This window comes from Moschus berezovskii, chromosome 19 (assembly GCF_049115385.1).
Source record: "Moschus berezovskii isolate FMDL1 chromosome 19, NW_MosBer_1.0, whole genome shotgun sequence".
Taxonomy (NCBI): domain Eukaryota; kingdom Metazoa; phylum Chordata; class Mammalia; order Artiodactyla; family Moschidae; genus Moschus; species Moschus berezovskii.
In genome coordinates, this window is record NC_142478.1 from 47,147,251 (window position 1) to 47,253,675 (window position 106,425).

General features: G+C 41.4%; 2 protein-coding genes across 22 annotated transcripts in view; one reads left to right on the forward strand and one right to left on the reverse strand.

Moving 5' to 3' along the window:
- ZNF605 (zinc finger protein 605) overlaps positions 1 to 9,738 on the reverse strand; it is a 25,299-nt gene extending 15,561 nt beyond the window's left edge. The window contains exons 1-5 of one of the 7 annotated variants that reach the window (XM_055404577.2): positions 9,685 to 9,738; positions 6,699 to 6,731; positions 5,025 to 5,098; positions 4,803 to 4,924; positions 2,761 to 2,921 (exon numbers count right to left, since the gene is read on the reverse strand). In XM_055404577.2, coding sequence (XP_055260552.1) covers positions 2,761 to 2,775 — 15 coding nt within the window. In that variant the 5' untranslated portion in view covers positions 2,776 to 2,921; positions 4,803 to 4,924; positions 5,025 to 5,098; positions 6,699 to 6,731; positions 9,685 to 9,738. Of the gene's footprint in view, positions 1 to 2,760; positions 2,965 to 4,802; positions 4,925 to 5,024; positions 5,099 to 6,698; positions 6,732 to 9,484; positions 9,520 to 9,544; positions 9,642 to 9,684 lie in introns of those variants that run through there. The other 6 variants (XM_055404578.2, XM_088828063.1, XM_055404576.2 and 3 more) reach the window with 6 other exon arrangements.
- An 8,752-nt stretch (positions 9,739 to 18,490) lies between these two features.
- LOC129542278 (uncharacterized) lies at positions 18,491 to 81,058 on the forward strand. 15 transcript variants are annotated; one of them, XM_088828065.1, is made up of 8 exons: positions 55,010 to 55,210; positions 56,657 to 56,753; positions 56,861 to 56,915; positions 59,036 to 59,137; positions 60,430 to 60,602; positions 71,873 to 71,999; positions 73,239 to 73,334; positions 74,722 to 81,058. In XM_088828065.1, exons 5-8 carry the CDS (start codon positions 60,588 to 60,590, stop codon positions 76,692 to 76,694), a joined length of 2,211 nt encoding a protein of 736 aa, XP_088684191.1. In that variant the 5' UTR covers positions 55,010 to 55,210; positions 56,657 to 56,753; positions 56,861 to 56,915; positions 59,036 to 59,137; positions 60,430 to 60,587; the 3' UTR covers positions 76,695 to 81,058. The 15 variants fall into 15 exon arrangements, with proteins under 15 accessions (XP_088684197.1, XP_088684196.1, XP_088684198.1 ...); XM_055404569.2 differs by having other exon boundaries at positions 56,657 to 56,915; XM_055404568.2 differs by lacking the exon at positions 56,657 to 56,753 and having other exon boundaries at positions 56,803 to 56,915.
- The last annotated feature ends 25,367 nt before the right edge of the window (positions 81,059 to 106,425 follow it).

A 106,425-nucleotide genomic window follows, 5' to 3' on the forward strand; every position in this document is an offset into this window, starting at 1 on the left:
ATTGCCTGATGAAAATGTATCCTGCTTGGGGACTCTGGGATTGCACTCCTGGTGTGTACCCCCAGCCATGGGATCCCCACTGTCTCAGCCCCGGCAGGCAGGCATTCCAGCCAGCTTCAACCTGCATCCAGGGCTGTGCTAAGTGAACCGCTGTCCTGTGCCAGATCACAAAAGACTCACAAAGCAACTCGAGAAGCCTCCTGATGGACTGAGACAAGCCTTCCTGATTCAGAAACAGCTGAGACCACCTGGGAGGCAGTCCCGATCACCCTGCTCCAGGGTCTTCCTCAGGGCCCTGTCTGTTGCTGCCCCAGGTTAACTCCCTGGTTCCTGTCTCAGTCCCTCCAAGTCTGACCTGCTCAGGTTCATGATGGGGGAGCCTGTTTCTCACTCAGGTCCTGAAAAAATCAAGCGGTGGAACGGAGGAGTCTGACTCCTGGTTAAAAACCTACATGTGAATCCTCAGGTATCACCACAGGTCACAAGGGGTTATCCCCAGGCCTCCTGGGTGATGCTGCCCCCACCTCCACCCCCAGACCTGAAGCACAACCTGTACTCTCCCCACAGACTCAAGGGGTGAGGGGTGTCCTATGTCTACCTGGAGCCTTTGGCACAGGCCTTTCTTGGGTACCTCGCTAAAATCCCCTTGTGGTGGTGAGGCAGAGTGGGATGGGGGGACAGGGAAGCTGAAGACACTGTCCCTACTCTGACCCAGTATCCTGTACTTTCCACTTCCACCTCCTCTTCCCCTCCTTCTAACCCACAAGTCCATAAACCTGCCAGAACCTTCTGTTCACGGCTCCCCGGGCAGTGAGGACAAGACACCTCCACAACTGTGCTGAGCTACCCACGCATGGGCAAGGCACCGCTGACTCCTCAGGAAAAGGTAACAGGAAGTTGGCACCTTCCTTGAAATCTGGTTCTCGCCTGTGCCATCACAGTGATTAGAGGCTTTGGTACCATCACCCTGGTGCTGCGGTTATCAGCAGCTCAGCCCTCTCAGCTCTGTTGAACTCCTGACTCAGAACACAGCAGGAACAGGGAAAAGCCTACAGTAGTTTAAACAACACAATTTTTAAAAGAAAGAAACGGAGGGAGGAAAAGAGCATGGAGGTTAGCTAGTTGGATAGGAATCGCTTTGAAGGGACACTGCAGTCCTAATTCTTGAGTCAACAAAGTCAGGAAGAGGGGGTGGGGAGGGATGAATTGAGAGTTTGGGGTTAGCAGATGCAAGCTATTATGTATATATAGGATAGATAAACCTCAAGGCCCTACTGAATAGCACAGGAAACTATATTCAATATCCTGTGATAAACCATAATGGAAAAGAATATGAAAAATATGTGTGTGTGTGTGTGTGTGCGTGCACATGTACTTCCCAGGTAGCACTGGGGGTAAAGTATCCACCTGCCAGTGCAGGAGATGTAAGAGACACAGTTTCGATCCCTGCATCAGGAAGATCCCCTGGAGGAGGGCATGGCAACCCACTCCAGCATTCTTGCCTGGAGAGTCCCATGGACGAAGGAGACTGGCAAGCAATAGTCCACAGGGTCACAACGAGTCAGACATGACTGAAGCAACTAGGCACACATACATACACACACACACACACACGTATATATAAATGTGTAACTGACTCACTTGAGTGTACAGAAGAAACTAACACAACACTGTAAATCACCAAAGCTAATACAGAAGCCACTCCACTTCTCCTCAACAAGAGAAGCTACAGCAATGAGAGACCCGTGCATCACAACTAGAGTGTAGCCCCCACTCTCCGAAACTAAAGAAAAGCCTGTGCAGCAATGAAGACCCAGCACAGACAAAAATAAATAAATAATTTTTTTTTTATGTATTGAAATTCCAACTGAGAGAATATTTATGGAGACCATTTGAAGGTTTTGTAATATCCAATTCTGCAAGATGATTCAGGTTTTCTTCCCTAAAAGCAGAACAGAAGTAGGGTGTGTGCCCAGGCCCGCTGCCCGCTCCCACGTTCTCCACCTACACTGAGGATGCCCACAAGGAATAGCCCTCGGAAATACATTCACCCATTCCAGGACGTCATTCACCATGCCATCTACATAAAGAGTTATCCAAGCATTTTCTTTACACGTAATCATCAGGAAATGTTTGCTTCTGCTAAGTCAGTAATGGTCTGCTTTCTGACAGAGGAAACCACGCAGCTATTCCTGCTCCTCTTTCTATGACGGCTTCTGGGGACACCTAAGGAAGCTTGCCGGAGAAGGCAATGGCAAGCCACTCCAGTACTCTTGCCTAGAAAATCCCATGGATGGAGCAGCCTGGTAGGCTGCAGTCTGTGGCGTCGCTAAGGGTCAGACATGACTGAACAACTTCACTTTCACTTTTCACTGTCACACATCAGAGAAGGAAATGGCAACCCACTCCAGTGTTCTTGCTTGGAGAATCCCAGGGACAGGGGAGCCTGGTGGGCTTCCATCTATGGGGTAACACAGAGTCGGACACGACTGAAGTGACTTAGTAGCAGCAGCAGCAAGGAAGCTTGCGGCTCAATTCCAACAGTGCAGAGCCTTACTTCTCACATGTCTGTGTCCCAACTTCAAGACTTTTGTATGATTCTGTGGTCCACCTTGTGTTTCTTTTGACCACCTTCCTTTCAAGGTTTACGTTTTCTCTGGCTGTAATTTAAATGTATTTAAACCTTTTCTGTTGGTTGTAGAAATTCCTGGAAGCCTCATCACATCCACAGATAAAATGACTGAAGGACAAACAACTTACCTGTGACTTGATCATCTTCCCCAGTCCTGGGAAATCTGCTCTCTCTGTGACTTCTCTCTGTCCTGATGCTCTGAACTTCTGGTCAAAGATGGGAATGCACCCCAAGTCCTGAGGCCTCTTCTTTCTTATCTCACACAAATCTTGTTCCTGAGACCCATGGCCTAGAGGTGCAATGCGAATCTTATTTGAGATGATGTCATTCATTTGGGGACCTCAATCTTGGTTCTCTATAACTGGTAACTCAGACGGGCTGTTTGCTAGCGCTAAGGAACAAGATAGAGAGTGAGCTACTGGCACATGTCAGTCGAGTCAACCACAGCTAGGCCAGGCCTGCAGCATACGTTGTGCTCTGCAACCCAGCTCCCACCTGGGAATGCCTGACGGGAGCCACCTGCCTTGTTGGTTCAACCAAAGGTCCCAGGGGAGCCTAACACCTCAAACCACTCTGCAGGAGCAGCAACAAAGTCTGGAAAGACAGTCCTGGCTCACTGACCCTGCAGCATCTTTTCCCGGGGGCACTTTAATGAAATGCCTGGCACAGGTGCTACAGAATAAAATGCAACTCATCTCCAGGCAGGACAGGGGACAGGAAAGGGCTTTTAGATCAAGATGAGAAGCAGCCTGGGGTGCTGGCCTTCTACTCCAAAATCAGTCTTGGAGCCAAAGGAAAGCTTAGATCAGAGGAACTAAAAGAAATGGCCAAAAGAAGGGGTGAGGCTTTAGGAATTACGTCAGGCCTCAGGGAGACTGACACTCGGGTGTGGGTCTGCAGCTGATCCACAGGGTTACAACCCAGAGTAGACGCCACAAGAAGAGAGGCCTAAAGGAACCTTTACCATCCTTTCTGTCTCACCTCAAGTTGGGTCAAACACTGCCTGCTCCTCCCTCAGAAACCAGCACGACAGCCCAGGCCATGGGTTTCCAAAGATGACAGGAGACAGATCAAAATCCCTGCTGAGTTTAGGCATCATAGAACTGGCAAGGCTCCCAGCTGCCTTCAGGCACATTTGCATCTCCCACTTTCCCATGTACCCCAGAGAAACTGCTCCACAGCCTGCTCCTTTCTAAGGTCTCTGATCCCTGCTCAGAAGAGCTGCTTGCAGAGGGGATGAGATGGGGCTATCCAGTGGTTCTGAGGTCCACACTGCTGGCCCTGGGGCCCCTTTCCTCCCCTCTGCTTCCAAGGCCTGGTCTCAGCCCTTCTCTAATGCAATAACTGGAGCAAGAGAGCAGACAGATAACACTTTTAGGGGGATCCAGCTCAGAGTCTGTGAGGGTGAACAAAAAGAAAAAGACTCCTCAGATCCCTATTTCAAGAGCATTTACTGTAGAAAATGTGTAATTACAAAATCTTTCTCTGCCCCTTTGGGATGTATGTAAATCTTTTTTAAAACTAAGTTTAACAACTCAACAATGTCTTTCTTATGGACCTGGGAGGTGTCTCTGAAATCATCCAGGAAGACACATCCCTATCTCTTGGTCTCTGGGAGGATAGCAGCCTGATTGGCCTGACTGTGGCACCCAGTTCCAAGCTGGAAAATTACCTCCCATCATAAAGACATGAGAAGTGTATTTTTCCTTTGGGTGAAGCCAAGTAGCTAATACAGTAGCCACTCCAACCAGCAGGTAAGTTTAGGATGAACTCTGTGTGACAAATGATCCCTTGAGACTGTGTTGCAGGTCTGTCTAGCAGGTTGTACCTGCCTGGCTACAGAAAAGAACACCATCTCTTCCTATCTCTTGTAATATTTTTAGCAGATTGTCTAAAGTGGGCATCACATTCTAGTTTTATTTTTATTCAATAATAAAACTATTATTTCTCTTCTATTTTTGTGAAGAAGTTTTCTGGATTGGTTTGTTAAACTATATCCACAAAGAGTCAAATAACCATATAAATAAATACAACCACTACTTTAAGAACTTTTAAAAGATCACAACTGTAAAACAGAGATCACCTTAGGCAGAATTATCGGAACAGATGGACCAACAGTTAAAATCAGCATGATCACAAATACTACATCTTCATGCACACAAATACTTACACTTTCAATTTCTCCACCGCTCATGAGCCAGGTCACTGACATCAGCCAGACACCGGATCAGAGTCAAGGACACCACAGGGGCAGGGGCACACAGGGATGTGACTTCCTTCATGAGGGTACACCTGAAAGGAAGTGTCCAAAAACACAGTTCCTGTAAACCTGGGGACACGAGGGACAAACCCCACCTCCCAACTGAGATCTGTCCAGTGCTGTGGTCCAAACCTGCGGTCTGGGAGTGACTGCTGGGTGCCCCTGAGCTGTTTGTGCTCCTGGCTTGGTCCCCACAGGCTGACAGGCTGCAAGGAAGACCGGACATGATGGATAATCAATGGACACTTTTTCAGAAAGTAAAATGAGCAAGAAGAGAATGTAATTCCTATAGGAGATCCAGAGCAGGAGCCTGTTGTTTTATTAAGAATGGCGGGAAGGGGAAGGAGAAATCCTGAGTGTCCCAGTTGAACAGAGAGAGATGTGTGGACTCGTCCTCCACAAATGAGGGCAGAAAGTTATGCCTGGGTGTCAGCATCCTGCCAGGTTTTTCTCCAGGGCCACTAACAAGAGTGGAGAGAAGACTGGCCCCTTCCAGGCCCTTCCTGCCACCCTCAGGGTTGGGCTGAGGGCTGGAATCAGACAAAGGAAGTCTGCTTTCATCACCACCTGCTTAGGAGCCCAAAACTGCTCAGTCGGCAAGGGAAAGAGAAAGGAAATCCAGGAACACTGCTCAATGCCAGCCAGACCACAGACCAGCTCCCAATATCATCGACTGAGGGCCTTGAGAGAATCAAGAGAAGGCACAGGCCAGGGAGGGAGGGCAGGTCCCAGTGTGGACCAGGTGCGGAGAGGACCTGCAGTGAGTCAAGAACCAGCCAGGCTGGGAAGACAGACTGGATTTTGAATTTTGACTAAAACAGTGGTAGAGGGCAGAGCAAGGGCATCCGGGGCAGGAAGAACTCCTACTGGTGGGAAGGGAGAGTAATGCCATGTGTTTTGCCCATGTGTGGGTGCAGCAGACACAAAGATCAACGTCACCGTCAATGAGACTGGACTCTCCTCAGTCCAGTATGAAAAGCGTGGTGCTCAAGAACAGGTCTCTCAAGAAAAACTTCCTGGGAGAGCAGAGAGTGACACCCAAGGGAAAAGCACCTCCTCCTGGGACATGCAGGGAGCTCCTTGGGGCTCCTGGGCAAGGGCAGGTCCCAGTGGTCTAGGAGGCTAAGGGAAGAGACTCCAGAGTCAATGCTTTCCAAACCTGGAGTCCTTGAGATGCAGGCCCACCTGCCCTAGAAGCATCTGTCTCATTTGGACCCCTCTGGGGTTGATGCACAGGAGCCCTCATGCAGCTTCTCTAGAAAAGGGGACGTGCTGACTGCACTAACACCCAAAACAGTCACTCTGTTTCTCTCCCAGGATCCAACCTACTCCTACATTCTACTCTCACATCCACATCAGATCTCTCTCTCTCTCACACACTCATGCTCACACTCTCTCACACACACACACACATCAGTGCACTCACAGTCTCATTTAAGGCCCAGGAAAGCAACAATTTGTTAAGGGTCTCTTACTACTGGGCCCTGATATGGACACATGGGAGAGACCACGAAATAAGACAGATGATCCCTCCCCTCTCAGGTGGGAAATAAACATCAAAATAATTTCTGACTGTCAGACTGCTCAGAAAAAACTTCAAATGTGACAGGCAAGTGGGTGGATGGAGGATACTCCTTGGAGATGACTCTTAGCTGAGCCCTGAGGAGGTGGAGCCCCCTTTGGAAGGTCATAGGTCAACCATACCCATGAAGGTGCATGAGACACAAGTGGGAGGATTCAGGGTCAATGGGGTCACTGAGAATTCTTAAACAAGGAAACATTCAAGTAAAAGAAGCCATCACTCACCAACAAAGCCACACACGTGCTGGATGAGAGGGGCTAAAGAACAAAAGACAACATAGTTATTGAACAGAAGTCACAACCTCAGAGTCTTGCCTGAGCCCACACATGATCCATCCAAACCCCAAAACACCATGCTCACAGGCCCTGCAATTACCAACACCCACAGCCCCTCAAACATGGGTTCCAAAGACCACCTCAATCACACTAACTGACCACCCGAGAATTCCCCAGCCCCAATAACTGAACATACAACCACTGACCCCCACGTGTTCACCATCCCTCCAGGGTGTCTGGGCCATCAATCACACACACTGTGGGTCCCCAACACTCTTCTAGCAAAGCTCCCAATCACCAACCACCAGTGACAAAACCAATCCACAGAAGTATGTGAATCAGTGAATCCCAAATTCTCTCACCACAGCTCGACCCCCAATCAGACAGTACAGAACCCTTTGCTCCTGGTCACAGCAGGCTCTCCCTCACTCAGCCCTGCACATAGCCAAGGTATCCCAACAGACCCCTCAGTTGACTACAACCCCAGAGCCCTTTACCTCCGATTCCCACAGGTTTCTCAATGTCACCAAGAAACCCCATCACTGGCTCCTCCAAACCCCACTCAACAATCTCCAGTCTACTCGTTGACTAGAAACTGTCACTGGAATCTCACATGCTGAGTCCCAAAGGACACCTGCAGACCTCCCATCACTCCCTTCTATGGGTACCCACCCACTGACCTTCACAGGTGCCCCATCAGTGCTTGCACAGAGTCCCCTACATGCTTGCTATCTCCCATCACCACCTACCACCTAAACTAGCCCCCACCACTAAAGCCCCAGTGGTCCCCAGCCCATCATCACATAGGGCTGCCAGCCACTCACCCCCCTGATATCCACTCTCTAGTCCACCCTGTGCTCACCCACCACTTGCTGACACCCCCCACAGCTCATCACTCTGCAAGGGCCTCCAGCGCCACACAAACACCAACACCCCCAGCCCCTCCAACAATGCCAAATACCATCCCCGTTTTCCACTCACTCATAACCCCCAACAGGCCACCCATCAACTTAAGTGCAGACCCCCAACACTGATACACAGCCTCCAACCTGACGTCTCGGTCACCAGATCCCCAAACATGGACCCACACCACTCACCAGCCCAGGCCACCCTAGTCACGCCCCTCCACTGAAAAAGCTACCACTAAACTGTCAGGCCAAAACAAATGCAGGGCTTCCCTGGGGGGTCCAGTGGTTAAGAGTCTGTCTTGCAATTTAGGGGACACCAGCTCAATCCTTGGTCAGGGAAGATCCCACATGCCTCAGGGCAACTAAGCCCACACACCGCAACTAATGAAGCATGTCCTCTAGAGTCCAGGCTACACAACAAGACAAGCCACCACAGGAAAAGCCTGAGCACAACTGAAGAGCAGCTCCCACTCGCCACAACTAGAAAAAGCCTGCATGCAGCAACGAAGACCCAGCACTGCCAAAATAAATAAATTAATCTCACCACAACTAGTGAAAGCCTGCATGCAGCAATAAAGACCCAGCACAGCCAAAATAAATAAGTGAATCTTTTAAAAAATGAAGACTTGGCAAAGAAATATTTCACTCCAAGAATTTATTATCATGGGTGGTGCAGGGTGCTGAAGTAGGGCTGTGGCCCTGTGAGGTAGAAGCATCTCGGCAAGGTGTCAGGATGCTGGATCAAAGGACAGGGTGACCAGATGGCAGATGACAGGACATTTCACCAGAGGCTGGCCATTTCTCCGAGGGAGTTGGGGGGTGGGGGGGGTGCAGTGGTCAGGGATGTAAGGTTGCTCAAGCTGCAGTGCACCAAAGTTCAGGAAACTGCAGGAAGAAGAGAAGCTGAACCAAAGTTTGGTTAATAAGTGCTTTCATGGGTGAGGACAAACAGTTCAGCTAATCCTTGATGAGGTAAAGGATGAGAGGAGTTGGTATCATATTTATCCATGGACTTGTCACAGGTAAACAAGGGAGTCCTGTGGGGGGAACAGGGTTCTTTGCAAGAAGGTGTTTCCTTGAACCCTGGAGAGGGGGACACTTCTTAACCTTCCTGTTTTCCAGGAGCACAGGGAACAAAGTCTAACACTGCAGCAACCAACAGGCCTGTCAACGAAATCCTCATTTCAACCACTCGGAGCCCTCTAAACGCTGCCCAGACAGACCCCCCTCAAGGGCCTTACCATTCATCCCTTTGGGTCCAGTCCCCAATCCAAGGCACCCAAATCATGGATCACTAGAGCCTTAACTATTCCTACAAACCTTCAACTCACTTCCCCAGTGCACAATGACCCCATGCAGCCCTTCATTCACTCCATAGGGTGACCTCAGGGCTCCCTCTCTCCCAGCGCCTGCTGTCGCCACCCCCCAAGGCTAAACACTCCCCCCACAACCAAAAAAATCCTTCCCTCCACTGGTTTCACAACAATTCACCCCTCCCTAAACCCAAATTATTGATTTCCACAGACATCCCAATATCTCAACCCTCAAGTGACCCCCCAAATTAATCAGCTTCACGGTCTCCTGCAGTCCCTTCATCGCCCACCACCACCGGCGGCCTCGCCCGGACCCCCAAATCTCCCTCCAGACTCCCACACCACCGCCACCTACACCCAAACCTACAGACCCCAGTCCTCCAAACGCTGCCCCCCATCCCGCTCCCTCCCGCCTCCGCGCTGCTCGGCCACCTCTAGCCCATACCCCGCGCCCCGCTTCCCCTTGCCGCCCTATGCCCCTCCCCCACAGCCTCCCCACAACGTATCCCCGCACCTGGACCGGAATCGACGCCTGCGCAGCAGGACAGTCCTTCCGAGCCTCCCCCTACCGTACCCGGCTCCGGAGCTGGCTCGTACACACGCCGGCGTCGCCCCAAGCCGGTCCGCGCCGGGGTCACCACACAGCCCCAGTCGGACGCATAAGCCACCACCAGCCCGCAGTCCCGCCCCCGCCCCAGCCCCCGACACCCTTACCCCTCTGGTCCACAGCACCGAGGCGGACGCGGCTGGGCCTCGGAAGTGTCCACGCAGAACTACATTTCCCAGAGTCTCACTCGCTTTAGAACTACATTTCCCAGAGGGGCTTGCGGCGCGCCTCCCTGAGGGACAGGTGTGCGGTTTCCTGTTGCAAAACGCCTGTGGCTGTGCTGTTGGATACAGGGGCGCTTCCCTCATAATCTGCGCACCATCCTTTTCATTTTTGATCAAGCGTAAGTGCACGACTGAGCGACTGAACTGAACTGAAGTGTTAAGACGCTTCAGTCATATCTGACTCTGTGTGACCCCATGGTCTTTAGCCTACCAGACTCCTCCGTCCATGGAATTCTCCAGGCAAGAACACTGGAGTTGGTTGCCATTTCTTTCTCCAATGCATGAAAGTGAAAAGGGAAAGTGAAGTCGCTCAGTTGTGTCCAACTCTTAGCAACCCATAGACTGCAGCCTACCAGGCTCCTCCATCCATGGGATTTTCCAGGCAAGAGTACTGGAGTAGGTTGCCATTGCCTTCTCCATTGTTATTTTTTTTTCAGGTACAGTTAATCTTCAGTTCCAGGGTACATTTGTTACCATTTCTTTGAGGCCAGTTCTCAGAACTGTGGCAACAGGATACATTATGTTGTGGGTACAGTCTGGTCATCATGTAGTTAACTTCTTCACCCTGGTGTTTTTGGCATCTATAAGACTGCTCCCAGGATGTGACTCAGAATATTATCTATAGCCCCTTGAGAAAGAACTGAAGGTCCTTGACTATGCTTAATGACTATATTATTATTATTTTATCTCCTTTGACTGTTTTCCTTTGTTTCTGCATTTCTCATTTCTCCAATTAAACATTCTTTGACTAAAGTTTTCCACAGACAAAAGGCAGGCAGAGGACATGGTGGGTAAGGACCATAGCGTCCTGTTCCATTTCAAAACCACAGAAAGAGAATGGAAGATCAGGGAAGCTGAGACTGAGAAGAAATTGTTATGAAAAAGACAATTTTTAAAATGGAGAAATTTTTTCTAGGCATATTCCATATAAACCAACCAACCAATTCAATATCTAAAAGAGTCTGTTTCCAAGATTGGGAATAAAATAAATAGGAGCACTTTTTTACCCAAAGCTTAGAACTTAAATAGAAAAATAAATAAATAAATAAAGATATGCAAGGAGGAAACAAAGAATGACATGTGCTATAAAGGCCATAAGAATAATTTACATGGTTCAGATTACAAGTCCTACCACAGTTCCTAAATATGGTGAGATCAAAATTCACTGGGGTATACAAGAATGAATTTGGAGGCTTTGCACTATGACTTGAGCATTGAAAATGTGACACAGTGCTTCCTCATGCTGTGACCCTCCCAGGGTGAATTCATGTATCAGGGGAGTCAGTAATTCTAGAAACAGAGGACCTAAGAAATTTTATTTTTGCCTTCCTTATATCCATTCCCTTTATTCTGATAATTTATCTCAATTTCTCTTTAGGAAACAAATCTTCTCCTATGCTTGATCTATGTGGTTTCAGTGGAGCTCCAGACAATGAAGTATTGGTCTTATACTAGACGCCAAGGGCTAGATCATTGGTCATTGTGACTCTTGTTCAGGGAAAGGAGACTGACTCTGTGAGAGTCAATCCCCACATATTTTCCAGAACTATTATGAAAGAAGTGTCAGGTTTCCTCTGCTACTTCATGAGGAAAGTTTGACTGAAAATGAGGCCAACTGGAAAGAATGGAGAAAGGGAGAAAGTAGTGTAATGCTGATTGAACTTTTGAGTCAAGTCATTCCTGAAGCCTACTGCCTGTTTCTTTCAGTGATTATATAAGAGCTATACATTTATTTTATAATTTACACATTTAAACATTATATAATACATATGTTATATACATTTATGGTATCTTCCCAGGTGGTGAAGGGGAAAGAAAGCACACTTATATACATTACATATACATTTATATATTATATACATACATTTATATATGAGAACTAATACATTTTCTTTATTAGTTTAAGCTAATCTGAGCTATGTTTCTGGCATTTGCATCCAAACGAATCTTAAATAAAAATTTTAATGCATTAATTAAGCATGGTTTTTCTGATCTCAGGGAGACAGCAGTGAGTGGTGGCTTGAACCAGAATCTTCCCAAGAAATGAACCTGGGGTTCGGCTCAGTTCAGTTCAGTTCAGTCGCTCAGTCGTGTCTGACTCTTAGCGACCCCATGAATCACAGCACGCCAGGCCTCCCTGTCCATAACCAACTCCCGGAGTTCACTCAAACTCATATCCATCGAGTCGGTGATGCCATCCAGCCACCTCATTCTCTGTCGTCCCCGTCTCCTCCTACCCCCAATCGCTCCCAGCATCAGAGTCTTTTCCAGTGAGTCAACTAGTTGCATGAGGTGGCCAAAGTATTGGAGTTTCAGCTTTAGCATCAGTCCTTCCAATGAACACCCAGGATTGATCTCCTCTAGAATGGACTGGTTGGATCTCCTTGCAGTACAAGGGACTCTCAAGAGTCTTCTCCAGCACCACAGTTCAAAAGCATCAATTCTTCGGCGATCAGCTTTCTTCACAGTCCAACTCTCACATCTATACATGACCACGGGAAAAACCATAGCCTTGACTAGATGGACCTTGGTTGGCAAAGTAATGTCTCTGCTTTTTAATATGCTATCTAGGCTGGTCATAACTTTCCTTCCAAGGAGTAAGCGTCTTTTAATTTCATGACTGCAGTCAGCATCCGCAGTGATTTTGGAGCCCAAAAAAATAAAGTCTGACACTGTTTCCACTGTATCCGCATCTATTTCCCATGAAGTGATGGGCCCAGATGCCATGATCTTTGTTTTCTGAATGTTGAGCTTCAGGCCAACCTTTTCACTCTCCTCTTTCACTTTCATCAAGAGGTTTTTAGTTCCTCTTCACTTTCTGCCATAAGGGTGGTGTCATCTGCATAGCTGAGGTTATTGATATTTCTCCCAGCAATCTTGATTCCAGCTTGTGCTTCTTCCAGCCCAGCGTTCCTCATGATGTACTCTGCATAGAAGTTAAATAAGCAGGGTGACAATATACAACCTTGACGTACTCCTTTTCCTATTTGGAACCAGTCTGTTGTTCCATGGCCTGTTCTAACTGTTGCTTCCTGACCTGCATACAGGTTTCTCAAGAGGCAGGTCAGGTGGTCTGGTATTCCCATCTCTTTCAGAATTTTCCACAGTTTATTGTAATCCACATGGTCAAAGGCTTTGGCATAGTCAATGAAGCAGAAATAGATATTTTTCTGGAAATCTCTTGCTTTCTCCAGGATCCAGCGAATGTTGGCAATTTGATCTCTGGTCCCTCTGCCTTTTCTAAAACCTGCTTGAACATCTGGGAGTTCATGATTCACATATTGCTGAAGCCTGGCTTGGAGAATTTTGAGCATGACTTTACTAGCGTGTGAGATGAGTGCAATTGTGCAGTAGTTTGAGCATTCTTTGGCATTGCCTTTCTTTGGGATTGGAATGAAAACTGACTTTTTCCAGTCCTGTGGCCACTGCTGAGTTTTCCAAATTTGCTGGCATATTGAGTGCAGCACTTTCACAGCATCATCTTTCAGGATTTGAAATAGCTCAATTGGAATTCCATCACCTCCACTAGCTTTGTTCGTCATGATGCTCTCTAAGGCCCACTTGACTTCACATTCCAAGATGTCTGGTTCCAGGTGAGTGATCACACCATCGTGATTATCTTCGTCGTGAAGATCTTTTTTGTACAGTTCTTCTGTGTATTCTTGCCACCTCTTCTTAATATCTTCTGTTTCTGTTAGGTCCATACCATTTCTGTCCTTTATCGAGCCCATCTTTGCATGAAATGTTCCCTTGATATCTCTAATTTTCTTGAAAAGATCTCTTGTTTTTCCTATTCTGTTGTTTTCCTCTATTTCTTTGCATTGATCGCTGAGGAAGGCTTTCTTATCTCTCCTTGCTATTCTTTGGAACTCTGCATTCAGATGCTTATACCTTTCCTTTCCTCCTTTACTTTTCGCTTCTCTTCTTTTCACAGCTATTTGTAAGGCCTCCTCAGACAGCCCTGGTGGCTCAGAGGTTAAAGCGTTTGCCTCCCCTGCGGGAGACCCGGGTTCGATCCCTGGGTCGGGAAGATCCCCTGGAGAAGGAAAGGGTAACCCACTCCAGTATTCTTGCCTAGATAATCCCATGGATGGAGAAGCCTGGTAGGCTACAGTCCACGGGGTCGCAAAGAGTCGGATACGACTGAGCGACTGAACAGAACAGAACAGAACCTGGGGTAGCTAGGGTGAAAACCAGGAATTCTAACCACCAGAGGCTAGAGGCTAGATTTGAAGCTTCTCTGGCTCTTGTCCTGTTGGAAACAAGTGTTTCAGGGAGACAAAACTTGAAAACAGGCACAAAGTTTATTATTAGGGACACAGCATAACATGTGGGAGAGTACACAGAGAAGCATTTTATTTATTTAAGACAAAAACAGGGCAGAAATATGAACCCAGAGAAGAGGGCGGGCATCCTCCTTAACAAGGAGTGTGCCAGACAGGTGATCCTTTATCCAAGGGTAGTTCTTCTGGGTATTTGTTTTTCTCTGGCCAATTATCTCACTTCCTTCTCCCCATCTGACCTGGACCAGGGTTCTCCCCAATATGCATGTGAATCTTTTAGCCTATTATGGGATAGCACCCCCTTCCTTTTTGACCCCAAAGGAACCTTTCTTTGCATGTGCAGTCAGGGCAGGTCTCCTTGATCTCAAAAGTGATAGACGTGGTCGTCTTATCTATTTACTCCAGCAGAGTTTGGCTCCTGCCTTAAACTGTTTCCTTTTTCAGTTCAGTCACTCCGTCGTGTCCGAGTCTTTGCGACCCTATGAATCACAGCACGCCAGGCCTCCCTGTCCATCACCAACTCCCGGAGTTCACTCAAACTCACGTCCATCGAGTCGGTGATGCCATCCAACCATCTCATTCTCTGTCGTCCCCTTCTCCTCCTGCCCCCAATCCCTCCCAGCATCAGAGTCTTTTCCAGTGAGTCAACCCATCGCATGAGGTGGCCAAAGTATTGGAGTTTCAGCTTTAGCATCAGTCCTTCCAATGAACACACAGGACTGATCTCCTTTAGGATGGACTGGTTGGATCTCCTTGCAGTCCAAGGGACTCTCAAGAGTCTTCTCCAACACCACAGTTCAAAAGCATCAATTCTTCGGCGATCAGCTTTCTTCACAGTCCAACTCACATCCATACATGACCACTGGAAAAACCATAGCCTTGACTAGACGGACCTTTGTTCACAAAGTAATGTCTCTGCTTTTTAATATGCTATCTAGGTTGGTCATAACTTTCCTTCCAAGGAGTAAGCGTCTTTTAATTTCATGGCTGCAATCAGCATCCTCAGTGATTTTGGAGCCCAAAATTCCAATTTACTCAGCTTGACAAATTCCAGCTGCTAAGCCCTGTAGCCCATCTACCTTCTACTTCATTTCCAGCATCAATTCCCATGCCAATTAAAACAAACAAACAACAAAAACCGAAGCTAAATCGCTGAAAAATATAGAAACAAATAGGTATGCGTGTATTCATTGTTGCAGCTTTACTTCCTTTTTGCATGCAGTTGCCAGGATCACTGTCCCTAATCTTCTATGAACAGAATGGTTATCTCTGTGTTGTATTCTATCATACCTTACACACTCTAATGTCTTCCTTTGTTTCCTCTTTGCTATACACTGTCATTAATTATTCTTACAGCTGTCTATTTCTGTCACATACTTTCCCAAGACTTCCTGCCATTTCATTATAAACCAATATCAATACTAGACCCTCTTCCCTAAAAACAGTTCTGCACTGTTTTAAGGCAGTAGCAGTTTTAGATCATAACAAATGTTTCAGAATTATGAATAAGGGGAATTAATCCGATTCCCAATACTTTGGCCACCTCATGCGACGAGTTGACTCACTGGAAAAGACTCTGATGCTGGGAAAGGTTGGGAGCGGGAGGAGAAGGGGACGACGGAGAATGAGATGGCTGGATGGCATCACCGACTCTGTGGACATGAGTTTGAGTGAACTCCGGGAGTTGGTGATGGACAGGGAGGCCTGGCGTGCTGTGATTCATGGGGTCGCAAAGAGTCGGACACGACTGAGCGACTGAACTGAACTGAAGGTCTAATGTGCTTCCCTGGTGACTCAGAGGTTAAATTGTCTGCCTCAGAGGTTAAAGCATCTGCCTCCAATGAGGGAGACCCGGGTTCGATCCCTGGGTTGGGAAGATCTCTCGAGAAGGAAATGGCAACCCACTCCAGTACCCTTGCCTGGAGAATCCCACGGATGGAGGAGCCTGGTAGGCTATAGTCCACGGGGTCGCAAAGAGTCGGACACCACTGAGCGACTTCATTTTCACTTTCACTAATATGGTAAGATCTCAAAAGACAGTAGGATTAGGGATTATTCATTTAAATTTACTTAAATGACATAAAATGACAATTCAAATGGGAGAACAGCCTAAGAAAGATCTTAAGTACTGAGTTTCCCTCCATCAGAGAACAGGGCATAGACCATGTTAGGGATTTATTAAGAATACAGTTTGCTTGGGAATTTTATGAGATAATAATAGCGACTGAGCAGTTCTGGGTTCAATAGAAAGGGAAGATTAAATTGGAGGTAAGTGGAATAAAAGAAAGAGCTCAGGATTTGGATTTCTAGTGATGTAGACATTTACAGTACATTGCATTTTCACTTCAATTCAGTTCAAAGTATTTTCTAATTTTCCTGTGAGTTCTTCTTTGAGTTAGCAATTACTTGAAACTGTGTTTTTTAATTTCCAAAAACCTGGGGTCTTCCTACATTTTTTCTAGGGTTTATTTCTAATTTAGTTCTACCATTGTCAGAAAATATACTTTTTATGGATACAGTCCTTTCAAATTTATTGAGATTTATTTTGTGGTCCAACATAGGACCTATCTTGGAGAATGCTCCATGTGCATGTAAAAGTTATGTGTATTTAATATCTTTAGTTACAGTGTTTTATATATGTCAGTTACTTTGAGTGGATTCACAGTATTATTTCACTTTTTTTCTATCCTTGCTAATTTTGGGTAATTTTTTTCTTTTATCTTTAGTATTTCCTTTGTTTTGCCTTTTTTAGGTTTAACTTGTTTTGGTTTTTTTAAACAAATATATATTTATTTATTTAGGCTGCTCTGGGTTTTCATTGTTGTGTGGGGTTTTCTCTAGTTGTAGTTCACAGGTTTCTCATTACAGCAGCTTCTCTTGTTGCAGAGCACGGGCTGTAGATGCCTGGGCTTCAGTAGTTTCCCCAAGTGGTAGCAGGAGTTGCCACTCGCCTCCTTTGGAGTGCAGGCTCAATAGTTCTGGCACGTGGGCTTAGTTGCCCCAAGGCATGTGGGATCTTCCTGAAACCAGGGATCTAACCCATGTCCCCTGCATTGCAAGGCAGATTCTTAACCACTAGACCACTAGGGAAGCCCTAGGTTTACTTTGTTCTTTAGCTTTTTGAGAATTCAACTCTTACTGTTTTGTTTTTACTATTATAACTACTATAATTACTTATGCTATGCTATGCTTAATCGCTCACTCATGTCCAACTCTTTGCGATCCCTGTAATTCACCAGACTGTAATGGAATGTAATTCACCAGACTCCTCTGGCCATGGGATTCTCTAGGCAAGAATACTGAAGTGGGTTGCCATTTCCTACTCCATATAATTACTTATGATTATGAAATTTCCTGTCATCATCGCTCTTAGTTTCTCCCACAAATTAATGCATAGTGTTGTCTACAGTTTTGTCTGTATTTCCCTATTTCATTTGCTGTAGTTGAAGATAAGAATTTTTAAAAACAATTTTTTTCAGACAGAAACACCTTTTTAAATTATGCTTTTAATGTATAGTTAAATATTGCCTACCATATCACTAAACAAAGGATGTTGCAGTCTTCAAGCCATCACATTACAGCCACCTGATTGTGAGCCTTGAAGGGGTCTCAGGACGAGAAAACACAGAATACTGGCCCCAGATAGCTGAGGTGCATATCAAAGTAATGATTTCAGTGAGTTCAGACTCTTGTATCTTCCCATAGATGGAAAAGCAGTAAATCCCCTAACTTGAGCTATCTAGTTTTCTTTAATCAATAATCTTTTGATGTTCCAACGACTAGATCTTTGTTGCAAAAACTCCTACCTATCCTGACTTCCCCCTTGCCTCTTCAGAGCAATCCCCTCTCAGAGTTTTCTGAGCTGCTATGTCACAGGCTTAAGTCCTCAGTTTTGCCCACAGAATAAAACAGAACTCTCGACTTTAAGGTCGTGCATTTTTTTTCCAGTTGGCTATTGTTTGCTCTGTCTTGGACAACCGCAAGTTTGTGTGTCCCAACACTGATATCTTTCTACTTCTCATCTACTACACTTTCTCCTCTATAAAGCTGGTAACTATTACTTGGTGCACTGATATTCAGTACTGTTTTATAACCCTGTACACTGCACCTCATAGTCTCACACGGTGTCGTTCTCTGCTGTGCCTTCCTCTACGAACTCTACTTGGTTTGGCCTCAAGACCCAACCACCAGCCACTGGCCAGACGCTAGCTCTTCTCTGAGCAGCGGAGGGAAACACCGATACCGACTCTCTCAGAGCCAGCCCGCCTTTCTTATTAGGCCTCGCCCGTCTATCCAGGCCCTCTTCCTCTACAGAGGATTCTGGGAGATGTAGTTTTCTGCCTGCCGCTGGTCGTCACGTGACGTACTTCCGCCTGCGCCGCCCTGCGGCCGTAGAGGAGTACGCGCCTAACGGGCTGTATCCGGCAGGGCTTCTGTGCTCAGGGGTGGGGCGGGGGCGTTATGTTTCAGAGACTGCGGAGCTAGCTAAGACGCGAAGTTACCCTGGCCCAGAACGTCCTGTGCGAACCAGGATCTTGACCAGCTGAGCCCCCACGGTCGGTCCCAGCGTGGAGGCAGCCAGCCCGGTCTCAGTCCCTCCCGCATCAGGGCTGCGGAGCGGTACAAACTCATTGTCGAAGTTCCCTCTGCCCGGGCCCGAGGCCCCTTCCCTACGAGGGACTCAGCCCCGGACGGGCAGGTGCCTGGTGCCCGCGGACCCTCTCCGTGGGGCTCGAACCCCCTCTTGGTGGGCGGGGTGGGACCAAAAGGGATATCCTCAGAGTTCGGTTCTCTCCTCCGCAGCCTGCAGGAAACAGCCGGGGATGGCCACCAGGTTCCCGACAGCTTCGTGTTCGGTAAGTAGGGACTTCTCACAAGAAAGCTGACTCGGCCGTGAGGACGGACCTCTTCATCCCTTCACGGTCACACCAGGGCCTGAACTCACATATTCCCCGCAATCCCCCTGAGTCGCCAGAAACGTTCCTTGTCTTCTGGCACTTGGTGTCCGGTGCCCTGTCCGTGGGCAGTTACTCTGCTTTGTTGTCAACAGCGGACCCTGAATTCTGAGGGCAGTGAGGGCCCTTGTGAAGGAAATGATCTTCTATCGTTTCAGGTTTTCCACACACAAGTACTGAGTTGTCTTCGCGTCCAAATTTTCAGGGCATCAGCAGGGAAATTATCTCCTTTTTGTTCATTAGCTTGTTCAGATGCTTGTATACTGAGTACCCTCGTGAGCTGGATCCAGAGATTGATGCTGGCAGTGCAAAGAAATCACGTACGTTTCTTGTTTTAGAGGAGCTGTGGTCTGGCGCACAGAGTCGTTGGGCAGGATGGCGGGGAAGGAGTTTAAGGATTCAAAGCAGAAAGGAGCAGTGTTGTGAGAGGAGAGAGCCAGTGGACCCTCTGGACCGTGCAGGTGGTTGGAGGACTGAACCAGAGGGAGACTTAACAGCGAATGCTGAACTCCTGAGCTGTTGGTACACCGGTGATGTATCCGGTCTTGAGAACACTGTTGGAAGAAGTATCCAGGGACAGAGTGTATGTAGCTTTTTCTTTTTTCCTTTCCTTCTTTTAAGATTTATTTATCTTTGCCTGTGGCTGGGGGTGGTGGTGGCGGGGGTAGGTCTTCCTTGCTGTTCCGGCTTTCTCTAGTTGCAGTGTCTGGGCTTCTCATTGCGGTGACTTCTCTTGTGGTGCATAGGCTCTGGGTCAAGCGGGCTTTAGTAGTTGCAACACGTGGGCTTAGTAGTTATGGTCCCTGGTCTCTAGAGCAGGGGCTCAAGTGGTTGAGGTTCAAGGGATTAGTTGCTCCAAGGCATGTGAGATCTTCCTGGACCAGGGATCAAATCCATGTCCCCTGCAGTGGCAGGTGGATTCTTTACCACTAGACCTCAGAGTGTAGCTTTGTAGGTATTGAATATATGGTGCCTACAGCTGAGTCTGTAGCTCAGATGGGAGTTTTCAACTAACGTGTACTGATTAAAGGCACCTATGTTAGTGCCTTTAACTATAGGAGTTATAGGTATAGGAGTAGAGCCCCAAAAAGGACCAAGTAGAGGCCTCAGGATAATGTCAAGGGCTGGGGTGCAGGAGAGGTGAGAGAACATTTGGAGAGTGGTTTTTCCCCTACAAAGCTGAGAAAAGAGAACTTCTTAGAAGCCATGATGTGAAGTGCCTCAAAAGTATTTCATAAGGCCAAAAGGTGCTTCTTGGATTTCAGAATTTATAGGTCTTAAGCAGTTTTTCCAGAGCAAACAGAATGTCGGGTGTGCTACAGATATTCACTTTCTAAGAGGTGAAGGAATTGCATTAGGCTGTGGACAGCAGGATTTAAAGAAGTGATTAGTAATAGTGTAGGTGCTGGTTGTTGTTGTTCAGTCACTCAGTCATGTCTGACTCTTTGCAACCACACAAATTACAGCACACCAAGCTTCCCTGTCCTTCACTATCTCCCAGAGTTTGCTCAGATTCATGTCCATGGAGTCCATGATGCCATCCAACCATCTCATCCTGTCACCCCCTTCTCCTGCCCCCAGTCTTTCCCAGCATCAGGGTCTTTTCCAATGAGTCGGCTCTTCACATCAGGTGGCCAAAGTATTGGAGCTTCAGCTTCGCATCAGTCTTTCCAGTGAATATGCAGGGTTGATTTCCTTTAGGAGTGTAGGTGAAGAACCTGACTGCCCATGCAAGAGACATAAGAGATACAGTTTCGATCTGTGGGTCTGGAAGATCCCCCAGAAAAGGAAATGGCAACCTTCACCAGTATTCTTGCCTGGAAAATCCCATGGATAGGAGCCTGGTGGGCCACAGTCCATGGGACCAAAATGAGTCAGACATGACTGAAGAGACTTAGCATTTAGCACATGGACAGCAGGATATAAAGAAGCAATTAGTAATAGTATAGTAATAGTATTTTTTTTTAGGTGATCAAGTATGACAGGAAGGGTTTTGGTGTCAGGGGGAAAGGATTTCATTGAGGTGGCCTGAGGGATACAATTAACCTCAAAAATGAATGAACTTTTTGTCTTTAAACAATAATTGTACAGAAAGTACAATGAGAGAATGTATTTACGATAGCAACTAAGAAATATAAAATAAATGAACATTATAAGTGTATCAGTTCAGTCGCTCAGTCATGTCCGACTCTTTGCGACCCCATGAATCACAGCACGCCAGGCCTCCCTGTCCATCACCAACTCCCGGAGTTCACTCAAACTCATGTCCATCGAGTCGGTGATGCCATCCAGCCATTTCATTCTCTGTCGTCCCCTTCTCCTCCTGCCCCCATTCCCTCCCAGCATCAGAGTCTTTTTCAGTGAGTCAACTCGTCACATGAGGTGGCCAAAGTATTAGAGTTTCATCTTTAGCATCAGTCCTTCCAATGAACACCCAGGATTGATCTCCTTTAGAAGGGACTGGTTAGATCTCCTTGCAGCCCAAGGGACTCTCAAGAGTCTTCTCCAGCACCACAGTTCAAAAGCATCAATTCTTCAGCGATCAGATTTCTTCACAGTCCAACTCTCACATCCATACATGACCACAGGAAAAACCATAGCCTTGACTAGATGGACCTTGGTTGGCAAAGTAATGTCTCTGCTTTTTAATATGCTATCTAGGTTGGTCATAACTTTCCTTCCAAGGAGTAAGCATCTTTTAATTTCCTGGCTGCAATCAGCATCTGCAGTGATTTTGGAGCCCCCCAAAATAAAGTCTGACACTGTTTACACTGCTTCCCCATCTATTTCCCATGAAGTAATGGGACCAGATGCCATGATCTTTGTCTTCTGAATGTTGAGCTTCAAGCCAACCTTTTCACTCTCCTCTTTCACTTTCATCAAGAGGCTTTTTAGTTCCTCTTCACTTCTGCCATAAGGGTGGTGTCATCTGCATATCTGAGATTATTGATATTTCTCCCAGCAATCTTGATTCCAGCTTGTGCTTCTTCCAGCCCAGTGTTCCTCATGATGTACTCTCTATATAAGTTAAATAAGCAGGGTGACAATATACAACCTTGACATACTCCTTTTCCTATTTGGAACCAGTCTGTTGTTCCATGTCCAGTTCTAACTGTTGCTTCCTGACCTGCATACAGGTTTCTCAAGAGGCAGGTCAGGTGGTCTGGTATTCCCATTCCTTTCAGAATTTTCCAGTTTATTGTGAGCCACACAGTCAAAGGCTTTGGCGTAGTCAGTGAAGCAGAAATAGAAGTTTTTCTGGAACTCTCTTGCTTTCTCCATGATCCAGCGGATGTTGGCAATTTGATCTCTGGTTCCTCTGCCTTTTCTAAAACCTGCTTGAACATCTGGAAGTTCACGGTTCACATATTGCTGAAGCCTGGCTTGGAGAATTTTGAGCACTTTACTAGCATTTATAAGTGTATAAGACCTATTAATAAAGAAGACTTTACAACTATTGAACAACATTAATAGACACCACTCTTGACCTAGGCATTTTGTGTATGTGACATCATTAAAGTCTCAGGGCCCAGTGAGGCAAGCATGTCCCCATTATACAGCTGAGGAAACTGGGGAGGCTGCCCACAGTCCCAAACTAGTAAGGGAAACAAGGAGAAGAGGGTAGCAGAGCTAAGATTCAGACCCACACAGAAGGTCTTCAGAGTCTGTGCTCTTATTGCCCTTAGGACCTAAGAGACTTTGACAAATGTTGACTGTATTTCCTTATTTTCAAGTGCATGTTTAGCAAACACTTATTGACTATTAGTCCAGGTAGTTTTCTAGGGTGTGCAGGGCTGAACAAGATTAACAGGGCTCATAACCCCATGGAGGGTGTGGGAGATGGTAAGACATATCAGAGGAACATCATGAACAAAACAGTGGGTGTTTGTGCACATGAGAATGGCTGGGTGGCTACTTGTCTTGAGGCAGCATTGAAGCAGAATCTGAATGACAACTTGATGATCATGGGCAGATGAAGGCACAGAACATGACGCATTCCAGGCTTTGGAGGCAGCTAAGTCGGCGGCCTTGCCATGAGAACCAGCAGATGCATTGTGCAGTGGAAGGAAGGCATATGGCCAGAATGGGGAGCATGTGGGAGCAGGGCTAGCTTGTGAAGGGCCCTTTAAGTATGCAAACGATCATCTGGAGAGCCTGAGGAGTTTATTGTATTTTATGTTTAATTTTGAAATAATTTCAAAACTAGAGAAGTGGCAAAAGTAGAATAAAATAACCTCCTGTATTGTATTAAAAAAAACACCCTTCACCCAGATTCCCCCATTGTTATTTTGCCAAGTTAGCTCTGTTATTCTTTCTTTACTTGTGTATGTGTGTGTTTGTGTACATAAATTGGTATAAAAAGAACCACAGAGACTGAAGTTCAAGGTTACTTTCTACCAGAACCTGTTTCCCCTTTGCTTTGTTGTGCAGATGGGGAGTGACTGATCATTTCATCTGAACAGGCATCAAGCTAGTTTGGGACTGGATTGCTGCTTTAGTTGAAATTGAATCACCTTGTTTTCAAGAGTTGTGCTGATTGAAGGCTCTTTCCTTGCGTACTTTGTGTCCTTGGTGCCTTGAGAATCAGTCTGCCTTTCCTGTCCAGTTCCTGCACTGACCACACTCAGCAAACACTCGATGGGGAGAGCCTGCTGTCCAGGGTGGGCACCGAAGGCTCTACTGGTTTCTCTTTCTCATGGTGTCATCCTCTATCTCAGCTGAGCCCACCCTGCCTGTTCTCAGGCTGGACAAATGTCCTCAGCGAAGTAAACAGCCAGAAGCACTCTCAGCTTATCCAGGAAGAGCTCTCCCCTCTTTGGAATTTGGCTTATTTAGTTAATTTACCATTAATTTTCTAGTTGTAGCAGCTGTAGTCCAAATGTATGATTTTATTTATCATGAATGAGTATTAGAAAATACTTGTCATTAAATGAAATAAAATGTAATATCTTCGTATTTTGATAATACATTAAAATTATAAATTAATTTGTTGAGAATATATTTGTGCCATATTGAATCTATATATCATAAATGTTACTCAATTACTCAGGTCCTTTGGTTTCTTTTTTCTTTTTTTTAAAAAATATGAATTTATTTGAAATATATATTGATACACAATATTATGGTATTTTCAGATGTACTACATAGTGATTTGACATTTGCATACATTATGAAGTGGCCTCCACCCCAAGTCTAGTAATCTGTCCCCATACAATATTATTGACCATATTCCTTATGCTGAATCCCCGTGGCTAATTTGTTCTATAACTAGAGATTTGTACCTGTTAATCCCCTTCACCTGTGTGACTATCTTTCCACCTCTGGCAACCACCTTTTTTGGTATCTGTATTTATGTGTCTGTTTCTGTTCTGTTTATTTGTTCACTTAATTTTTTAGATTCCACTTGTAAGGTCATATGGTATTTGTATTTCTGTCTGATTTATTTTACTTAGCATAATACCCTCTAGTTCTATCCATGTTGTTACAGATGGCAAGATTGTGGGTTTTCTTCTAATGGATGAGTAATATTCTAGTAAGTGTGTGTGTATTGTACGTTTATCCATTAATCTGTCCGTAGATATGTTGCTTCCTGTATCTGGGCTATTGTGTTTTCTTTTTTTATGTTTTAATTGAAGGATAATTGCTTTACAGAATTTTGTTGTTTTCTGTCAGACCTCAACATGAATCAGTCCCCTCCCTCTTGAACCGCCCTCCCATCTCCCTCCCCATCCCACCCCCTAGGTTGATACAGTGACCCTGTTTGAGTTTCCTGAGACATATAGCAAATTCCTGTTGGCTATCTATTTTTTATATGGTGATGTAAGTTTCCATCTTACTCTCTCCATACACACCCTCTTGTCCCCTCTCCCCATGTCCATAAGTCTTGTTTTCTATGTCCGTTTCTCCATTGCTGCCTTGCAAATAAATTCTTCAGTACCATCTTTCTAGATTCCATATTTATACATTGGTATCAAGATTGCTGGGAGAAATATCAATAACTTCAGATATACAGATGACACCACCCTTATGGCAGAAAGTGAAGAGGAACTCAAAAGCCTCTTGATGAAAGTGAAAGAGGAGAGTGAAAAGGTTGGCTTGAAGCTCAACATTCAGAAAACAAAGATCATGGCATCTGGTCCCATCACTTCATGGGAAATCGATGGAAAAACAGTGGAAACAGTGTCAGACTTTATTTTTGGGGGGCTCCAAAATCACTGCAGATGCTGATTGCAGCCATGAAATTAAAAGACGCTTACTCCTTGGAAGGAAAGTTATGACCAACTTAGTATGTTAAAAAGCAGAGACATTACTTTGCCAACCAAGGTCCATCTCGTCAAGGCTATGGTTTTTCCCGTGGTCATGTACGGATGTGAGAGTTCGACTGTGAAGAAAGTTGATCGCCAAAGAATTGATGCTTTTGAACTGTGGTGCTGGAGAAGACTCTTGAGAGTCCCTTGGACTGCAAGGAGAGCCAACCAGTCCATTCTAAAGGTGATTAATCCTGGGTGTTCATTGGAGGGACTGATGCTAAAGCTGAAACTGCAATACTTTGGCCACCTCATGCGACAAGTAGACTCACTGGAAAAGACTCTGATGCTGGGAAGGATTGGCAGCGGGAGGAGAAGGGGACGACAGAGAATGAGATGGCTGGATGGCATCACCGACTCGATGGACATGAGTTTGAGTGAACTCCGGGAGTTGGTGATGGACAGGGAGGCCTGGCGTGCTGTGATTCATGGGGTCGCGGAGAGTCGGACACGATGGAGCAACTGAACTGAACTGAAATGAGATTTATCTTTTTCTTTCTGACTTATGTCACTCTGTATAATAGGCTGTACGTTCATCCACCTCATTAGAACTGATTCAAATGCATTCCTTTTTATGGCTGAGTAATATTCCATTGTTTATTTGTACCACAACTTCATCCATTCATCTGTTGATGGATATCTAAGTTGCTTCCATGTTCTAGCTATTATAAATAGTGCTGCAATGAACAATGGGATACAAGTTTCTTTTTCAATTTTGGTTTCCTCAGAGTATATGCCTAGGAGTGGATTTCCTGGGTCATATGGTGATTTTATTCCTAGTTTTCTGAGAAATCTCCATACCGTCTTCCATAGTGGCTGTATCAATTTACATTCCCACCAACAGTGCAGAAGGGTCCCCTTTTCTCCACACCCTCTCCAGCTTTTGTTGTTTGTAGACTTTTTAATCAGGGCCATTCTGACCAGTGTGAGGTGATATCTCATTGTAGTTTTGATTTTAATTTCTCTAATAATGAGCAATGCTGAGCATCTTTTCATGTGTTTGTTAGGCATCTGCATATATTCTTTGGAGAAATGTCTGTTTAGGTCTTTTCCCCACTTTTTGATTGGGTTGTTTGTTTTTCTGGCATTGAGTTGTATGAGCTGCTTGTGTATTTTGGAAATTAATCCTTTGTCAGTTGTTTCATTTGCTATTATTGTCTCCCATTCTGAGGGTTGCCTTTTCACCTTGCTTAGAGTTTCCTTTGCTGTGCAAAAGCTTTTAAGTTTAATCAGGTCCCATTTGTTTACTTTTGTTTTTATTTCCATTACTCTAAGAGGCGGGTCATAGAAGATCTTGCCTTGATTTAATGTCATCAAATGTTCTGCCTATCTTTTCCTCTAAGAGTTTTATATTTTCTGATCTTACATTTAGGTCTTTAATCCATTTTGAGTTTATCTTTGTGTTTGGTGTTAGGGAGTGTTCTAATTTCATTCTTTTACATATAGCTGTTCAGTTTTCCCTGCACCATTTATTGAAGAGGCTGTCTTTGCCCCATTGTATAGTCTTGCCTCCTTTGTCAAAAATAAGGTACCCATAGGTGCATGGGTTTATTTCTGGGCTTTCTATCATGTTCCATTGGTCTATATTTCTGTTTTTGTGCCAGTACCGTACTGTCTTGATGTCTGTAGCTTTGTAGTATAATGTGAAGTCAGGAAGCTTGATTCCTCCAGCTCCCTTCTTCTTTCTCAAGACTGCTTTGGCTATTCAGGGTCTTTTGTATTTCCATATGAATTGTGAAATTTTTTGTTCTAGTTCTGTGAAAAATACCATTGGTGATTTGATAGAGATCTCATTGAATCTGTAGATTGCATTTGGTAGTATAGTCATTTTCACAATATTGATTCTTCCTACCCAGAATATCTCTCCATCTGTTTTCTGTTTATGTCATCTTTGATTTCTTTCATTACTGCCTTATAATTTTCTGTGTACAGTTCTTTTGTCTCCTTAGGTAAGTTTATTCTTAGATATTTAATTATTTTTGTTGCAATGGTGAATGGGATTGATTCCTTAACTTCTCTTTCTGATTTTTCATTGTTACTATGTAGGAATGCAAGTGATTTGATTTATGTGCATTGATTTTATATCCTGCAACTTTGCTAAATTCACTGATTAGCTCTAGTAATTTTTTGATAGTCTCTTTCGAGTTTTCGATGTACAGTATCATGTCATCTGCAAACAGTGAAAGCTTTACTTCTTCCAATCTGGATTCCTTTTATTTCTTTTTCTTCTTTGACTGCTGTAGCTAGGACTTCCAAAACTATGTTGAATAATAGTGGTGAAAGTGGACACCCTTGTCTTGCTTCTGATTTTAGGGTGAATGCTTTCAGTTTTTCACCATTAAGAATAATGTTTGCTGTGAGCTTATAATATTTGGACTTTACTATGTTGAGGTAGGTTCCTTCTGTGCCCATTTTTTGAAGAGTTTTAATCATCAGTGGGTGCTGAATTTTGTCAAAGGCTTTTTTTGCATCTATTGAGATTACTGTATGGTTTTTATCCTTCAGTTTGTTAATATGGTGTATCACATTGATTGGTTTGCATGTATTGAAGAATCCTTACATCCCTGAAATAAACCCAGCTTGATCATGGTGTGTGAGCTTTTTACTGTTTTGTCGAATTCTGTTAGGTAAAATTTTGTTAAGGATTTTTCATCTGTGTTCATCAGTGATAATGACCTGTAGTTTTCTTTTTTTGTGTTGTCTTTGTTTGGTTTTGGTATCAGGGTGATGGCCTTGTTGAATGAGTTTGGAAGTGTTCCTTTTCTGCAATTTTTTGAAACAGTTTTAGAAGGATTGGCATTAGCTCTACTGTAAATGTTTGATAGAATTCTCCCGTGAAGGCATCTGGTCCTGGGCTTTTGTTTTTTGGGAGATTTTTGGTCACAGCTTCAATTTCAGTGCTTGTGATTGGGTTGTTCATAATTTCTGTTTCTTCCTGGTTCAGTCTTGGAAGATTGAGCTTTTAAAAGAATCTCTCCATTTCTTCCAGGTTATCCATTTTATTGCCATATAGTTGTTCATAATAGTCTCGTATAATCCTTTGTATTTCTGCATTGTCTATTGTAACTTCTCCTTTTTCATTTCTAATTTTGTTGGTTTGATTCTTCTCTCTTTTTCTTGAGTCCGGCTAAGGGGTTGTCAATTGTGTTTATCTTCTCAAAGAGCCAGCTTTTAGTTTTATTAATCTTTACTATTGTTTCTTTCATTTCTTTTTCATTTATTTCTGCTTGGATCTTAATGATTTCTTTCCTCCTACTAATTTTGGAGGGGGGGGTTGTTCTTCTTTTTCCAGTTGTTTTAGGTATAAAGTTAGGTTGTCTATTCGATGTTTTTCTTGTTTCTTGAGGTCGGATTGTATTGCTCTAAACTTCCCTCTTAGAACTGCTTTTGCTATATCCCATAGGTTTTGAGTTGTCACATTTTCTTTGTCGTTTGTTTCTAGGAATTTTTAAATTTTCCTTTGATTTCTTCAGTAACCTCTTCATTACTTAGAAACATATTGTTTAATCTCCATGTGCTTGTGTTTTTTACAGTTTTTTTCTTGCAATTGATATCTAGTCTCATAGTGTTGTGGTCAGAAAAGATGCTTGATATGATTTAAATTTTCTTAAATTTACTGAGGTTTGACTTGTGACCCAAGATGTGGTCTATCCTGGAGAATGTTCCATGTGTACTTGAAAAGAAGGTGTATTCTTCTGCATTTGGATGGAATGTCCTGAGGATATCAGTGAGATCCATCTCATCTATCATTTAAGACTTATATTTCCTTATTAATTTTCTGTTTTGATGATCTGTCCATTGGTGTGAGTGGGGTGTTAAAGTCTCCTACTTTTATTGTGTTACTGTCAGTTTCTCCTTTTATGTCTGTTAGTGTTTGTTTTATGTATTGAGATGCTTCTATGCTGAGTGCATAGATATTTACAATTGTTATTTCTCCCTCTTGGATTGATCCCTTGATTATTATATAGTGACCTTGCTTATCTCTTGTAATCTTCCTTATTTTAAGGTCTACTTTGTCTGATGTGAGGATTGCTACTCCAACTCTATTTTGCTTCCCATTTGCATGGAATATATTTTTCCATCCTCTCACTTTCAGTCTATATGTGTCTTGAGGTCTGAAGTGGGTTTCTTGTAGGCAGCGTATGTGTGTGTGTGTGTATATATATATATATATATATATAGGTTTTGTTTTTGTATCCATTCAGCCAGTCTGTGTCTTTTGGTTGGAGCATTTAATCCATTCATGTTTAAAGTAATTATTGATATGTATGTTCCTGTTGCCATTTTCTAATTGTTTGGGGTTGATTTTGTAGATTTATTTTCTTCTGTTGTATTTCTTGACCGTATAAATCCATTTAACATTTGTTGTAAGGCTAATTTGGCGGTCCTGAATTGTCTTTTACTTTTGCTTGTCTGAAAAACTTTTGATGTCTATCAATTTTGAGTGAGATACTTGCCGGGTAGAGTAATCTTGGTTGTAGACTTTACCTTCTCAGTACTTTAAATATATCCTGCCATTCCCTTCTGGCCTTCAGAGTTTCTGCTGAAAGATCAGCTGTTAAATGTATGGGGTTTCCTTTGCATGTTCAGTTCAGTTCAGTCGCTCATTCGTGTCCGACTCTTTGCAACCCCATGAATCGCAGCACGCCAGGACTTCCTGTCCATCACCAACTCCTGGAGTTCACTCAAACTCATGTCCATCAAGTCAGTGATGCCATCCAGCCATCTCATTCTCTGTCGTCCCCTTTTCTCCTGCCCGCAATCCCTCCCAGCATCAGAGTCTTTTCCAGTGAGTCAGCTCATCGCATGAGGTGGCCAAAATATTGGAGTTTCAGCTTTAGCATCAGTCCTTCCAATGAACACCCAGGATTGATCTCCCTTAGAATGGACTGGTTGGATCTCCTTGCAGTCCAAGGGACTCTCAAGACTCTTCTCCAGCACCACAGTTCAAAAGCATCAATTCCTCAGTGATCAGCTTTCTTCACAGTCCAACTCTCACATCCTTTGCATGTTACTTGTTGCTTTTCCCTTGCTGCTTTTAATAGTCTTTCTTTGTGTTTAATCTTTGTTAGTTTGATTAGTATGTGTCTTGGCATGTTTCTCCTTGGGTATATTCTGTATGGGACTCTTTGCACCTCTTGGATTTGATTGACTATTTCCTTTTCCATTTTGGAGAAATTTTCAGCTGTAATTTCTTCAAAAATTTTCTCACATACTTTCTTTTTCTCTTCTTCTGGGAGCCCTATAATTCAAGTGTTGATGTGTTTGATATTGTCCCAGAGATCTCTGAGACTATCATCAACTCTTCATTCTTTTTACTTTATACTGCTTTTCAGAAGTTATTTCCACCATTTTATCTTCCAGCTCACTGATTCATTCTTCTGCTTCAGATATTCTGCTACTGATTCCTTCTAGAGTATTTTTAATTTCAGTAGTGTTGTTTGTTTCTGTATGTTTATTCTTTAATTCTTCTAGGTCTTTGTTAGTTGTTTCTTGCATTTTCTCAATTCTGTTTTCAAGGGTCTTGATAACCTTTACTATCATTATTCCGAATTCTTTTTCAGGTAGTTTTCCTATTTCCTCTTCATTTATTTGGACCTCTGTGTTTCTGGTTTGTTCCTTTATTTGTGTAGTATTTCTTTGCCTTTTTTTTTTAACTTATTGTGTTTGATGTCTCCTTTTTCCAGGCTTCAAGTTTGAACTCTTTCTTCCTTTTGGTTTCTACCCTTCTAAGGTCGGTCCAGTGGTTTATGTAAGCTTTGTATAGGGTGAGATTTGTGCAGAGGGCAAGTGAGGTGGTACTCCTGTCTGCTGATGATTGGGTTTGTATTTTTGTCTTGTTTGTTTGGATGAGGCATCCTGCACAGGGAGCTACTGGTGGTTGGGTGATGCCAGGTCTTGTATTCAAGTGGTTTTCTTTGTGTGAGTCCTAACTGTTTGATACTCTGTAGAATTAGGACGGAGAAGGCAATGGCACCCCATTCCAGTACTTTTGCCTGGAAAATCCCATGGATAGAGGGCTGCCGTCTATAGGGTCGCACAGAGTCGAACACAACTGAAGCGACTTAGCAGCAGCAGCAGAGTTAGGAGTTCTCTGGTAGTCTAGAATCTTGGAGTCAGTGCTCCCACTCCAAAGGCGCAGGGTTCGATCTCTGGCCAGGAATGAAGATTCCACAGGTGGTTTGTTAGGCATTAAGTAAGATTAAAACAAATACCCGAAAACAAAGTTGAACCCCAGATAAATGGCAGTTACAAAATCAGGCAAATAATAATTAAAATAATGGAATATACAAACATACCTGTACACCCATAGGCACAATCAAAACAGTCCAACAAAAATAAAGTACAATAGATTGACCTAGTTAACTAAGGAAACCAAAAATGATATCTACCAGTTAAGAACAAAACTAACTAAACCACAAACTGAAAAACGAAACTAAAACAGGTGTTAAGTGGGTAATAAAACAATGAAACTAGAACTAACAAATATGAAAAGAGGAAAGAAAAGAAAGAGTAGATATGTAAAGTTAAACAGAGGTAGATAAAGAAGATTTATATACGTTAAAGATTAACCTCAAGGGGAAAAGAACAGTAGGGAAAGCAAACAGGGAGTAAATGTAGAAAAATAAAAATAGGCTTAAAAAAATTTTTTAATTAAGATTTTTAAAAGAGCGAAGAAAAGAATTAAAGGAAAATTCCACAGAACTGCAAAAGGCCAACATAGAGGCAAAGTTTTATAACAACAATAAAAAGTGTGATTGAAAAAAAAATCTCAAAAGCTTAATTAGATTTCATAGTGCTAATAAAATCGGCAACTACAACAGAGGAAAAAAAAGAAATCCAAAAGAAACTACCGAACAAGTCAAAATATAAGAATAGTAAATATTTTTCTTGAGTCACTGCTGTCAGCATTCTTTCCCTTGCTGGGAGTCACAGTCCACCTCACCCCACTAGGGTGCCTTCCAACACTGAGCTGGTTTCTGGACCTGATACGGGGGGAAGCTCAGACTCTAACCTGGTCCTACTCTGTGTTGTTGTCTCCAGTGTCCACAACTATCAGAACTAGTGTGTTTTCTTTTGTGGGAGCTCCCAGTGTCCTTTTATATATTCCGTATATATGGAGTCTGCCTAGCTGATCGTGTGGATTTAATCTGTAGCTGGTATAGCTGATGGGAAGGTTTTGGGTCCTCTTCCTTAGCCACACTGCTCCTGGCTTTCAATTGTGGTTTTATTTCCACCTCTGCATGTGGATTGTCCACTGGGCTTTGCTCCTGAGTCTGCCCTGGAGGATTTGGGTCTGCCCCAGTGAGGGCCAGGTGTGGTGATGGTGCAACTGCTTGAGTCACAGGGGTTCTGCAAGCACCAGGTACTCAGGGGGGTTGGCAGCTAGGGCAGCAGGAAATATAGTGCTCCAGAAAGGGACTGCAACCAGTATTGGCCAATACACTCCAGTATTCTTGCCTGGAGAACCCCACTGATAGAGAAGCCTGGCAGGCCACAGTCCACAGGGTCATAAATAGGTGGACATGGCCAAAGCAACCTCGCGTGCATAGACACAAGACTTTTTTACTTGTGGCAGCTCTGCCCCAGTGAGGGTTGAATGTGAAGGTGGCACAGCTGTTTGGGTAGTGGGCACCCTGGTGGCACCAAGTGTGCAGGGACACGGACTGCCTCAGCCACAGGAGTTATTGGTCCTACCAGAGTCTTTCTCAAGCCCCTGATAGCTGGTGATCAGAAGACCTTTTAGCTAGTCTTTCTCCGTAGCTCCACCTGTTCAGGCATTTACAGGGCTCCCTTGCCTGGGGTCCTTCTCTGTTGTTGGGCATGTCAGGCACATAGAGGAGTCTCCCTGGCTGGGGTCCTCCTCTGTAGTTTGGCACATCAGTCACTTAAAGGAGCACCCTTGGTGGGGTCCTACTCTGTAGTTCAGTGTCAGGCGCCTGATGGATTCAGCTGCCAGTGCCAGCATGTAGGGAGAGAGAGGCTTTGTCGATGGTTTCACCCCCTACACATGACTCAGCAGTATCACCTTGCTTCCGTGGCTGCCTGGCTTTCCTCCACAGGCGTTTCCCACCACAATCTCCTCCCTCACATCCCCTCGGTCTGTCTCTCTGCAATCAACAGCAGCCCTCATCCTGGGATTGCCTCACAATCCTATGCACCAGCTCCCAGCCACTGTGCCTTCTAGGGAACCTGTGTCCCTGTCCAGGATACGTATGGCTGTGGCAGAGACTGTCTGATTCTCATTCCATTTAAGCTGCCACAGATCAGCTGTTTCACTCTCAGCCTTAAATGTTTCTCCTCTGACCCAGACAGTTTCCCCAGTGTGGAGATTGGACCCCTGCTTCAGTTCTCCCACCCGCTGAGGGCAGGTCCAGTCCTAATAATACACCTGTTTCCTCCCCCTAGTTCCTTCATCCCACGAAGTTTTGCGTGGTTCTCTGTATTCTTTTCCAGTGGTCAGGTACTCTGGTCCGCTCTCAGCTGGTGTTCTGCAAGCACTTCTGTGTCTGAAGGTGTATTCCTGATGTATCTGTGGAAAGAGATGTACTCCACATCGACCTACTCCTCCGCGATCTTGTTCCCTATTGTGTTTTCTTTTCCTCTATGTTTATGTATTTTATCACATGTATTTTTGGTTGTTTTTCTCTATTTCTAAGTTTTACTCCTGAGTATTTTATGTCAATTTGTGTTGTGGTTTTTCTTATTATGTTTTCAAGTTGGTTACTGTTGATGTATCAAATAGCTATTGCATGTTGATTTTGTAAAAAATTTGTTGCCCTGTTGATGTGTCTTATTGATTCTCGTGTTATGCCAGCTGTTTCTCTTAGATTTTTTTAGGGAGAAAACCAGATGTTTTTAGATAATGAGAGTAGTTTTTCCTCCTTGCTTAGTGTTTATCACTGGTATTTTCCTTTGTTCTCTCTATGCCGGGTCTTCTTGGACAGCACTGACTAGTAGAGTTGATATGAAGATTTCAACCTGTTTCTGAAGAACAATTTCAAATTGTTCCTGATTTTAGAGGGAACACTTCTAATGTTTCACACAAAGTATAATATTTTTTATAGGCTTAAGGAAATTACTTGTAACAAACTGAATTCTGATTTTTGAAGGTGTTAAATTTCATCATAGTACGTTGTTTCTTTATTGAGATGATTGTTCTCCATTAATGTACTAATGTTACTTATTTTTTGTTACAGTTTTTTTTTGTTTTTTAAAAGTTTGGACTGTCCTTTAATTTTTTGGAATAATTTCTTTCATAGACTATTGTTTATGCATGTGTAGGATTCACTTTAATGTTTTTATCTAAATATTTGCTAGTATTTTTGTCTAAATTTTAAAAAAATATTCATTTTACTTATTTGACTGCACTGGCACTCAGGCAGTGTCATGTGTGGGAACTATTCTCTGAAGCCCTGCACCACTGGGATCTAGTTCCCTGAACAGGAGTTGAACCAAGGCCCCCTGCATTGGGAGTACAGTCTTAACCACTAGATCACCAGGGAAGTCCCCGTTAGGTTTTGGGGGTTTATTTTAGGATTTATTTATTCATTTATTTTTGGCTGTGCTAGGTCTTCATTGCCACTCTTGGACTTTCTATAGTTGTGGTAATTGGGGGCTATTCTCTAGTTGCAGTGCTTGGGCTTCTACTGAGGTGGTTTCTCTTGTTGCAGAGCACAGGCTCTAGAGTGTGGGTTCAGTAGTTGTGGCTCGTGGGCTTAGTTGCCCTGTGGCATGTCAGTCTTCCCAGACTAGGGATCGAACTTGGGTCTACTGCATTGGAAGGCAGAGTCTTAACCACTGGACACCTAGAGAAGCCCTAGCTATTTTTATCAAATGAAATTGTGCAAGTTGTGCTGTCTTGCCTTCTCTGTGAGATTATACAAATTTGTATGATGAGTTTACCATCATTTCCTGGCTCTGTGTCTAATGGGATAAATTTTCTGTTTCTTGGATATTGATAAAACTTACTTTTGTAGATAGTGTGGGACTGTTTACTTTATGGAGAGGATATACCTCTGATTACTATTTCAATGTATTTTATGATCATGGACTAATCAGTCTGGTCTACCTAATTCTTTCTGGGAAAATTTTGGCTACTTTCATTTTCCTAGGAAGGTTCCTATCTCTTCTAAGTTTTTGTATTTATTGGAACAAATACATAGATACAGTCAATTCTGCAGTCATGTTTGCTTAAAAATGTAAATTTGTTTCAATATGCTAGGGAATGCTGTGAGCTTTCTGATTTTAGGCAAGCCTGTTTTCACCATTTTATAATAAACTACAGTGCTTCTGACACAAGCATCGGGTCTTTTATAAGGTACAGTGCCATATTTGTGGTGGTATTTATATATTTCTTAACCATTAAACATGTATAAAACTCTACTATTTTTATTAAGATTTTTTATTTTCTTTTTTTCATGTGTGGTGATAAAGGTGTTACACCCCAGCCCTGTTCTTCCCGTAAGCCTGAGACTTTTCATAGTGGTGATTTTGTCTTTTTGGTAAATATATATCACATTATAGCAGAACTGCCTGTGTATAATGATCACTTACAAATTTTAAAATCGCTTCTCTATCCTATAGTTATGCACACAGTCTTGGTCGTAATAGTTTTCTTTTCCTTATTTCTTGATTGTGAAGTGAAAGTGTGAGCCAATTTAAAACATTTTAGTAGTTATTTTGTATTTTATTTTTATTCTTATCAAGCTTAAAAATAGTAAAAGGCTTAAAATAGGGCTCCTGGTTGACTGCTTCCCCCCACCCTCACCCCAGCCCCAACATAAGATGTTTGTTTCCCTCTCTAAGACTAAAACCTTCTTGAGGCCAGAATGGGTTTCACTCATCCTGAAATCTTCAGAACCCAAAAGAATATGTGGCACATGGAGACACAATTATTAGTAGTATTTTTAGTTCTTTCTCAAAAGAAGTGGTGGCCTGGGCACAGGAGGCAGACTGTGGAGGACATTCTCCTTTCCTGGGTCCTCTACATCTTTTCCATGTCTCCAACTGTAATTACAGCCTATTGAGTAATATGTGTGTTGTTACAGGGGTTGTTGTCATTCACGGATATATCTATGGAGTTCAGCTGGGAAGAGTGGCAGCTGCTTGATTCTGTTCAGAAACACCTGTACCGGGATGTGACTTTGGAAAACTATAGTAACCTGGTGTCTGTAGGTAAGTACAGCTTCGTGAGCCTGTACAAGCCCAGGTCATGAGTCATAAGTCACCATTGCCTTTTCTTTTGTTGATCTACCCTGAAGCCTCTGGAGGTCACATGTTCTTAGCCCCTACTGAACCTTCAGCTCCTCACTGTCATCTTCACCAAGTGCAAACAAGCTGCTTCCTTTCCTCTCTCCTGACCCCTTAGTCCTCAGCAGTCTGACTACATCCTCTGTGACTTTCCCTTAACAGGGTATCGTGGTACCAAACCTGATTTAATCTTCAAGTTGGAGCAAGGAGAAGAGCCATGGATCATAAACTTGGAAGTTTCCCATCAGAGCTGTCCAGGTGGGTGAGCAGATACCATGAAGATGGGAGGTAGGGAGTAAACCATGCTGGCATTCAGGCAGTGTCATGTGCAGGAACTGTTCTCTAACCCCTTGTACCATTGGAGTAGCTGGAGATGAGCCCAAGAGTCCTCAGGTGAGGGCTATCACTTTCCTTCCATGACTCCAAGAGGCTGGTGGGCTGTTCTCTACACACTGCTCAAAAGTTGCTTTCTGGGTTAGTTTCCTTAACCTCAGGCACATTCCTTACTGTGGTCATGGGCCTTATTTTCCCTTTTGCTTCTGCAGTTAATTCCCCTGCAGTCTTTTCCTTCTCTCCTCTTGACCATCTTAGGAGGTTTTATTGCTTCCTTCACTCTTCTCACACTAGTCATTTGGAAATTACAACTCGTACCTTCTTGGGCACTTTTCTTTTTTTTGCCACACTTCATGGCTTGCAGGATCTTAGTTCCTCGACCAGGGATAGAACCCATACCCCATGCAGTGGAAACATGGAGTCTTAAGCACCAGACACTGGGGAAGTCCCTTGGGCATTTTTCTGAAAAGAATTCTGAAACCTAGCCTTAAGTGGTTTTTATCACTTTTTGTTTGTTTCCCTGACTCCTCTTTCTCTTCCCTTTCAAGTTGTCCAAGTTTGGGCTTCTCCTCTATATTGTAACTCTGGAAGGACTCTTCTGTCCTGAAAATTGAAGCTTTTTCCTCCCAGTGTTGTAACAGCAGAGCTGCCAACCCCCTCCTCTCTTCTTCCTGCACTCTGGTTCCTGCTTTATATGCTTCAGGACAGAGTTCTTGATCTCCCACTCTGCATTCTCAGTGGCAGAAATTGAAGGCATTTCTGAAATTGCTCTTCCTCTTCAGTTTTCCCACCATTTTCTTCTTTGGGGAAGAAAATGTTTAGCAAGCAGTTCTGAGGAAACAAGACAGCTTCTGAGGTCCCCAGTACAGCAGTCATGTCCTAGGGTGACTGAGGCTTGTCTGATGGGTGCTGTAGAGACCTTGCCCTACAGTTGCTGCTTTCCTTTAACCTTGCCTTTCTATCACTCTCATCATCACAGTATTCAGGCTTCACAGATGGACTTTCCCATTCTTTCTACATCTCTTGCCCAACCTTAAATGTGACCTTCTCCAGGGCTGTTTTGACGTCCCTTTTAATTTGCACATGTGCCCTAGAAGACCTCATCCCTCATGTCATTCAATACCTTGTATGTGCTTTTGATTCCTGCTTTGTACTGAGCACTGAACTTAGGTGTAACTGCCTACCTGTTTCTCTGTTTGAATATTTAATGAAGATCTCCAGTATAATAAGATCCAAAACAAAGTCCTTTGTCTTTTTCCAAACATGTCTCTCTCCCAGTGTTTTCAGTCTCAAAGAGCAGTACCTCCTGCTTCTCAAGTCTCAAATCTAGGAGTTTCTCTTGCTTCTGTCTAAAATGTTTTTGCCTTAATTTTCTTATGGCTCAATCCCTGTTTTAATATCTCATTGTACCATCCTAAATGTTATACCTTGCTATTATGTGCCCTGTTAATTCACCTTTTTAGTAAACTCCTGAAATGATAAAATTGGCATAAATAGTTGGCAATGGATTTTATTAGTAACTGCAGGCTAAATTTTTTTAAACTTCTGTTTAAAAAACACTTCTGATCACTGCTAATCAGCTACCCATTTCTGTAGAAGGGTTTATTTTGATTTGATTCACTTCACCTTGCCCCCACACTTGGTTATATGGTGTGTGTGCACTTGGCCAGTATTTCTTCTGAACTAGTGTCAGAGGCCTGGGCCAGAAGAAAAAGACTCATTACATAGCAGTTCTAAAGTGCTTTAATTCTATGTCAAGTTTATTTATGATTTTTAAATTACAGTGTTTTTTTTTTTTCCTCTTAGACGGTTGGGAAGAATGGTACCAGAAAAATCATGATGAACTTGAAAGTGTTGAGAGAAGCTATGTTTGTAATGCATTTGGAAAACTTAATCTGAGCAAAACCCACATTTCTTCAAGACAAAGACTCCTTAAATATAACACACGTGGAAAAAGTTTGACACAAAACTTAGTTTCAGCCACAAACTGTCTAAGAAAGAATACAGATCAATTTCATGGGTATGAAGAATCATATTTTATTAAGCATCAAAGAACTCATAGTATAGAGAAAAACTGTGTATGTAATGAATGTGGGAAAGCTTTTCGTTGTAAATCACAGCTCATTGTACATCTCAGAATTCATACAGGAGAGAGACCATACGAGTGCACTAAATGTGAAAGAGCTTTCAGTGCCAAGTCAAACCTCAATGCTCACCAGAGAGTCCACACAGGAGAAAAGCCCTACTCCTGTATCGAGTGTGGGAAAGTCTTCTCTTTCAGGTCACAACTCATTGTCCACCAGGAAATTCACACAGGAGGGAAACCTTACGGTTGCAGTGAATGTGGGAAAGCCTACAGCTGGAAATCACAATTGATTTTACACCAGAGAAGCCATACAGGAGTGAAACCATATGAATGCAGTGAATGTGGGAAAGCCTTTAGTTTGAAGTCACCATTCGTTGTGCACCAGAGAACTCATACAGGAGTGAAACCCCATAAATGCAGTGAATGTGGGAAAGCCTTTAGGAGTAAGTCATATCTCCTTGTTCACATTAGGATGCACACAGGAGAAAAACCCTATCAATGCAGTGACTGTGGCAAAGCCTTTAATATGAAGACACAACTTGTTGTGCATCAGGGAATTCATACAGGAAATAATCCTTATCAATGCAGTGAATGTGGGAAAGCCTTTGGCAGGAAGGAACAGCTCACTGCACATCTGAGAGCTCATGCGGGAGAGAAACCTTATGGATGCAGTGAGTGCGGGAAGGCTTTCAGCAGCAAGTCATACCTCGTTATACACAGGCGAACACACACAGGAGAGAGACCCTATGAATGTAGTTTCTGTGAGAGAGCCTTTTGTGGGAAGTCACAGCTAATTATACATCAAAGAACTCATTCAACAGAGAAGCCCTATGAATGCAGCGAATGCGAAAAAGCCTATCCTAGGAAGGCATCACTTCAGATACACCAGAAAACTCATTCAGGAGAAAAACCGTTTAAATGCAGTGAGTGTGGGAAAGCATTTACTCAGAAGTCATCTCTCAGTGAACACCAAAGAGTTCATACAGGAGAAAAACCATGGAAATGCTCTGAGTGTGGGAAATCCTTCTGTTGGAATTCAGGACTTCGTATACATCGAAAAACTCACAAGTGAGAAATCAGAACAGAATAGATTTGGATACATTCTCACAGAAGTTGATCCTCAAGAGAATTCAGATGATACTAGAAGCAGGATATATAAGCAGGAACGCCTAAAAATACATTCTAATCAAATTAGTCATGTGGGAGAGGGACCAATCATATTTGGAATGAATATGCAAAAGCTTTCAGAAATAAGTCATGCAAATCTTTATACACAGGCAGAATGGTTGAAGGAGTAAAGAGCAGTAATGGTATATATAGTAGCATAATTATGAAGATTTAATTTGGGGAATGCATATTAAGTCCAAATAAATTTAATAAATCAGGAAAGCACTTTTCCATAGAAAATGTGTTACATGGGGAGTCATGTTCCAGATTTGATGCTGTTTTGGAGTGAAGAAAGTCGTTTGTGGTGGAGGGTAAATAGTTTTGTTTTTTAGTATGTAACTAATAGGAAAATAGCAAAGAACATATTGTGAAGGTTCAGGGGAATGGAGTGTGACTTTCCTGAGTAACACTGCATAGCATTTTTTTTAAATTTGGTATTTTATTTTTAAATGTAATTTGTTATATTTGATAATTTGTGGAATAACATCCTCCAATATTCTCCATATTAAATGGTAAGTATCAGTATTGTCTCTATTTCATAGCAGTATAACTAAAATAATATGAATTTTAATAAATGAAAGGGTTTGATCTTACTCCAAATGATTTTATTTATTCAATAAGTGGGTCTGTCCATTATTATAGGGCTGCTTTCCAAGAGCACTCATGGTAATGAAGATTGATTGTATTTAGCAATTCAGTGTCTGCTCCCTGTTGATTGATAAGAGTGGCTTAGAATTCTCTGGAGAAATACCCCTCCTATGTTGTGTACATCCTTGTGGTGTGTCTCTCAGGGTGTCCTTCCCACCAGCTATAGGTGAGCATTCTGCCATGGTTGAGTCATGGTAACCTCTTCCAGGAGTTTGAGTCTCTAACTCAGTCTCACATGAACCAGAAGGGAAATATCAGAATTCATTCTTGTCCCACAGTTTTACTAAGACCATCAATTAGTTCCTGCTATTTCAATTTCTCAGAATAACTTTGGATATTCTGAACCTAGTTTTCTGGTGTTCTGTGTGCTTCCTCATATTTGCAATAAAAATATTATTTTCTTCTAATGTTAAGACTGAGTTCTATTTCTTCTAACTGAAGGGCTTTAATTGATAAGTTGTTTCGCTGGAATAAACTGTTAGTAAACTGTTAAAGAAAAGTGGGGTGTATGGTTTAGGTTTATTCCTCAAACAAGAAGAAAATCTCTGATTCCTACTTATATTCCAAAGTGGATACTTTTTAGCTCATAGTATGAAATAGTGTTGTTGCTTATGTACACCAAGAACCTCGTGGACTCTCTTGGTAAGATTCTGGCAACACTCAGAAGCTATTGTCCTAGAAAACGTTTAAATTTATGAGGACATCTGGAACATCAGATGAAATGGCTTGTTCTGGTTCCATCAGCTCTTAAACACAAGGCCAGACTTGAAGGCCTCGATCTCATCTCAAGGCAGGGTGTTGTCAGCAGCTCTCTGACATTGTGGAAATAATTGTTTACTCAAGAGTTGTAGGGTTGAGATGATGGAAATCAAAGACAGTTGCTGAAGTACAGAGTCATCTACCTTAAGTGTGCACCAATCCCTTATGTAAATATGTTAGAAAAAGTGTCTCTTGATAATTGATCATTTGAGTGAAGGATCCTGTGAAGAATCCAAGGACTCAACCTAGCAAACTCATGATACACTTTGTATGCTTGTCACTCAGGGATACAGCCTAGATGTTTGCAAACTGCAGACCACAGGCCAAATACAGATTGTTGATACTTTTATGGATGGCAAGCTAAGAAGATTTTGCATTTTTAAATGGTTTAAAATTTTTCCAAACTATGAAATGACAAAATTATTTGAAATTAAAATTTCAGTGTCCACCAGTCAAGTTTCATTGAAACACAGCCAGCCACAATCTGGCTGTACATTGCTTATACACTACAGGCAGAGTTGAGTGGTTGTGGCAGACACAGTATTGCCCCCAGAACCTGCTAACTCCTGATGTAGAGGCCCTTCCTTCCCTGAAAAAGTGGACCATTCCTTGTAGAAGGAAGCTTATTCTTCCAGTACCCCATGCTTCAGTTACCAGCTGTGTCCAAATGTACTCTTTATATATATATATATATATATATGGACATTGATCATATTGACTTAGGTCTCATTCTATTGACCTAATTTTAATTTAATTATCTCTGTAGAGGCCCTGTCTTAGTTCACATTCTGAGATACTGGGGTTAGGAATTCAATGTATTTCTGACAGGATGCAATTCAATCCATAACAGTCTGCCCTCCTGTCCCCCAACCCCACCAGATTCATGCCCTTCTCACATGCAGGGTGCATTCACCCCTGCCCAGCATTTCCCCACCACCACCCAAATGTTAATCCACTCCAGCATCAACTCTAAATCCAGAATATCATCCAAATTGGATATGGGTGAGATTTGGGATATGATTCATCCTGGGGCAATATTCCTCTCCATTTGTGAATCTATGAAACCAAAAAAGTTATCTGCTACCAAAATACAATAATCAGATAGGCATGGGATAGACATTACCTCCCATTTCAAAAGGAAGAAATGTGTTAAGGGGTGTTATGGGTCCAAATCAAGCCCCAAAACTAGCAAGGTAAATTCCATTAGATGTTAAAGTTTGAGAATAGTCCTCTGTGGCTAAATACTCTTGTCCTGTAAGTCCAGTAGGATGGTGGCCCTGCCTCTTAAATTCTGAATAGTGGGGAAGCTCTCTGGAATTGAAAAGGAAGCTTCACCCTCTGAAACCAAGAGAGCGGCCCCACCCTCAATCTGTGTCCACAGCTAGATAGCTCTATCAACCTGTTTCCTGCCTGTAGAATCTCAGAGGTTTGACAGAGTTCCTTCGTTTTAACCTTTCTCTGTTCCCTTGAGTCCAAGTTGGTAGCATTTCTGCCAAAATGATTGATTGGATTCACATACCCATAATCTCTTGAGCACACAAGTGTCTGGCCACATGCTTGGTATTCTCTCCAGAGCTTGCTTTCTTGCTTTTTGCAATATGAGTAAGCTGAGAGTCTTCCAAACCTTTGCAGTCTAGTTCCTTTATGCTTAACAATACAATCTCAGTTTCTCTCTGTCCTCCCATATTTTACTATCAGCATCAAGAAAAAGTTAAGTCATGCCTTCAACAACTAGGTTAAAAATCTCTGCAGCTAAATATCCTAATTCATCACCCACAAGTTCTATCCTCTGGTAAACACTGAAACACATGTCAGTCAAGTTATCTGCCACTTTTCTCCAATTTCCAATAACATTTCCTTCATTTTTATCTGACACCTCAACTGTAGTACCTTAACATTCTTGTATTTCTACCAATAATGCCCTGAAAGCAATCTGGGCTTTTTCTATCAAGTACCTCAATACTCTTCCATCAGTTGCCAATTCTAAAGCCACTTCCAAATTTTTACATATTTGCTAAAGCAACATCCTATTTTCCAGCCAAAATCTATATACATTTGCTAGACTGCTATAACAAGGTACTGTAAAACAAGTGGTTTAAGCAACAAAAATTTATTTTTCATATATTTCATAGTTCTGGGGCCCAGAAATCTAAAGTCAAGGTGCCAACAGAGTTGGCAGATTCTGAGCGAAGAATCCACTCCAGGCCTCTCTTTGACTTCTAGATGTTGATCTCCCTTTGTCTCTCCACATCATTTTCTCCTATGTATGTCTAATTTGTGTTCAATTTTTTTCTTTTTATAAGGATACCAGTCATATTAGAGAAGGAAATGGCAACCCACTCCAGTTCCTGCCTGGAAAATCCCATGAACAGAGGAGTCTGGTGGACTACAGCCCACAGGGTTATAAAGAGTTGGACACAACTGAACACACACATGCATGCACCAGTCTTATTGGTTTAGGGTCCACCCTAATGACCATTTGAACTTGATTATCCCTATAAAGACCCTGTCTCTAAGGTCACATTCTGAGGTGGGGGGGTGAGGACTCCAACATATCTCTTTTGTGGGGAAACAACTGAACCCATAACACTTGACAAGGAAACAGGCAACTTGAACAACACTCTAAACCAACTGGACCTAACAGACATGTGAGCCACTCTGCTCCACTGCAGCAAAATGCGTACTCTCCAAGCACTGTGGAACGTTGTGCAACACAGATCACATGTTAGGCCACAAAGGACATCACAAACAGCTCTAAGGCTTTGGTCAAAACTGGGACCAAATAATGATAACAGGTTACAATTCAAAAGAATAAAATAAAAATTCATATATCTGTATTGATATATAATTGTATATGTATAAACAACTAGGGAAGAAGGGAAAACTTTTTTTAAAAGTCAACTATCAATAAATACAAAAGGAAATGACAGATTAGAAACTCACAGCTTGGTAGCCAGCACAGTGATTCTTTAAGGCAAGGGTCATCCATGAACGCTAAAACTAGGTGACAATTTCATTAGTTTCAGAACATCTTTCCACAAAATGCTTACTGCTTACAGTTGGAAAACAAGAAATCTGGCATTTACCACCTTAATTAAACAAAACTAATACTGCAACTATTGGTACAATCAAATATCAGGAAACTGGTTGCTATGATTCTCAGAGGAGGGCACAACACCATTTATATAGTATTCTAGCCCAAAATGCATAACGTAAATCTAAATTATGAGGAAATATCTAGCAAACACCAAGTTTGGGCCATTTACCATGACAATGACATGCAATTTTTAAAATATTGAGGATGCAAAAGACAAAGACTGAAAGGCTGCTCCAGTTTAAATAGTTAAAGGGACAGGGTGCTGCACACTGAACCCACATTTTTTCTTGGACATTTTCTGGGCAACTGATGGAATCTGGATAAGTTTTGTATGTTAAATAATAGTACCGTGTTTGCATTAATTTCTTCAATTTTATTATTTTACTGTCATTAGATAATAGAATGACCTTGTTGGAGACATTGAAGCTTTGAGGAGTGTAGAGGACTCAAACCTGCAACTCATGCTTGTACCTTTCAAGAAAAATATGTTCTTTTATAGAGAAAGCAGATGCTGTCAAATGTAAATATTGTGTAAATATAGATAAAAGGTATTTAGGAATTCTTTACAATTTTTTAAATTCTGTGTTTCTGTCATATTTATTCAACTTTTTAATAGCATGAAATTATTTGTAAATGATACAGTTAGAAAGAGAAAAATGAATTTAGCAAGGTCTTTGGATGTCACATCTGATTATCCAAGTCAATTCTATTAATACTTCTACACACCACTCCCCAGCTCCACAAAGTTTTCATAAAATAGGATTTAATACACTGAATTCATTTTCAAAAGTATCAAAACACAAAATAAGTTTTGCAGTGTTAGAACTGCTCTGTATCTTAACTGTAGTCATTAATACAGAAAAATTTCCTACTTCAGGGGATTTTCCCAACTCAGAGATCAAACCTGCATCTCCTGCATCTTGCAGATGGGTTCTTTTATCACTCATGCCACCTGTGAAACCCTACATAAACACACAGGTGATAAAATAGAACTTAATACACATACAAATGAGTGTTAAGTAAAATGGGAAAATAGTTAAGTCTTGTGGATTGTATCACTGTCAACACTCTGGCTGTGATATTATACTATAGTTTTGCAAAATGTTAACTTTGGAGTAAACTGGGCAAATTGTAAAAGAGATCTCTTTGTGTTTTTTACATTGCAGGTGAATTTGAAATTATCTCAATAAAATTTTCAATTAAAACAAAATCTAATAAAGATGTAGGGGAATGAATAAACTATTATGTACAGTCAATGGAATATTATGTAACTATGAAATAAACTACAATTGAATAGACAACCTGTTTATTCCTAGATATACAGTATTGAGAAAAGTCATTCTCAGATGGCTGTGTATAACATAACACCATAGTTAAAGGCCAATAAAGTGAAATGGACTTATATATTACTTAGGCACATATATGTAAGTGTTAAGATGATGAAATGAAAAGCAAGATAATGATAACCAAAATATTTAGGATAGTGTCTGCCTCTGTGAGGAAGAGGTGAGTTGGAAAGGAGGAATAGCAAACAAAGATTCCAAATATTAATAATTTGTAATTTTCTGTTTCTCAGATTCATGAACATTCATGAGAAGGTACTTTTAACTAATATTACATGAAAAGGAACATAAATGCAGGTAATTTAGATTTTTTAAAATAATAGGTAAATACTAAGGATAACCACAGGCCACTAAATATGAAATTTTAGATTAATTTTTTCAATTTTCTTGCAAATTATACGTTACCATAATTGACAAAGCAAAAGACTAAGATAATGAATCAATAGCAAATAAGGGAACTGAATTGCAGTCAAAAACTTCCCTCAATGAAATGTAACAAGCCTAGATTATTGAACAGTAAACTGTTACCAAACATTGAAAGACTTGATCACCATTATGTTATACAAGCAGTACTAGAAATTTGTTAAAGGATAGATTACTCTCAAATTCATTTTTTAATCCTCTATAACATTCACACCAGAAGATAGACACAATAGAAAATTGTGTCTCTTGGATAGACACAATAGAAAAAAATTAGAGGACAACCTAATAGATGAAAAACTTCTGAATAAAATGGAATCTGGGTTTCTTTCCCCACACATTTGTACACATCTATATTAGGTTGAACTATATGAAATTACCAAAAATGTACCATTCTTTACATATGTGGCAAATTTTATTTTCCAAAGCTGACTGTAACAATATGTCCCATCTTGCATCTTCTACAATGTGGTTGTGCCAGTCCTCCCACTGAGAGTCTTGTTGGCTGGTCATTAGTCTGTAGCTGAAAGAATGTGGAGAAAGTGCTTCTGCTTTCCTCACTGGAACACGTGTTCTTGAAGCTTATGTGGCCCTGTGAGCAGCCTATCACGGAGAAAGCTCAGAGGATCCCGGGAGAGAGACTGGGCTCAGGCTCCATGGAGAAGAAAAGATGCTCATTCAGCCCCTACATCCTCCAGCACTACACTCCCCAGCTCCAGCCACATAAGGACAGCAAATGCATGAGGAAGCCTCCCTGAACTCCTGACCCACAGAAATCACAAGAGATGTAACACCTTTGTTGTTATCTAGGCTATACTTTGGGGTGACACTTTAGGCAGCAATACTGACTGGAATAGAAATTTGGTCTTTGAAGTGGGATACTACTAAAACAAAACCTTAAAACATCTGCCACTGACTTTGGCTCTGGGCAGTGAGAAGAATGTGGCAGACTTCTGAGGCAAATATTAGTGAAAGACTGAAGGACCCTTTGGAAGAGTGTTAGAAGAGCCCGAAGATCCTCAAGGAGGTTGTTGATGGAGGCTTAAAGGGATATGAGGAAAGTGTTATGGGAACACAGGAAAAGGGTATTTTGTTATAAGCCTCAGAAAGTTTCTCAGTACTGTCACCTAATGAACTGAGCAGAACCCTATGGAGTCTTCCCAAAACAGAACACCACTTCCACCCATGTCCTCCACCTACCTCTTATCTGTACAAAAGCTTCAGCCTCTTAGTGTATGTGTGTGTGTTAGTCGCTCAGTTGTTTCTGACTCTTTGCAGCCCCATGGACTGTAGCCTACCAGGCTTCTCTGTCCATGGGATTCTCCAGGCAAGAATAGTTGTGAGTTGCCATTTCCTTCTCCAAGGGATCTTCCCAACCCAGGGATTGAACCTGGCTCTCCTACATTGCAGACCGATTCTTTACCATGTGAGCTACAAGGTAAGCCCCTTAGCCTCCTAGGCCTTCCCCAAGTTCCAAAGAACAAATTTCATCAGAGAAGTAAGAAAATGCAGAAAGGAAAACAGTCAAGCAAGACAAAATAATAATAGTTTAGCTGCTAAAGTCAAAAACCTTTAGTTCCTCCTCAGGGGCTTCGCTTGTAGCTCAGACAGTGAAAGTGAAGTCACTCAGTCGTGTCCGACTCTTAGCGACCCCGTGGACTGCAGCCTACCAGGTTCCTCCATCCATGGGATTTTCCAGGCAAGAGTACTGGAGTGGGGTGCCATTGCCTTCTCAACATGCCGCATAGTATAGTCAAAATAAACAGACAGAAAAAACAGCATGGGGGAGTGGGAGGATAGAAATAGGTGAGGGTAATTAAGAGGTACAAACTTCAAGTTACAAGATAAATCAGTCATGCATATGAAATATACAGTGTATAGTATATTATCAATAATTATGTAATATCCTGTATGGCAGCTGTTGCCAAAATTTCTGGCACCAGGGACTGGTTTCATGGAAGAACAATTTTTCCTCAGATCAGGGTGCAGGGGTGGGGAATGGTTTTGGGATTATTCAGTTGTACAACATTTATTGTGCTAATGATAATCTGTCAATGAAGCAGAAATAGATGTTTATCTGGAACTCTCTTGCTTTCTCCATGATCCAGTGGCTGTTGGCAATTTGATCTCTGGTGCCTCTGCCTTTTCTAAAACCTGCTTGAACATCTGGGAGCTCACAGTTCACATATTGCTGAAGCCTGGCTTGGAGAATTTTGAGCATGACTTTACTAGTGTGTGAGATGAGTGCAATTGTGTGGTAGTTTGAGCATTCTTTGGCATTGCCTTTCTTTGGGATTGGAATGAAGACTGACCATTTCCAGTCCTGTGGCCACTGCTGAGTTTTCCAAATTGGCTGGCATATTGAGTGCAGCACTTTCACAGCATCATCTTTCAAGATTTGAAATAGCTCAACTGGAATTCCATCACCTCCACTAGCTTTGTTCATAGTGATGCTTTCTAAGGCCCACTTGACTTCACATTCCAAGATGTCTGGCTCTAGGTCAGTGATCACGTTATCGTGACTGTCTTGGTTGTGAAGATCTTTTTTGTACAGTTCTTCTGTGTATTCTTGCCACCTCTTCTTAATATCTTCTGCTTCTGTTAGGTCCACACCATTTCTGTCCTTTATCAAGCCCATCTTTGCATGAAATGTTCCCTTGGAATCTCTAATTTTCTTGACTGTACATGGAACAACAGACTGGTTCCAAATAGGAAAAAGAGTACGTCAAGGCTGTATATTGTCACCTTGCTTATTTAACTTATATGCAGAGTACATCATGAGGAACGCTGGGCTGGAAGAAGCACAAGCTGGAATCAAGATTGCTGGGAGAAATATCAATAATCTCAGATATGCAGATGACACCACCCTTATGGCAGAAAGTGAAGAGGAACTCAAAAGCCTCTTGATGAAAGTGAAAGAGGAGAGTGGAAAGGTTGGCTTGAAGCTCAACATTCAGAAAACAAAGATCATGGCATCTGGTCCCATCACTTCATGGGAAATCGATGGAAAAACAGTGGAAACAGTGTCAGACTTTATTTTTTGGGGCTCCAAAATCACTGCAGATGCTGATTGCAGCCATGAAATCAAAAGACGCTTACTCCTTGGAAGGAAAGTTATGACCAACCTAGATAGTATATTAAAAAGCAGAGACATTACTTTGCCAACCAAGGTCCGTCTAGTCAAGGCTATGGTTTTTCCCGTGGTCATGTATGGATGTGAGAGTTGGACTGTGAAGAAAACTGATCGCCGAAGAATTGATGCTTTTGAACTGTGGTGCTGGAGAAGACTCTTGAGAGTCCCTTGTACCGCAAGGAGATCCAACCAGTCCATTCCAAAAGAGATCGATCCTGGGTGTTCATTGGAAGGACTGATGCTAAAGCTGAAACTCCAATACTTTGGCCACCTCATGCGACGAGTTGACTCACTGGAAAAGACTCTGATGCTGGGAAAGGTTGGGGGCGGGAGGAGAAGGGGACGACGGAGAATGAGATGGCTGGATGGCATCACCGACTCTGTGGACATGAGTTTGAGTGAACTCCGGGAGTTGGTGATGGACAGGGAGGCCTGGCGTGCTGTGATTCATGGGGTTGCAAAGAGTCGGACACGACTGAACGACTGAACTGAACTGAACTGAACTGAATGATAACCCTTATTTGCAGCTGCTCCCCAGCACTAACATCATTGCCTCAGCTTCACTTCAGATCATCTTTTGCAAGTGCAGTTCATAGTAGAGTTTGAGTTCCTATGAGAATCTAATGCTGCCATTGATTTGATAGGAGATGGAGCTAAGGCAGTAATTTGAACAATGGGCAGCAACTGTAACTACAGATGAAGCTTTGCTCGTTTTGCTGATGCTCACCACCTGCTGTGTAGCCCAGTTCCTAACAGACCACAGGCTGATACTGGTTTGTGGTCCAGAGGGTGGGGACCCCTGTTGTAAGGTAACAACAGATGGCAACTTTACTTAACATGGTGATCATTTTGAAATGTATAAAAATATTGAATTGAGACAGGCTGGCACCTGGGAGCATTTGCAAATGGACAAGCATCTCCTTGAACAATGGAAAGCAAAGAAACTATAAAGGCCTAAAAATAACCGTACACGTGCAATTGGGAAAAATTATGAATAATAAGACATATAAAGGTCAAAAATAACTGCTAGTTCTGAGGTGCAGTGAGCAAAAGAAGGATATTGTGCATGATCCCTGAACAAAGTGGGTGGGTAGACCACCCTAAGCCACCCCTTTGGCCCAACCCACTGATACACCCCTACCTTCACCCCATTTAAAGGACCAGTTTACCCTATCTCAGAAAGCAAGCAAGGGCACTTATTTCTTGTTCTGCAGTGTGAGTCCTGATAAAGCCTTGTCTGAATTCCTTATCTGACCACTTACCAATTTCTGTCTATTAAAGAGTCTAAGGATCCAAGTTGATAACAGAATCATTATGTGGTTTAACAGGAAGTAACTTGCAATTATAAGACAAACGAGTACTAGGGATGCAATCTACAACATGATAAATATAATCAACACTGCTGTTTGTTATATATCAAAGTTTTTCAGAGAGTAAATCTAAGAATTCTCATCACAATGAAAAATACTTTTTATTTTATTAAATTTGTATCTATATGAGGTGATGGATGTTCACTAAACTTATTGTCAAATTCATTCTATGATATATTTAAGTCAAATCATTATGCTATACACCTTAACTGTGTATTGTGAAAAAGTGAAAGTGTCAATTTCTCAGTTGTGTCTGACTCTTTGTGATCCCATAGACTGTAGCCCACCAGCCTCCTCTGTCCATGGAATTCTCCAGACAAGAATACAGGAGTGGGTTGCCATTCTCTTCTCCAGGAGACCTTCCTGACCCAGGGATGGGATCAAACCCTCATCTCCTACATTGCAGGCAGATTCTTTACCCTCTGAGCCACCAGGAAAGCCCAAATGTAAAGTGTGCTGTATGTCAATTATATCTCAATAAAACTGGAGAAAAAAAGGAGACTAAGACAAGGATACGCACAGATGGAGGACTATGTGAGGACATGGGAAAAAGACAGCCACCTGAAAGCCAAGCAGAGACCTTAGAAGAAACCAAACCTACAAAATCATGATATCCTGTCTCCAGAATTGTGACAAAATAAATTTATGATGTTTATCCCACCCAGCTGTGATATTTTGTTACCGCAGCTCTAGCAACCGAACAAACGTGAGATGAGGAAGTTGGCTTCCCATGTGGAAACAAAATGAAATTGGAACAGTATCTCATACTATGTGCACACATACAACTCCAGACAGAATACAATTTAAATGTGAAAGCAAAACACTGAAACTATTAAAAGATAATACATGGAAATCCTTTATGATATCAGAATGGAGAAAGATTTCTTAACAAAACACACAAGTAAACCACAAATGAAACGATAAAGGAAAAGCTAGATAATTTTTATGTCAAAAATAAAGCCTATGGGATCAACAATTTTATAAACAAAGTAAAGCATATATTGACAGAAAAAATTAAAACATATATTGCATATTGAGGATTAGTAAACAATATACATTCAGCTCCACGAATAGATAACACAATTTTAAAATGGCAAAGATAATTGACAATTTATGGGCGAAAAGCCCCAAGTGGTGTAAAAATGTGTATGCTTCAGCATTGATTCTTGACACACATCCTTGTAAAATTGGGAAAAACAAATCTGACTCCATATTTGATCTGTTTCTTTTACTTTAATCTTTGTATTCTATTGCTTTTGCTACAATAGTGTTGCCTATAGTCTAAAATTTACAGGATAACCCATTCTCAAGTCTCTGACCTTTAAAGGTATAACACTTTTCTATTCATACAGAGATAAAAAGTTGCAGAAGAATAACATTTCTCTTATTGGAGGTTTAAATGAACATTTGACCAGACTTACATGAACAGCTCTGAGAACAAAGGATTCCAACACTAAGAAGTTTGCAAAAACCAACCACTCCCCCTCTCCTTTCATTATAAAAGAAGCCTGAATTCTAACTCAGGTAAGATGGTTCTTATAAAACTCAATATTCAAAAAACAGATCATGGAATCTGGTCCCATCACTTCATGGCAAATAGAAGGGGGAAAAGTAGAACCAGTAACAGACTTTATTTTCTTGGACTCCAAATTCACTGTGGATGGTGACTGCAGGCATGAAATTAAAAGATACTTGCTCCTTCGAAGGAACACTATGACAAACCTAGACAGCATATTAAAAAGCAAAGACATCACTTTGCTGACAAAGGTCTGTTAGTCAAAGCTAGGGTTTTCCCAGTAGTCATGTACAGGTGTGAGAGTTGGACCATGACTCTTTGGTTGAGCACTGAAGAACTGATGCTTTTGAATTGTGCTGCTGGAGAAGACTCTTGAGAGTCCCTTGGACTGCAAGGAGATCAAACCAATCAATCCTAAAGGAAATTAATCTTGAATATCCATTGGAAGGACTGATGCTGAATCTGAAGCTCCAATAATTTGGTTACCTAATAAGAAGAGCTGACTCACTGGGGAAAAAAAAATGATGCTGGGAAAGATTGAAGGCAAAAGGAGAAGAGGGCAGCAGAGGATGAGAAAGTTAGATAACATCACCGACTCAATGGACATGAGTTTGAGCAAATTCCGGGAGGTAGTGAAGGATAGGAAAGCCTGGTGTACTTTACAGTCCATGGGGGTCACAGTTCAGTTCAGTTCAGTCGCTCAGTCATGTCTGACTCTCCGCGACCCCATGAATCACAGCACGCCAGGCCTCCCTGTCCATCACCAACTCCCGGAGTTCACTCAAACTCATGTCCACAGAGTCGGTGATGCCATCCAGCCATCTCATTCTCCGTCGTCCCCTTCTCCTCCTGCCCCCAACCTTTCCCAGCATCAGAGTCTTTTCCAGTGAGTCAACTCGTCGCATGAGGTGGCCAAAGTATTGGAGTTTCAGCTTTAGCATCAGTCCTTCCAATGAACACCCAGGATTGATCTCCTTTAGAATGGACTGGTTAGATCTCCTCGCAGTACAAGGGACTCTCAAGAGTCTTCTCCAACACCACAGAGTCAGACATTATTTAGCCACGGAACAACAACAAGATGGTTCTTTGGGACACTAGTCCACCATCTTCTCTGTCTGCTGACCTTCCCAATAAAGTCACTATTCATTGCCCCAGCAACTCACCTCTGGATTTATTGCCCTGTTATGTAGCCACCAGCATGAACTTGGACTCACTTGTGTTCTGCATTTTAAGTATTAGTTTAGTTTTTCAGTGAATAAAATAATTAAATTATAGTGACTTAATTATTTTTCTGGGAGGTGGGTGCTTTGTTTTGGCCATGCCACTCAGGCTTGTGGGATCTTGTTTGATCCACCAGGGATCAAACCCGAGCTCCCTGCGGTGGAAGCAAGGAGTTCTAATCACTGGAGCACCAGGAAATTACCAGTATTAGCCTGGTTAAAAAAAATCTGAATCCTGATTATGGATCCCTTGTTCCTAACTCCTACTGATATTCCACCTTTAAGCAACATAGTGGTTTAATAGTTGAAATGGATATTTTTTCAATCAGGCTAAATTAGGAAACAACTTTTTCTAATTTATATTTTAAAACCTAGAATGTATTTTTTCAGTTAAACATATTTTTCATCTCATCGAGGTAATATCAGTTTTTCCCTTTAACTTATTTACTTATGTTAATATATACCCTGCTCACCCTTATATTTCTAGAATAGAATCCACTTGGTTTCTAGTCTACGAAAATATTTCTATTTCTACAAAATATTAACAAATATCCTACAAAAAATTGTCTGTTGGTAACTTCTCAGTATTTTTGCATGGGCAGCAATAGTCAAGTTCTGTTTGTGCTTCCTTTTAAATCATAATTTGTCCATTTTGGTACCTTTATGCTATTAAATAAATAGAAACTTTTCCTTCTTCTAATTCCTCTGAAACAATTTAAACATAAGAGTTCTCTGATCACTGGATGTTTGAAAGATTTCACCGGATATGCAATGATGGAAACTTTTCGGCACAGATTCCCTGATACTGCCTTCATTTTTATTCACGTCCAGGTTTTCTCGTTTCTCGGATCAAATCTGACACATCTACTCCTTCAGTGAAAAGTGAAAGTGAAGTCGCTCAGTCACGTCCGACTCGTAGCGATCCCATGGACTGCAGCCTACCAGGCTTCTCCATCCATGGGATTTTCTAGGCAAGAGTACTGGAGTGGCTTGCCATTGCCTTCTCCGATAAAGAATTTAGAATTTATTAATACAGAGTGGATTCTCACTGTCTGTGGCTCTGCATTTTCTTTTTCATCTACCTTTCACTCTCTTTTAAATATATATAGTGACTTAATTATAACCTACCCCACTGCACTTGAGTTATAGATTAACTGCGCTTTTTTTGTGCTTTACTATCTGGTTTCCTTAAATGTGTCAAAATTATTTTTCTGTTTTCTCCAAGACCGACCCGCGTTCCAACGACGCCTGACGCTGCGTGTCCCAGGGCCTCCTGGGAAGTGTAGTTCGGCAGGGCCTTTCCCGCGCGCACGCGCAACCCTCTGCAGCCGGCTTGGCCGCTCTCTTTGTCCTTCGCCACCACGCGAGAGCCCACTGTGCGAGTGTCCGCGTGCTCGTGCGCGCGCTGTTCCCCGGTTAGGCTCCAGGCCGTCGGGATCCCGCGGATCCGCCCGGGTCGCGCAAAGCCCGGGGACGGGGCGGTCACTTGGGTCCCGGTCCCCGTCCGGCGCATCCGTGGTCCGAGTCCTTTTTTGCAGGTTCCGGGGCTGGATCCCTGTGGGGTGGGCGGCGGGGGCTGAGAGGGCTCGCGGGGGCCGGGCTGGGGGTCGTGCCAGGGCTGCAAGTGGGCGTCCGCACATCGGCCTGGGTCTCAGTGGCTGGGTTGCGGTGGGCACCGGTGGGCTCCAGCGGTGTGGGGAGGCCCTTCCTCCGCCGCGGCCAGTGCTCAGAGCGCCTTGACGTTTCCTTCCAGCCCGGCTCGTACAGGTGGTGTCTCCCACGCGCGTGCCAGGCCTTCGGGACACACGGCCAGTCGTGGGGGCGCCCTGGGAGTGTACGCGGGGCGACCCGATTGTTCGCCTCCATCACGGCTCCACCCAGCTTGCCTCTGCCTTTATCAGTAGGATTTTTTTCCGAGGCATCTCTACTAACAAAAAAAGCCGAACAACTTTGACAGTTGCGAACGCGGTGAGAACAGCGTTGGCCTCAAGCCTTGTCTCTGACTTTGACCCGCAACTGCCTCTTGAAACAGTCAACTCACAATTTCTGGGTCTCAGGCTTTTCATCTGAAACCGAGGGAGTGGCAAGAAATGACCTTTTCTTCCCTAGCTTGGGAGCTTTTTGCAGTCATTAAAACACATTATTTATTGATTACTTATTGATTTCTTACTGTTTGTTTCAACCACATGGTGCTAGACTGAAACTACTTGGGTTAAGGATTTTAAAATATGTTCACTGTCGTCAGTTGAGAGTGTATTGATAAACAGGTTCAAATGAAAATCATTCATGATCCCATCAACAGGAAATAGTCACTGCTAACAGTTTTGTACATCTTTTAGTCATAAATGTGTGTATATTGTTAATAACCTTATTTGTTCCCTTTAAGAAAAGACAACAAAATTGGGAATATGCTGCATACCCTGCTTAAAGCCCTCACAATCTATCACAAACATGTTAAGTTGAAATATTTTGTCCCAAGTGGGGAGTTTGACCTTTTTGGGAGAGTTCTTTCAACTTGCCCCTGAGATCTTTTCTTTCTCTTCTTTTTCTCCTTAGTCTGCCCTGCTGCCATCATCTCTGGACAGGGGACTGTATCATGCGTGTACTAGGAATATAAACAGGAACTCCCAAGACATTTGCCCATCCCTCTTTCTACTGCTGTTGTGGGTCTTTGGTCATAGGCCCTGGGGTAGACTGCATGGAACCAGTGGCCCCAATCTACCATTCATGCATATATCATCTGTTTGGGGCACATGAACTTTTGTGCAGTATTACTTCTGTAATGAATGCTGAATGCATCAAAAAAGACAGCATGCTGTATAGAACATTTGACACATAGTTGTTTAGTTGCTATATTGTGTCTGACTCTTTTGGGACCACATAGACTGCAGGTGGGCAAGGCTTCTCTGTCCTCAAGATTTCCTAGGCAAGATTACGGGAGTGGGTTGCCATTTCCTTCTCTAGGGGATCTTCTCAACCCAGGGATCCCACCTGTGTCTCCTGCATTGGCAGGCAAGTTCTTCACCACTGAGCCACCAGGGAAGCCTGGCACATGATAGATGTGAGTAAATGTCACTTTTTGTTGTTCTTTTTCCCTTGTAATTCCACAGGATTTGATGCTGAGTGGGAACTATGGGATGATGATGAAGGTGCCCCTTCCTCCTGCAGGTGAACGTGAGCATGTCATGGGGAGAACTGTGGTGCTGTGCAGGAAACTGCTGAGGTAAATTTAAACTCATGAAGTTAAAAGGGGTCAGATTGTATAGCGGAGGGGTAGGCTTCCATTTGCTGAAGGAATACATGGAAGTCAAGTGGAAGAGCACTCAGGGAGAGCTCTCTCAAGAGCCAACCTGCAAAAACATTTGTTTAAATTAAATGAAAATAAGGTTGAATCTATTATGCTGAGCAATTAATATCAGAAATTTTAAAAAACTACCACACTGATGGCTTATCACACTTTTTCCACCTCAGATTCTTATGCCTCATTTCAACACTTCTCTCTACTCTTGATAAATTTTCACTGAAACCCAACTAAACTTCGCCAAGTAGTTTCTGACAAAGGAAATTTAAACATCACATTGTGAATTTGGCTGTCTGCTTAATTTTTATTTCATGAAATAAAGTGAAAGCGTAACACAAAGGAAATGACCTATTTATTTACTAGAAGTGTATCTTCCTTTTCTGGGGTATGTGTGTATGTTTGTATTATGATTGACTTTTCTTGAACCACACAGAGGTTATTACATTTTTTAACGGTTAAATTGATTGACTTTTAAGTAAAATTTTTTGACTTTTGCCTTTGTAGTGTGTGTAGGGACATTTCCCCCAAAATTACACAAATACTCACTTGTGTTTTCTTTAGGCACTATCATGGTTTTCATTATTTTAAGTTCTGATCGCTCTGAAAGTACAGTCGTCCCTTGAATAATAGGGGTATGAACTGCATGGGTCCACTTATATGCAGTTTTTTTTTTTCAGTAAACACCACAGTATTGTATGATCAGAATTGGTTGAATCTGCAGATATGACCCTTGGATATAGAGTGATGACTATAAAATTAATTATGTGAGGATTTTCTAATGCATGGGTGGTGAGGTGGGTTACTGTCCCTAACCCTCAAATTGTTCAAGGGTCAACTGCAGTTTGTTGTAATATATGAGATAGATATCTGGCTTTATTTTTTTTCAAGTGTTAATCACTTCTCCTATTCATTAAGTAATCGGGTTTTACTTTGGGTGTAAAGTGCCACATTTATTGCATGAGGGATTTACATATTTGGGCTGTTATGCTTTATTTAGCTGTAAATCTTTTCTGGAGACAGTATGAAATACTTTTTTTTAATATATTGTACAATATATGTTAATATTCAGTTCAGTTCAGTTCAGTCGCTCAGTCGTGTCCAACTCTTTGCGACCCCATGAATCACAGCACGCCAGGCCTCCCTGTCCATCACCAACTCCCGGAGTTCACTCAAACTCATGTCCGTCGAGTCGGTGATCCCATCCAGCCATCTCATTCTCTGTCGTCCCCTTCTCCTCCTGCCCCCAATCCCACCCAGCATCAGAGTCTTTTCCAATGAGTCAACTCTTCACATGAGGTGGCCAAAGTATTGGAGTCTCAGCTTTAGCATCAGTCCTTCCAATGAACACCCAGAACTGATCTCCTTTAGAATGGACTGGTTGGATCTCCTACATGGACCTATTTACACTCATTATCTTGTGTTTCAAAAAGTGTCCAAAGCTGTTCCTTTTTTTCTTCCAGGTGAACTTTAGAATTGCTTGTTAAAAAAAATTTTTTTGAGATTGTGATTGGAATTGACTAAAAATATAAATCATTCAGGGCTGAATTATGAAGTCTTTCTGTCCTAGAAAGACAAACTTGTGTGTGAGGAAGTCTATTTTTATAGTCCCCATTGGTGGTTTTAGTTTTCTTTAGCCTATGAACTGTACACATTTCTTGTCAAGTATATTTCTATGTTTTATGTGTTTTTTTTCTGATATGCATAGATTTTTTTTCTACCTTTTTATTTGTTTAAATAAGAAGGCTATTGATATTACAGTACTATGTCTGTTGATCTGGAAAGATGGTTTGCATGGTGGGAAGAAAGCAAAAACAGTTTTTAAATGTGACCTTATATTTTGTTAAAAATATCCAGATTGTTTATACCACCTCTTAAGAATGATTATGTTTGGTCACAAGAAAGAACTTTTTCTTATTTAGCTTATGTACATTTCTAAGTTTTGTCATCATATTTCACTTTTGTAATAATAATTATGTCTCTCTTTGTTTCATTCTTATGTGTACCAGTTCCAGTTCTAAAATGAATATATTTTCACAATTTAGGGCATATAAAGGAATCGTTTCTTGTGTAACTGGAAAGAACTCAATATATGTTTCTGAGTTGATACCAAGGGCTGAATCACAGGAAGACATGAAAGGGAAGAGGTTGGTGTTTGAAGTACTGCTTTAGTGTGTCATAGGGATGAGCAGGCTGTTCTTCATTTGTGTTTCTGTAGAACTAAGGTGACGGAATGTGTGCATGGAAATAAGAGCTAATTCCAGGATGTATGGTGAGTGTGTGAACGTATGTGAACATGAATACACGCAGTTAACTTTATGATTTTGGAAGTAAATATCTTGAATTTAGGGCTTCCCAGGTGGCTCAGTCATAAAAGAATCCACCTGCCAATTGAGGAGATGCAGGTTTGACCCCTGGGTCAGCAAGATCCCTGGAGAAGAAAATGGCAACCTACTCTAGTACTCTCACTTGGGAAATCCAACGGACAGAGGAGCCTGGAGGGCTATAGTCCATGGAGTTTGAAAAAGAGTCAGACATGACTAAGCAACTAAATGACAACAACCCTGAACATAGCAAAAAAGAGAAATAGCATTCATTTCTGATACTTAATAGTTGTACAGTCATTGGCACACTCTAAGTTTCGTTTTTTGTTCTATAAAATGGAGATTTTAAATGCTTTTTTGTCAAATGCCTTTTGGGTTGTCTGTGAGGGTTGTTATAAAGTGCTTAGTATTTTGTCTTATATAGTGAAAGCACTCAGATGTGAGAGCTGTTGTTATTACCAGAAACTAGTCACTTTCCCTTTAATATCTCATTTATTCCTCAGAATCCTCGTGGCATTACATAGTGACTAAAGAGTAATTCTCCAGAAATATATAATCTCTATGCAACAAACAACATAACTTTAAGCATATAATCCAAACATCAATAGAAGTACAAGGAAAAACTGGCCAACCTGTAATACTGGGATAATTTAACATACTTCCTTTAGAAATTGATATCATTGGCAGACATAAATTAGGAAGGTTATAGACTTTAAACCTTAGTTTCCTATTGTTCTTACCCAAAGTCACAAAGCCAGGAAAAGGAAAAAGTTGACTAAAACTTAGATCTGTTTTAATACAAATCACATAAACTTTTCAAAATCTATCTAACAAAGAGCTGCCTTGTCCTTCCCAGTACCTGTTCCTCAGTGTCCTCAATGGACACTAACTGGATCTCAGGATTACTTCTGCTGAGTAATCTTTATCTGTGTGCAGAGACATAGACTTCTGCCATTCTTTTATATCACATTCTATTTCTGTCCCTGGTAGTCCTGTGTCAGTTATACAAAAACACACTCTGGCCTTAGATGATTATGAATTCCTGTTTCCTAGCAAGAAAGGAAGGGATTTTAGGTGCACTATGAATATACCAATTGAATTGCATTGGTCCCCAGGTTCACAGATCCTGGTTCCCCACAAATAAGCCTGCTCGTGTGAGACAAGAAAGGCATTCCCAGCAGAGAAATTCATTCCTGGTGTTAAAGACCTCACTCCAGAGCTTCGGGACTGAACAAACCTCAGACTTGCTGATCATCTCACACAGGCTGCAGAAATGACCATGTTACAGGTGAGTTTGTGTTTATTCCTCATTATTTTTCCAGGGGATTAGAAGAGGTATGTAAGACTTGAGTGAAAAAGGAAAGATTACATTGTTAAGAAGTCAGGGGAAGATACCCTCAGAATGGAAGATCCAAACTGGGACAAAGTCAAAGCAGTGATTCAATAACTATAGGGCCTTGAGAAGTTCTTAAAGTTTCAATTTTTATAAGACTTACTGTCCTACATAATTATTGAATGAGCTATAAACTTGGTTCTCAAATTTTCGACAAGTGTAATAAATATATTTAAATTGTATTATCCAAAGGAAAAAGCAAAGTTCTTCATGGAAAGTAAGTATTTATCGGTCATTCCTTGGGGAAGTCTCTAAATAAATGATATAGTGATAATGTCTTCAGGAGAAACATTATAATAAATACAAAAGTATTGTAGCCATTTTTCATGGTTTTCCACAGAATGTGACCCAAGGGTGGTATGCCAAAGCTGAACTTAATCACCATAATTATTTATTTATTTACCTCTTTAGTTGTGAAGCAGAATTCACATGGAGAAAAGTTCATAAAATGTTAAAGTGAAGCTTAATGTGTTATCAAATGAATACCCATGAAACCACCATTTCATTTCAAGAAATTGAACATCCCCTGCCAATCACAGCTTCTTCCTGACAGAGGAAACCAGGACTGTAGCTTCTGTAACCATTTCCTTGCTTGTCTGTTTAGTTTTACTCCTAAGTGTTTATCCTCAAACACTGCAGTTAGTTTTGTCTGCTGTTGTGCATTCTCATTTGTGTTTTGCTTCTTTCACTTTGATTTGTTTCTGAGATTCATTGCATTTGCAACTTTCTCTTCAATGAAGGCGGCTTCTTCTTTTTTAAGAAACATACATTCCATTTCCTCAGTTTATTTTTCTCAAAGCTTTAAAAAAAAAAAGTTTATTTATTTGGCTGTGTCAGGTTTTAGTTGAGGCATGCAGGTTCTTCCTGCGTCTTTCAGGATCTTTCATTGCAGTGCACAGACTCTCTGGTTGTGGCATATGGGCTCAGTAGTTGCGATGTATGGGCTTAGTTACTCCACAGCACGTAGGGTCTTAGTTCCCAAAACAGGACTCAAACCTGTGTCCCCTGCATTGCAAGGCAGATTCTTAACCACTGGACCATCAGGGAAGTCCCTGAAGGCAGCTTCTTAATATAATCAAATCCAGCCATTATCAAGTTTCCATTAGTCTCATAAATTCATAAATTGTCATTTGTTTGCATCAGACTCTTAAGCTCATACACTGCAGTTGATCTGTCTCTTAATCTTGGCATTGCGTATTTTTTTCTATCCAAATCATTTGTTGAAGAGGCCAGGCCATTGATCTGAAGTTTCTCACAATCTGAAGACTCCAAATAAGTGATGTAGTGGGTAATGCATCCCCATGGTGTTACTGGTGTGTTGTCACCTGTGCTTCCTGTAAATTGGTAGATTCAGAGATGTGCTGTCCAGTACTGAAGCCACTAGCCACATATGACTGAACTTAAGTTAATTCAGTTAAATCCCTTTGTCATGGTTATCCCCTCTCAAGTGCTTAGCAGCCACAGATTGGACAGCCACAAACTGGGTAGCACAGGTAAAGAATGTTTCCATCATCACAGAAAGTTCTACACTGAGGTTTGTTCAGGTTCAAGTGTGACTTCTTGGCAAGAATGCTTCAGAATTTGTTGTGGTACTTCTTTCAGGAGGTACACAATGCCCACAGGTCTCTCTTTGACTTGCTATGGCTTTAAATGATCACTACTTGTATGGATCATTTCATTAGGAGCTGCAAAATGATAAAACCCTCCTTGTAACATTTTTCTTTATTTACTAACTAGAATGCTGCTCTCTAGTACCACAAGATACATCAAGGCTCAGTTTGTACATCTTCTACCCTAGACCTACAGTTAGTAGATTAAAATTTAGTTATCATAAAATTTTGTTATAATTTTAAAAGTATGGCCAAAACATGGAAATATACTAGATTTTTGCATATTGGCTTGGTATTCAGGAACTTTATAAGCCCATTTACTAATTTTTCTTTAGATTTGGTTAGATTTCCATGTTTATAAAAATATCAGCAATACTTTTTTTTTTTAATAAAAAGAAATTCCACTGACTTCCTAGTTTGCTAAGACTTTCTATACCAAATAAATGTTGATTATTTTTCAATTTTCGGTGTGTTGTTTCATCTGTTTGTTCTTTTTCATACTTTTATATTCTCCCTTATGAAATCTAGTCCTTCTTTTTGAAAAACATAAATGTGCTTTTTTAAAGCTGTTAGATTTTTCTGTTATCTGTGGTTCTTATGATGTACATTTTTCCACTTACAGGTATGTTTTATCTGTATCTACTGAGGTAATAATATATTTTTTCTTAATCTATTAATATAGTAAAAATCAATGATTTTTTTTTTAACTATTAAATCAGCCTTGAATTTTTGCAGTAAACTCCAGCTTATTCTTGATATATTTTCTTCTTTATATTTTGTTTAGCATGGTAACTTGGTGAAGTTGTTTAGGATTTTCACATTAGTGTTCATGTGTAACTTGGCCTTTGCTTTTCCCTTCTTGCAGTATCCCTATTGAGTTTTGACACATGCAAGTGTCAAAAAGTTTATCAAAAGTTGCTTCCACATTATATAAGAGTTTAGTAAAACTCGAATTATTTCAGAATTAAATGTTTACAGAATTAACTGGTAAAGCCATTTTTTTGTGTGAGATTTAAACTCAGGAAACCAGTTTTCCACATGACCAATGCATGATTTGTAAAATCATTAATGAGTAAATGATCCATTTAAGAAGCAAGATAAAACAATACGTTTTAATGTGACCATGTGAGAAGTTCATCAATATGAATGAAGATTCTACATTGCAGCTCATTTTTGTGAGACCAGTTGATTAGTTTTGATATCATAGTTTTGATGTGATATCAAAGAAGAATGTCCACAATTAGCTAATTCTAATTGTTGTAGGGTCTTCTGGATTTTCTTTATGCAGTCATGCCATCTATGACAGTTTTACATGTTGTTTTCAATATTTATACTTGTTCCTCGCATTGTATTGTTCTGACCTCCTGCAGTACTTTGTGGACTAGTGGTGGCATTAGGAACACCCTTGTCTCATTAGGAACACCCAGGCCTGCACTGTCCACTACATAGCATATCACAGGTGCTCACCTCTGACACCAGCCACCTGGAGTTAGCACAGACTCTGCAGGGTGAGAGCACCATCCCCAATAAGAGTGCCTTCACGTTAGTTGATATCTGTAAGTTAGAGAGTCCTCAGGCCACACACAACACTTCTGTCCAACTGGCTGCAAATTTGGGGGGTTCCTATGACCCCCTCAGTTTCAATGGAACAGTTCACAAAACTTAGGAAAGTGCTATACCTAAAACTAGTTTTATTACAAAGGACATAAATTAGGACCAGCCAAATGAAGAGACACAGAGTGAGGTCTGGCAGGGTCCCAAACACAGAGCTGCTGTGCCCTCTCCCCGTGGAATCAGGATACATCATCCTTCTGGCCTGTATCTGCTTACCAGCCAGAAAGCTAACCTGAGGCAGAAATAACCAGAGTTTTTATTGGGTATTCACTGTGTAGGTGTGATTGATTAAATCCCTGGCCATTTGATGGAACTCTGCCTCCAGCCCTGTCTGCTCCGTGGAGGTTGGACTAATAGCATCTCTCTGAAAGCCCCAACCCTCCAATCCAATGGTTTGTTCTTCTAGCATGGCCAGTGCCCACCTGGAGACTCCAGCAGCCCACTGTGAGTTACCTTGTTCCATAAACTCAGGAGGGACCCACCACTAATAGCACAGAAACCTGCCATCCCAAAAAACTGGCACAAAAACCAGTTATATAACCTATAGCCATTAGCTTCACATGCTGTTTAATTAAAGTTAAGTAAAATAGAAAAGTCAGTTTCTAGTCACCTTTGACATATTCAGTAGACACTGGTGGCTGCCGGTGACTATATTGGATGGTATAGATATGAGCATTTCAGTCGTCACAAGAAATTCTGTTGGACAGTGCTGTTCTAGTCCTCAGAGACCAAGCACTCAGTGTTTTACCATTAAGTATGATGCTAGCTGTACATATTTTATAGATTATTATTATCAGAGTAAATTTCCTTCTATTTTTAGTTTGTTGATAGTATTTTACAATGAACAGATTTTCACAATATGCCTTTTCTGCATTTTGAAATGATAATGGCTTTTCTCCTTTATTCTGTTAATATAATAGTGATTTCAGAATCAATATCTTACATAACTGAAAGAAACTTCATTTGGTCAGGTCACATTATACTTTTTATGCATGTATGTGTGTTAGTCGCTCAGTCGTATCCAGCTCTTCGCAACCCCATGGATGGTAGCCCTCCAGGCTCCTCTGTCCATGGGATTCTCCAGGCAAGAATACTGGAGTGGATAGCCATTCCCTTCTCCAGGAGGTCTTCCCAACCCAAGGATCAAACCCGGGTCTCTTGTGTTGCAGGCAGATTTTTTACCATCTGAGCCACCAGGGAAGCCCCTTTTCTGCATGGCTAGATTCAGTTTGCTAACACTTTGTTAGGAATTTTGATTCTCTGAGAGCTTGTAATGTTCTTTTGTTGTGTTCTTGTCTGATTTGGAATTAGAGGTCTGCTGGCCTTATAAAATGAGTTGAGAAGTTTGCACTCTTTATTCTCTGAAAGAATGAAATGAGATCATCTTATTTATTCCTTGTATGTTGGGAAGAATTCACCTCTGAAGCCATCTAAAATTTGAGGGTTTTTTGAAGGAAGGTTTTAAATTGTGAGGGTCAATTTCTGTAACAGTTAAAGGACTAATTCAGACCTTTCTTCTGTCACTTTTGAGTACACTGTTTTTCAAGAAATATATCTATTTCATCTAAGTTGTCATATATATTGGCATAAATTGATTAATATTGTTATCTTTTTAACACCTTTATTGAACTATGATGTCAGTAGGATCCACTGACATCACTGACAAGTGTATAATCCAGTACTTTTTTTTCATAACTTTATGTTATATAACCATCATCACAACCCAGTTTTAGAAGGGTTCTATCATCCCAAGAGAATCTGTGACATTTATAGTCAGTTCCTCCTCCCATCCCCAGCCTGAAGCAATCACTAATTTGCTTGCTGTCTATATAGGTTTTCTTTTTGGAAATATCATATAAATGGATTTTTATAAATGTATAATCTTTTGTTTCTAGCTTCTTTCAATTAGCATAGTATTTTTAAGGTCCATCTATGTTTTAGTATATGTCAGAAATACATTCTTATTGTTGAATAGTATTCCATTGTATTGGATATATCACTATTTATTTATCCATTCACCACTTGATGGACACTAGGAATATTTATACTTTTTGGTATATTTGTTATATAAATATAGTTTTTATAAGTAATACTAATAGAACAATCACTTATAAGTATTTTATTAATCAAAGTATAGGTGATTTACAATGTTGTGTTACATTCAGGTTATGCCATTTATACATATATACATATATATTCTTTTTCAGATTCTTTTTAATTATAGGTTATTATGGATATTGAATATAGTTCTCTGTGCAGGTCCTTGTTGGTTATCAATGGGATTTTATATATAGCAGTGTGTATATGTTAATCCCAAACTTCTAATTTATCCCTTCACATTTCCCTCCTTTCCCTTTTGGTAGCCATAAGTTTGTTTTCTATATTTGTGAATTTGTTTCTGTTTTATAAATAAGTTCATCTGTATTACTTGTTTAGATTCCACATGTAAGAGATATCATGTAATATTTGTCCTTCTCTGTCTGACTTAACTTCTCAGCATGATAATCTCTAGGTCCATCCATGTTGCTCAAATGGCATGATTTCATTCTTTTTTGTGACTGGTATTCCACTGTGTATATATGTACCACATCTTTATCCATTCATTTTTCCATGGATATTGAGGTCACATCCATGTCTTGGCTATTGTAAACAGTGCTGCTGTGAACTTAAGAGGTGCATGTATCTTTGCAAACAGGAGATTTCATCTTTTCTGGATATATGCCCAGGAGTCGGATTGCCAAGTCTGTGGTAACTCTATTTTTAGTTTCTTAAGGAGCCTCCACACTGTTTTCCATAGTGGCTACACAAATTTACATTCCAACCAACAGTGTAGGAGGGTTCTGCTTGCTCCATGCCCTCTCCAGCATTTATTATTTGTAGGCTTTTTGATGATGGCCATTCTGTCTGCTGTGAGGTGATACCTTATTGTAGTTTTAATTTGCACATTTTTAATAATTAGTGATCAGTTCAGTTGCTCAGTCGTCTTCGACTCTTTGCGACCCCATGAATCACAGCACGCCAGGCCTCCCTGTCCATCACCAACTCCCGGAGTTCACTCAAACTCATATCCATCGAGTCGGTGATGTCATCCAGCCATCTCATTCTCTGTCGTCCCCGTCTCCTCCCACCCCCAATTCTTCCTAGCATCAGACTCTTTTCCAGTGAGTCAACTCGATGCATGAGTTGGCCAAAGTATTGGAGTTTAAGCTTCAGCATCAGTCCTTCCAATGAACACCAGGATTGATCTCCTTTAGAATGGACTGGTTGGATCTCCTTGCAGTCCAAGGGACTCTCAAGAGTCTTCTCCAGCACCACAGTTCAAAAGCATCAATTCTTTGGTGATCAGCTTTCTTCACAGTCCAACTCTCACATCCATACATGACCACGGGAAAAACCATAGCCTTGACGAGACAGACCTTGGTTGGCAAAGTAATGTCTCTTCTTTTTAATATGCTATCTAGGCTGGTCATAACTTTCCTTCCAAGGAGTAAGCGTCTTTTAATTTCCTGGCTGCAATCAGCATCTGCAGTGATTCTGGAGCCCCAAAAAATAAAGTCTGACACTGTTTCCACTGTTTCTCCATCTATTTGCCATGAAGTGATGGGACCAGATGCCATGATCTTAGTTTTCTGAATGTTGAGTTTTAAGCCAACTTTTTCACTCTCCTCGTTCACTTTCATCAAGAGGCTCTTTAGTTCCTCTTCACTTTCTGCCATAAGGGTGATATCATCTGTGTATTTGAGGTTATTGATATTTCTCTCGGCAATCTTGATTCCAGCTTGTGCTTCATCCAGCCCGGCATTTGGCATGATGTACTCTGCATATAAGTTAAATAAGCAGGGTGACAATATACAGCTTTGACATACTCCTTTCCCAATTTGGAACCAGTCTGTTGTTCCGTGTCCAGTTCTAACTGTTACTTCTTGACCTGCATACAGATTTCTCAGGAGGCAGATAAGCTGGTCTGGTATTCCCATCTCTTGAAGAATTTTCCACAGTTTGTTGTGATCTACACAGTCAAAGGCTTTGGCATAGTCAATAAAGCAAAAGTAGATTTTTTTCTAGAGCTCTCTTGCTTTTTCAATGATCCAATGGATGTGGGCAATTTGATCTCTGGCTCCTCTGCCTTTTTTAAATCCAGCTTGAACATCTGGACGTTCACAGTTCACATACTGTTGAAGCCTGGCTTGGAGAATTTTGAGCGTGACTTTACTAGTGTGTGAGATGAGTGCAATTGTGCAGTAGTTTGAGCATTCTTTGTCATTGCCCTTCTTTGGGATTGGAATGAAAACTGACCTTTTCTAGTCCTGTGGCCACTGCTGAGTTTTCCAAATTTGCTGGAATATTGAGTGCAGCATTTTCACAGCATCATCTCTTAGAATTTGAAATAGCTCAACTGGAATTCCATCACCTCCACTAGCTTTGTTCATAGTGATGCTTCCTGAGGCCCACTTGACTTCACATTCCAGGATGTCTGGCTCTATGTGAGTGATCACACCATCATGGTTATCTGGGTCAGGAAGATGTTTTTTGTATGGTTCTTCTGTATATTCTTGCCACCTCTTCTTAATGTCTTCTGCTTCTATTAGGTCCATACCATCTCTGTCCTTTATTGAGCCCATCTTTGCATGAAATGTTCCCTTGGTATCTCTAATTTTCTTGAAAAGATCTCTAGTCTTTCCCATTCCATTGTTTTCCTCTATTTCTTTGCACTGATCATTGAGGAAGGCTTTCTTATCTCTCCTTGCTATTCTTTGGAACTCTGCATTCAGATGGGTATATCTTTCCTCTTCTCCTTTGCCTTTAGCTTCTCTTTTTTTCTCAGCTGTTTGTAAGGCCTTCGCAGACAACCATTTTGCCTTTTTGTATGTCTTTTTCTTGCATTTCTTCCAAGTTGACCATTTTATTGGCATATAGTTACTTGTGGTCTCTTATGAACCTATTTCTGTAGTGTTGGTTGTAACTTCATTTCTGAGTTTATTGATTTGGGCCCTCTCCCTTTTTTTCCTGATGAGTCTGGCTAAAGGTTTGTCAGTTTTGTCTTTTCAAAAAACCAATTTTTAGTTTTGTTGATCTTTTCCTTTTTTTTTTTTTATCTCTATTTCAGGTATTTCTGTTCTGATCTGTATGATTTCTTTCTACTAACTTTGGATTTTGTTTTTGTTTCTTCAGTTGGTTCTCATGTAATGTTGGCTTGTTTATTTGAGATTTTTCTTGTTTTCTGAAGTAAGCTTGTATCACTATAAACTTCTCTCTTAGAACTGCTTTTGCTCCATCCCATAGGTTTTGGGTCATCATGTTCTTATTTTCATTTGTCTCTAGGTATTTTTTTTTTATCTCCTCCTTGATTTGTTCAGTGGTCCATTGAATCACTGATATATTGCAGCCTCCATGTGCTCATGTTTTTTGCAGTTTTTTTTTTTTTCTTGCAGTTGATTTCTAACTTCAACCATGTTGTGGTTCCAAAAGATGCTTGATGTGATTTCAGTTTTCTTAAAATTATGCAGGCTTGTTTTGCAGTGATCTGGAGAATGTTCCACGTGCTCTTGAAAAGATTGTGTATTCTGCTGGTTTTAAGTGGAATGTTCTCTATGTTTATATTAACCAATTTAGTCTAATGTGTTCTTTAAGGCCAGTGTTTCCTTACTGACTGTTTAGTCTACATGATCTGTCCATTGATGTAAGTGGGGTGTTAAAGTCCCCTATTTTGTGTGTTTGTGTATATGTGTGTAATATATAAAACCAGTGGCTCAGTGGTAAAGAATCCGCCTGCAATGCAGGAGGCACAAGAGATGCAAGTTCAAACCCTGGGTCAGGAAGATCCCCTGGAAAATGAAATGGCAACCCAGTCCAGTATTCTTGTCTAAAGAATCCAATGAACAGAGGAGCATGGTGGGCTACAGTCCATAGGGTTGCAAAGAGTCGGATATGACTGAAGTTGTGAAGCACAACAGCACAGCACATTATTGTGTTACTGTCACTTTCTCCCTTTATGTCTGTTAACATTTGCATTATATATTGAAGTGCTATGTTAGGTGCATATGTATTTACGATTATTATATCTTCTTGGATTGATCCCTTAATCATTATATAGTGTCCTCTTTTGTCTTGTAACAGAGAAGTTCTGGATTTGTTTCTGTAGGTCTCCTTTTTCCTGTCTTTTATTCTCTTCTTGTGGTTTGATGACTCTCTTTAGTGTTAGGGTTGTATCCCTTTTTCTTTTTTGGTGTGTATATCTATTACAGATTTTTTTATTTGTGGTTACTGTGAGGTCTTTGTATAGCAATCTGTGTATATAAGTGATTACTTTAAGTTTCTCATCTTTTAATTTCAAATGCATTTTTAAAAGTCTACATTTGTGTTCTCCTCCCCTCACAATTACTGTTCTTACCATATTTTACATCTATTTTATGATCCCTTAACTGTTTATTGATAAATGATTTTACTAGCTTTGTCTTTTAACCTTCTTACCAGCTTTGTGTGTGGATTACCAGCTTTACTGTGTGTTTGCCTTTACTGGTGGAGTTTCTCATTTCTTAATTTTCTTTTTCACCTTGAGACATTCCTTTGTATTTTGTTGTAAAGCTGGTTTGGTTGTGCTGAATTCTTTTAGTCTTTCTTTAGTCTGTAAAGTTTCGGATTTTTGTCCAATCTGAACAAGATCCTTGGTAGGCAGAGTATTCTTGATTGTAAGTTTTTCCCTTTCATCACTCTCAGAGTGTGTGATGTGCTGTTTTTGTCCAGGTTTCTTATTTTCTGGTGGTATTTTGAATTTTTAAAAGCATATGTTTGTGATTTCTTGTCATCTTAGGAGACTTTAGGACAGAAATCCATCTTGATCTAAAATCCAGATACCTTTAGAATCTGCCTGCTAATGTAGGAGACAGGGGTTCAATCCTGGGTCTGGAAAGATTCCTCATGCCATGGGGCAACTAAGCCCATGCACGACAACTACAGAGCCTACACTCCAGAGCCTGCAAGCCACAACTACTTAAGCCTGCTTGCTCTAGAGCTGCATGCCACAACTACCAAAAGCCCATTTGCCCTAGAGCCTGTGCTTTGCAACAGGAGAAGCCACCACACTGAGCAGCCTGTGCACTGTAACAGCAAAAGAAAGGCCACGCACAGCAGCAAAGATCTAGAGCAGTCAAAAATAGAAATAAATAAAGTTAATTTTTAAAATATCTGGATATTTTTCTGCAACCTAAATTAGGTTATATCACTTCCATCCTGTAAAAGCTCTAGTGGCTAATTGTCAGCAGTGAGAAGGTATGGTAACCACATCTGCCTTGCTTCCACTGTGGCCTTCAGTACAGTCACTACAGTGTACCCTGTGACCTTGTCTGACTGAACTGTTTATACTGTGTTACCCCTAGCAGTTTGGGTCCCCATTTTGGACCTGCTGTCACACAGAATGCTTTTGCACCCCCTTTTCTATGGAAACCACTACTAATTTCCTGAAACTTATTTCACATATCACCTCTTCAATGGAGACTGATATGACCATAGGTGGAAGGCTGGGCTTCCTCTCTGACCCATGTCATGCCCTCACTGGCCTTTCTGCCTCAACTCTTAAAGCAGCTTGCTTTGTTTATAAGTGTACACATTTGTATATGTCTACAACCTAAGATGTTTTTGAAGATATTGTTTTATTATCTTTCTTTTGTCGCCACCTCTTCTGGTGCCAAATTTGACATTCAGTGGAAACTTTGTTGGTCTGGTTTAGAAAATTTAAAGTCATGTATTTCAGCTCTCATGTAAATAAGAGGATGAAAGAATGCATAATTTCCTTTTATCCCACAAAATAGAGTGCAAAAGTTGGGACCCAATAGACATTCTGTAACTTACCATGATAAGAATGATGTGTTCAAGCTCTGGTACTTGTTTTGTACATCACCTAGTGATTCCTGCTTCTGATTCACTAGGATTGTGCTCTTACAGGGGTCATTCTCATTTGAAGATTTATCTGTGGACTTCACCCAGAAGGAATGGCAGCTACTGGACCCCTATCAGAAGGACTTATACAAGGATGTCATGTTGGAGAATTATAGCAGTCTCGTGTCACTAGGTAAGAAAAGCTACCCAGGACTTCCCTGGCAGTCCAGCAGTTAGAACTCTGTGCTTCCACTTCAGGGGGCCCAGGTTCAATCCCTGGTCAGGGAACTAAGATCCTGAGAGCTTTGTGGCATGGCCAAAAAAAGAAAAACTGCCCAGAAGACCTCATATTGTGTCTAGTACCTTGCTTGTTCTTTTTTAGTTTCTGAGAGCTCTGGGACTTGCAAAATTTTTAATGATTTTGGACCTAAATTCTAGAGATCAAAGTTCTTGGACTATGACAGTCCCAGGGAAAGTATTTGACCCTCACCTTCCAATAATGAAGTCTTAATTTCATTGTGCTGCCTCTGAAGCTAATAGTGGTAGTGAGGCTCCTGAGGCTCTGCCAACAAAAGTTCATATAGTCAAAGCTATGGTTTTTCTCGTTATCATATATGGATGTGAGTGAGAGTTGGACCATAAAGAAGGCTGAGTGCTGAAGAATTGATGCTTTTGAACTGTGGTGTTGGAGAAGACTGTTGAAAATCCCTTGGACTGCAAGAGGATCAAACTAGTCAATCCTAAAGGAAATCAATCCTGAATATTCATTGGAAGGACTGATGCTGAAACTGAAGCTCCAATACTTTGGCCACCTAATGTGAAGAGCCAACTCATTAGAAAAGACCCTGATGCTGGGAAAGATTGAAGATTGTTGGATGGCATCACTGACTCATTGGACATGAGTTTGAGCAAGCTCCGGGAGATGGTGAAGGACAGGGAAGCCTGGCATACTGCAGTCCATGGGGTTGCAAAAGTCGGACACGACTGAGTGACTGAACAGCAACAAAGCTCCTGAGGCATGTAATTTACCGAATTTCACATATTCTTATATTGACTCAATCGTAAGAACAATCCTGTGTGCTCTCTCTCTCTCTCTTTTTTTCTAATGAGGAAATTGAGACAAAGAAAAAAGTTAAGTATTTTTCCCAAGGCCTGACGTTTTGAAATGAAACAGCCTGAGTTTGAACTAGGGCAGACCAACTACAGAGCCTCTGAAGGGTTTATGGTTTTGGACTTGAGTTATAGAAGTAAAAGATTCTTAGACTTTATTATCCACTGGGGAGACTGTTACCATTCCTCTGAGGATTGTTTACTTTGTTGGTATTCATGTGGGTGACTTCACTGGGTCAGCTAATTCCAAACCTTGCTCATTCTTAAAGGCCTCAAAGGCCATGCAGTAGGGGCCAAGGTCTTTGTGATTTTCCCTGAACAGGGTATGAAGTTATGAAACCTGGTGTCATCCTTAAGTTGGAGCAAGGAGAAGAGCCATGGACAGGAGATGGAGAAATTCCAAGTTCAGACTCACTAGGTGAGTGTATGTAGACCAGGCAGAGGAGAGAAGGTGGAAGTCAGTCTCAGCTGGTGGGGGTTGGCATCCTTGAAATGTGCCTTAGAGGGCTCTTTTCAAAATCTCAAACCTTCAATGGTGATTCAGAACAGTTAACATGAGCTACTGAAGTGAATCACATTACATGTGGCTTCTTTGCTCGTAGCTTGAAGTGAAATGTTTCCAGCTGGTCTGGCCCATGATATTATTCCCAGTCTTTCACATCTGGGACTTTGACTTCTTGTTAGGTATTCTGTCCCCTGATGTGGTTAATCTCCTTCTGTCCTCCCTCCTCTCTGTGGTCAAAGACACCTGTGCTTGACCATGAGGGCTTTATTTTTCCTTCTTTGGATGTCTCTGATGTGAAACCCTCTCTGTTCAGCCTTATTATGTCAGAAAATGGGTTATCATTCCTCCTAAACTGTTGGTCCACTTTTCCCCTTGGTTGGTCAAGTTCTGTTGTGCTTTTTCTGTAGCTTAGACATGGAGTATATGGGATTACCTCTTTCTACCATTTTTTTTAAACTAAGTTTTTTACCTCTGGAAAACATCTTTTGAAAGACTTCTCTGTTCCCACTTAAAACTAAGTCTAGTCTGAACTTCCCAAATTGCTAACTAGTGTAGATCCCAGTTCTCATCTTCCTTTGTGAGTTATGTGGCACCACCAGGCATCCAGCACTGCTCTGATCAGCTGGGCCCTCCTCCTCATTACCTGTTGTGTGACACTGACTTAATTCAAGGTCCTTCAAAAGCAGACCCTGAGATACTTAGTGGGACTGTGATCTCCACAGTGTTAGTGAGAGAAGGGGAAGCGAGATGGCATGAGAGAGGAATGCATGAACACTGTGCTTCTGGGAACCCTCCAAGGGACCAGAAAGCTAGTACCACCGTCTGCCTCCTGTATCTCAGTGACTGAGTTTCGGCCCCAGGGAACATTAGGGCTCCAGAGTATCTGGCATCCCTGCACATGGCCCAAAAATGTACTTGCAGCCCATCTCTCCGTCTCTTGGTGGAGAGATGTGGGCACCCTGGTTAGGCCCCACAATTGACCTGAGCTGCAGTGTTCTCTGAGTGTGGCTGAAGGTGGGCAGGTGACACTGAGGACCTGTGGAGTAAGCCCATGTAGGCTGTTCAGCAATTACGCCCTTTGCCCCAAGTTGGTGGTCAGTTTCATTTAAACTTATCTACTGTCTGCTTTCTGTTCTTGTTTACAGTGTTTAAAGTGTTTTTCAATACCTAGAGGTTAGACATTGCAGTCATACTAGGAAACTAAACATTAAAAAACATTAATTCCCTCAAATAGCATTTCTAGGTTTTTATTGAGTAAACACAACTATGGAAGGACTTACAGGGTTTTTTTTCTTCATAGATCAAGTCTTTCAAGTAAATGGTCACATGACTCGGCACAAGGATAACAAGAAGTTTAAAAATATGAAACAAGATCATGAATGTGATGCACTTGGAAAAAAGTTTAATCTGAGCACCAACTTTATTCCTTTAAGGAAATCAAACAAAGAAGGTGACATAGATGGATTAATTTTAAAACATCATTTAGATTTTCTTATTCCGAAAGCAAACTATGGAAGAATAGAACCAGATGACTTAAACATATTTGATAAATTATTTCTCCATACCAAGACTGAGGAAACTGATACTTGGTTAAAATACTATGCATGTGATAAAGTTAGCTATAAGAAGTCACAGATTATCATATATCACAGAAGTCGTTCAGGGGAGAAACTCTATGAATGCAGTGAATGTAGAAAACGCTTCAGTAAGAAATCAAGTCTCATTAAACATCAGAGCAGACATATAAGAGAAATAGCCTATGGCTGTGGTAAATGTGGCAAGACTTTTCCCCAGAAGTCACAGTTTATTACACATCATAGAACTCATACAGGAGAGAAACCTTACAATTGTAGCCAGTGTGGGAAAGCCTTCTCCCAAAAGTCACAGCTGACATCCCATCAGAGGACACATACAGGAGAGAAACCATATGAATGTGGTGAGTGTGGGAAAGCCTTCTCCCGGAAGTCACATCTCATATCACATTGGAGGACACACACAGGAGAGAAACCCTATGGATGCACTGAATGTGGGAGGGCCTTTAGTGAAAAGTCAAATCTCATCAATCATCAAAGGATTCATACAGGAGAGAAACCTTTTGAATGCAGAGAATGTGGGAAAGCCTTCAGCAGGAAGTCACAGCTTGTCACACATCACAGGACCCACACAGGAACAAAACCCTATGGATGTAGCGATTGTAGAAAAGCCTTCTTTGAGAAATCAGAGCTAATTAGACATCAAACAATTCACACTGGCGAGAAACCCTATGAATGCAGTGAATGTGGGAAAGCCTTCAGAGAAAGGTCTAGTCTTATTAACCATCAGAGAACCCATACAGGAGAGAAGCCTCATGGTTGCATCCAGTGTGGGAAAGCCTTTTCCCAGAAATCTCACCTCTTATCACATCAGATGACACACACAGGAGAGAAACCCTTTGTATGCACTAAGTGTGGGAAGGCTTTCAGTAGGAAATCTCAGCTTGTCAGACATCAGAGAACTCATACAGGTGAAAAACCGTATGAGTGCAGTGAATGTGGGAAAGCTTTCAGTGAAAAATTAAGCCTCACTAATCACCAGAGAATTCATACAGGAGAAAAACCATATGTGTGCAGTGAGTGTGGGAAAGCCTTTTGTCAGAAGTCACATCTCATATCACATCAGAGGACACACACAGGAGAGAAACCCTATGAATGCAGTGAGTGTGGGAAAGCCTTTGGTGAAAAGTCAAGTCTTGCAACACATCAGAGAACCCATACAGGAGAAAAACCTTATGCATGCAGGGATTGTGAAAAAGCCTTCTCCCAGAAGTCACAGCTCAATACTCACCAGAGAATTCATACAGGAGAGAAACCATATGGATGCAGTCTTTGTCAAAAAGCTTTCTTTGAAAAATCAGAACTAATTAGACATCAAAGAACTCATACAGGAGAAAAACCTTATGAATGCAGTGAATGTAGGAAAGCCTTCAGGGAGAGATCAAGCCTCATAAATCATCAGAGGACACATACAGGAGAGAAACCCTTTGAATGCAGCGACTGTGGCAAAGCCTTCTCTCGGAAGTCACACCTCATACCACATCAGAGGACACACACAGGAGAGAGACCCTACAGTTGCAGTGAATGTAGAAAGGCCTTCTCTCAGAAGTCACAGCTTGTTAATCATCAGAGAATTCATACAGGAGAGAAACCTTTTCAATGCAGTGAATGTGGGAAAGCCTTCTCCCAAAAGTCACAGCTCATTAATCATCGGAGAACTCATACAGTAAAGAAATCCTAAGAATGGTGTTAATGTTAGTCTTTGACAGAGATCTTACCTCATCAGTTATGGTAAATCTTTTAGATAATAGTTACATCACATTATATGTCTGAATACACTTTTAAGTTAGGAACTCTAAATAGGTTATGTTGGGAAAGCTTTCAGCAGATTACTGTGTATATTATATTAGACTTGATAGAGGGAGAATGACCCTATGAATTGCAGTGGATTTCAAAAACCTTTCAGACCTTTTACAGTAGAAAATTAACAGTACAGAAGAACATTGTGACTATCAGAAAGCTTTCCACAGATCAAATTTCGTTAGCCGTTGGAAAAATTCCCACTGAAAATGAACCCTATTCCAGTGAGTTAAAACTTCATGAATACAGCAAGTGAGGTGATAGTTTCATCAAGAAATAACAGCTCATTTTACATAAGAAGATGCCCTCAGGAATGAATTCTTTGAAAATCCTAAATATAGGACAATCTTCAGCAAGTAACCCCGCCATATTGTATCCTGTGGGTATATCTAACAGTTTAAAGGCATTAGAAATACATGCCCCTAGAAATAATGCTATAATGGGAAGCCATGCACTCTTTATAGACATGGGTACCAAAAATAACTGGTTCTAAATTATAGTAAGGCTCAAGTATGAAGTTTCTAAAAACACGAGTAAATTGAGTCTTTGGAATAAAAAACTTCTCCATGGTATATAATTATGGCTTATTTTCCTGTGTCACAGGCTGTGTTTTGTATTTTGGAATTACATATGGTAATGTAATTGGGAGCATGAGATGTATATGCCTTGTAGTGCCTCTGATGTCTATCAAGACATACCACGTGCCACTGGTTTTTCTATTTTAATAATACTATAAAAATGATAACTCGTAGGACATGTTTTACTGCTCAATAAGTAGCATGAGTAATATCAACACATTTCCTTATGATTTGTTAGTTTATAAAAGGTTCTATTGTTGTCACTGACCTTTCCCTTTAGTAGCAAAAGCCAACATTATATAAAGTCTTTTGGATCCTAGACTCTGAGAACAGTTTATATAAAACCTGGTTAATAAGTCTTCTAGTGTAGAACAGAATGACACGAGTGAATTGTGAGGAGTGTGCACTGTGGCTCTGCATTCCTGCTCAGTGGCATTAACTTGGAGCAGAATGCCCTCCTTGTGTAACGAGGTGCCCCTGTGCATCCAATGTGTATATCTTAAGTGCTATGTCACCCAAGTACAACTTGTATCCTAATTTACTGTGATGAATTGTCATGAATATTGTGTGCTGCTATTATGTTTTTGGTGTTTTGTAAAATATTCTGTAAAAATTAGATGAAGAAACTAGTTATTTGAGAGTCACTATCCAGAGAATATAAAGTTTAGAGGATTTTGTGGTGAGAACCATATTTTTGATGTATCCCAGGAAGCCTATTTTGCCTTCCTGCAGATTTCTGTGATTACCAGACAGGTATCAGAAAGCAAGCTTTTTGTTATTTCATCATTGGAAATAACTTGTGTTTCACTTGCCTTTCACCTGTTGTATCATGCACATGAGAAAGTTCCCATGTGTGCTTACCATTTTATACGGGTGGTTCCTTCTGAAAATGCATGAACCATGCCTAGGTTTGTTTAGAATTTTGTAGCAATCTCTCTATAATGTTGTTCAAAAAAATTAACTGTTTTTTGTATGATGGTGAAATTCAGAAAAGTCTAACATTGACCTTGTTTCCATACTTGAAAAAATCAGGCTTTCTCTCATGCACAAGTCGTTTTACCAGTGTGGTGTTTGATTCTAGCAGTATTTTTTTCTTTACCTACAATTTTACATCATTGTTGGAAAATTGGAATATTAAATAAATAAGGGTAATTTTATGAACTATTGTACCAGAATTTCAACAAAGTCTTATTTCCCAAATTTTTGTTCATACATAAATTTATGGACTTCCTACTTTTCTCCCTACTATCTTAAGGTCATTTTACTAGGTTGGTGAAACAGACCTTTGTATAGGAACAAGTAGTTACAGTGTGGTGTTTTACTTTGTGGGTTGTTGGGGTTTTGTTTTTGTTTTTTTCCATTTTTTCTTCTCCATCTATCCTGGGTCTTTCCTAAGCCCAGTGATTGACTTGTTGGGTCTTGGATTGGGCTCAGGAGTCTGTTGTCTAAAAACTTCCTAGTTTTGCTCACTTCTGTTCTAGATTATTTTTGAACTATTAAGCAGTTAATCTTAGAACTTCCTTTATGAGATGATGAAACTTCACTGGCCTTTTGAATGAAAAGGGTGAATGTGTTTCCTAAGGGTCTAATGTCAGTCATCCTGTGCCAGGGCTGATGCTGACAGCATGGATTTTGTTTATCAAAACACCTGATGTTCCACATCCCAGGTGTGTGGTGTAGAACTCACCTGGCATTCTGTCTTCTGAAGGGCCACAAGAGCCCTCTGATTCTGAAATTAGAGATTCTTAGTGTCACGTTCGGAGAAGGCAATGGCAAGCCACTCCAGTACTCTTGCCTAGAAAATCCCATGGATGGAGGAGCCTGGTAGGCTGCAGTCCGTGGGGTCGCTAAGGGTCAGACACGACTGAGCGACTTTACTTTCACTTTTCACTTTCACACATTGGAGAAGGAAATGGCAACCCACTCCAGTGTTCTTGCCTGGAGAATCCCAGGGAAGGGGGAGCCTGGTGGGCTTCCGTCTATGGGGTCACACAGAGTCGGACACGACTGAAGTGACTTAGCAGCAGCAGCAGTGTCACGTTTCTAAACCTTGGTAAACCACAAAAATATATTCCCCCTCACTGATTCCTACTACAAATGGTGCATCAAGAAGAAAGCCAATTTTAAAGTTAGGCTGGATTTACTTATGGTTTTGTGAAGATCAATAAATGACATTTAGATGGAATACTTGAGGAGGAGCATCTCCTTCCCCTTCCTCTTTCACCACCTAGGTTCCTCCATTGGTGTGGAAGCAATCCTGCAGAGCACACTTTCTATTATATTCCTTACACTAAGTACTGGATCTTCTGGAGGTCCCGTCTATGAATTCTGAGACCTATACCAGGATTCCTTGTGTTCAGCTTTTCTTTGTGGGCTTTGATATTTTCAGACACCATTATCTGTTTCGATCTATATGTTCCTGACATTTTGATTCCATGTGACATTTTGATCACATGTAGAACCCTGAGATGAAATGAACCTAAAGAATACTAGACATATTTACCAGTATCTGTATTACATAGCAGAGTATATTTTCATTGACATTTGGACTCTACACTTGAGATCTCAGTCATTTGGTCATTTACTCCAGTATGTGCCCAGATTGTCAATTTCATTGAGTTTGTTAGTCTACAAACATGATACCAATAAGCTTTCAAATGCTGAGCACCTAGTGCTGGCCTGCATACCAGTTAACTAACTCAGCCATGACCTTTGCAGCTGTATGCATAGCTTTTCATCCTTTCAGTCCATTTTTTGCACTTATAATATGCTAGTTATTTTAAGATGCAATTCTGATTATACACTCGTATTGAAATACCATGTGGCTAATTGTAGACTTGGCTTCCCAGGTGGCTCAGTGGTAAAGAATCCACCTGCCAATGCAGGAGACACAGGAGACATGGCTTCAGTCCCTAGATCAGTATTATTACCTGGCAAATCCCAAGGACAGAGGAGCCTGGTGGGCTACAGTCCATGAGGATGCAAAGAGTTAGACATGACTGAGCACAGTCGCACGCACACACACACACTCACATTCACACACACACACACATACAATTGTGGACTTAAGGTGTAATATCCTCGTGATATATGAGGACTTTTATATAAAACCATACCTGTTCATAATTTCTGAATACTTTATCTTTCCTCTTACAGTTTTGGTTTTATTTTGTTTTTGCTTCCTTAAACTACTTGAGAGTTCTACAATCTCTCATTTTACGCTTTTGTGTGTGTGTGCTTTTTTGTTGATATACTGCCACTGAAATGCCCTTGTTCCTTGTTAATACCTATTCACCCTATGTGAACCTGGACATGTATTTGTCACTTGTGATAAAGTCATTGTATGTTTTATCTTTCAAATTAGGAAGCTTCTGGAAAGCTAGGACTCTCTTGTTTGTCCATATAATTTTAACAACTGAAGCTTTGGTACATAAATGTGAGTGGTGTCAGTGGCTGTGTTTTCTACCACATGAGGAGGCATAGCTGCAATGAGAGAAGTGTGAAGCCACCATGGAAGCCAAGTCATGAGCATCCTGGCTGGGTTCCAGGATCTGGTTCTTGTCTTGAAGTCTCGGTTCATCTCTGCCATTTTCTTGCCTTGATTATTGGACTTTTTTATGAGATATCCCAAATATCCTTATAATAAATCCCATGTTTGTTTCAGCTGGTTCAAGATGTGTTCATTATTACAACCCAAGTGCTGCTTCTTGCTGACAGCAAGGTCAGGCTGTGTCATAAGTTTGGGTCTCTGGAAGCTGATATTGAGACAAAGTTTAGGGTGCAAGATGTTTATTGAGAACCAACATGAAGTAATGGGAGAAGAGAAAGGAATCGATTGGTCAGAGGGAAAAATCACAACTGCACTGTAGGTTGTGGAGACCTTGGCCAGTCCAGCAGGGGCTCTGAAGAGAATCACTCGTAAAAGTGTCCCATATCTGGCCATGACATTCAGGCCCTTACAACCCTGAGTTGTCAGTCAGCGGAGGTAGGCTGCCCTGGGGACAGCGTGATCTCAGGTGAAGCAGCCCTTTTCCCCTGAGACCAACTCTGGACAAGCTGGCAAGTGAAGGGAGTCCCTGCTGCTGGGCAGCAGGTTGTTCCTGGAAGAGGGATCTGGGTGGTTCAGCTCCACGACTGCAGAGAGCATCCCTTTCAAGGTTGGGTTTGTCTAGAGAGAGACTAAGAAGAGGGAAATCAGGATGAACTACAGTCCTCCTGTTGCAACTGTTTGCTCTCACCTGTTACACATTCGAGATTCTCACAGCTACCACCCTTGCTCACATCAGCGTGAGCCAGATCCTCATTCCTAAGGGCTCTGGGCCCTGGTCACCACCCGAGCTGCTCTGTTTCTCCAGTTACCATCACAAGTGGGCAAGGAAACTCCAAGAAGGATCTCAGTGGGTTACCCGCATCAACTCAGATTCCCTGCCCCGTGTATGACAGCAGCCCATTCTCCCCATGATGTATCAGACACCCTGCAGAGACAACAGTTCCTCTTTCCTGCTGGTCCCTGGTTACAAGGAGCACAATCCTAAAGTCATGTCTGTCTGTATTAATTAAGTGGAAAACGCTCTGCCCCTGGTGAAATGTATGTCTCCTGTGGGATTCAAGACCTTTTAACTCTTCAGCCTGGAGTGGAGTGTCCAGGAAGCACAAGGGCCCCTGGAGGGTCTTTGATAGTGGTGGTTGGTGAGGCCCACCCTCACAGCTGGGTTCTTCCACTTTGAGAACACAGCACTGGTTTTTGTCCATTTCATAGACTGCACTCTGAAGGGCAGCACCCTGTCCTGGCAGAATATTGCTTCTGAGCTGGGGCTTCAACTGTGCTTTCACTAGGCTGTTCCAAAGCTCTTTTGCAGAAGCAGCTACTGGTATATGCAGTGGGTCCTTTTGTGCTGGGCATAGTCTTGCACATCCTTTAATGCAAAGTGGGTCCTCTGGTCTGATGCAGTGTATGTGGGATAGCATACTGGCTGACCAGACATTTTGTAAGCCTTTGGATAGTGGTGCCAGCTGAGGCCCTGGGGAGCAGGAAGGAAAACACATGCCTGGAATATGAGAATATGTGAGGACAAACGCTGACCTTTTGAGGGCCAAAATAGTCAAGTACTAGTTGGTCTCTCCTAGTAACGGTGCTATATTGGGGACTCAGTCTTCGTCTCTTATTTCAGACGTTCAGTAGTGGCCAAATCAGCCGTGGTGGGAGAGACTGCTGTTGGACAGGATTGACATTCTTGGCCATTAGAGTAACCCCTACATTCGATCGCTGGTCTTTGGTTAAGGGCCACCATAGTGAGGAGGCCAGATGGATGGCTCTGAAACTTACTCTCCAGATAAGATAGTGAATGAAAAAAAATATTGCATTCCAGGTAGGGGGCTCAGCAGGGAGGATGGCAGAGATTAGTGTGTTCTTAAAGACTGGCAAGGTGACTATTCCTATCATAACCCTGTTTAATTAGGTAGCATAGATTGTATAGAAGCCCAACATAGCCTAGAGAATGACCATAGACTGGACACAAGCTCAGTCAAGTAGTGATCTAACTTGCACACATGGCCTTGTTTCTAAAGCAGATTTTCATGTCCTTAGATACATAATATGCAACCTTTACTTCACAAATGCATTTTTTTGTATCCTTCTCAGGAAAAAGGAAAAATTTGCATTACCATGAAACAGACAGCACTACACATTCAGTTTTACTCTAGGATTGTCATAACATAGCCTGAAGAGATCCAGACTATCTGAATATGCACAGAATATCAGCATGCTCCACTACAGCAGGGAAATCATGCCAGTCAAGCAGGTTGTGTAGGAAGTGGTCAGTAGCTTGGAGACCCGATGCACCACATGTATTCCAGAAGCTAGGCAACACCCTGTGAAGGATTAGTAACTCACTACAGAAGATACCATGGGACTCACATTTCTGTACACTGCTTTATAGGTTTAAAAAATAGTTTTTTTAATAATTTCATTTGTTTTATTTTTGGCTGTGCCAGGTCTTCAATGCTGTGTGGGCATTCTCTAGTTGTGGCAAGCAGGGGCTACTCTAGTTACGGTGTGTGTGCAGGCTTCTTATCAAGGTGTCCTCTCTTGTGGTGAATGGGCTCTAGGCATGTGGCCTTCAGTAGCCTCAGCTCATAGGCTCAGAGTTACTCTTAAGCATGGATTCAGTAGTTGTGGTGCATAGGCTTAGTTGCTCCACAGCATGTGAGATCAGGGATCAAACCTGTGTCTCCTTCATTGGCAGGTGGATTCTTTACCATTGAGTCACAAGGGAAGCCCCTACTTCAAAGATTATCCAGGAAGTTTGGGAAGGGTGGTTTTCTAGTAATTTATATAATGTATTGACATCAAATTATAGGTATTTTCTTACTAACTTTGGAATCTTCTCTGTATCTGTACTTATGTTGAATTTTTTGTTAATATTATCAATAAATTGTTTTCTTATTCCATCTTGGCAGAAGTTTGTCTATTAGCTTTTACAGTGAACAAGATTTTGATTTTGTTGATCTGTTGGTACCTTTGTTTCTGTTTAGTTAATTGGCTGAAAGCTGAACTGGACAGAGGCCAATACTAAGATACCAGAAATTCCCTGGCATAATATAAATACTGAAGGAAATATGGTTGCTGATGTAGATTTATCATGAGTAATTTACTCACCAGTTCCCCCAATTTTGACCCCCAAGAGGGACCAGAAGACATTTCTTCTGCCAGGGCCCTAAGAAACTACTGGGTGATGGGATCCCCAGCATCCTAGAAAAATGTGAGTTCTTGAGGTCAGGTCACGGTCAGGTCACAATGTGCCTATAAACCTCTAACAAAACAAATGTTAGGGCCTCCCTGGTGGTCTAGTGGTTAAGAATCCCCTTTTCAATGCAAGGGATACCAGTTCAATCCCTGGTCAGGAAAGATTCCACATGCTTTGGGGCAACTAAGCCTGAGCACCACAACTACTGTGCTTGTGCTCTAAAGCCTGCAACTCTTGAGCCTATGTGTCATAGAGCCTGTGCTCCACAAGAGAAGCCACTGAAATGGAAAGCCCACACACTGCCACTAGACAATAGTCCCTGATCTCTTCAACTAGAGAAAGTCCACACATAGCAACAAAGACAGAACAGTCAAAAATAAATAAATAAATGTTTTTTAAATGTTATTTTCTGTTCAGATAAGAAAGAAAAAAGGAGGCATTTAATTCTGTCTCCATTCCTCCTTGCAGCTTTTAACACTTAGCGAATCCTGTAAGCAAAGCAGCATCATTACCCCTCACTTTATTTGTTCAAGGTCCTGAGCCTTGACTTTCACCCTCTGAGGTCCATGCCCTGCTTAAGAGCAGAGGTTCCCTGTGTGGACTGGTCACCCTGATTGAGAGTTTTTGTCCAGCACCTACTCTGGGTCCTCCCACCAGTGCCCAAAACTGGCTGAGAAGGTAGATCTCAGCTGGCAGGGCCCTCAGGGCCAGGCCCCCAGGCATTGTCCAGCAATCATCACTGAGGGAGCCACGTGTCCAGGACCCAGCTGGCCCCCAACTTGTCCCTGGACTCCCCAGTTCTCCCACTGTCCCAAGGCCAGAGGGTGTGGAGGGCCCCAGGGATAAAGCCACCAATCTGTCTCTCATTGAACTCTCTCTGACCCAGGACCCCTGCAAGTCTGACTGTTGACCCAGTAGGACATCTAACTGCTGGATTAATGGTCCCTCCTTAAGGGCCTTATGGTCATGATTGTGTTCTGGTGGCCATGCACCTACATCATCCGTTACAACTACAGTGGGCTCAAGGTCATTGTGGTAATCAGAATTGCTTGACCTATAGAAGTCTTTGCCTTTCTTTGGGATTGGAATGAAGACTGACCTTTTCCAGTCCTGTGGCCACTGCTGTTTTCCAAATTTGCTGGCATATTGAGTGCAGCACTTTCACAGCATCATCTTTCAGGATTTGAAATAGCTCAATTGGAATTCCATCACCTTCACTAGCTTTGTTCGTCGTGATGCTCTCTAAGGCCCACTTGACTTCACATTCCAAGATGTCTGGTTCCAGGTGAGTGATCACGCCATCATGATTATCTTCATCGTGAAGATCTTTTTTGTACAGTTCTTCTGTGTATTCTTGCCACCTCTTCTTAATATCTTCTGTTTCTGTTAGGTCCATACCATTTCTGTCCTTTATCGAGCCCATCTTTGCATGAAATGTTCCCTTGATATCTCTAATTTTCTTGAAAAGATCTCTTGTTTTTCCTATTCTGTTGTTTTTCTCTATTTCTTTGCATTGATCGCTGAGGAAGGCTTTCTTATCTCTCCTTGCTATTCTTTGGAACTCTGCATTCAGATGCTTATAGCTTTCCTTTCCTCCTTTACTTTTCACTTCTCTTCTTTTCACAGCTATTTTTAAGGCCTCCTCAGACAGCCATTTTGCTTTTTTGCATTTCTTTTCCATGGGGATGGTCTTGGTTCCTGTCTCCTGTACAATGTCACGAACCTCTGTCCAGAGTTCATCAGGCATTCTATCAGATCTAGACCCTTAAATCTATTTCTTACTTCCACTGTATAATCATAAGAGATTTGATTTAGGTCATATGTGAATGGTCTAGTGGTTTTCCCTACTTTCTTCAATTTAAGTTGCACTCATCTCACACGCTAGTAAAGTCATGCTCAAAATTCTCCAAGCCAGGCTTCAGCAATATGTGAATCGTGAACTTCCAGATGTTCAAGCAGGTTTTAGAAAAGGTAGAGGCACCAGAGATCAAATTGCCAACATCCGCTGGATTATGGAGAAAGCAAGAGAGTTCCAGAAAAACATCTATTTCTGCTTCATTGACTATGCCAAGGCCTTTGACTGTGTGGATCACAATAAACTATGGAAAATTCTGAAAGAGATGGGAATACCAAACCACCTGACCTGCCTCTTGAGAAACCTGTATGCAGGTCAGGAAGCAACAGTTAGAACAGGCCATGGAATAACAGACTGGTTCCAAATAGGAAAAGGAGTACGTCAAGGTTGTATATTGTCACCCTGCTTATTTAACTTCTATGCAGAGTACATCATGAGGAACGCTGGGCTGGAAGAAACACAAGCTGGAATCAAGTTTGCCGGGAGAAATATCAACAACCTCAGATATGCAGATGACACCACCCTTATGGCAGAAAGTGAAGAGGAACTCAAAGGCCTCTTGATGAAAGTGAAAGAGGAGAGTGAAAAGGTTGGCTTGAAGCTCAACATTCAGAAAACAAAGATCATGGCATCTGGTCCCATCACTTCATGGGAAATAGATGGGGAAACAGTGGAAACCGTGTCAGAGTTTATTTTTTTGGGCTCCAAAATCACTGCGGATGCTGATTGCAGCCATGAAATTAAAAGACACTTACTCCTTGGAAGGAAAGTTATGACCAGCCTAGATAGCATATTAAAAAGCAGAGACATTACTTTGCCAACCAAGGTCCGTCTAGTCAAGGCTATGGTTTTTCCCGTGGTCATGTATGGATGTGAGAGTTGGACTGTGAAGAAAGCTGATCACCAAAGAATTGATGCTTTTGAACTGTGGTGCTGGAGAAGACTCTTGAGAGTCCCTTGGACTGCAAGAAGATCCAACCAGTCCATTCTAAAGGAGATCAATCCTGGGTGTTCATTGGAAGGACTGATGCTAAAGCTGAAACTCGAATACTTTGGCCACCTCATGCGACGAGTTGACTCACTGGAAAAGACTCTGATGCTGGGAGCGATTGGGGGTAGGAGGAGACGGGGACGAAAGAAAATGAGGTGGCTGGATGGCATCACCGACTCGATGGACATGAGTTTGAGTGAACTCCGGGAGTTGGTGAGGGACAGGGAGGCCTGGCGTGCTGTGGTTCATGGGGTTGCTAAGAGTCGGACACGACTGAGCAACAGAACTGAACTGAACTGAACTGAACTGATAGAAGTCTTTGGAAGTGGTTAATTGATCACAGGATTTTAAGGACCAAAATAAAGGGACAACTTATGAAGGACTTATCTTTGTAATATCAAAAATACAGAAGTTAGATGTCATTGAGGACAAGTCATTGAGTCACAAGTACATACAGTAAAATTTAGGAATAGTCAACAGGCCACTTTCTTGTGTGTCAGGCTGGCCGCTTCTAAGAAGCAGATAAATGTTAATACTAGTGGACTTACCCATGATCATGATCCCATTATTACACTTTCTCTGCCTTAAAATACATTGTCGGGTTTGCACAAAATGAGCCTCTCTGTCCTGTTTGCTTTCTCTGTCTTTTAGGCATCAGTGTGAAACACAAAACTCCACACGCTTTATGTCCATGACCAAAGTGCCAAGTTCAACCACATCGCCTTTCCTTCAAACTTCCTTGTCCCTGTTGTCCCAGGTTTGTTCCTGTTGGGATTCTAACAACCAGACAAGTGAGTTACTTCTGCCAAGAAGTTGATTCATATCCATGTTCCCAGCCATCCCTCCTCCTACATAAAGCAGGGTTCCAAGTATCCTGCTCATAGCTTTGACCACTAAGCAGGTCTTCACAAAATGGGGTCTCACAAAGTGGTGCCTTTCATATGGTGCTGATGTATCTGTGAACCAGGCCTGAGTTGTCTCCTCCTCAGCTAGTGGTCATAGGGAGGTCCTCATGAGTGACATAGAGCTCTAGACTCCCCACTTAAGCGTTTTACTTTATGGACTTTCCAGTTCCAAATACATCATTTCCACAATATGATGAGATGCAGCAGCAGTCAACGAACCTGATAATCCATCTGAGGATGGCTGTCAGTGGTCAGGGATCACACGGTGGTGACAAGGTTGCTCTCTATTAGAGTGTGTTGCCAAAGAAGCAATTTCTCCAGTGGAAATAGTTCTCTGCCACAGAAGTCATGGTCTTCCTACCAAATCCCAGGCCTTTGTAAATCTATTAGAGACTGAAGTCCACTCCACAAAGGATCCTATCTCCCTCCTGTCCTAATACAGCAAAAGCAGCAGCATCTCGAAGTTTCATCTGGAGGAAGTCTTGCACCCGCACTGGACCTGCTGCCAAGCTCTTGATCTGGGCTTCACTCAAAATTGGAAACTCTTCACAGTAGAATTTCCAAGTGTGTTCCAAACTGCATTCCTAATGCAGGGATGTCCACTAAGTGTTGTACCTCTTTGTGGTGTCAGGTGTGAATTTTAATAAATTGTCCCTTACTTTACAGGGCTGTCTCAGCATTTCTAGATCACTAAACTTCTAAAAACATCATTGATATCAGGCTTCTAAATCTTTGTGGGGTTTGCCTTACACCTCTAGGGCATATGTGTGTTACCAGTGCATCTGTATTTGCTACCCCTTACAAAACAGTGATAGAGCTGTCCTCCACAGGGCCCAGGCTCTGATCAATTGCTGCTTTCTAATGGGGTTCAGTTCAGTGCAGTTCAGTCGCTCAGTCATGTCTGACTCTTTGCGACCCCATGAATCATAGCACGCCAGGCCTCCCTGTCCATCACCAACTCCCGGAGTTCACTCAAACTCATGTCCGTCGAGTCGGTGATCCCATCCAGCCATCTCATTCTCTGTTGTCTCCGTCTCCTCCTGCCCCCAATCCCTCCAAGCATCAGAGTCTTTTCCAGTGAGTCAACTCTTCACATGAGGTGGCCAAAGTATTGCAGTTTCAGTTTTAGCATCAGTCCTTCCAATGAACACCCAGGACTGATCTCCTTTAGAATGGACTGGTTGGATCTCCTTGCAGTCCAAGGGACTCTCAAGAGTCTTCTCCAACACACAGTTCAAAAGCAAGACCTGTTATTTTGAAAAATGTTCCTTTAAGGGCTTCCCTGGTGGCTCAGTGGTAAAGAATCCGCCTGCCAATGCAGCAGACACAGGTTTGATCCCTGATTCAGGAAGATCCTACATATCATGGAGCAGCTAAGCCCCTGCGACACAACTGTTGAGCCTGTGCTCTAGAGCCTAGGAGCCCCAACTACTGATGGCTGAGAGCCCTAGAGCCTCTACTTTGCAACAAGATGAGCCACTGCAATGAGAAGCACATGCACTGCAACTAAAGAGTAGCCCCTGCTCAGCATAGCTAGAGAAAAGCCTGCACAGCAATGAAGACCCAGCATAGCCAAAAATAAATAAAAAATTTAAAAATTGTTCCCTTAACAAGTTTTAGTCTATCTATCTTCATTCTTTCTTCAGAACCACATTTTAAAAATAAATTTTATTGATAAAATATATCTATTTTAATGTAAAATTCAAGTTCCATGCCTTTTTTTTGGGAGGGTGAGGCGCCTCGCCACACAGCATGTGGAATCTTAGTTCTCGACCAGAAATCAAACCTGTGCCCCTTGCATGGAGTGGAAGCATGGAATCCTAACCACTGGAACCCCAGAGAAGTTCCATGCATTTTGATAAATGTCTGAGTCTATATAACCACAATTGCTACCAAGATGTACAACTTTCCAGCACTCAAAATGTTTCCTTATGCCTCTTCCCAGTCAGATCTCACTCCTACTGCTAACCTCAACCATTGATCTCACATTCAACCCTGTGGATTATTTTTATCTTTTCTAGAATTTCATATGAATGGAATTATACAATAAGTAGTCCTTTGTGTCACCTGAATGTTTTTGAAATTTGTGCGTGCTATTGCAGGCATCAGTAGCCTGTTATTTTATTGCTGAGTAGTTCATTGTATGGTTACACCAGTTAGTCCATCCATTCACCTATTGATGGACATTTGGATTGTTTCATGTTTTCAACTGTTAAGAATTAACCAAAGATGCAACATGATACTCAGAATAGCCAGACGTAAAAGACTCCAAGACAAAGTGTTGGCAATGGTGTAAGAAAGCAAAACCTTCATACACTGCTGGTGGGGATATAAAACAATATGTAACCACTTTGGAAAACAGTTTGGCAGTTTCTTCAAAAGATTAACAGAACTGACCACAGGATTCAGCAATCCTCCTCTTAGCTATATGCCCAAGGGAAATGAAAATGTCCATAAAAGCTTGTATACCCTGCTCATAATATCAGTTTAATGAAGGTTTGATTTGTCTCTGCTTCTGATCTCTGTTGCTGAAAGTATGATCTGAAGGTCATAGAATAAGAAAAAGTCAATAAAAGGAGAAACTTGAGGGGGTGTATCTATACACTCTTATTCTTAAAAATCTGTTCAGGAGTTTACCTTCATGTGACAGAGTCTGGGAGCCCATGTGAACATAAGACTTCTGATTTGTCCTTATGTAATCTCTGGGCCACTTAAATTTAAATTGTATGGCAGAAACCAACAAAACATTGTAAAGCAATTTTCTTCCAATTAAAAAGTAAATTAAAAAATTAAGACCAGGATGTTTCATTAAATATATGTTGTTGGGACCTTCAACCAAACATTTTGGACAAAATAATAGCATTGCATTCCTTGCTGTTGTTATCTAGTCACTAATTCATGTACGACCCTTGAACTCCATGGACTGTAGCCCACCAGGCTCCTCTGTCCATGGGATTTCCCAGGCAAGAATACTGGAGTGGGTTGCTATTTCCTTCTCCAGGAGATCTTCCTAACCCAGAGATAGAACCTAAGTCTCTCGCATTGCAAGTGGATTCTTTACCACTGAGCCACCTGGGAAGCCCCACTGCACCCCTACGTTCCACTAAAAAACATCAATTCCAAAAGGGGTAATTTGTAATTGCAATATAAGAAACAACAAAAGCATCATATACAATCACATGGATACTTATAATATTATTGATGAAAAAGATTTTTAAAACATATTGAGGAGATCAATTATAAAGCATAGATTTCACCTCACCTGTTATAGGCTATAAAATTGTCTTCTATTACTTGACTATGGTTTTATTTTTAACATTTAAATCTTTTATCTATTTGACTAATTTACAGTAAATTGATACAATGAAGGAATGCACATTTACAAAAAGATACTTATTGAATATATTCAATTATGCAAAAAATTTTATGAGCCTATATATACCATTTACCACAGTTCTAGTCAATGAGGTAAAGGTCCAAATAAGACAGAAAAGGTTTCTTCTCTCAGGATCTGATATTCTAACAAAGGAACATGGACAATAATCTTTAAATTTTTAAAAACAGAAGTTTATCTAGTATAAATAAATGCTATGATAAAAACAAAACAGGGCAATATGATATAGAATAATTTGAGTGTGAGAGAATACTATTGGATGGAGTAGTTTTAAAGAATCTTTTGAGAAGATAAATTTGAGTGGAGACCATAGAATACTGTAGGCAGAGGAAAGAGAAATCGGTAAGAATTATCTTAGTATGTTTGAGAAAGAGAAGAAAAATAGCAACAAAAATACAGTATAATCATAGCTAAATATGAGCGTGTACTGGTTTTGTGCATAAACATGAGTTGGGACTTTAAAATTTTTTGCTCCCTGTTTATCATACCTCTTTTCCAATTTTCTGCTTTTCTGTGGGTTACTTGAACATCTTTTAGAATTCTATTCTTAATTATTGAAAGTATTTTTGAGTGTTTCTTTACAGCTTTTTTTTTTAGTGGTTTCATTAGATATTACACACCCTATTTAACATAGTCTACTGGTTTTTTACATTTTCCCATTTGAGTGAAGTGCAAAAACTTTACTTCCCTCCCCACTCACTAATATAACTACCTTAAGGGTTTCCTCAACATACATTGGATTTCCACATCAGATGGTGGTGCAATTTTTTGTTTCAACCATCAAATGTGATTTTAAAAACTCATGAGAATAGTCCATTATCTTTACACTTACTTCTACCCATTTCACAGTTGTTTTTTCTTTTGAGGCTCTAACACTCTTCTTGTTACCAGTTTCTTTATAATCATAGAACTTCTTCTAGCTGGTCTTTATGGTTAGGCCTTCTGGTGACAAATTCTTCATTTTCCTTCATCTGAAGTCCTTCATTATCTAGAGGTCTTTATTCCCCTTCATTTCTAAAGAGAATTTTTGCTAGATGCAGAATTAGGAGTTTACAGTTTGGGTTTGTTTGTTTGTTTTCCAGCACTTGAAAATTACTATGCCATGTCCTTCTGGTCTCTGTGGTTTCAGATGAGAAATCTTTGTTATTTAATTGTTCCCCTACAAGGAATACACTTTTTTCTCTCTTCAAATTGAATAGTCACAACTGAGTTCCTAGTGAATTTGTATAAAGAATTAGGCCAGATTATTCTAAAGTTTATCCAGAGATACAAACTCATAAGACTAACCTGGAAAAATCAGGAAAGAGAGTAAGAGGGGACTGCTGCTGCTAAGTCACTTCAGTCATGTCCGACTCTGTGCAACCCCATAGACGGCAGCCCACCAGGCTCCCCTGTCCCTGGGATTCTTCAGGCAAGAACACTGGAGTGGGTTACCATTTCCTTCTCCAACGTGTGAAAGTGAAGTTGCTCAGTCATGTCTGACTTTTAGCAACCCCATGGACTGCAGCCTACTAGGCTCCTCCGTCCATGGGATTTTCTAGGCAAGAGTACTGGAGTGGCTTGCCATTGCCTTCTCCCAAAAAGCTATATTAATTAAAACAGTATGATATGTATAAGAACAGATGAATAGATCAGTAGGACAAAACAGAGGAAAGAGACCCAGATATGAGGGGATTTAGTATTAGAAGAATGTAGGGTATATTTTAAAATTTGGTATGCGGAAACACTTTCTAAGTGAGAGGAATTCAAAGTCAGAAGGGAAAAGACTGATAAATCTGAATTCATAAAGATTTCAAAGTATAGCATGCATGTGTGTACACACACACACACACACACACAAAACCCCAAAGGGAAAATACAGAACTATTTATATTCAATAGACAACTAGTCAATAAACAATTGTTTATTCTCACAAAAAAAAGGTAAATTAAAACAAGATATTTTAACTCATCATATGAGTGTTAAGTTTTGATGATATCCTTTTGCCACTCACTGAGCCCTCACTCTGTGCCAAGCAATGTGCTATTAATAGTTATGGGTATAACTCATAGTGCTTATTGTCTAGTGAGGAAGATAATTACTAACAAAATAATCACAAATACATACAAGTAATTACAAATTTAATTGCAAATTATTGTAAATGATAAAGAGAATGAATATAGGATCCAAGGAGAGTTTACAATCAAAGGAACCTTATTCAGAGGTCACATTGGGATCAGGGAACACTTCTCTGAGAAAGAGTTTCTTGAGCTGCAATATGAAGCATAAACTTGAAATGTACTAATTAAGTTATTGTTTGAAAGGATAGATAACCTTTTCAGGGATAGCGAATATTAACAGGCTCAAAGGTCCTGCAATGCATGTCATATAGGGAAAGAAGGTTAGCACATTCAGAGAGGAGGGGACTAAAAAGAACTTGAAAAGACAGGGGTAAGATCATGTAGACAACTGGGGACTATGCTAAGGACTACTGTCTTTAGAGCAAGCAAAAGCCATCACATTAGGTTAAACAGAGGAATATATTTTTAAATTTTTATTTATTTGGCTGCGTTGGGTCTTAGTTGTAGCATGTGGGAACCTTCGTTGTGGCACAGGGACTCTCTGGTTGTGGTGCATGGTCTCAGTAGCTGAGATGCACAAGCATAGTTGTCCCACAGCATGTGGGATCTTAGTTCCTTGACAAAAGATCAAACTGGCATCCCTTACTTTGCAAGGTGGATTTTTAACTACTGAACCAGCAAGAAAATCCCCAGAGGAATATATTTGGAATTACTTTTATAACCATCAGGCTGACTTTTATATGAAGAAAAAATTTGGAGGAAACGGATGTGAAGACATAGCAAGGTTGTGAGTGAGAAATAATAGTTTGGACAAAATTAGTATTTGAGATTAAACCTAGACATGTCGATCTCAACATGTTTCCAAACAAATTCATTTATTTCTTCTCTCCTAAATTTGTCTTTTCATGTGTTTATCACCTTTGTAAAATATGATGATTTACTAAAAGACCTGAGCAAGATGTATAAGTGGAAGTTGAAGAAGCTGAAGTCATAAGAGTGGATAACAGTGGTAGCAGATGTTTTAAAGAATGAACTTCTGGAAACATTTCACCCAAGAAACCTACTTCCTCCATCTCCCCAGTCTGCCATGTCCAATTCATTACCAGGTCCTTTAAGATCTTCCTTTAAATATTTTCTTGACCCTGTTTACCTTAGTCCCCAGCTCCTGGTCTCCAGGATACAGAATCATTACCTTCATTGGTGTTCCTGGATCAAGACGTTTTTCTGTTGATACTCAGCATCACACTGTACATGGGATGTGACAGCCTCTTCAGAATTCTTCACTGTCTTCTCTTTCACAGCATGCATATTCCTTCACATGTCCTTGTGAAGGATTAACTTTTTCAGTCTCTTCTATTTTCATACCATCTCTCCTTTGCTTCTTTTAAAGAGGCCAGTGAATTTCTTTGTTCCTTTTTTCTCTTCCAGTTTTTATACTGGACTGTAACCAAGTAGAACCTTATGTAACCTCCCTGGATAGACCCACTACCATGTTCTTCACCTGCCTCTTGTTTGTAGAAAAAATTTAGTCCCTTAGGCCTTCCCAAAGTTCCAAGAACAAATTTAATCAGAAAAGTGAGAAAATGCAGAAAGGAAAACAAGAAAAAATAACAGCTTATCCATTAGATAAAGTCAAGGACTTTTAGGTCCTTCTCAATGCAAAAGTAGGAAGTCAAGAGATACCTGGAGTAACAGGCAAATATGGCCTTGAAGTACAAAACAAAGCAAGTCAAAGGCTAATAGAGTTTTACCAAGAGAACTCACTGGTCATAGCAAACACCTTTTTCCAGCAACACAAGAGAAGTCTCTACACATGGACATCACCAGATGGTCAATACCAAAAGCAGACTGATTATATTCTTTGCAGTCAAGGATGGATAAGCTCTATACAGTCAGCAAAAACAAGATTGGGAGCTGACTGTGGCTCAGATCATGAACTCCTTACTGCCATTTTCAGACTTAAATTGAAGAAAGTAGGGAAAACCACTAGACCATTCAGGTATGACCTTAGTAAAGTCCCTTACTATTATACAGTGGAAGTGAAAAATAGATTCAAGGGATTAGATCCAATAGAGTACCTGAAGAACTATGGATGGAGGTTTGTGACATTGTACAGGACACAGTGATCAAGACTATCCCCAAGAAAAATAAATGCAAAAAGACAAAATGGTTGTCTGAGGAGGCCTTACAAACAGCTGAGAAAAGAAGAGATGCAAAAGGCAACGGAGAAAAGGAAAGATATACCCATTTGAAGGCAGAGTTCCAAAGAATAGCAAGGAGAGATAAGAAAGCCTATCTAAGTGATCGGTGTAAAGAAACAGAGGAAAACAATAGAATGGGAAAGACTAGAGATCTCTTTAAGAAAATTAGAGACACCAAGGGAACACTTCATGCAAAGATGGGCACAACAAAGGACAGAAACAATATGGACCTAACAAAAGCAGAAGATATTAAGAAGAGGTGGTAAAGAATACACAGAAGAACTATACAAAAAAATATCTTGATGACCCTGATAACCATGATGGTGTGATCACTCACAGAGAGCCAGACATCCTGGAATGCAAAGTCAAGTGGGCCTTAGACAGCATCACTATGAATAAAGCTAGTGGAGGTGATGGAATCCCAGTTGAGCTATTTCAAATCCTAAAGGATGATGCTGTGAAAGTGTGGCACTCAATATGACAGCAAGTTTGGAAAATTCAGCAGTGACCACAGGACTGGAAAAGGCCAGTTTTCATTCCAATCCCAAAGAAGGGCAATGCCAAAGAATGTTCAAACCACCACACAATTGCACTCATCTCACATGCTAGTAAAGTCATGCTCAAAATTCTCCAAGCCAGGCTTCAACAGTATGTGAACTGTGAATTTCCAGATGTTCAAGCTGGATTTAGAAAAGGCAGAGGAACCAGAGATCAAATTGCCAACATCTGTTGGGTCATCGAAAAAGCAAGAGAGTTCCAGAAAAACATCTAATTTTGCTTTACTGACTATGCCAAAGCCTTTGACTGTGTAGATCACAACAAACTGTGGAAAATTATGAAAGAGATGGGAATATCAGACCACCTGACCTGCATTCTGAGAAATCTGTGTGCAGGAAAAGAAGCAACAGTTAGAATTGGACATAGAACAACAGACTGGTTCCAAATCAGAAAAGGAGTATGTCAAGGCTGTATATTGTCACCCTGATTATTTAACTTATATGCAGAGTACATCATGCCAAATGCTGGGCTGGATGAAGCACAAGCTGGAATCAAGATTTCTGGGAGAAATATCAATAACTTCAGATATGCAGATGACACCACCCTTATCGCAGAAATCAAAGAACTAAAGAACCTCTTGATGAAAGTGAACGAGGAGAGTGAAAAAGTAAGCTTAAAACTCAACATTCAGAAAACTAAGATCATGGCATCTGGTCTCATCATTCATGGCAAATAGATGGGGAAACAATGGAAAGAGTGACAGATTTTGGGGGGGGCGCTCCAAAATCACTGCAGATGGTGACTGCAGTCATGAAATTAAAAGATGCTTGCTCCTTGGAAGAAAAGCTATGCCAACCTAGACAGCATATTAAAAAACAGAGACATTACTTTGCCAACAAAGGTCCATCTAGTCAAAGCTATGGTTTTTCCAGTAGTCATATATGGATGTGAGAGTTGGACTATAAAGAAAGCTGAGTGCCAAAGAATTGATGCTCTTGAACTGTGGTGTTGGGGAAGACTCCCTTGGACTGCAAGGAGATCAAACCAGTCAATCCTAAAGGAAATCAATCCTGAATATTCATTGGAAGGACTGATGCTGAAGCTGAAACTTCAATACTTTGGCCACCTGATGCAAAGAACTGACTCATTGGAAAAGACCCTGATTCTGGGAAAGACTGAAGGCAGGAGGAGAGGGGGATGACAGGGGATGAGATGGTTGGATGGCATCAATGATTCGATGGACATGAGTTTGAGTAAGCTCTGGGAGTCGGTGATGCACAGAGAAGCCTGGTGTGCTGCAGTCCATAGAGTTGCAAAGAGTTGGACACAACTGAGTGACTGAACTGAACTAACAAGGGTTATAGATACTGTTCTGAGCCAAGTCCTATGAGCTATTTTGCAGATAGTGAAGCCTCACCAGGTAGAAGAATTTAACCCTATGCTGACCACCAGTATGTTAACCCCAGAAGGTTGATGATGTTGACTCCAAATTACCTCACCATCAAACAATCAGAAGAATATTCATGAGCTTATCATGTGCCCCATTAACCTCTCCCTTATGCTGTCTTTAAAAAATCTTTCCCTAAAATCCTTCAAGAATTTTGGGCCTTTTAAACACTAGTTGCACTCTATTCATTGCTTGCCACTTGAAATTAATGCTGTACTTTCCTTAACCACAACCCAGTGTCAATATATTGACTTTACTGGTCATGGGCCAGCTGACCCAGGTTTGCCTCAGTAACAATTTTGGCACCCACAATGGGGCAGAAGTCCCAAGTGAGCATCTTCCCTGTGTCACATCAGTCCCAGGCTGATGGAGGCTCTTGGATCCCAGCTGCCTAAGCACCTTTGTCTCAGGCACAGCCCCAAGTGCCTCCCACAGACCAGGTGTCACTGGCTCCTGGCGCCTTCAATTGTTTGATGAAGGAAACAAGGCTTTGGTTTTGGTCTCTCTGCTAATAGACAGTTGAGAGTTGACAATTCGGCAGTTGACAGACTTGATGTAGGAGGGTAAGTTACTTTGGTGTATACAACCAAAAACTCCCTTCCTCTCCATCCTGGGCTTTTCCTCCCCAGAATAAGCTGATTTGTTTTGTATTGGTGTGGGGTACCCTGCTGGAGTCAGGAATAGTTGTTAGGTTTCTACCCTATTTGTGAACTGGTTCTTTGTTTCTTTGAATGCAAGCATTTGGGTTTGGAGGTGACACTTGTGTTTGGTTCTTGTTGGTTCTTATTGTGTTGGTAGAATGCCCTTTGGAGTACATTTTGGGGGAATGATTTTATTATAGCTATGAATCTATTTTATTATAGCTATGGGGGCTTCCCTCATAGCTCAGCTGGTAAAGAATCTGCCTGCAATGTGGGAGACCTAGGTTCGACCCCTGGGTTGGGAAGATCCTCTGGAGAAGGGAAAGGCTACCCACTCCAGTATTCTGGCCTGGAAAATTCCATGGACTGTACAGTCCATGGGGTTGCAAAGAGTCAGACACGACTGAGTGACTTTCACTTTCACTATGAACCTATGACTAAGGAAAAAGATGAATTAACACTCTCTTCAGACTCTAGAGAAAATTGGTTAAGATGAAACTATTTTGAAATCCCCAAATTGGTTTTTTGTTTATATATATGAAGTTAGAGAAAGCTGACTTGATAAAATACTTTTTCAGAATTCTGGCTCTAAAAGAACAAACACACTCCTAGGAGAAATTTTGACGTTAACTCTTATCATATACTTGAAATATAAAAACAGCACATTTTGCTTGAGACTTCAGCTTTGGGTTAATTAACAGAATTTCAAACCAAAGGCGTGGGGAGGGGTGTGGGATGGAGACTTTTTAAAACTCAAATAAGTAAATTTATCTTTGGTTTTACATTTGCCAGGTGAATTACCATTACATAAGAGGTCATGATTCCTTGTCTTTCTGCTTGCCTGTTGTGTTGTTAAAAAGAGGGATCCTCATGTGGAAAAATTTAGGAAAAAACTGTTGGACTTCACCGTTTGGTTTTTGTCCTGCAGGAATGCGATTTTGTTCTTTGTTGTATGTTTGCATTTGTCTTGCGTGTAAGTGTGCTGGCTATGGGAAACTCAAATTCGTTTCCTGAATGCAACCCCTTGAGGTGTGTTCTCCAAAACTGAATTAATTTTAGTTACAAGCCAATGTAATATAAAAAGGTGATTTTCCTTTGTAATACAGCTGGGTCATAATACTCCGAAGATTCAAAGTGGTCCAGTGCTTAAAAACCTGCCTTGCAATACAAGGGACTCAATTTCAATCCCTGGTCAAGGAATTAAGATCCCATGTGCCTCAGTTCAGTTCAGTCGCTCAGCCGTGTCCGACTCTCCGCGACCCCATGAGTAACAGCTCGCCAGGCCTTCCTATCCAACACCAACTCCCGGAGTTCACCCAAACTCATGTCCACAGAGTTGGTGATGCCATCCAGCCATCTCATTCTCCGCTGTCCCCTTCTCCTCCCGCCCCCAACCCTTCCCAGCATCAGAGTCCTTTCCAGTGAGTCAACACGTCGCATGAGGTGGCCAAACTATTGCAGTTTCAGCTTTAGCATAAGTCCTTCCAATGAACACCCAGGATTGACCTCCCTTAGAATAGACTGGTTGGATCTCCTTGCAGTCCAAGGGACTCTCAACAGTCTTCTCCAACACCACAGTTCAAAAGCATCAATTCTTCGGTGATCAGCTTTCTTCACAGTCCAACTCTCACATCCATACATGACCACGGGAAAAACCATAGCCTTGACTAGACGGACCTTGGTTGGCAAAGTAATGTCTCTGCTTTTTAATGTACTATCTAGGTTGGTCATAATCTTCCTTCCAAGGAGTAAGCGTCTTTTAATTTCATGGCTGCAATCAGCATCTGCAGTGATTTTGAAGTCCCCAAAAATAAAGTCTGACACTGTTTCCACTGTTTTTCCATCTATTTCCCATTAAGTGATGGGATCAGATGCTATGATCTTTGTTTTCTGAATGTTGAGCTTCAAGCCAACTTTTTCACTCTCCTCTTTCACTTTCATCAAGAGGCTTTTTAGTTCCTCTTCACTTTCTGCCATAAGGGTGGTGTCATCTGCATATCTGAGGTTATTGATATTTCTCCCGGCAAACTTGATTCCAGCTTGTGTTTCTTCCAGCCCAGCGTTCCTCATGATGTACTCTGCATAGAAGTTAAATAAGCAAGGTGACAATATACAGCCTTGATGTACTCCTTTTCCTATTTGGAACCAGTCTTGTTCCATGTACAGTTCTGACTGTTGCTTCCTGACCTGCATACAGGTTTCTCAAGAGGCAGGTCAGGTGGTCTGGTATTCCCATCTCTTTCAGAATTTTCCACAGTTTATTGTGATCCACACAGTCAAAGGCTTTGGCATAGTCAATGAAGCAGAAATAGATGTTTTCTGGAACTCTCTTGCTTTCTCCATGATCCAGCAGATGTTGGCAATTTGAAATGGACTTGAATGGGTGAATTTAACTCAGATGGCCATTATATCTACTATTGTGGGCAGGAATCCCTTAGAAGAAATGGAGCAGCCATCATGGTCAACAAAAGAGTCCAAAATGCAGTACTTGGATGCAATCTTAAAAACGACAGAATGATTTCTGTTCGTTTCCAAGGCAAACCATTCAATATTACAGTAATCCAGGCCTATGCCCCAACCAGTAATGCTGAAGAACCCGAAGTTGAATGGTTCTATGAAGACCTCCAAGACCATTTAGAACTAACACCCAAAAAAGATGTGCTTTTCATTATAGGGGACTGGAATGCAAAAGTAGGAAGTCAAGAAACACCTGGAGTAACAGGCAAATTTGGCCTTGGAGCACGGAATGAAGCAGGGCAAAAGCTAATAGAGTTTTGTCAAGAGAATGCACTGGTCATAGCAAACACCCTCTTCCAACAACACAAGAGAAGACTCTACACATGGACATCACCAGATGGTCAACACCGAAATCAGATCGATTATATTCTTTGCAGCCAAAGATGGAGAAGCTCTATACAGTTAGCAAAAACAAGACCAGGAGCTGACTGTGGCTCAGATCATGAATTCTTCATTGCAAAATTCAGGCTTAAATTGAAGAAAGTAAGGAAAACCACTAGACCATTCAGATATGACCTCAATCAAATCCCTTATGATTATACAGTGGAAGTGAGGAATAGATTTAAGGGACTAGATCTGATAGATAGAGTGCCTGATGAACTCTGGACGGAGGTTCGTGACATTGTACAGGAGATAGGGACCAAGACCATCCCCATGGAAAAGAAATGCAAAAAAGCAAAATGGCTGAGGAGGCCTTACAAATAGTTGTGAAAAGAAAATAGTTGCGAAAAGCAAAGGAGAAAAGGAAAGATATAACCTCTGAATGCAGAGTTCCGAAGAATAGCAAGGAGAGATAAGAAAGCCTTCCTCAGTGATCAATGCAAAGAAACAGAGGAAAACAACAGAATAGGAAAAACGAGAGATCTCTTCAAGAAAATTAAGATTCCAAGGGAACATTTCATGCAAAGATGGGCTTGATAAAGGACAGAAATGGTATGGACCTAACAGAAGCAGAAGATATTGAGAAGAGGTGGCAAGAATACACAGAAGAACTGTACAAAAAAGATCTTCACGACCAAGATAGGCACGATAACGTGATCACTGACCTAGAGCCAGACATCTTGGAATGTGAAGTCAAGTGGGCCTTAGAGAGCATCACTACGAACAAAGCTAGTGGAGGTGATGGAATTCCAGTTGAGCTATTTCAAATCTTGAAAGATGATGCTATGAAAGTGTTTCACTCAATATGCCAGCAAATTTGGAAGACTTAGCAGTGGCCACAGGACTGGAAAAGGTCAGTCTTCATTCCAATCCCAAAGAAAGGGAATGCCAAAGAATGCTCAAACTACCGCACAATTGCACTCATCTTACACGCTCATATAGTCATGCTCAAAATTCTCCAAGCCAGGCTTCAGCAATACATGAACCGTGAATTCCCAGATGTTCAAGCAGGCTTTAGAAAAGGCAGAGGAACCCATGTGCCTAGGGGCAACTAAACCCATGTTCCACAACTACTGAGCCCCTGTGCTGTGACTAGAGTCCATAAGCCAACCCGTGCACTGCAAAGAAATATCCCACATGATGCAATAAAGATTCGAGTGCCACAACTAAGACCCAACACAGCCAATAAATATTTTTTTAATTATAAACGAATATGTTTTGTATTTAAATAACTGACTCGTGAATAAATTTTAAAATAGGCTGTATAAGAGACTGCAAAAGAGACATAGGCATTTAGAACAGTCTTTGCGACTCTGTGGGAGAGGGTGAAGGTGGAATGATTGGGGAGAATGGAATTGTAGCATGTATATTATCATAAGTGACCAGTCCAGGTTCGACGCATAAATTTTCCTCTGTTCATTTCTTTGCAAAATAAAAAATAAAAAAATAATAATAATAATAAAATAAAATAAAATAATAAAAAAAAGAGCAAAATAAAGAATTTCACCCAGCAAAAAAATAAATAAATAAATAAAACATGAGCAGGACCAAAAAAAAATAAAAATAAAAAAATAAAATAAAATAGGCTATGAGGCCTCTGTGTGTCTGGATATAAGTATGTCTCATGATTGTGTCTTTGTCTTTGGAAAATATTCTGAGGTTATTTTGTATATGCGCTCTATTTACCTGGCTTAAAGAAAAGTAAATTTTTACAAATCAACCATTTTAAAATGCAATAGAGAATAATCCAAATGAATTTCATGTTCACTTGATCAGGGAAATATTCAGTATTAAATTAATATCTGATATTACAGTTAAAGTTTGTTGATTAATACAGACATGTCTTTAGAATCACTAAATTCTAGCTACTTTTATTGTACCTAGATTTACTAAAAGTCAATAAATTCATACTATATCTGTTGCAAATTTGTCACCAAGAAAATTAACTTGGTATGATGATACTATCACACGTAATGAAATAGTATAGGACCTTTCAAGTGAACTCTGTAGAAATAATTATATTTTAGTTTTTCCAGATTCTTACTAAACTTCAAACATTAGAATTTCACTGCTGCTACTGCTAAGTCACATCAGTCATGTCCGACTCTGTGCGACCCCATAGAGGTCAGTCTTCATTCCAATCCCAAAGAAAGGCAATGACAAATAATGCTCAAACTACCGCACAATTGCACTCATCTCACACGCTAGTAAAGTCATGCTCAAATTTCTCCAAGCCAGGCTTCAGCAATATGTGAACCGTGAACTCCCAGATGTTCAAGCAGGTTTTAGAAAAGGCAGAGGCACCAGAGATCAATATGCCAACATCCGCTGGATCATGGAAAAAGCAAGAGAGTTCCAGAAAAGCATCTATTTCTGCTTCATTGACTATGCCAAAGCCTTTGACTGTGTGGATCACAGTAAACTGTGGAAAATTCTGAAAGAGATGGGAATACCTGACCACCTGACCTGCCTCTTGAGAAACCTGCATGGAGGTCAGGAAGCAACAGTCAGAACTGTACATGGAACAACAGACTGGTTCCAAATAGGAAAAGGAGTGCATCAAGGCTGTATATCGTCACCTTGCTTATTTAACTTATATGCAGAGTACATCATGAGGAACGCTGGGCTGGAAGAAGTACAATTTGGAATTAAGATTGCTGGGAGAAATATCAATAATCTCAGATATGCTGATGACACTACCCTTATGGCAGAAAGTGAAGAGGAACTCAAAAGCCTCTTGATGAAAGTGAAAGAGGAGAGTGAAAAGGTTGGCTTGACGCTCAACATTCAGAAAACAAAGATCATGGCATCTGGTCCCATCACTTAATGGGAAATAGATGGAAAAACAGTGGAAACAGTGTCAGAATTTATTTTGGGTGGCTCCAAAATCACTGCAGATGCTGATTGCAGCCATGAAATTAAAAGACACTTACTCCTTGGAAGGAAAGTTATGACCAACCTTGACAATATATTAAAAAGCAGAGACATTACTTTGCCAACCAAGGTCCGTCTAGTCAAGGCTATGGTTTTTCCCGTGGTCATGTATGGATGTGAGAGTTGGACTGTGAAAAAGCTGATCGTCGAAGAATTGATGCTTTTGAACTGTGGTGTTGGAGAATACTCTTGAGAGTCCCTTGTACTGCAAGGAGATCCAACCAGTCCATTCTAAGGGAGATCGATCCTGGGTGTTCATTGGAAGGACTGATGCTAAAGCTGAAACTGCAATAGTTTGGCCACCTCATGCGACGAGTTGACTCACTGGAAAAGACTCTGATGCTGGGAAAGGTTGGGGGCGGGAGGAGAAGGGGACGACCGAGGATGAGATGGCTGGATGGCATCACCGACTCTGTGGACGTGAGTTTGAGTGAACTCCGGGAGTTGGTGATGAATAGGGAGGCCTGGCATGCTGTGATTCATGGGGTCGCGGAGAGTCGGACATGACTGAGCGACTGAACTGAACTGAACTGAGCATTATTTGGTAGATTAAATTACAGAAGAAGTATTATGAAATATAACATTAAACCTTTCATGAGGAATGCTGGGCTGGAAGAAGCACAAGCTGGAATCAAGATTGCCGGGAGAAATATCAATATCCTCAGCTATGCAGATGACACCACCCTTATGGCAGAAAGTGAAGAGGAACTAAAAATCCTCTTGATGAAAGTGAAAGAGGAGAGTGAAAAGGTTGGCTTGAAGCTCAACATTCAGAAAACAAAGATCATGGCATCTGGTCCCATCACTTCATGGGAAGTAGATGGGGAAACAGGGGAAACAGTGTCAGACTTTGTTTTTTGGGGCTCCAAAATCACTGCGGATGCTGATTGCAGCCATGAAATTACAAGACGCTTACTCCTTGGAAGGAACATTATGACCAACCTAGATAGCATATTAAAAAGCAGAGATATTACTTTGCCAACAAAGGTCCATCTAGTCAAGGCTATGGTTTTTCCCGTGATCATGTATGGATGTGAGAGTTGGACTGTGAAGAAAGCTGAGCACCGAAGAATTGATGCTTTTGAACTGTGGTGCTGGAGAAGACTGTTGAGAGTCCCTTGGACTGCAAGGAGATCCAACCAGTGCATTCTAAAGGAGATCAATCCTGGGTGTTCATTGGAAGGACTGATGCTGAAGCTGAAACTCCAATACTTTGACCACCTCATGCGATGAGTTGATTCACTAGAAAAGACTCTGATGCTGGGAGGGATTGGGGGCAGGAGGAGACGTGGATGACAGAGAATGAGATGGCTGGATGGCATCACCGACTCGATGGACATGAGTTTGAGTGAACTCCGGGAGTTAGTGATGGACAGGGAGGCCTGGCGTGCTGTGGGGGTCACAAAGTGTCAGACATGACTGAGCGACTGAACTGAACTGAACTGAACTGATGTTATATCTATAAAATGTATATTTTAAGTGTTCCAGAAATCATAGAAAATTTCTGGAAATCATATATATCCTGACATAAAATGTTATCTATCATCAAAATTGAGGCTCACAAAGACTGAACCTGAGAATTAGGGAAATGCCCTAATGGATTTTCATGGAAAGGCAAACACAGAATCTGTAAAGACTGTGGCACATGTAGATAAAGTCCATTCTGTTCCTACAAAAAATTAACCCTTCATTGTCAGACTTTGGCATCCTGATGTCCTAGTAGCGTGGCAAAAATCTGCTCATAAATCAGAGAAATTAAGATTGTTAACAATAGTTATGAATTTAAACAACTGGGCTACGGGAAACACAAGACAGCTGTTTGACTCTTCCTGGCTCCCTGGCAAATCTCATTTTTTATTTGATGGGTTAAATTTTTCCCTTGTTGCAAAGCTGATACCCTCAGAATTAAAAAACAAATGGTTATGAAATCTATTTTTCATTTGGGGTATACTTTCTACAGTTTCCAGTTATCAAGGTACCTACCTCAACTGGGCAAATCATACGACCTTAACAAAATCTCACACAGTTCTTGAGATTACCACTGTCCCTATTATCCTTGGTCATTAGGTAAAGTACACAAAATTCATGGGAAAAAGTGAACTCAAGCAGGACAAAAATTAATTACATGGGATTGAATGAACTGATAAATATAATGTTATGCCTTTCTTATGACTTTTCTATTTTTATGATTTTATTTTGTCCAACACTACCAGCTTTTAATGTTTGTCCCTGAGATATAAGAAAACAGTTCCCTTTAAGCTGATTATACTTTATAGTTCAGTTCAGTTCAGTTCATTCTCTCAGTCATGTCCGACTCTTTGTGACCCCATGAATCACAGCACGCCAGGCCTCCCTGTCCATTACCAGCTCCCATACTGTCTGATGACTGTGGCTTTGTGGTACAGCCTGAAGTCTGGCAGGTTGATTCCCCCAGTTCCATTCTTCTTCCTCAAGATTGCTTTGG

Excerpts from the sequence above, each read along its gene's own strand:
- LOC129542278 (XM_088828073.1), top strand. The coding sequence starts at position 18,908 with ATGGCCACCAGGTTCCCGACAGCTTCGTGTTCG. Across the intron at positions 18,941-36,398 it reads TCCCGACAGCTTCGTGTTCG|GGGTTGTTGTCATTCACGGA; the intron begins GTAAGTAGGGAC and ends GTGTTGTTACAG. Across the intron at positions 39,888-75,218 it reads AAAAAGCCTATCCTAGGAAG|TCACAGTTTATTACACATCA; the intron begins GCATCACTTCAG and ends TTTCCCCAGAAG.